Source organism: Triturus cristatus, chromosome 10 (genome assembly GCF_964204655.1).
Source record: "Triturus cristatus chromosome 10, aTriCri1.1, whole genome shotgun sequence".
Lineage (NCBI taxonomy): Eukaryota > Metazoa > Chordata > Amphibia > Caudata > Salamandridae > Triturus > Triturus cristatus.
The window spans coordinates 1,190,625,435-1,190,769,613 of record NC_140593.1 but is presented as its reverse complement, the minus strand read 5'-3'; the positions used below and the strand labels follow the sequence as shown (position 1 = coordinate 1,190,769,613).

General features: G+C 48.2%; 1 protein-coding gene across 1 annotated transcript; it reads right to left on the bottom strand.

The window, feature by feature from the left end:
* Window positions 1–23,526: 23,526 nt before the first annotated feature.
* Window positions 23,527–117,195, bottom strand: PCSK1N (proprotein convertase subtilisin/kexin type 1 inhibitor). Its single transcript, XM_085629602.1, has 3 exons — window positions 117,008–117,195; window positions 44,661–45,325; window positions 23,527–25,193 (listed from the first exon to the last, which is right to left on the bottom strand). Exons 1-3 carry the CDS (start codon window positions 117,074–117,076, stop codon window positions 24,815–24,817), a joined length of 1,113 nt encoding a protein of 370 aa, XP_085485728.1. The 5' UTR covers window positions 117,077–117,195; the 3' UTR covers window positions 23,527–24,814.
* Window positions 117,196–144,179: the final 26,984 nt, after the last annotated feature.

Sequence of the window (144,179 nt, the reverse complement as noted above, 5' to 3'; positions counted from 1 at the left end):
GCGATAATTATCGCTGCGGCTTGATAATATGCCCCAAGGAGTTTTTTACTTTTTATACCATAAATAGGTAGTGAGCATCACCGATCCATACGGCCCCCAGCAGGTCTTCAAGGGTCTGTGGGGCAAAAAAAAGGGAAGGAAAGCAAAGGTCCAGCCAAACTCCCTCTGTACAGTGATGAAGAATTACTCCGAGCAAACAAACAAGTGCAATGGAAGGTGGCTTAGGGCTGGGGAGAGCACCCGAGGAGGATGGAGTGGGATCAACAGGAGCATCAACCCTGATGAAATCAATTAAGGAATTTGTGGGGAAGCATTTTAGCGGCATGCCGCCTGAAAAAGGGGAATGAAAACCTCTCCTCTGTCCCATCAACCCCTACCACTCGCTTGCAAGGCATGAATAGAATAGAGCTGCACGAGCCTTGTTACCTGTTTGAACAGGGGCTAGCCCAGTTGGAGCCAAGGCTATCTTTGTCACCTTGCTTACTTTTTTTATTTTAGATTTTTTTTATTATCAATTGCAAACTTCAATTAATCACAAACATTGGTATGCATACATTTCAACCTTATGACACCAGGTGCATGTAATTGAACAATGAGCAGATAATCAGTCAATCATTTCAGACGAATAAGTGTTATTCCTTGACCGTTCCATTTCTACAGTCGGGGGATATACATAAGTCCCCTCGATGTGCATTCCGCCCACTTCATTTTTTATCCCACTTCTTGGGACACCCTTTAGGTTTATACACTTCTTTTTCTGCAATCGTACACTTATCTAGTTCGGCCGCCCATGTCTTTGTCAATGGTCGTTCCACTACCCCCCACTTCATTGCTATTGCTCACCTTGCTTACTTTTTAAGGGAACTTTGGAAGCAAATTCGCAAGAAGAGATCTCCGGGTCGCAGTGATTTAAAAAATCAGAAGAATCACTTGATTTGGAGGAGTCGGCCATCAGTGGAACGCCTCGGAAGGCCCCAAATGTTACGTGCTTGAGCCCAGGCTACGAACTGGGGGGTTCTTTCTAAGCCCTACAACACTTCAAATGATGACCTTCTTCCCATGTTACCACCTGACTCTGCCGTCACCTCATACCCCTCATCCTCCATGTCAGATGTTATGGTCCTGATGCAAAAATCTTTGCAGGGCATTTTTGAGGCAGTGGTAGTGAACACAGATGCGCTGAAACAACATAAGGCGTATTTACAATATGTTGCTTCGAACTGAAGCAGATAAGTGGCTGTATGCCTAAGTTAGTGAGACCTTTTTGAGGGGAGGGATGATATTGCCTGTCAGTGGACGTGGGTTGGTATTGGAGGCATAGAGGGTGAGTTTGCCAAATCCACATTCGCAACTCCAAGTTCCGAAGGGCTACCCTCAGTGTATATATCAAAATGCCCGATGTTAATAAAGAAAAGAGGTTGCCATTACGGCTACTCCTCTGGTTTGGGGTGTCGAAGGCCGAACAAACGTAGAAAAAAAAGGAGTGCAGGGAGTGACTGCAAAAGGAGGAAATAATAAAACCAAAAGTGTAATGCAAAAGTCCAGACCCACAAACAGAAGGTCAGAGCGGTGCAATGGCGGGGGTATATGCACCTCCCAGGCTAAAGGTGAAATATCTGCCCCACAACCAGGCAAATCTCAGCAAAAACATACATAATTATAAGAAAAAGTGTCCTTTCCACTGGTCCCAGAGAGTTGGTCAGGCTGATCCTGGAGGGACAGAGGAGGTTAAAGAGTAACAGTGGGCTCAGTTTGCGGGATCTATTAAGGAATACAAAAGAAGGGTGGAACCCAAAGGGGGAAAAAGGGTATGTGCACCAGAGGTTAGATTTGTCTCAGAAGAGGAACAACGTCTGAGTAAGGCCATGGAGGTGGGTGCTTCTTGCTACCTTGGTCATAAGGAGGACCAGGGAAAGGTGGAAAACTCCCTATGGGTTTGCCTCTTCGAACAGAACTCGAATCATAGCCCCCATCTGGCCTACCCATCTAGTCACTGAACCTGCGAGCGACCGTGGAGACCTTGCATTTTTTACTGATGCCGGTGGAGCTACATGATAGCTATAGAGGAGATGGGCCACGGACTTTCCCTCTGCCCTCACCTACCCAGCCAGACTTTGGGCAGACTTTCCCTCGTCTCTCTGTCGTTCTCTCCCTCCTACCCCTTGACCCTACCCTTTCCCCTCTTCTCTCCTTTTACCCCGTCCTCTTTGCTCTTTTAATGTTTTCCCACAGAGACCTAGCGTTCTGGCCGTTGCTCGGTGGAGCTACCTGATAGCTAAAGAGGAGATGGGCTTAGGACTTCCCCTCCTGCCGTCACCTACCCAGCTGGTCTTCGGGCAGATATTCCTTCGCCTCACTGTCCTATTTTCCCCTACCCCCCAACTTCCCTGCCCCCTTACCCTTCTTCACTTCCATGCTCTTGAAATGTTTTTCTAGCAACTGATGTTACCCGAATCTAATGTACTGTGTAATTTTGTGGATCCTTATGTAAAGCGCTCTGATACCTACAGGTCTAGCCAGCGCTATATAAAACTCATTAAATAAATAAAATAAAATAAATAAAAACAAATACCTCGAACCAGACCCAGGAAACAGGCGAGGGAAGAGATTAAAGACGTTAACTCCCTTAATAGGTCTCAGCTTCTTGAACTTTTCTCCCTTTGCCCAAGTTTATATGCAGTCTCCACAACTGATCTGAAACAAGTGGGCTTCCTGGAGAATAGAGATGGGGAGGACTTTAAGAAGATCCTGCTGTTTTCAGAATTAGTTGGAGATATCCTCCTTAATGCAGAAACCGAGTTAAATCTCCAGGGGATGAAAATATCCAGGGAGACCCCCTTAGAACAGGCTGTTCCCCAAAGCCTGGGCTTTATGAACTGTCATGGAGGGCTTGAGTAAAATCAAGTTAAATGGTATCTGCAGGAGGGTCGCATGAGTGATAGGCATTGAATGGAAAGCAGTGAAGGTAGACTCCAAGTTCTCTTGCCTAAAGATGGCGGATGCCGCTGTAGGGGAATTCTCTTTGATCTAAATAGGTATGACTGTCCGGGTTGGGAAGAGGCTGTGGATGAATGGGCAAATCTAAGTAATGCAGATTAGGGTTGGGGTTCCCTGCACAGCATTAGTTTGTTCTCCTGGAACTCTCACGGGCTACACAATATTATGAAGCTGCAGGTGTTTAGAGAAATAATTGAGCAATATAGAATTTTGTGTTTCCAGGAGACATGGCTGTGTAGAGAACCCCTGCGGGTAGATGGTTTTCTGGGGGTACATCTGAGGGTAGTAGGTAGTGCTTCGGGACGTCCCTCAGGCGTCTGGTAATGTTGGTATCCACCAGAATTGCCTCAAGTAGATGGGAAATCAAGACAGAGTAATTGCATTCTTGCCTGTGGGATTAAATTGACGAGCGCATGCAGGGGAAAAATGTATTATCTTGAACGTCTGTATGCATGTAAAACGTATTTCTAACTATAAAGAAGCTATCGAAATGTTCAAGGAGGATTAGGTAAGATAGGTGCACAGTACCCACAAGATCTGATCATTTTGACAGGGGATTTTAATCACAAACTGTTTTCTGGGATAATGGAGGAACAATATGAGGATTGTTTTGCTGCTTTTAATATACGTGTCTGTTCCGCACCTAGAGGCTCATTACGAAGGCGCAACAATCGCCACTGCCGGGCTGGCGATGGCGATCGTTCCACCATCATCATGAGATTTACCCACTGCCATATTAGGATGGCGGTGGGTATCGCGGCAGACGCAAAGTCCATCCGCCGTTCTTCCACCGGTGGCAATCGTTACGATTGCCTGCTGGGTGGAGCTGGGCCACTAATATAGTGGCGGTGCTGCCATATTAGGATGTGGGTGTTGTAGGTCCCTTTCCATGGCGGCAATGCTGCCATGGAAAGGCTGGCGGTGATTGGCTTTGGGGGCCCGTTGCGGGCCCCCTCTTATAGGACGGGTGCACTGGGGGGGTATTTCCATGCACAAGGTGGCAGGCACCACGCGGTGCCTGCCACATTGTGCCTGGAAATGCACAACTTGGCCATTTGACATTGCGGCGGGTACTGCAGCCAGCAGCACCCGCCGCAATGTCAAATTGCCAGATGCGACCGCCAAGGTGGCGGTCGCATCATTATCAGGGGTGCGGGACCGCCGCATAGCAGGCAGACGGTCCCGTTACCGCTGGGATGGCGGGCGGACTGAAGTCCACCCGCCATCCTAATGACCCCCTTAATGAGGCCTCAGGCAGAGATGTCGTTTTGTTAGATTTCCTGATGTCAAAGGGTTTTCTGAGTCTAAATGTTCGAGCGCCTGAGGACATCTCTGCAAGGAAAGTGTTCCAGTATGGCAATAAGAATTGTGCAATTGAGTACGTGTTTGTACAGCTGGGGGCATTCAAATTAATTAGAAAATGGGAGGTTTTCCAGTTGAAGGGGAGTGATCATTACCCATTAAGTACAACCTTCAACCTGGTTACTGCACCTGGGGAGATGAGGGGCCTCCCTATTAAGGTCGGACGCTCTAAGCGCCTGCGAACCAGGCTTTCAGAGAAGCACCTAAGCCATTTAAAGGCCCTGCAACTTAAATATGTAGGACTAATATCTGGCACAGTACCATCCGACCTGTTATCCTGGTACGATGAGATTATAAAAAAGGTTGTTGTTGTCTAAAAATAAAAGTGACGACCTTTAATACCAACCTAACTAATCATAAAGCCATGAAGAAAGATACTGTTGGTTTGATAACGAGTGCAGAATACAAAAAGCAACATTCGTAAGCTTGAAAGGTACATTAGATTTTCAAGAAATCAAATAAGGGGGTTGCTTCTCCGCTGTTTAAAGAATGAATATAAAAATATTGTCGCTAGGAAGAAACAGGAATTTAATGTAAAATGTTGGGCAGTAATGATGGAGACCATAGAGACTAAAAATATAAGGACATTCTGGAGGTTGGTGCAGAGTGATATGGGAACTTGCCATGGTCTCACATCATGTCCTGTGGGTGAGGATGTGCGGGTAGTGTTCTTGGAGGAGGCTTAGAATAAGGATGCCATGGCTGAGCAGCTCCCTATAAGATTCCTTATTAAGAAGGAGACGAAGGAGTGTTTCATGGTGCCAGCAATCAAAAAAACTATTGAAATGTTAAAACTTACACGGGCTGCTGGTCCAGACAAGTTGCCGTGTCATAATAAAAACGAACACGGCATAGTGGACAAGCTTGTTTCATACCCTCTTCCGGGGAATACTCTCGCAGGATTATTTCCAGATAGTTGGAAGGGAGCGGTGATCAAGCCTATATACAAATACGCCCTCCCAGCAAACTATACGCAAATGAACCTGTAGGACATAAGTTGGAAAGTTTTTTCAAAAATCCTCTTGGGGACATTAAAGGAGTTGGCCGAAGCACACTTTTTTATCCCTCATGAACAGGGTGGCTTTAAGGAGAACCACTCGTCGATCGACCATTGTTTTAGTTTATGGGCTATTGCCAAGAAAAAGATAGAGCAGTGTGGGGTCCTGTATTGTTGTTCAGTAGACTTCCGTTCTTCTTTTGATTCTGTCGATCAAAGTTTGCTATGGGAATAATAATATTAATCCACATTTGTAAAGCGCAAACAATCACCCGTAAGGGTCCCTAGGCGCTGGGGGCCGTCGGGAAGATTAAGCAAGCTATTGCCCAGAGTCACATGGTGCTGGGCTAATCTGCCGCCGGCGATCGAACCGTGATCACCAGATTCCGAAGTCAGTCGCCCTGGCCGCGGCGCCACACCTCTTCCACTGGGAAGCATTATTGGCTTATAGGAACCCGAAAGAGCTGCTTTTTTTACTTTGCAGGAACTCCACAGGGATAATTGGGCCCAGGTTGAACTAGACAGTGAAGGCTCACTTACCAAGAGACTTTATATACAAAATGGTCTAAGACAAGGGTGTGTATTGGAACCAATGTTATTTCCCTGTTTCTGGCCGATCTTCCTAGAGTCCTCAGTTTACCAATGCGTTTCGCCCAATAATGAATGGCGGGCATGTTAGCTGCCTGTTATATGCAGATGATTTCCTGATTTTCGACCAAACAGGAATTGAGCTTAAGAGAAAATTAGATATTTTCACGGATTACTGCAAGGAGAAAAAATTTTAAGTAAACATGTAAAAGACCAAGGTCCCCCAAGTAGGGAAGTAATCGAAAAACATGGCCTGGGTAATAAATAAAGTCAAATCAGAAAGAGAAAAAAAATACAAACATTCAGGGGTGTGGATCTAGGATTGAAGAATCACTTTGCCTCAAACACAAGCAAAGGTGCTCCAATTGATCGGGGAGCTGAAGAAATGTAATTATTGCTATGGGGGGCCCTCTATGCGACTGGTGCTTGCAGCCTCTCAGGCTAGGGTAAGGCCACCATGTCATTATGGTGCTGAGGTGATTGGCATAGGGGGCAAAAAGAAGGAAGGTGCTTGAAAAAACTGCTCTCTCTCCCATCCTCCCCTTTGGTGCAGGGACTTAGGGTGGAAACGGGCCCGATGGGTGGACATATTTAGCAAAATAACATTTTGGATACGAATCGTAAGTGTGGAAGTTCCCAAAATCTTCATGTTATGTAAAAGGGAGATTTTACAAAGTTAGCTGAATTGGGCCCGTGGAGTTAGAGGGAGGATTCAAACCTGTTGTAGGGAACTAAAAAAATAGAATTAGCAGATGGTACTAATTCAATAGGAGTGAGCAAGGAGGAGTTGAAAAGGATAACAAGGCAGGTTTCCAGAGAGGAGGATCTCTTACATTAGAGGAAGAAACAGTCAGTCTCCCACTTGATAATTTCATGGATGGAAGATGAGACCTTTTCCTATCTGGAGAGACTCGCCAACAACAAAGTGCATAGAAGTCTCCTACGGCTTAGATGTTGGTTAAATCATGTGCTAACGTCAGAAGGAGGCAGTACTCTGCTTGATGAAGGGAGGACTTGTAAGAGTGGCTTCATACGAAGGGGGATTTAATCCACACCTTAGTGGATTGTCTATGGTTTTTTGCTCTATGGGAGTCCTTTTTAAAACCTACTTTTATAAAATATGACATAAAGGATGGGGGGCAAGCAATTAAGTCATTGGTTGGAATGAGATTTCTTGATGTGGCATGTGCCATGGGTCAATTTTTATTATCTGTTGATACATTTTTACAGTTAAACTGAGGAAGTCCTATTGAATTATGTGAAATCTTTTGCTCAATTGTGAGGGACGTTTTTAGAGAACGTAGATTTTACTGGTTGGATGAATTGTGTTTTAAATGTATTTTATACCGTGTTTTATACTGAGTAGTTTTCTGTCACATTTTATTATGTTTCAATTCATTCTTGTTTAAAAGACTAAGGTCTAAATACACATATGCTTTGACTGACCGACTGGCCTCTCCTGGGGAGGCAGTGGATTCTGACGCATTCCTAGGTTTACGAAATGTTGTAAACCTGGGAATGTGGCAGAATCCATGCGTGGTGTGTGGGAACACCCAAAGCAACGCCCATGGTACGCCCCTTTCACACAAAGCGGTGTGAAAAAGGGCCGTATTTAAAAGGCCATTAAAAACCACGCAGGGTGGCTGTGTGAGGCCTTGTAAATATGGGCCAGCACACTGCGTCACCGGTGCATAAAACAAAGTGATACACCAGCGGCGCAAGGGGCTTCTAAGTGAGCCCCAGGATCCTTACTGACATCATGGCTAAAGTAAGTGCTGTAAGGATCACAGAGATGAGTAGTGCTTAACTTGTGCCGGCGTTGCAGATGGAGGGGACCAGCACTGGCTGTAGGGGACCGAGACTTATTGTTTGTCATAAGACTTTGACCCAGAACAACAGAGAGAAAGGCAGAAAAGGGAGAAAGGAGGACAAATGAAAGATAGGAAAACAGTGGCAGCGGGAGAAAGCAGAGATGGAAAAGATACTACAAAAAAGTGTACAGTGGTGGAAAAAAGAGTCTTGAGGTGGAATCAGCACTATGCAGCCATGATATTCACTCATTATGGATCACTGGAGGCAGGCTCCATGAAAAACTACTGTAGGCTTTTGCACAACTCTATTTTTCAAATAGGTATGAAGCTCAGCTTACTCCACCCATTTGATATTTCCCAGTGTACTAATGGTGGTATGCCAGTACTGTAAGAGTTTAAAGTTGAATGCCCATCATGTTACACAAGGACAGACAGTCCAAATGAGAAATAAAAAACCTCCAGGAATAGACAGACCACAGTCTGAAACTGCTATTAACTCCGAACTTGACTGAATCAGTTGTAAATGTGTCAGATATTGATGACCAGAGATCCACTGGAAGAATTTCCATGGGTGTTCACCAATCTGATGCCTAAACCCAAAGGGCAGTACATACATTGCTGTGAGGCACAAGATTATTCACTAGGCACAAAAGGAAGGACAGTGCTTGTACTAATGAGGGGCCAACTGATGCACCTATTCAAGAAATTGAGAAATATTGACAGCTTAGAACCCATAGCATTCTCAGAGTAGTGCTCACCACTGGGATTCAATTTGACGGGAAGTTAAGCATTTGTGTAGATCTGCATATTTCCATCAGTCTATGAATTAACAGGCAATTACTTTCTAACATAATTCTTTTCCACTTCAGGCAATGTGTGAACGTTTTCTACACTAGATCTCTTATTGGAAATTATCGAATTCCTCTGCATAAAGACTCCCATTATCTCACATGTTTTGTAACACACCAGGATTGCACAAGTAAAGCTATGCTTTTCTGTGTAGTCCTTTGAAGTTTTTCAGTGGGATATAATGGTAATCCATATAGGCATATAAGCAGTAATTTATTCACAGGATCCTAATCTTGATTGTGGTGATCTTTACAAAGAAGACCCTCAATACCATAATTTGATGTTTAGCAAACTTAGAGACAAAGGAATTATGTTCCACATATACTGGAACCGCTGAGCAGCGCGTTTGAGACGCTTCACTCGTCCTCCGCCGGATTTACGCCGGTACTCTGGACCGCAACTTAACTGACCATTCTTTATCCAGGATTAATTGAGCAGTCCCTTGCAGCCAAGATAATTCAATTTCCAGACTGCAGCACGGCCATTCACACGCCGCTTTCCCTTGACTTTGGAATTCTTTACAAGACCATATCCAAGCCACCCAACGCTGCCTCCCTTCAAGTGACGTTTTATCAGCGACTCCAGACGAGCGGAGTTCCCCTACTGGATTCTCACTCCATTCAGTGCCTTCAGACCACTTTTCAAGAATTATGTAACCATCGTCCTGAGGATGACCTTAAGTTAAATAGGTCAAAACGCCGTCGACTCCACAACGCCATTCGCAGCAACCAAAGGGTCTCTTTAAAAAACAATGAACTTGTACCTGTAAATTGTAAATACTTTCGTTTGACCATTACTTTTATTTTTTCATTGTTTCCTTGCCGTCTCACGTTGTTTCATAATCACTTATGTCACTGCGCCGTTCACTCACTGCCACACTTCCAGTACACAATTGGTTGTTATGGTTACTGCAATCTAGTTGTGTTCTTGTGCTTCTATATGCAAATAACAACCTTTCCACCTTATTCTGGTCTCCCTCGTCCCTTTTCCTCTGCTATGTGATTGATACACTTTTATGAACAGTCCCCCTGTTTGATGCACTAGCTCTAGGCAGCTTTTATAGCGCCAGCACTACGGGAAACACAAGAGTGCACCATATTTTGTAAATGTCGGAGCGCGGCGTTGCCAAATTTGACATTACACCGTGCGTCAACATTTTCATGTACCTATCCCCCCTCATCTCCCCATGACTTATTCGGAAAAACTGAAAAGAGGATGATTTGCTGCAGTAACATGTCCCCCTCATCTGACTCTCCGCACACCGAATCACAAGACTCCTCCTGTGGGGTAGAAATCCTCATCCAAAAATCTCTACAGCATACAGTCTTGAAAATCCAAGTTTATGCCTTGGGATCATATGTCTTTGCTAAGAACAACGCCTTGGGCTCCATTTGGAACATCAGATGCAAGTATAACTCACCAGTTGCCATTGCGACTACATTTGGGAACTACTTCGACTGCTTGTGTCATCTAATTGCCCCTACATTTTCCAAACCATGGTGGCATTCCTTGGTGGCATACACCTTCCTGTCCTGTCTGCAGATGGCAGGGCACTTATGGGGGGTGAAATCATGAAGCAGAAAATTGAGTGATTTCAGAGCTCCCATAAGGTAAAGTGCCAGGTGACGATGGTCGGCAGGGCGTGTTCAACATGAAAACTATAAGAGCGACATCCCCAGATCTGTTTTCAAGGTTCAGATAGGGTTCATCTTCATAAGGGATTTGTACGGAGATTAACAAGGCCATAATCAGCCTCATGCCATAACCCGGCATAGACCCCCTGTATCATTCTAACTATAGGCTCGTCCACTTATAAATTCTGATGTCAAAAGTCTGGCTAAGGTCCTGGTTAATCACCTACAAAGAGTCATTCCAAGATCCATGACTCGCAGGTGGCCTTTGTGCCTGGGCATGTGCTCAGAAACCACTTGTGACTTTTGACTGAGTTTTTATTGCAGGTGAAAGATGACCACAAAGACGCTGTGGCAGTGTCATTAGATGATAAAAAGGCATTTGACTACATTGAATGGGCCTACCTCTTTCACACATTGAAACTTAGAACCATGGCAGGGTTACACCCTCGCGCATATACAAGATCCTGTCAATAGTATGATGCTAAATTAGAGAAGTGCTCTAGGGAAACATCAAAAGGGAAAGCCACCTATGCCCCAATATTTATCTGGTTCTCCTTTTTCTTATATTCACCATTTTGGGAATCCAATTTCAGGTGTAGTAGGGAGTCGTTTTTCCTTCTCTTAAGAGGTGATCCTCTGTTGTGAGCGTTTCTTTCCTGGTCATGGATGTGGCCTAGCACTTTTACTTTCTGGCTTTTTCACTGGGTCGATTTCTTTTGGCTTTCTTTAATGTATGGCCTTTTGTTCTTCCTACCTGAATCACACCGTACTTATGGTTTATCTTTATTTTTAATTCAACTTCTTTGAAGAAATGTAACCAGAAGTGGCTAAGTTTCTGAATAGAATTAATTTTATTGTTATTGTTGTAGCCCTGAGGAAGTCGCCGGGCAACTTACCCGAGACGGAACACGTGTTGGCTACTGTTCTTATCTTGGTGCTGTTAATTCGAGCAAAGAAGACTAAGGAAAATAAAGAAGAATACACTTATCTTTGATTCACTGGACTCTGGATTATCCGTGTCACTCACATTGAGATTTACTGTTTAAGTGGCTTAATTGCCTTGTTTTTGCTCGGGAACGTCTATTTTGTTTTTCTCTTTCACACATTGGAAAGAGCAGGAGCAGGTTCGAACTTTCCGGCAAAAGTGATGTGCCTATATGATGATCTGATCGCCCTAATGGGCTCTGGAGATTTCTTTTCAGAAGCCGTTCTCATATGCCAGAGGATAAGATAAGTTTCCTCTTTATTTCTCCTCTCGCTGGAGCCAATGATGGTGGCGACTACACAGTCTAAGGGGATTAAAGGGATAGAGCCGGCCACAGGTCAATCCAAGTTACTGCTGTATATGGATGAAATGCTACCCACCAGGGATAAGGGATCATCCATTCCTAATGCGATAACCCTTCTAGATTACTTTTCATTATTTTCCGGCTACAGGATTGCCTGGTATACAAGCAAAAAACTGTGGCTCGCAAAAAAGAGTGGATGGGTTGGGATTTAAAGGGCAGACCTCACACCTGAAGTACCTTGGTATCTTGGTCAAGGGGGGATTAGACAACATAGTCATAACCAATCTTCAACCCCCAATAAGCAAAACAATTTCTCACAAAGGTGCTTCCCACAATTGTCATTATGGGGTAGGCTGGTGGGAGAGTAATTAAAATGGTGCTCACTCAGAGGCATAGTTATTTGCTGGGCATGCGACTACTTACGAGCCCTACTAAGGTGTTGAAGTTTATAACTGTGAGTATTTCATATTTCATGTGAGTGGAAAGGAAACTGAGACTTCAAACGTCCAAGCTACGCGCAGCCGCCATGTCCGGAGGCTTGAGACTTCCTGATATGTACTCGTACCACTTGACGCACCAGCTGTCCCAACTACCATAGGTGGCCAAAGATTGTAGAAATCCACCCTAATGGGCAACCATTTAGCTGGTGTACGTGGAATGTCTCCCTGGCTGTCTGTGGTTGTAGAGAGGATGGATTCAGACCCACCTTGACCACCAATGGTCCATGCTATGATGGCCTCACCTGCCACTGTGCACTAACGACTCAAGGTGAATCGTCATTTCCAATGTGAGGTCTCCCAATGCTGATTTCGTGATTGGAGGTGTCACTTTAAGGAGTCTCAGGGCACACACACAATTGACGACCAGCTACAGGAAGACTTGCTCAAAACATCTGAGCGCCATGGATGGGAATTGTGTCTCACCCCAGCACAGGGATGGAATCACCAGCAACTAATGCACTGCTGAAAGGTAGATGTGTGAGAGGGCCGGTTACTCTTCGCGAGTACCCAGGCCTTTCCTATGTTATGAAGTGGGAAAAACCTAAAGGGGTTGTTGCTGGCCTTCAGAATGCCCTAATTACTTACCTGCAATCCAAAGTGATGGAACAAGAAACCAGGCTCAGAGGGCAGAACATACCGCAATTGGACTATACATCTGGAGACTCGGTTTCCTTATTTCACACCCACGCAAGAATCTTGACAGACATACGTCTTAAATGTACATACTTTAAAAAACTCCATCACTGGCATTGGTCACCAGCCTAACATTAGAGAGCAAAACTGGGGATGCCCAAGGAAGTCATCATACTGGCCGGAAGTTTGTCTGTTCCCTGGGCCACAAATGAATCTCCCATTAAGCCATTGGCAAAGATAGCTTTACTTTGTGGCATTTCTTATTGGCTGGCAACAGTGCATAGTTTGTGGAGAAAACAAAAGTGACAGTGCACTCATCAGGAGGCCACTGCAGCTTGGACCACACATTGCCCCTGCCAGCACTGCCAATGACAGTACCAGCACAACTACTAACCATCACATTCCTACAAGTGTGCCAATTCGGACTATTTCAGGACCCCAAAACTATAAGACTGACTTGGATGGCAGGTAATAGTCATTTTTCATGTATATTGAATTAATAATTAACTATTGTTGTGGTCATCTCTAAATTAGACAGACACTGCCACCTTGCGGCTGACTGTCACAAGCTCTGGTGTGGATAATTAAGTGCATGTACCGAGCCTCGGAAACCACCGGCTCAAATTAAGCAGTGTGGCAAACTCTGCCATTTGCGCAGGTGGGTGACCTCATTACTATCTGTCGCCAAGATCTGAATCCTCAGAAACTGGAGAATAGCTGGCACACCAACACAAGCAGACTTGTTACAGACTGAAGAACCAGATGGCACTATTTGACCATGCTTGGGGTCTTCGCATGGACTCTTGCCGCAATCCCTGTACCTTGAAATGCATCCCATATTATGTTGTGCCCTTCTCCACACCCAGAGAGTGCCATCACGTTTTGTCATTCCGCATCGACGGACTAGCAGTTAGCTGCTGACAGAGGAACGAATGAAGGCCAGGCGGGGTGGGCACTTGTCCTCAAAGCTTTAACTCAAGCACTGATCCACTCCCATGCACCATGTGCTGACACACTTGGTTCAGTATCAAAGGCCACATCAGGCCCTGAGCACCGCCCATTTACTGTCTTCTCCCCCCACAACTACCAACCACCTCCGCCACCCTGTTTTTGACAAGTATACTTTCCAGCTGGTTTTCCAAACTCACGTGGTTACGTATCCTGTGTATTCCATCTAAACACCTGTACTGTACCAGGACGGCTTCTACTAAATTTGCCTAGATTTTATCCTTACAGGCCTGCCTTGGCCCTGTTATCCCTGTTAATGACCACCCATTGGTGGCGAGTGTACTAATGTGCATAGTATGGCATTCTGGTTATGTAAGCACCGAGAAGGCAATATTTTTTTAAAGGAAATAAAGTTATCAGGGTTACAAGAGCACATTTTTTATCCTGCTGGTGAGGATTTAGGATTGATCCACATACCTGGGTGATTGGAGGCACTAAGGCAATTACTTTGCGCACCTACAAGTCACTTTGGTATTACAGAAGGGGCCGCAGACGCTTGTGCCGCCCCTTCAGTAATGCCAATAGCGCTGGCACACAAAGTGCCGGCGCTATCTTCAAAGGGTGTTCCCTCATTTGCATGGGGAGGTGTTCCATGGGAATAAGGTAATCCCTTTGCCTCTTCGCCCGCGCCGTATTACAGACACAGGCACAGAAATGAAGAAGCTCTCAGGAGGCGCACTGACACAGTGCGCCTCCTGAGAGCAGCCCTCTGCAGGGGGCAAATGGGATCCATTGGACCCACCAGACATCTCCTTGTAGGCGGGCACAGTCACTTACTGCACTCGCCTGCAAGGGGATCTATAATCCCCCTTGAAAGTGCAAGCGGGTTGCCGCCTGAACAGTAAAACACAGAGCAACTGTTTTTCACCTGAATGCCCTGACCCCAGAGCAGCGCGAGTTCACGGCTGCCCTGGGGGCAGCGCATTCATCATAATATGGCCTATTTTCATTGTTTGCCTAGGGGGCACCTTTTGCACTCTTGTCATTCTGGCAGATACTTCGGGAGCTGCTCGGAGTACTCAGGGTCACTGTAGGCGGCGTAACGCTTGCTTTTACTGAGACCATTTCTCTCAAAGGAGTTATTCACACTTGAGGGCATATTTACAAGAACTGACTCATTGGCATCGATGTGTCAGATTTCTTGCACCTACCACAAATGCCCTAACAATGCCACGAATGCATAGTATTTACAATACAGGGCTAAATGGCACAAGGATTCATGGGTGCATCAGAAATTCTGATGCATATTTAAGGCCTCAAATGACGCATTGCTGGAGTTGTTGGTAAGACTGACGCAACTCCAGCAATGCGTCAGAACAGAGGGCGGGTCCCATGTTAAAAGCCCTGTGTCAATCCGTACGCCTAGTTTGATGAGGCGTAGGGATTTTGATGCAGTCAAGCCGTAGAGTGACTTGTGGCATAACAATAGCCCCCGCAGCCCATTTGGTGTGGGGGGCCCAAGCTCCAAGGGGCCCCCTCAGGCATGGTGCACCAGTGGTGGGGCCCCCTGGCCTGAAAGCTCCTGACTAGGTCTGGAGCATGGGGGCCACCTCCGTGAACCTTACAGGGGCCCTCCTCAAGTTTTGTTATGCCTCTGAGAGCGACGCAGTAAAAAGTTGTACATTTCAATGCGTCAGTTCTGCGTGGCTTTTAACATGGGAACGTCTCCCCTGCATACATTATACATGGTGCAGGCATAATGTGTCGGAAGTGTCTACAAGCTGATGCATTGGGCCGAATGCGTCAGTTTGTACATATGGAGTAGTGTAGAGCACTGATTGCGCCGCCGCTGCATAAGAAAAAAAGACGCTGCGGTTACGCTAGTTCCTTCCAAATATGCCCCTGGATTTCCTGTCTCCCCAAAGGGTTACCATTTACCCCACCTGGGCAAGTGGAATCCTATTCACTACCACATTCATCCTAGCCCTCCTGGAAAGGTATGCTCCATCCTGAAGAGGGTTTTAAAAGGCATACTTTTAGACTGCCCCTTGATGTATTCAACTATCTGCACTCTAAGTGCAGTCTAAGTGCAATCGAGCATGAACTGTAAGTCCCAGTGAGTGCATTGAGAAAACTTTGTCATTCCTTAAAGATGTTTGCCATCTGTCATTGCCTTCTATCAAATGCTTCTGTGCCATTGGTTCTTACGGAAGTGTTTACATTCATTTACTTTTGCCCTGAAAATTCTCTTTTGCCTACTTTGGGGGTTTTGGGGCATATTATCAAGAAGGGCGTTAAAATTATCGCTGCTTTAGTGGCAGAACACTGCCGCTAATAAGGCGATAATGGGCTTGATAATATGCCCGTGAGAATTCCCATAGAAGCCCATGTTGACACCAGAACATGGGCTTCTATTGGAATTCTCTGCGGCATATTATCAAGCCCATTATCGCCGCTTTAGCAGCAGTTTTCTGCCACTAAAGCGGCGATAATTTTAACTGAGTTTCTTGATAATATGCCCCTTAGTTCATACTATTTTAGGCTTCATTTATAACTTTGCTTAGATCTGTAAGTTGCTCATTTCTTAATAATACTATTGTGTGATAAGTTGTGATTCAACCCATCCCTCACTTCTTTTTAAAGAGTAGTCTTTGTGTTCTGAGGAAATATGAATTTTATGATCAGATTATGTCCCCTATCTTAGACCTCAACGGCTCCATGTACATGCTACAAGTACATGTATGTTCCCTCCAGTTCCAGTTATGAAGACGCAAATACATGTGCGTCCACCGTCAACATGTCCTCTTTCAGATCCGCCATGAATGAGTCGGATATTCCGTTCCTAAGTATGAAAGGCCACCGACTTTATGTGGTTCACTTTCCACGTTTTACAGTTCAGGCGAGTAGGCCCTGAATTCTGCCATCAAGCCTTTTCCTGCCTTCTGCCTCTGAAAGCTCCAGTCCGAGCCCGCATCTGTATCCATGAACTTTGTCCTACTCCCTGCGCGGCTAACGGTGCCTGATCCGGCCTGTTGCCTGCCAAAAACTGTATTTCACCTTCAAGATTATCTGCTCCGCTGCTCATCCGATGCATTCCTGTCTAGTAGTTTAGGTAAACATTCTTCCAGCTACCGAGCAAAGGGCCAGGCCTCACTGTCCTCATGCAAGTAATTCATAGCCCCTGTTACTATGGAGGATTCCTGCCCCCTCGCATCTCATGTAGACACTTAGACGCTTGTACACGCACTAACAGTCAGTATAGAATAGATTCCGTCCGAGAGACCTTTCCTTTTGGATAATACAGTTCTTTAAACATAAGATATTAGATATGATTTGGGATTAGGTTGACATGACCCCCCAGACTTCTGTCTCCACATGTAGAGCTAAATGTCAAGTCCCCTTCACCCTCTAGTTGCACGTCAATCACACGTCATGCGGCTGCGCACGCATCTCTGCCAAGTATTTCTGCTGACATTGCAGGATTCTCTTATGGATCCACCCACCTGTGACATCATGTTTAATGACGTTTCTAGTCTACGCCTATGTTTACGCCTTTTTTCATTACGTATGTGTATTATTATCTATATTATCAGCTGTTACGCCTCCTGCATCTGTCTTAATGTAATGCTTTTCATATAAATATCTTTACTTGTCAATAATGTATTGCCTTCCCTTCCTGAACCTTCGTGGTGATGGAATTTGATGCCTATGGTTCGAACCATAATTCCTTTGTAGAGGAATAAATACTTTCAGAACCTCTAATACCACGGATTCTGCCTCTTATTTTGACTGAGTTATTCTTACTAGACTTTTCCGCATAAAAAATAGTACAGGTAATTTAAATATTTACCACATAAATTGGCGCCCGAATAGGGACACTTTCTCATCTTACGCGCCGGAGGTGCGTTGCAGGCCCGGTCTCCTGCCACAGCTGAACGGACAAAAACGCGTACCCGCAGGATTTCCTGTATCTCCCTCCGGCCAAGCGGGGGTGACTGAGGCTGCGATCAACACCCAGACGAGGCGGTGAGAAGTGCGAAGTATCCCGACCAGAGCCTAGCTGAGAGAGCAAGATCCGAGGTATACAGAGGCCCACCAGGTTCCGAAGTTCCGAGTCGAGTCCAGTCCAGTCCGGTCCAGTTTCAGTTCAGTTCCGAGGCCTTCCGTTCCGTGCTACCCGGTGAGTACCGTTGCCGGGGAGGCATTTAGACGTGCACATTAGGTTGTGCCGGTCAAGACGGGTTTGGGTACACAAATCCGGTCTGCACTGTTTCAGCAGTGTATCTGTACTGTTTAGCAGTATATCTAGTATGTCTTGTATATAATTCAGTATTATCTAGTGTTAGTATTACGTCAGTAACTAGTTTCCTATTAGTTATCATCGTTCGTTAACTGTTAAATGTTAAATGTTTTAATACGTTCTACATATTGTGGTGTGAATGATTGTTCATTATTGTGTTTATTGTATTAAGTGTGTTCAAGATTAATTAATAAGGTCTAAAAATGCCGCTCTTTTCAAAATTAAGACAGATCAAAACCAGAAAAGGGGTACTCGAAGAAGCTGTTCCCATTCCACCTAGGGACACTCCAGGGTACTTTATGTATCATAAGCATGGCCTAGATGCCGTATTATTTCTTGATTTATGGGTGGACTACACCAAAGATTTACCATAAAGTCGGTGGCCAAGCACTGAAACGAGAACTTGACAGTAAGCCTTTTACACTATTTGTTACCGAACGCGAAGGTACTGCCTTGTCAGTAGTCACTCAGGAACAAGCAGGATCCCACAAACCATGTGCTTATTTTTCTAGTACATTGGATCCCGTAGCTTAGGCTCTTCCTGCGTGCCTGAAATCAGTGGCAGCAACAGCTTTAGCAATCAGACAAAGCGATGCCATAGTATTAGGACATCAATTGACAGTACAAGTACCACACGCAGTAGAGGTTCTCTTGAACCGAACGCAAACACAACACTTGACTATAGCAAGACTCACCGGTTATGAATTAACATTGTTTCAACCACACATAGAAATCAGACGTTGTAATACATTAAATCCGGCCACACTTTTGCCAGTAAAGGGAACAGATCCATTAGCACATGATTGTATTGAAGTCATTACTATCACGACGAAACCCAGACAAGATTTGACAGATATCCCTTTATCAGATCCGGACCTAACATTGTATGTAGATGGTTCATGTATGAGAACAAGTACAGGAGAGTTAGTGGCCGCTTACGCAGTCACAACAGACACTGAAGTCATTGAAACAAATTGTATTAACACTCTGTCAGCTCAAGCAGCAGAGCTCATCGCTCTGACACAAGCCTGTATTCAAGCCTAAAATAAGAAAGTCAACATATACACAGATTCACGTTATGCATTCGGAGTCGTCCATGACTTCGGCGTACTGTGGCGAGAGAGAGGTTATTTAACTTCTCACGGTACCCACATCCAACACGGACCCCTCATTCAAGCTCTATTAGACGCGATTCATCTACCTACTGCAATATCGATTATGAAATGCAAGGCCCATACGAAAGTTACCGATATCATTTCCCAGGGTAACGACCTAGCTGACAGAACAGCTAAACAGACTGCTCAGAACCAGACTCATACAACTGACACGACAAAGACAATAGTTCCGACACCAACACATTGCATGACAGTTAAGGATCCTGCCCTTGATGTAATTGACATACAGACACATGCTACACCAGAAGAAATAAAGAAATGGACTGAATTAGGAGGGATCCAAACGGATCAAGGATGGATGACGAAGGGAAAATCTATATGGTTTCTTCCCGACTCCATGGTTCAAGTCATCATTAACACAATACATAGTCCAGCGCACCTAGGAGAAAAAGCTATGCTAGACAGCATTCAACACATTTGGTTCAACAAACACTTGCGAGCAGCAGCCAAACAGAAAGTACGTACTTGTATGATATGTTGTCAGTTTAATCCAGGTAAAAGCATTCCCGTAGAGCAGGGTGGATTTCAACCTCCCGATCACCCTTTTGAAGTCCTCCAGATGGATTATATCCAGATGGAACGATGTCGAGGATTCAAATATGTTCTCGTAGTTGTCTGTGCTCTTTCCCGTTGGACAGAAGCCTACCCGGTTTCAGATTACACTGCCCCGACTACTGCCAAACAGCTAGTTCGAGAATTCTTCCCACGGTACGGTTTGCCTCGTATCGTGTACTCAGATAACGGCCAGCCATTCTCATCCGAACTAATGAAACACGTTTCACTTCTGTTAGGTTATCAATGGAAATTCCACTGTGTCCGACATCCCGAGGCAGCAGGTCTCGTGGAACGTCATAATCAAACTCTGAAAATTAGATTGTCCAAAGTATGTAGAGAAAAAGGTGTCGATTGGATAGTAGCCTTACCAGTTGCGCTCTTTTACATGAGAATGGTAGCACATTCTCGAACAGGGCTATCCCCGTATGAGGTGATCTTCGGTAGACCACCAAATATGTGGGGGACGCCTATACCTCGTAAAATCACTGATGTTGACTGTAATATGCTGACAGATTACCTGGCTTCCTTGATGTCTGCACTACAATCTTGTCGTTCACAGGTAGCTGCAGCTTTTCCCGATAACACTGAGGTGAAGCCCCATGACGTGGTTCCAGGTGACCTGGTTCTTGTGAGGAATTTCGACCGGAAGACCCAGCTGGAGCCCAGGTGGCAGTCGCCCAAGCTCGTCTTGCTGACCACAAGGACAGCCGTGAAGATTGAGGGACGTAAAGGGTGGTTGCACTCGAGCCATATCAAAAATTTTTATGGACTACCGTCCGATGTGAATACTCAGCCCTGCATTCCCTCACAGACAGACTCAAAGCTCCCCTTGGTTGAAAGGACGGAGAAGGAACTCTATAAACTGAAACTAAGGTCTAGCAAGTCAGACAATTTGATTGTTTAAGTCCTCTCCAAGGTGAATCGGTTGAATTTGTCTCTGACATGTATCCTCTAGACCGAAATAGAGAGAGAAATAGACAGATACAGCTTAAAAAACATGCGTACTGTAAATCGCTTCGTAGTCACTGCATAGTGACATTATTAATTTTGTTTTTTCTAAGTCTTCTGATCATCATTTCTAGTGTATTGCTACATATGTATTACCCTATTTCTAAGCGTGCTTACAATGCTACTGCTGAACATTCTTTTAGCGAACTACCTCCGCATGAGTTGTCTTATAGATTTGCGCTGCGTAACAACACTTTCATTAGTATGTTACATCATTCCCATCAGACCAACAATGCTACCAATTGTTGGATATGTGGCCGACTCCCTCCCTATCAGAACTATAAGGGAGTTTTGCCTCTCTTTCCGTATCCGTTCACACACAATGGCTCCTGTGGAGCATGGTTTAGTTTGATTAATTCCCTAGATTCAAATTCAGTAGTTTATCAAGACAACTGGGTATGGGGAAACCTGAACCTAGTTTTGCTTAAAGTCTGCTACCCTAACAAGGAGGGACTTCCCAAAAGAACAGGAACTGATCTAGAAAATGAAGTATATGGATTAGGTAACTTTACACTTAACCTCATGATTCTGAATGTTGAATCCGAAGCTACACCAATCTTGCCCGCTATGTCAGTATTTCCAGTTAAAGGTGAATTATGTGTAAGAAAGAATGGTTCCATACACATGGGCCATAGTAAATGTACCACTGTGATAAAATTCAGTGATCAAGGCAAGTCTACATTCAGAGCTTCTCGTCATTCCTACTTCATATGTGGCCAGACTGCATATATACGTTTACCTCTAGATTGGGATGGTACCTGTTACATAGCATTCCTTCTGCCACCTGTTTTCCTAGCCCCTCCTGATTATCACAGAAATACCCATTTAGTACACAATAGACAGCAGAGAGATCTCCCGATTGTCGATTACACTGAAACGGCATGGGAGCAATACACAGATTTCAATAAAGGTTTCTTTCCCTATATAGGTACAGTCACTAATAGTAAACTGATACGTAGATTAACTAGAACCCTTGAAGCAGTAGTGAATGAGACTACTTCCGCCCTAGGCAACTTAACAGAGGAGCAGTCTGCGATGCGGATTGTTGTGCTTCAAAATCGTCTTGTCCTTGACGTCATCCTGGCCGACAGGGGCGGAGCTTGTAGGGTCATCGGATCAAGTTGCTGTGTTTTCATACCAGAAAACTCGCCGTCAGTATATAAAGCCATAACTCGCCTCCATAAGATTATAAGCCAGATACACCAGAGTCCAGGCACCTGGACTTGGTCCGGTTGGTTCTGGAGCGTGTTGTCAGCCTGGGGATGGAGGATTCTATCCTTCCTAGGTATTGGCTTTCTCATACTATTCAGTTGCTGCTTATGTCTACAATGTGGGCCAGCGATTTGTGGTCTGTGTGCCACATCGTGTATCCCGCCTTCAAGTTTTCGTTCAAGATCCCGGAAGAAGAAAGAAGAACAAATGATGCTATGTGAACAGATTGATGGATTGATGAAGATCGATATCTCCTGAGGGTCCGTAGGGGACAAGGAGGGAATGAGGAAATATGAATTTTATGATCAGATTATGTCCCCTATCTTAGACCCCAACGGCTCCATGTACATGCTACAAGTACATGTATGTTCCCTCCAGTTCCAGTTATGAAGACGAAATACATGTGCGTCCACCGTCAACATGTCCTCTTTCAGATCCGCCATGAATGAGTCGGATATTCCGTTCCTAAGTATGAAAGGCCACCGACTTTATGTGGTTCACTTTCCACGTTTTACAGTTCAGGCGAGTAGGCCCTGAATTCTGCCATCAAGCCTTTTCCTGCCTTCTGCCTCTGAAAGCTCCAGTCCGAGCCCGCATCTGTATCCATGAACTTTGTCCTACTCCCTGCGCGGCTAACGGTGCCTGATCCGGCCTGTTGCCTGCCAAAAACTGTATTTCACCTTCAAGATTATCTGCTCCGCTCCTCATCCGATGCATTCCTGTCTAGTAGTTTAGGTAAACATTCTTCCAGCTACCGAGCAAAGGGCCAGGCCTCACTGTCCTCATGCAAGTAATTCATAGCCCCTGTTACTATGGAGGATTCCTGCCCCCTCGCATCTCATGTAGACACTTAGACGCTTGTACACGCACTAACAGTCAGTATAGAATAGATTCCGTCCGAGAGACCTTTCCTTTTGGATAATACAGTTCTTTAAACATAAGATATTAGATATGATTTGGGATTAGGTTGACATGACCCCCCAGACTTCTGTCTCCACATGTAGAGCTAAATGTCAAGTCCCCTTCACCCTCTAGTTGCACGTCAATCACACGTCATGCGGCTGCGCACGCATCTCTGCCAAGTATTTCTGCTGACATTGCAGGATTCTCTTATGGATCCACCCACCTGTGACATCATGTTTAATGACGTTTCTAGTCTACGCCTATGTTTACGCCTTTTTTCATTACGTATGTGTATTATTATCTATATTATCAGCTGTTACGCCTCCTGCATCTGTCTTAATGTAATGCTTTTCATATAAATATCTTTACTTGTCAATAATGTATTGCCTTCCCTTCCTGAACCTTCGTGGTGATGGAATTTGATGCCTATGGTTCGAACCATAATTCCTTTGTAGAGGAATAAATACTTTCAGAACCTCTAATACCACGGATTCTGCCTCTTATTTTGACTGAGTTATTCTTACTAGACTTTTCCGCATAAAAAATAGTACAGGTAATTTAAATATTTACCACAGTTCGGCTAAACTACCCAAGGTGGTCCACAGGGTCCCTTAGAGATAAAGAGGCAGGTTCCTTAGATCTCATCAGATGTTCGGACGGTGTGGAAGGTGCGTCACAGCTTATATCAGGATTGTGGGTCCGTCCACCCTCCCCCACAGCTTCCATAACCCTAAAAGGTAAATTATATAAAATACATTTCACCCAGACAATTTGGGATTTTTTTATTTAATAGCTTTCAGTTTCCCTCTTAACCTGCCCAGACTCCCTAGGGTAAGGGTGAAGTTAAACATACAAAGAAAAACATATTTCAGAGTGCAGAGATCCGGATACCCATTGAGAAGAACAAGGATACAGACGCGTTGCTATTCAAGCACACTATGGGAATACAGATTTAATTGTAACAAAATACACAAAACAGAATTAAAGGCTGACATTGCTCTCACTTGATTTCAGCATTTGACTGCTCTAAAATGTTCTGGGCACCCAAAGGGGTGGTTAACAGCTCCATCTTTCCATACTGCCCGGCTTGTATGATGAAGAAACTCGGGTGGTTCTTGTAACTTTTAGTAACTTTTGCAAAGTAACCTATAGATGAGCGGAACACAATGTAATCAAGGGACACCAAAGCCATTGAGATTGCCCGCCAAGTTTTCTATGCTTATAAATAATTTTCTCTTAGAAGCAAAAGAAAGGTGAGAAATCTGGAAATTGTCAAGGGGTGGCCCGAAAGGGCAATATGGCTAGGGCGGACCCTGTCACGTGCTGCAACGAGCTCCTAGCTTATTGGCACTGACTTGTAGGGACATCTTCGGATAAGCCCTGGCTTGCCTGGTGTAAGGATACACACTCAACCATTGCACCCTATGGCAGATCTAAAGAATAGTCAGAAATGTTTCTAACAAAACAATCAAACTCACCTTTCAATTAACAAGTCTAAACCTTACAAACAGTGGGCAAAACCAGTAACACAGACAATATAGGGGGTTTTAGGGTCAACCACCAGCGCAAAAAGCAAAGCTATGAATGGACATCGCAAAAGTTGGGATATTCTTCAAAGAAGGACACAAACAGATGCGATTGGCTGGAAAGTTTGCTTAAATGTGAAAAAGTGGTGTAGGACACCTCGAGCGATGGATTCCTGGCCTTTATTATGGAACAAGTGTGAACTCAGAACTTACAGCACGTGGTATGGGCCGCACACTACTCGCCGTGTCACATTTTCACTGCTGCTGCCATAAGACTCAAAGCATTACAAAATGAACATAAAAAAAATCAAAGCCAGCCCCTTCTCCCCCGCTCACTGCTCCTGGTTTCCATCTTTCCTGGTTCAGGGGGCTGATAACATCACATGAAGTGCAATACATTCAATCACAAGAGCTTTCTTCCTTCTCCTCACCTATATATAGAGAGATTTGTTATATATATATTTTATTTCCCACCCTCCCTTTAAATAACCATTTGGGGCACGCCCCTCTTCCTTCCCGCGCTCTTTTTACTCGGGCAGGTACTTCAGGAGCTGCTCGGAGTACTCGGGGTCACTGTAGGCGGCGTAGCGCTTGCTTCGGGCAGGCTTGGCTGGCTCGTCGCCCAGCTCGTCCGTCCTCTTCACGCGCTGCAGGCCCGCCTGGAGCTTGTACGTGGCGTCCTGCAGGGCGGCGGCATCCGCCAGCAGGGCCTCATCGCCCTCCCCCAGCCGCTTCACCCTCAGGAGAGTGGCTTGGTCCGGGCGGTCTTCGTCCAGGGAGCGCCGCACGCGCTTGGAGCCGCTTCGGTACTCAGGCCGGAAGTTGGGAAGGCCAAGGTCCCGCCTCGACAGGCGCTGGGGGCCTCCTGCCTCACTCATGCCAGTCAGGATGCGACCGACCAGGTATCTGTAGGGAGAAATGCAAGTCACGTGGTCAGAATACAGTGTCACTACAGAAAAGACGGTTATGGTATAGACTTCGCCTACACACTGTCTGTCCCAAACGTCTGAAGAGTGCTCACTCTTTGGGTCAATCACAAAACCCAATTTAATCAATACATATCACCACAAAATTGAGGAGCGCAAAGTTAAGAAAGTCAAGAGAATTTTTTTCCAGAATGTATACATTATTCATAACGAAACATACAACGGCAAAACCATTACTTAAAGTGCAATAATACATTTCTTCCACATGCAGGTTGTTTTTTCATCGTCTTTATTCACAAAAATCTTCAAAATGTTTGGCTAAAACAAGAATACTGAGGCAGCTGGGTAATTTGTGCATAGCTGCCAAGGTTTCAGATTGCCAATCGTGACATTTTCATAATTTCAGTGTAATTATGAGTGACATTTCAATGACTACGAGTGACACTCACTCACAAGCAATGAAGACGAGGGAAACATGTAAATAATCATACATTACACCCATTTGAGCATCTACACCTGGGCGTGGGCTTCTGTTTTTTTACAAGTATCTTACTAGGTTTAGGTTTGCTGAGCTCTGTTCAAATACTAGTCTTAATATCACCCTGCTTGATGCATGGGTAGTTTTTCGGTTTGGCTTTAAGCTTGCCTCGCTGCCATTCAGGCCAAGCCAATTGCTATTGTATACATATATCATGCTTAATTTGCAAACAAGTAAAAAACATTAGCAAGGAGCTCAAACCTTTTCTTAGAAGGTTGTCACTCATGCTGCCGAATGCAGGGGTTCATGAATACCAAGGTTTATACATTTTGATTCCACGTCATGCTTCTTTCTTCGATCAACCTACACTTCCTGTCTCCTTGTCTCACCCTTGTTGGTTATTTTTCATTCCTGCTATCTCCAGTTGACACTGTTCCCTTATCTTCCTCTGCTTTCTTCTTGCTCCCTTTCTGTGATTCTCTCTTACACTGGACCAAAATGTGGTGGAAGAAAAATAACTCTCTCCATACCAACCACCTACGTAAATGAAGCACTGTATACGGGACAAAGATGAGTCACAAGGGGTGGAAGGTCCCCTCCACTGGTACCATGCCAAGCCCCGCAGCCACTGTCAGCAGCCGCCCACTGCTGCTGCACAGATGTAAATAAATTGATATTTGTATAGCGCACTACTCACCCGCAAGGGTCTCAAGGCGCTTGTACGAATACCGCTGTGGAATCCATCCTGGCTTTCCCTGTGAGGCGTCCACTCCTGGGCACCCCCAAGGTGGAGGCCAGGCATCCTTAGCGTTGTGGGGGCCGTTGTGGAGATTAAGCAAGCTATTGCCCAGAGTTGCAGAGTGGGACTCCATGATTGGAATGGCACCGAGGCGAGAATATCAGGTCCGTGGAATTTTTGAGCCCAAGACCCGCCGAGACGGGGAATTGAACCCTGGTCTCAGGCTAGACCTCTGCATCAGGGTCTGCCGCTCTAATCATTGAGCCACACTTCTCCACAGAGAGGAGTTGCCTTAGCCCAAGTAAAGGACAGCTGGAGCTGTCGCCTCCTCACATTGTGGTGTGTTGGTAGTAACATCTAAGTCGTTATGAAGAGGAGCAGTAACTAATGTGCTTATCGTGCAGATAAGTCTACAATCACTAAGATGCTGGTTGCCCAGCGCAACCGTCTTCTCTGCTTAGCCTGACATTGCCGTGCTGAACGTTCCATCCTTGCCTAGAGCTTGCTCCCTGTGAGCGTCTGCAGCAGCGCGTTTGCACAGCCGCAGAAATGTATTACAAATTCTACGGGATAACTCCGAACCTGGCAGGCTCTTCGACTCGCTCAGCATATTTGCCGCAGGTGAGGGGCGATAGGTGCAGGTTTGGATGTATAGTTAAAACGGCAGCCAAGTGGGAAGAGGATCGTGGACTACACCGGTGCCATGGAAACACCGGTGGCGGCAAGGCGGGAAACTCCTCGATACATTGTCGCAGCCAGCGGCTGTACTAGCTCAGTTAGCTGAGCCCCCAAGCCTGCGGAAGCAGCGTGCGCACGGCATGGCACAATGCCAGCCACACCAGCAGCTTTAGTTTAGCATAGTATTTATAGAGGTAGGCATTTAGCAGGCAGGGCTAACTATAATGTGTGACAATGCATTTCAGTGCAGTGATTTGGATCACCACACTGAAAGACGTTAGTCTAACACCTAATGCGTGGTACTTGGCAGGATTGTTTGTGGCTTCAGAGTAAGAGTTATGCTACAAAAGCTTCACCAGACCACTGACCTCTTTCAGGGTGTTCCACACATTGGGGGTGATTTACTAACATTTTGCGCTGGGTCTGCATCAAAAAAGTGATGCAAACCAGCATGATTTTTTTATTATTTACTTTCCAGTGCAAAACTTGCTTTGTGTTGGAAGTTGACTAAATGTACCGCAAAGTAGCCTATAGCGTTACCATGCAATCACTGACCATTTTTGACACAAAGCCTTACCAAAAATGTGAGACAGTGTTTAGCGTCAAAAAATTGCGCCTTTTGAAACCAAGCATTAAAATGAGAAATGTTTTCATTCCTCCTCTCTTTTCCTACTTTGCATGTGCGCTGCACTGTACAGCACACATACAAAGTAAAAAAAGTTTTAGAAGTTGTCTAGGCATAGTATTTTGCACTGGAAGGGAACCCTTCCAGTACAAAACCTATGCTAGACTCTCACATACCTCCTTGTGTGCGCGTGGCTAATGGCAGCAAAATTCAGCACCAGTGCTTGGGAGAGGGGAGGAAAGCGCCATATCTTTGTAGATATGGCACTTGCTCTCCTGCTCCCTTCCTCTCACGCAACACAGCGTAGCATTTTTGTCTGCTGCACTGCGTTGTGTGACAGTTTAGTAAATCTGCCTCTAATTCTTCTACCGTCCTGCTTTCAACCCTACGCCTTGTCCCATCCCCATTGCCCTGGTGTTGTCTAGAAGATACTCTGGTTAAAGGATTCTCAACTACAAACAGTTCTCCATCCACTTCTATGGTGTGTAAGACTTGAGCCTTGATAGCCGCGCTGGAATGGCCAAAAGGATGTCAATGTTCCCCATGTGACCCACTCTTCTAATGGAATGACACCTGGCAACTGAATACACTGTAGACTTTTGTGTGCTTGACCTCAGTTGTTGTCACGATGAACCTCCAATGGCCACCATCATTTTGATATGGTTGTATACCTGGCAGCCATCATGTTTCTTTTAGGCATTAACGTTTGGTCCAAACCCCCATGTCCAACCAGAGATTTCAGTTACTAAATGATTGATCATGTGTGATTCTCAAGCATTCATCTCAAGACCCCTTCCAATGAACTGTGGTCATTTGATGACAGAGAAGATATCTCTCCTTTGGTCTGAACAACTTGAGCTGCTAGCCCTTCTCGATTCACATGGTGGCATTTGGCACACTTCACATATTCTTGGGTTAGGACGGGGCATGCACATTCCACACGTGTGCCCTGGCTGACCCCTTCTTGAAACCCACCAGAAGAGACCCTGTCCATGTGCATTCTCTGCTTGAACCAGGCTCTAACTTTTCTAGATTCCTCAGGGGGACAAGGGTCTAAGTATGCATATCCTACACAAGACACTTTACCCTACCTTTCTAAATTCCTCGTGATGATGAGGGATCATGCATGCAGAGCTCACGCGTGGGTCTTGTTCTAACCCTACTAGATTAAGCATCAGACCAGCTGAAATCTCTGCACTTTCCCTCTGCTAAACAGGAATAAGATGCCTATGCTCCACCCTTAAACATGGTTAAATTGGCTTACCCCGATTACATATTTACTTTCCTATATGGTGTATGAACTGCACCCAGGGCCTGGAAGTTAAATCCCACCTGTGGAGTGCAACACATGCAGTGCCATCCATGGTGTTGGCCTCTAAAACATGGCTTCAGGCCTACCGTGAGTAGCCTCACAGCAGTAGGTTAAACACCTGCAGTCAAAATAACCCTTTTTGACTGCTCTGAATTCTTACTTTTAAAAATAAATAATTCACCCCTGAGTACACCTTGTCACCCACCAGGTAGGGTATCTGATATTTAAAAGTGGAAAATGTGCAAATTTAAAGTTGGTGTGTTCCTCCAGTGATCAGACCTCAGCTATAGCCCTGCTATTTTCATTGGCAGGGCTGTAGCTCATTCCCAGATAATGTCAAAGTGCAGCATTATAAACTTGAATGTGTAACTTTTGACAGGAAACAGCTAAAATAGTAATTCAAAGACTATTTTTGCATTTATTAAAAGTTCAATTCATTTGTGAGGTTAGATTCCTAATAAATATTTAAGAAAAGTAACTTTTGGAAAGTTACTTTTTTCTCTCCTCAAAACTCCAAGAAGTTAATTTGTATTAGCTTGCATTAGCTTGCCAGCAGCTGCCCAACAAGTGTTTGACCTTAATAATGTGTGCAAACTGCACCCAGAGCAGAAGAATGGCTTAGTCCTGGTGACAGGATGGACTGGGATGTATTTGATCGCTATCAGGCCAGAAGGGACAGTTGGGGTGGAGCCAGGAACTTCATTAACTTGAAAAGGACAGAGTTGTGGCCTGTCCATTTATACTTTAGTGTAAGGGGAGACCTGAAAAACCGAAAGACTTTGTCTGCAAGGCACACACTAGCCAGGCTAACTCTGAACCTAGCGGGTGAGAGGCTACCCCTAGAATTGGTTTGAAGTGAACACAGGGGAGGGGACTGCTCATTTCCCTGGCCACACCTCTGGGTGGACAGATGAGCTCTGCACAAGCGTGGAGGGGTTTCCTGTATTGGATTTAAGGAGTGAAAAACACTGTAAGGTTGTTTGCAGTAGGGCAAAATCATCTGCTGAAAAAGTGGGTAGAGTTGCCCCTGGTAACTTTTATTTCATTGTTTAGGAAGCAGCCAAAAGTCATCACAAACCACTAACTGGTGCCAACCATAAATGTGGCATCCCAGGGCACCCTTCTTAAAACACTGTCTAGATCTGCGGTAGAACAGAAGTGGGCCTGCTGTCTGTGACCTGAGAAGAGCCCTGAAGGACCAGACCTTCTCCCTCTTGTAACCAGGGCAAACAACTGTACTCCAAGTGTCAGATGGCTGACCTCCTTTGTGGCTACAGGAACTCAATAAGCTGCAAGAGACCTTTTTCCTGAAATGGCCAATTGACCTTATCAACTGACCAGGACAGGGCCTTGGTGGTGGCCTCTGCTGGAGTGAGTCCTGGCTCCTAAGTGTTGTCCCTTAGGTCCTTGGAGCCTTAGAGGTGACCCAACAGAGCTGCACCAGAAACTCTGAAAAGTAGAGACTTAAAATATTTATGGTCTTGCAATACCTCCCAAGCCAGCAAGGGACCATGTGGCAGAGGTGTCCAATTTTGGTGCACCTGCCTTCAATATAGCTTCAGGCATGCCCCACTGGAGGATTTTGTACTTCATAAAAATATGAAGTCAGAAGGTAAAATCTTTGACCATGACACACTCACTTGCTGCATTCAACCTATGCTCCACCGTGGTTGGCATGAAATTAGTTCCAGGTTGCTTTCATAGAGGGTTTTCTTTGCACCATTTTTACTTTCAAAATGAATACGTCTTGTTCCCCTTGCAAGAATATTGTGATTTTGATGTTGTTTTGTTTATTTCATTTCAACTCTAGTTTTCTAATTCAGTTTGGGATGTTGACTGTTTGGTGTTTTTACTTTATTACCGTTTGGTATTGCATCAATACTTTACATATTGCCCTAAGTTAAACCTGCCTGCTCTGAACCATAACTGCTAGGGCATTGAGCTAGCTCAGGTTCATTTAGTGGCTTTGGGGTTGACCCTGACAAGTTAGTGTCATTAATCCTTGAGATGAGCAACCTCCTATCTGGGTTAATGATCCACTTTCTCACAGTGAGCTGTTAACTGTGTTGCAATGTGGTCGTCTTTCATTAATGCATCTTGTGTGGGTCCCTCTCACTGTTAATGCTGTTAGAAGTAGGCTCATTCGGCACTTGACTCTCAAGCTTGTGCCCCATGCCCACTCTACTTTTCTAGCCTGATGCTGCTGGAACGGGAGCAATGATTCCAGAGAGTGGTCAAGGATTGGGGAAAACGATGAGCTCTGACTTTGTTGGCTCAATATAAGATGTACGATGCTGTTTGACAAGGCCATGGCTGTCTGCGTTCATCTGCATGCTCAGGCGGCAGAGGCTGCTGCCGCAAAAAAAAAGCTGAGGTCTGCAGTAGTTGGGCAAACAAATATACTGAAAGATTGATCTGGGGGAGAGGTGATAACGTTTTGGGATACCCTCCATAATAAGTTCCTTGAAAAAATTCTCAACTGAAGAGGGGCGCATGGCTGATCGTCATTGTTGAGGATGTGTTACTTCACAACTCATGTGAGGTCCAACATCATAACTGGAGTGGTATTGTTGCTGCGTGCTTATATTGAATGTTTGTGTAATGCTAGCGTGTAGGGCTTAGTGTGAGTGGAATGTAAGGAGTAATTGAGAGACCATTAGAGGTTGGAAAGATGTAACCTAGCGATTTGGGCCCAGAGTTCTCAATATTTGAAGCAGCGCAACGCAGCAAGACAACTTGCTGCACTGCGCTGCATCAAATGGAGGGGGGAGGAATATCTATCAGGATATGTTGCGCTCCTGCTCTCCCCTTGCACTGGTGCACTTGTGGTTGCCTAGCGCCAACGCCGGCACCACTGTGTGATGGTGCTAGGGTGCCTGCGTCCAACCAGGATTGCTTTTGTGCAGGAAGGGACACCATCCTGCAGAAAAGCAATCCTTAGAGGTGTTTTCCTCTTTCTAAGTGTGCTGGAGAACGCAGCACACTTAGAAAGGGGAAACCGCGAGGAGAAATAAAGATATTTCTACTCATTGTGCCTCGATTGGATAAGAGTAGCATTTTGAAGCATTCCCAGGTTTACCAGTCTTGGTAAATCGGGAAACAACCTTTACAACGCAGACATTACATCGCACTACATTTACATAGCAGTCATTACATCGCAACATACTTTACATCGCATGTCATTACAACACAGTCATTACATCACATGTCACTACAACGCATGTCATTACAACGCATGTCACTACAACGCAGGCATTACATCACAAGTCATTACAATGCATACCATTACAACGCATAGTACCCTTACACTATCCAACATTTACTCTACTGTTGGGCTCACTGGAGTTAGAATAGTATTTATTACCCCTACACTATCCAACACTTACCCTACTGCTGCACTCACTGGAGTTAGAATAGTAATTATTACCCCTATACTATCCAACACTTACCTTAAATGCGATGTAATGGTATGCATTGTAATGGTATGCGTTGTAAAGGTGTAATGCGATGTAATGGAATGCTTTGTAAAGGTAGTTTCTGAAAATGCGATGTAAAGGATGTTACGATGCAAAAACTGTGTTGTAAAGGCATGCGTTGTAAATGTATGCTTTGTAATGTCATAAATTCTGGTAAATCTGGGAATGTGCCACAATACAAAGATGGGTGGATAGGAATACCCACTCTTCACCCATATAACGCCTGCCCAGCGCAGAGTGATGCAAAGCACGGACTTGAGCTGCCTTGCGTTGCCCCAAATGTATCAAACCACGCCGGGCCATGCTAGGTGGCCTTGCGTGGCTTGATAAATCTGACTTAAGGATTGCGTTGCCCTTCCATCCCCATGCATGACGCGAAGGCAACACATTCCTATGATAAATCTGAGCCTCAATCACATACTTATCAACAGGTTCGGGCATCAGAGCTTCATCACAATAATCCCCCGCAGTATGATGAATGGCCAAACCTGCTAGTGGGCATCCAACTTCTGAAGCCGCAGCTGCACTGCAAGGACAGCCCAGGGGTTGCGAGAACGGTGACGGAGGGGTGACTCAGAACTCACACACAGCAGCCCAAGGTGGGAGGGCCAGGCAGCCATTTTTTGAGTGAGCGGAGCCACTTGCACTCAGGACACAGAGCTGCGCATCTACGCAGGAGATCCAGAAGCTCAGGGTAACAGAGGCTGCAGTTTTGCAGCCTTCATCAGAGATGAAGAGTGGAGGAGAGGTGCAGCCAGGTTGCTCCTCTATCTTCTCCTGCACCCACGTATGCAAGAGGCGGCAGCTGAGACAAATAGCAGAAGCGGTGGAATATCCCAGGGCTGGTGCCAGAATATCATGGTCAGAATATCAGCTGAAAAAAGATTCTTTACTAAAACTTATCTATGAAAATGTCTCCCCATTGGAGTTAATGAGAGAAAATCTACATCACGTCATGTTTTTCTACATTATATTTAGGGCACAATATTTATAAAGACTGTGGGGCATATTTAAGAAGAAATCACGCAGCGCAGTAAGTCACCTTGCTGTGCTGCGTGATAGAGAAAGGGCAGGAATGGGCCCTAGTTAACATATTACGGCACGTTCCTGTCTTTTTCCTGTGGTGCCGCACAATGTGCTACTTAGCGTCAATGCAGACACCGTGGTGCACGGGTGCCTGCCCTTGTAAGCAGGTTTGGTTTTTGTGCAGGAAGAGAAGGGACATGCATATAAAGAGGAAAATGCCTGTAAGGATTGTTCTTGTGAAGGAAAGTATTCCTTCCTGCAAATAAACAACTGTGTCTGTAACGCAGACACCCTGACACTTTGGTGCAAGAGTGCCTGTGTTGTTGCTAAGCAGCACACAGTGCACAGGCACTAGAAGACTGCAGAAGGGCATCATATCTTAGCAGATGTGGCACATTTCTGCTGTCTCCCTTTCACGCAACTCAGTGTAGCTACTTTGCTTGCTGCTCTGCGTTGTGTCAAAAATACGTAAATATCCCTCATAATGTCCACAGACCACCCGACTCTTATAAATGAGAAATCGAGAACCAGAAAGAGTGCCAAGATTCTGAAGTCACTACGGGAGCACAGAAGTGGTACGTAGGGGCTTCACAAACCCACATAACATTGACTCCAACAGACATACTGTGTTTGTAGCAGACCTGGAAGTGCCCAGAATAGAGTAAAGCAGTAGCAGGGTACTACATGCAATGAAATGCTGCATGCAATAGAGAACAAAAGAGTGCAATATCCCAAGTAACACTACAGGACCACATTGAATGGCAGGCCACAGGGTACCACTTTTTATGCACTTCCACAGGCGTACCAGACAACAGGGTGCCACTTCCAGGCCAATGTCAGACCATTGTGTACCATGTCCAAACCATTGCCAGGCCACAGGGTGCCACATTTCAATCACTTCCACGGGCATACCAGACAACAGAATGCCACGTCCAGGCCAATGTGATACCACTGGGTCCATGGCGAAGCCATTTTTTGACTGTTTTGTGCCCGGTCCAAGCCAGTGCCAGACCGCATAGTCCCATGTGCAGAACAATGCTGCTGGAATATCATTGAACTACATCCAGACAGACAGAGCATGCATGGCAGGTAACAGGGTGACACATCCAGGCAAATACCAAGTCACTGGGGTCCAGATTCTCGTAGCTGTCATGGAAGGCAGCGCAGCAGCCAAAAATTCTGTGCTGCGTTGCATGACAGGGAGAGAGCAGGAGGGCGTCATATTCACAAAGATATAATCTCTCCTCTCCCTGGCACTGGCGCTGATTTCAGCTGCCGAGCGACATGCACACACCTTAGCGCTGTAGCTCTAGGGTGTATGCGGGAGTCCAGCATAGGTTTTGTACAGGAAGGATATCCTTCATGTACAAAATACTCTGCTTAGACAAGTGAAAAAAGCTTTTCCTGCTTTGTATGTGTGCGGCACAAAGTCGGAAAAGCACAAATAAATGAAAACATTTCTCAGTTTAATGCCTTCTTTTCAGTGGCATACATTTTTGGCGCAAAACCCATTCTACTGATGTTTGAGAATAAGGTTAAGCAACAAAAAGCATGGGTACGGCCATGTACCACCCACGTAATGCCCCCTTGACGCAAAGTAATGCAAAGCAGCGTTTCGCGCTGCTTTCCGTTACCTTTCCATACTAACCAACACTAATACCAATTTGCGTTGGTTTCTGAATCCCCAAAAAAGGTTTAGCATCGGTTTAGAGTTACAAAAGTAACACTAACCCGATGCTAAACCTTTGAGTATCTGGGCCTAGGCGCCTTGTCCCAAGCAGTTCTACAGGCATACCAGATGAACCACATCCAAGCAAACATTACAGTAATAGTGGACCACACAGTACCACATCCAGACCACAGGAATACCAGAACACAGGATGCCATATCCAATGCTCTCCAAGCGCCTGCTTGCATTCATTGTGAGGCCCTGGTAATCTGCCTTGTTGGGCCTTATAAGTGATGTGCAGCTTGAGTCCAATGGCACAGCGAGGTTGAGTCCCAGGTCTGGGTGCGAAATCTTAGGGAGACCCATGAAGACTGCAAAGAGTGAAGAGTTAATGCTTGACTTAATCTCAGCTAATGATCTTTATACTGGGCTGCATTCCAGATCACATCAAATGCACTGATGCAAGACTACAGGGTGCAACCACGAGACCACACCCCAGGCACCTCATGAGGAACAACAGAACCACACTGGGCGAACTATATCTTGAGTACTGGTATACCTCCAATAACGTAAACATCGAAATGGGAGATAGAAGGAAAAACAGACAGGACTCATCCTCCAAACGTATATTCAAATAATGAAGAGGAATCACTCTTAAGACAGAGGAATATTGTGTCAACCTCGAATGGGAAAGAAATAATTAATTTCTTTTAAATAAGGGTTACCCCTTGGTGGCGTGCTTCATCATAGGGTTCTTCCCTAACCCGCTACTGAAAGGAGCGTGCTGCGACCGACGGATACATGGGAGCACTGAGAGTGTCTTTGACTATGCAGAATGCATCAAACTCAGAGTGTTTTTTAAATATATATATATATATATCTAACACTGAATAAAATATTATCTGGCAAGTGGGAAAGAGTGTTATTTATTGGATCCCCTAGTCGATATGGCTAAAAAATGGGGACGGTGAGAGACTCTTGGGATAATATCCCTCAGTTTCTCTGGTCGTCTAGTTTCAAGCCCTAGCCCAAGGCTTATCATCAGGACCTAAGGGGGTTACTCCCTGTTACCACTCCTTTAGTCTATGTGATATCCTTTTCTCAAGGGAGAGTAGAGATTAATAAAATATGAAAATAAATACATACAGCACCTAGTCGGTCTGTTCTTAAGTTATACGTAATAAGCCTCAGTCAGGCATCATGAGTCCAAAGAAGGAAGGAGAGACGCCTGTAGTCACACTTTCCTCAAAGGCTCGCGGTACCATTGGCGGTCAGTTACCCCGCAATGAGGGAGTAGCCTTGAGGAAAGTGTGACTACAGGCGTCTCTCCTCCCCTGTTTGGACTCATGATGCCTGACTGAGGCTTATTACATGTAACTTACGAACAGACCAACTAGGTGCTGTATGTATTTACCACAAAGTGCTGCATCCCGACCGTCCCCACACGAATAGCAGTCTACGGGGTACCACATCCCAATCAATAACACAGAAATACCCAACAACAGGATGCAGCATCCTGACCAACACCACAGCAATATCAGATGGCATGATGTCACAACCAACAATAACACAGGAATACAAACCCAAAGGGAGCCACATCCCAATCACTGACACAGAAATACCCAACAAGAGGATGCAGCATCCCGACCAACACTGCAGCAATACAAGACGACATGGTGCCACAACCAACAATAACACAGGAGTACCAAACCACAGGGAGCCGCATCCCAATCACTGACACAGAAATACCCAACAAGAGGATGCATCATCCTGACCAACACCACAGCAATATCAGACGGCATGATGCCACAACCAACAATAACACAGGAATACAAACCCAAAGGGAGCCACATCCCAATCACTGACACAGAAATACCCAACAACAGGATGCAGCATCCCGACCAACACTGCAGCAATACAAGACGACATGGTGCCACAACCAACAATAACACAGGAATACAAACCCAAAGGGACCAACATCCCAATCACTGACACAGAAATACCCAACAAGAGGATGCAGCATGCTGAGCAACACCACAGCAATATCAGACGGCATGGTGCCACAACCAACAATAACACAGGAATACCAAACCACAGGGAGCCGCATCCCAATCACTGACACAGAAATACCCAACAACAGGATGCAGCAACCCGACCAACACTGCAGCAATACCAGACGACATGGTGCCACAACCAACAATAACACAGGAATACCAAACCACAGGGAGCCACATCCCATTCAATGACACAGAAATACCCAACAAGAGGATGCAGCATTCTGAGCAACACCTCAGGAATACCAGACTACATGGCGCCACAACCAGCAATAACACAGGAATTCCAAACCACAGGGAACCACATCCCAATCACTGACACAGAAACACCCAACAACAGGATGCAACATCCTGATCAATACCACAGGAGTACCAGTACACCGCGGACCACAACTATAGCCAATACCCCAGAAATGCAGCAACATTCCATTAATACTATACCACTGTGTACCACATTCAATCAATAAACACAGGAATACCAAACCACAAAGTAGAACATCCTGACCAACACCACAGGAACACCAGTCCACTATGGACCAAACCTATAGTCAATAGTAGAGAAATACAACAGCATTACAGGAATACCAGGCCACAGGGTGCCACAAACAATCAATAACACAGAAATGCTCAACAAAACAATGCAATATTTTATGCAACACCACAGGAATACCAGTCCACCACATCCAGAGCCACTACCGCAGGAATAATGTGCCATAGTCAGAGTCAATGCCACAGGAATGCCAGTCTATAGTGTGCTATATTCAGAGTCAATGCCAGTCTACAGTGTGCCATAGTCAGAGTCAGTGCCACAGGAATGCTAGTCTACAGTGTGCCATAGTCAGAGTCAATGCCACAGGAATGCCAGTCCACAGTGTGCCATAGTCAGAGCCAATGCCACAGGAATACCAGTCCACAGTAGGGCATAGTCAGAGCGAATGCCAAAGGAATGCCAGTCCACAGCGTGCCATAGTCAGAATAAATGCCACAGGAATGCCAGTCCACAGTGTGCCATAGTCAGATCCAATGCCACAGGAGTGCCAGTCCACAGTGTGCCATAGTCAGTGCCCCATGAATACCAGTCCTCAGTGTGCCAGAGTCCGAGCCAATGCCACAGGTGTGCCAGTCCACAGTGTGCCATAGTCAGAGCTGATGCCACAGGAGTGCCATTCCACAGTGTGTCATAGTCAGAACCGATGCCACAGGAATTCCAGTCCTTGGTGTGCCATAGTCAGAGCCGATGCAACAGGAGTGGCAGTCAATGATGTGCCATAGTCAGAGCCTATGCCATAGGAGTGTCAGTCCACCGTATGCCATAGTCAGAATCAATGCCACAGGAATGCCAGTCCACAGTGTGCCATAGTCAGAGCCGATGCCACAGGAGTGCCAGTCCACAGTGTGCCATAGTCACAGCCATTGTCACAGAAGTGCCAATCTACAGTGGGGCATAGTCAGAGCGAATGCCATAGGAATTCCAGTCCACAGTGTGCCATAGTCAGAATCAATGCCACAAGAGTGCCAGTCCACAATGTGTTATAATCAGAGCCGATGCCACAGGAGTGCCAGTCCACAGTGTGTCAGAGCCGATGCCACAGGAATGCCAGTCCAGAGAGTGCCATAGTCAGAATCAATGCCACAGGAATGCCAGTCAACGGTGTGCCATAGTCAGAGCCGATGCCACAGGAATGCCAGTCCTCAGTGGGCTATAGTCAGAGCCGATGCCACAGGAGTGCCAGTCCACTGTGTGCCATAGTCAGAGCCAATGCCACAGTAGTGCCAGTCCATGGTGTGCCATAGTCAGCGCCAATGCCACAGGAGTGCCAGTCCATAGTGTGCCATAGTCAGAGCCGATGTCACAGGAGTGCCAGTCCATGATGTGCCATAGTCAGAGCCGATCCCACAAGAATGCCAGTCCACATTGTGCAATAGTCAGAGCGGATGCCACAGGAGTGCTAGACCACAGTGTGCTATAGTCAGAGCCCATGCCACAGGAATGCCAGTCCACAGTGTGCAATAGTCAGAGCGTATGCCACAGGAATGCCAGTCCACAGTGTTCCATAGTCACAGCCAATGCCACAGGAATGCCAGTCCACAGCATGCCATAGTCAGAGCCAATGCCACAGGATTACCAGTCCACAGTGTCCCATAGTCAGAGTGGATGCCACAGGAATGCCAGTCCACAGCGTGCCATAGTCAGAGCCAATGCCACAGGAGTGCCAGTCCACAGTGTGCCATAGTCAGAGCCGATGCCACAGGAATGCCAGTCCACAGTTTGCCATAGTCAGAGCCAATGCCACAGGAATGCCAGTCCACAGTGGGGCATAGTCAGAGCCAATGCCACAGGAGTGCCAGTCCACTGTGTGCCATAGTCAGAGCCAATGCCACAGGAGTGCCAGTCCACAGTGTGCCATAGTCAGAGCCGATGCCACAGGAGTGCCAGTCCACAGTGTCCCAGTCCACAGAGTGCCACAGTCAGAGCCGATGCCACAGGAGTGCGAGTCCACAGTGTGCCTATCCAGATGACTAATACCACAAGTATACCAGTGCGCAGTGTGCCACATCTAGACCAAAAACACAGCAGTACCAGGCCACCGTGTGTCACTTCCAATTCAATTTAAATTCATTTTAAATGCTATTTTTGGGTAATTAAAATGATGGCGACCACAAGAGCACTGGGGTAAGAAAATCAGCAAGAAAATGTCAATAAGTCATTACAAGGCTGTGGTTCTTAATGACACATAATTAAAGATCTCATACTATTTCTTACAGTCGAAGCCCAGAACAAGGGCAAGAACAAAGGCAAAACACGCATAAACCTTACAGCTGTCAGGGGGGGCTGAAGCATACAATTCCAGATGTTTCGTGAGCATAATGTGATATGACGAAAATTCAAAGTAGAAAAATTGGATTAAAAACCCATAAACTCTTTTTTAAAGCTATGTCCTTGAAACATCCCATCCTGACCCGGACAACTAGATACTCAGAAAGGAATCTAAAAATACATCATCGCCCTGTCCATCCGGGCACGTGTAACCATTCAGAGGGCTTACTGGGCAATGGCAACTTGAGGCAACACAACCCAGCACGATAAGTCACCAGCTGAACATTACTAAAGAATCAATACGAGAGAAACACTGGGCCACAGCTGGCTACAACCACAGAAACACCAGGCAACACCCACCCCAAGCAAAACTTAACACAGGAACAACAAACGTGAACTACACCCGGAGTCACAACACAGGAACACCAGAGCGAAGACCAGAGCTTAGCAGGTGAATACCACTGGCCAATGCCGTGGGACCACCGGCAAACCAACCCCAAAGAGAGGCCGCATTATGGAGCACCACATCCAGAGGTGATGCCATGGAGATACTGGACCACAGTGGGCAACATCCTTAGCAATACAAAGACATACTGAATGTGAGAAGGACTCAAAGTAATCTACAGGAATACCAGACCACTGTACGCCCACCCACAGTAATACTAGACCACTGTACGCCACACCCACAGGAATACCAGACCACTGTACGCCCACCCACGGTAATACTAGACCACTGTACCCCACACCCACCGAAATACTAGACCACTGTACGCCACACCCACAGGAATACAAGACCACTGTACCCCACACCCACAGGAATATAAGACCACTGTACACAGCACCCACAGGAATACAAGACCACTGCATGCCACACCATCTGGAATAACAGACCACTGTATTGCACAACAACATGAATACCAGACCACTGTACGCCACACACACAGGAATATCAGACCACTGTATGCCACACCCACAAGAATACAAGACCCTTGTACACCACACCCACAGTAATACAAGACCACTGTAGGCCACACCCACAGTAATACAAGACCACTGTAGGCCACACCCACAGGAATACAAGACCACTGTATGCCAGATCAACAGGAATACCAGACCACTGTACGCCCACCCACGGTAATACTAGACCACTGTACCCCACACCCTCCGAAATACTAGACCACTGTACGCCACACCCACAGGAATACAAGACCACTGTACGCCACACCCACAGGAATATAAGACCACTGTACACAGCACCCACAGGAATACAAGACCACTGTATGCCACACCATCTGGAATAACAGAACACTGTATTGCACAACAACATGAATACCAGACCACTGTACGCCACACACACAGGAATACCAGACCACTGTATGCCACACCCACAAGAATACAAGACCACTGTACACCACACCCACAGGAATACAAGACCCTTGTACACCACACCCACAGTAATACAAGACCACTGTAGGCCACACCCACAGGAATACAAGACCACTGTATGCCAGATCAACAGGAATAACAGACCACTGTATGCCACACCAGTAGGAATAACATACCACTGTACACCACAACCACAGGAATACAAGACCACTGTACGTCACACCCACAGGAATACAAGACCACTGTATGACACACCAACAGGAATAACAGACCACTGTACGCCACACCCACAGGAATACCAAACCACTATATGCCCCACCAACAGGAATAACAGACCACTGTACGCCACACCCACAGGAATACAAGACCACTGTACCCCACACCCACAGGAATATAAGACCACTGTACGCCACACCCACAGGAATGCAAGACCACTGTACCCCACCCCCACACCAATGCAAGACCACTGTACGGCACACCCACAGGAATACTAGACCACTGTACACCACGCCCACAGGAATAACACACCACTATATGCCACACCAACAGGAATAATAGATCACTGTACGCCACACCCACAGAAATACTAGCCCACTGTGCACGGCACCCACTGAAATACTAATCCACTGTACGCCACCCCCACAGGAATACTAGACAACTGTATGCCACACCCACAGGAATAAAAAGACCAGACGACTGTATGCCACAAACACAGGAATATCAGACCACTGTATGCCACACACACAGGAATACTACACCACTGTACACCACAACCACAGGAATAAAAAGACCAGACCACTGTATACCACACCCACAGAAATACAAGACCACAGGAATACCAGACCACTGTACACCACACCCTCAGGAATACCATACTACTGTACGCCACACACACAGGAATACCAGACCACTGCATGCCAAATCTGCAGGAATATAAGACCACTGCACACCACACCTGGAGTATTTCCAGACCACTGTACACCACACCCACAGGAATAGCAGACCCCTGTGCACTGCACCAAAAGGAATAAAAAAGACCACTGTACACTGCAGCTGCAGGACTAGCAGACGAGTGTAGGAATGGCTCATCACTATACACCACATCAGCAGGAAAACCAGACCTCTGTACACCACACCAACAAGATTACCAGATCATTGTATGCCACAGGAACATCAGACCACTGCACGCCACACCAACAGGAATACCAGAACACTATACACCACACCAACAGGAATACCAGAGCCCTGTCCACCACACCTGCAGGAATACCGGAGCCCTGTACACCACACCAACAGGAATACCAGAGCCCTGTATGCCACACCCACAGGAATACAAGACCACTGTACCCCACACCCACAGGAATACAAGACCACTGTACACCACACCAACAGGAATACCAGAGCCCTGTACACCACACCAACAGGAATACCAGAGCCCCGTACACCACACCAACAGGAATGCCAGAGCCCGAGCCCTGTACACCACGCCAACAGGAATACCAGAGCCCTGTACACCACACCAACAGGAATGCCAGAGCCCTGTACATCACACCAACAGGAATACCAGAGCCCTGTACACCACACCAACAGGAATGCCAGAGCCCTGTACGCCACACCAACAGGAATACCAGAGCCCTGTACGCCACACCAACAGGAATACAAGACCACTGTACCCCACACCCACAGGAATACAAGACCACTGTACCCCACACCCACAGGAATACAAGACCACTATACACCACACCAACAGGAATACCAGAGCCCTGTACACCAACAGGAATACCAGAGCCCTGTATGCCACACCTGCAAGAATGCGAGAACACTGCATGCCAAACCTGCAGGAGTAGCAGACCACTATATGTCCCACCCACAGGAATAGCCGCTGCTGAAGGAAGAGCCACAGCTGAAGGAAGTCTACCATTTTTGACCTATGGAATGGATCTGTCTGCATAGAGAACTGCAAGATCCTGCCTTGTGTCTTCCAACCTCACCGAGTGTATCCAACCATGATGTTGTCATGGCTCAAGGTTCTCCATCCCCTGGCGATCTTTCTCCTCTTCCTTGACCTCACTCACTCTGACACACGCCTTCCACTAACCCTCTTTTTTGTAAGAAGATCCCTGTGCACTGGTGACGCTCTACTGAATGTCCACCTGACTGCGCGAATGGATCCGCGTCTCAAGACAGGACATCTCCCTGGGTTTAAAGACCAGCGGTGAGCCCGGGGCACCAAAGCCAGAGGAATAACTGGGCACTGATCCTCAGCCTCCTCCTCCAATTCACTTCAATCAGGATCCTCCTTTTAAATGTTTAAATTAGGAGTGTGTCTTTCATAGCTAATAGAAGCCCACCCCATCTCAAGGTGGTATTCAAGGTTGTTGGGTTCTAATATTGGACCCCTCTCTCCTTCCTGGAATGATTAAAAAAACAATTCATCCTTAAAGGATAAGGAAAAGGGCAGAAGCTAGGGCCTAGATTTACCAAACAACTAGGCAATGCAGGCGCTGAAGTCAAATTTACTAAGCCACGCAAAGCCACCATGTGTGGCTCTTCGTGGCTTATCAAATCTAGCGCAATAGTGACAAATATGGAGGTCAAAGCTCAGTTGTAAACAAGTGAGACCTTTGGCTGGGGTCCAGGCCGATACTTTAGCCAGAGTCTGCTCCAGACTCTACAAAGGCTTTGGGCCATTTTTTAATGGTCAAAAATAAAACCAAGATAGGAAGCACTAATCAAGCTATCGATGGTAAAAGTAGTTAATGGATACACTCATAATCAGGGCATCAGGCGCCTTTGCTATCCGAAATTAGGACCAATGGCCTGATTTGGAGATAGCAGCTAAGTATAATCCTGCAAGAGCTACCACCTTGATGAATTGTCTTTCAGATGCATTGAGTACTCACTCCATGGTGGTGCAACCGCTGTGATTGTTAAACTGATGAGCTGGTGTTGAGTCACTATTATTGGAATGCACGTATTCCTTTATGTGAAATGTTATTAAGCTTTATCAAATTGTAAAATGGTCAGAAATTAAGGAATGCTTGACTTGATTAGACCTTTCTGGGTATGAAAACACCCCTAACCCACCCTCACCCCTGGTAGCTTCCAATCCAGGACACTATTCTTCTCTAAAGCCAACCATCAGAGAGTTAGTCACATTTCATAACAAATCACACCGATGTGTACCTTAAGACTTCCTCATCCATTTGCCCATCTTCCTCGTTGGGTTCTTCCAGATCCATGCGGGAGGGGGAAGCTTCAAATCCACCTTCTTGTCGGTATCTGTTGAGGAGGGCCTGCGCCATCTGCGCATTCAGCTGGTTTCTAGAACTGGGGGTCTTGACCACGTTGGATGCCAAAGCCGTCTCATCGTAGTCAGGGTAGGCACCTGGGAAGCTGTTCTCTGCCTTGGCTGCCCTGGACTGCCCTGCAAGCTGGTCGCTATAGCCTCTCGCCTGATTCATGTCATTCCAGAACCGCAGCAAGTTGGCCAGGTAGAGGGCCTCCTTGTCCCTGCGCCTCCCTTCCTCCATCATCTGCTGTAAAGCTAGGCGCTCCTCCTGTTCCCGTCCGCTTGGCGCCAGCCGCTCCATGCCTGCCTCTGTCCTGCCCGTACTGCCTAGCCGCTCCAGTGCCTGGGCCAGCCTTTCATCCTGTTGCAGGCCTGCCAGCCTCGCCAACATCGCCTCGCTCATCTCTGGGTAGTAGGCCTCATTGGTTCGCATCGCCTCTGCCTGCGGATAGGCCATCATCTCTGCTTCGTAGGGCAGGCTCATCTGGAGATCACGCCGGAAGCGCCGGGTGGCTCCCACGTCTTCTTGGCCAGGACTCCGCGGCCCATTTGCCAAAGGCTGTGGAACAAAAAGGAGACATTGTCAAAGAAAAGGGCAACAGGTACCACATTGTTAAACAATACATAGGGATCTGAGGAGTTAAGAGAGTGACTCTCAGTTGATTCAGTGGTCAAAGCACAGCTTAATAACTAAAGGTCTCATTATGAGCGCCATCCTAAGTAGGCCTTTATGCCCCAAGTCCTGGAGTTACAAGGGGTGCTGGTAACTCTAGGGTGTGAGGAAATTCTGATCCGTTATGAGTTGGATCCTGATGGTCTACTAAAAACTGAATGGCCATGGAATTGTTGATTGTGGCTCAAATACCCCTGGTAATTCCTCATTTTGCCCCAAACGTAAAGAGATCTGCAATGTTCCAGCAAATCCTAGGATTTTGATGGGTTTGGCAACTGCAAGTTCGAACTATTTCCATAAAATAGATGTGGATATTGTGCTACCACATTTCTATGTAGTGTTTCTTCTGAATCTTTGTCTTCATGGACTTCTGAATAAATAGACCAACCTCTCACACTGGGATGAACAACACTTTTTCTCATAAGTCATTAACATTTGTTTAAAAACACAGCTGAAATGAAGTTATGGTTATGATATAAAACATAAACCCCCTAAAATTGACCAGTTATTGTTAGATACACAAAGAGGTGTAGCTGGGGTGGGGGGGGGGGACGGACTTAGGGGCCGGCCTGGTTGGCAGTACGGCTAGCTACACCACTGGTAACAGTAACCATATTTCACATCCCCATCATGCACTGCTCATGATCGCAAGTGATATTACCAGGGACATCTCAGATTACATCATTGATGACATCAAAGATAAATACAGAGAAGAATATCTGAGGGTTTCCCGACAGATCTACTCTGCCTTGTTCCTTCCACTTGACTTACCACATTATGGTACCCTCTACATAGTACTCTGACTGGTTTCCTGAGGAGACATTGTCTACATTTGGGAGCTGGGAAAAGGATTTTGTTGGGAACAAGGGGTGGGCAGAACTCACAGAGTTTCACTCCCCCGAGATTCCATGGAGTTCTGCGAAAGGGCAGAAAACTGCATGTCACACTGCTCGTACATGGTTTTTAACTCCAGGAGCTAGTGCCGTGCTGAAAAATGTGCATGAACAGCACCACAGAGGGCGCTGCTTCTTGAGTTCATTTTGCTGCCACTTGAGAAGATTTTATACCCGAGTGGCATTTTTTCCACTGTGAATGGTCACCACCACTCATGACCGCCGGCATTGGGAAAATTTAGCTGGGTGCCCTCCTAGCACCCGACTATCACACAAGAGGACACCAATTCACGATCGCGCTTGCCAACTTAATGTTGCCGAGCTGCCCGCAAGAAAAGGCAAGACCTAAAAAAGTCTCTTGTTACAACCAATGTTGAGTCGATTTAGTGTATAGACGTTTCTTCATCGACACGTTTGGGTGGGTTTTAATGATCCAAACCACCTTCTTCAGGAAAAGAATTGATGTCTCCCACAACTTGAAATCTAGCAAATATTGCTCCTTGTTAGATGACTCCTCGGGTTCATATGCCACACACAAGGTTTTCCAATGGTCCCATCAGTATATGGATCATAATAATAAACTGAATTGCTTTATTGTCCTGTCTTCTGATCTTCTGCCTCTCCTATTGTTTGAATACTGGGTACCTAGGAAGAGCCCAATGAACCTAGATGAAGACCTAGAAAGAGCCCAATGAGACCTCTATCATTGTGAGGACACACATCAAAACTGGGAAATTTCCCAAATGCTAGATATAGATGAAAGTTGAATTCCAAAGACCCTGATACGTCTTATGAGTTCTCTAAGCAGGTGACCCTGTAACCCTCAACAATAAGAGGCGTGCTATGTGCATGACCCAGATGCATTCTGGTACTCAGTCAAAATATATTTCAACAAGTAGTCAGATACAGCATAAGCACTGCTACTTATGTGACTGCCAAGGATGCTGTCTGCTTGACTATAGGCCAGTTCCGCTGCTCCTCGGATGCTCCTGCGCGTTATTTTATTCTTGCCTGCAGTGCTTTCAGACACAGACAGCACACTTCCTGGCTGCAGTGATGAACAGCACTTCCTGGCTGGTTTTTGATTCAGCATTAGACAAAGCATCCCTGCTCCCAGTCTGCTGATCACTGGACAGTGGGACACTGGTCATCACACTTCCACCTTACAGTACATCCAGCCCTGAGCAGCACTCCCTCTCTCATGACTTAGGCACTGGACAACACTTTCCCGCCTCGTGTGATTTCAATTATGTACAACACAGCACTTGACAGCACACTTCATTGCCGGCGGTGACTTCAGCTCTCCTTGTCTGTTTTTATTTTAGCACTGGGCACCACTGCTTGCCTGTAGTCATCATAGCCCAGCGTAGCACTCAGTGCCTGGTGTAATTTCAGCACTTCCAGCCTGCTTTTATTTCAGCACTGAGCAGCACTTCCTGTCTGCTTTTATTTCAGCACAGAGCAGCACTTCCTGCCTGCTTTGAATTCAGCACTGGACGGCTCTTCCTGTGCGTTGATTTCAGTACTGGGCAGCACTTCCCTGGGGGCAGTGCATTCTATGTGATAGGGCGCACTTTCCTTGTTTGCGCCTGAAGCGCTTGTTTAAGGTGCGCTGGGCACAAACAGGGAAAGTGCACCCATATGCAAATAAGGAAAATGCTTCATATTAGGATGATTGTGCTGCCCCAGTGGGCAGCCGCAAACTCATGCTGCCCTGGGGGCAGGGCATTCATGTGAGAAATGAAAGGGTTGCTTTAAAGCCTCTCTGTGTTTCACAGTGCAGCCACCGGCACTTTTAAGGGGGATTAGAGATCCCCTTGTATGCGGGTGCAGTGAGTGGCTGCACCCACCTGCAATGGGATGTCTGGGGGGTTCATGGCCCCTTTCCCCCTCCAGAAGGCTGCTATCAGGTGGTGCACTGTCAGTGCGCCTCCTGACAGCTTCTTTGCCTCTGCACCCACTTCAGTAATACGGCGCAGGCACAGAGGCAAAGGGATTCCCTAATTTGCATGGGACCACACCCCCATTCAAATGAGGGTATCCCCTTTGATAGGGCTGGACCTTTGTGTGCGCCAGCGCTATTGGTATTACAGAAGAGGCCGCACAAGCGTCTGCGGCCCCTTCTGTAATAACAAAGTGCCCCAGGGGCGCGCAAAGCGGGCGCAAACGCCCGTTGCATCCCCGGGTCAATCCTGTAATACGTCCCCAGGTGTGATTTCAGGAGTGACAGTGTTTTCTGGGGGGTGCAGTTACAGCACTGAACGCACTATTTTCCTGTCCTTACTTCAGCACTGGACAGCGCAGTCCCTGCCGGGTGTAATTTCAGGACGGGCCCGCACTCGCTCCCTGCTGTGGTTTCAATACTGACGGCTGTTCTCGACGGGAGTATTTGCGTCACTGAACAACAGAACTTCCTGTCTGGTTCGATTGCAGCCCTTCCCTGCACGTTTCGCCTAGTTTTTATTTCAGCGATGGATAGACGAGGGGGGTAAAGTCAACACAGCAGACCAGTTCAAACCTAGAGTACATTTAGAACTTGGCCGTACTTTCTGCCTAGTGTGGTTTCAGCGCTGCTCTTCTGGCCGAGTGTTGATTTTAAGGTTGACAGCACTTCCTGCTTGCTGTGATTTTAGCACCACACACGATTTATTGGCTGGTTTGGTTACAGCACGAGACAACACTTCTGGCGGGTGTGGATACAGCACTGGACAGCGCACTTCCTGGCGATGTGAATTTCAGCGATGGGCAGCACTTTCAGAAGGGTTTAATTTAAGCACTTTACTGGACTACTTTCCTGGTGTTGGTTTCAGCAGTACTGCACTTCTTCCCTGCTGTTGATTTCATCACTGGACATCACTTTTCGGCTGTTGTGATTTCAGCACTGCAAAATAATGCTCGGCTGGTGTGATTACAGCGGGAGGCAGCACTATCTGGAGGTGTGAATTCCTCAACGGAAGACGCACTTCCAAGAGGAGGTGCATTCAGCAGTGGACAGCGCACTTCCAGGCGGAGGTGGATTCAACACTGGACAGCGCACTTCAGGTTTAGGAGGATTCAGCACTGGACAGCGCACTCCAGGCGGAGGTGGATTCAACACTGGACAGCGCACTTCAGGTTTAGGAGGATTCAGCACTGGACAGCGCACTCCAGGTTGAGGTGGATTCAGCACTGGACAGCGCACTTCCAAGTGGAAGTGGATTCAACACTGGACAGCGCACTTCCAGGCGGATGTTGATTCAGCACTGGACAGTACACTTCCGGAGGTGGATTCAGCACTGGACAGCGCGCTTCCTGGCGGAGGTGGGTTTAGCACTGGACAGCGTACTTTAGGTGGAGGTGGATTTAGAACTGGACAGGAACTTCCAGGAGAATGTCGATACTTCAATGGACAGCGCACTTCAGGTGGAGGTAGATTAAGCACAGGACAGCGCACTTCCAATCAGAGGTGGATTCCGCACTAAACAGCGCACTTCCAGGCGGATGTGGATTTAGCACTGGGCAGCGCACTTCCGGAGCCGGGTTCAGCACTGGGCAGTGCACTTCCAAGCGGAGGTGGGTTTCGAACTGCCCAGTGCACTTCCAGAGGGATGTATATTCAGCACTGGACAGAGCATTTCCAGGCGGTGTGAACTCAGCCATGGACAGCGTACTTCCTGGCGGGTGTGAATTGAGCATTGGACAGCTCCACTTCCGGCGGATGCGTATACAGGACACTTCCTGGTGGAGGTGGATTCATCTCTTCCCAGTGAACTTCCAGGCGGTGTGAATTCCGCCAGGGACAGCGCACTTCCTGGCGGTGTGAATTAAGCATTGAACAGCGGATGCGGATACAGCACACGTCCTGGGAGTGGTAGATTCAGGTCTGGACAGCGCACTCGCAGGCACAGCCTGAAAATCTCGCTGTCTTTAGTGGTTCAACTGAACAACCTTTTTCTCTTTTGCAAAAATGTGTAAAAGATACATCTTTAAGTTGCCCATTCTGGCGACTCAGAAGTCTCGTTTTTGTCTAATACTGAGCATCGGTTGTTCGTTGCGTAACTGCTGCAGGGTTTTCCTTTTCCTCGTATTTTTTAATTTTCTATTTTTATTTCCCGGAGCTTCATGTTTTTTTAATGTATTATATTGCACTATTCATTGAATCTGCAGAGCGCGCACAGGCCACCTGGGGTTTCGCTTTATAAATTGTAAAATAAAACAAAATACAAAAAGAAGCGGCCCTGCGGGAGGCAACCGCACAAAGACGCGAGCACAAAGCACGGAGACATTCAGAGCGCTCTGGGGGAAAACACGACTCGAGCTGAAAGGAGAGGATAAACAAATGTGCTCGAAAAGTTGCGGGGTGTCACGTGGGCAGGATCGTTGCGTTTCGAAAGCAGCCGCTCAATGGGGTGTCACTAAAGGCCAAAACTTGCTTTTATTTTTTAATTTTTATAAAATCTTATTCTTGCAGCAAGGTTAACGACGGGGGCCGTCGCTCATCTTGAGAGCGCGACGCGTGCTCCATGGGCTGCAGGGGACGATGTTTCTATGGTAACCATGGCCACTGCTGATAGGCAGGCAGTGTCTGAGAGGAAAACAACAGAATGATTCCCCTCATTAGAAGGCGATGCTAACCTGGAGGTGCTGGGCAGAGAACTGAACTCAATAATGCGCAGTCACGTGGTCTGTGTCTGATCTCTTTCGACTCCGTCACCTGCTAACTTGAGATGTCTCTTCCCATGAGGCTTTGCAGCACGTGCACGCTGCCATAGCCGCCTCGGCAAGCCTCCTTTCCAGAGGGGACGAATGGACTGTATCACGGTCGTGGCTCGGCCGATGTTCTTAGCCCTGTGCTGCAACTCCTCTTGCTAATATAATGGTGAGACTCACAAGCACAGCGCTGCCAGTGTACCTCACCCGTGATCTGTGGCACCTCCTTTCCTTCCAGCACTGAGAATCACATGCAGCAGGAACTCGGTCAATGCACCCCACTCCTGAGGCACCTCCAGCCTGACCTGCAACACCTCCTGCTGTTTCAGCCCTGAGACTCAGGGAGGGGCACGGCGAGGAAGGATGGAACCCAGGGGTTTTGTGAGGATTGAGAAGCTCGAAGTGGGCGATGTGTTTCCAAGGGCAGGGAGGAGGAGTACTTCCTGTGAGCTTATGAAGCTTTCATAGCGGGCGCGGGCTTGGACAGAAGACTGTCGGTGCTGAGAGCTGCAGAGGCACCTCGTGGAACATTCACCGCAGGCTTTGCAGATCTAGGGTTGGGAGAATCAGACTTGGAGCAGGCACCTTGCAACTAGGCATTAGAAGGAGACAGAACTAACGAGTCCCCCTCAACCCCCCTGCACACAGCCAGGCTCGGGGTTTTAGAACAGGGAGCAGGGCTCAGAGCGTCCTGGGCAAAACGCAACTTTGCCACACTCTTCCCTGGCAATGTGGTATGTATTGACTCTTCTAGGGGCAACCTGGCACCCCACTGCTGGTCATGCCTAAGGCAGCTCCCTGGTATTGCCTTGCCATATGTGTGGCCCTGAAGGGACTAGCACAGCAGGCTCTACGCTGCATGGATTGTACTTTGCGGTTCTCTGTGGGGTGTTATGTTCTTGGACATCACAAATTCTTCAGGCTGCAAAGGCTGACCTCAAATACCAGCAGCAGGAAGTGAAATATAACACTGTAGTTGGGACAAGGTCAGAAGCCTCCCTTCCCTACTTCTGTTAGGCAAAGTCAGGCAGGGACTCTGGTACAATGGAAAATCTCCCAGGCCTTATTTACAAGAAAGTAACGCAGGGCAGAGCCACAAGCCACAAGCCATTTGGCTGTGCTGTGCTGTGTTACTTTCAGAGCACAGGGATGCATCATATTTACAACAATATGACGGACCCCTGGGCTCTCCCTTTCACTGGCGCACAATTGACTGCCAAGCACCAACGCAGGCACCCTTGGGGATGTTTGTTTTTGTGCAGGAAGGGACAGCTTCCTGCACTACAACAATAACAAGAGATGCTTTGCTTTTTCTGTGTGTGCTGCAGAATGTTTTCATCTAATTTTAGAATTCACAATTGTCACAAAAATCCCATATCCCTTCAAAACTTTGTTTATGGAGGTGGTGCTACAAGGAAAACCTTGAAAAATATGGTTTTGCCAGAGGACATCAGGCACAGATCAGGAGAGATGGGTCTGAAGGCCCCCGGGCGCTAAGACATCCCCATTAAAAACCAGTAGAAATAGGCGAGAAGTGCAGCACAGGATCCGGTCATCATCCCACCTCCTCCCCGGCCATCACCACCACGCCCCTTTTTTGGGGCTTTCGCCGAGCCGTTTTGTGATACCTCTGGCACCCAGGGATGGGTGATGTGCTCTGCCTAACGGATCTGGGATTTCAGCAGTTCTGAAAGAGATTAGCAGATATCCGGGGCTTGTTTACTAATATTTCATGCCACACAGCGCAGCAAGCAAAGTTGCGGCACTGTTGCGTGAAAGGGAGAGAGCAGAAATACGCCATATCTATTGATATATCGTGCACTTCTGCTTCCTCCTTACGTTGGCGCTAGGCAGCGCACACTTGAGGCTGCCTAGTGCCTACACATGAAACCTTGTGCCTTGCTGCAAGTGTACCTGCATTAAGAGCAGGATTATTTATGTGCTGGAGGGGGTGCCTTCCTGCACAAAAATGGCCCGTAAAGACATTTTTATGTTTTATGTGCGTGATGCGGAATGCATCGCACATAGACAAAGGAAGTAACAAAGAGAAATGAACGCATTTCTCCTTGTTACCCCTGAGTGTGGACGGTGCACCATTTTGGCATAATCCCAGGTTTACTGACCTCAGTAAATACCTGATTGCATCAAAATCCACTGGTGGATGCACTGGCACGCCCATGCTGCACCCATGGAATGCCTCGCTGACACTAAGTAGTCCAAGACAGCGCTATGTGCTGCATTGCAGTACTTTGTATCTACTAAATCATGCAAAGTGGCTTTACGTGGCTTAGTAAATCCCAGATAAGGACTTGCATTGCCTTGCAAGGACTTGTGTCATGCAAAGACAATGCAAGGCCATAGTAAATCTGAACCCAGATCGTAACCTTGCTTTGAGCCTTTACGCCCTGTTGTGTGACTTCTACCAAGGGGCTTGGTGGCAGTGGCGGGCAATGTAATAAAGACATGGGCAAGCCTTGCCAATAGGACCCGAGAGTACAGTCAGGAAACTGATAGCTCCCAGCTGGGAATACACAAAGGAAGTGCTATAGCTGAAAAACTGGATCAACACTTGAAGCTATTACAGCCACCAGAGAGGTTGGCGAAAACAAAACTGATTTAGTGGTAATTTATATGGGATTCCTAGGGATGGGCAGAAGGAGCTGGCCAAGCCTTTCAAAAAGAATCACAGCTCCCTGGATGAGCTATGGCCAGGTATCCAAGTGTCTGACATGTGTTGCCACAGTGCCTAATTTGAGCCGGTGGTTTCTGGTGCTCAACACTAGCCCTTAATTGTTAACACCGGCACCTATGACAGTCTACCACATGGTGGCGCTGTTTATCTTATTTAGAGATGAGCACAACAGCAGTTATTTATAAATTCAATAGACATTAAAAATGACTATTACCCGCCACCCAACCCATTCTTACAGCTTTCGTGGCCTAGAATAGTCTGAATTGTCACACTTGTAGGAGTGTGAGGGTTAGTAGTTGTGTTTGTACTGTCATTGGCAGCGCTGGCAGGGGCAATAGGTGGTAAAAGCTGCAGTGGCCACCTGATAAGGGCCCTGGCACTTAATTGTTGACAAATTAAGCACTGCATTGCTAGCAATATTGATTTGCTACTAAAGTGAGAAGGCAAGAAGAAACATTGTTTTAAAGGCAATTAACTGATCCACTGGTAGGCGGGGATGATGAGGGGGAGGGACATCTTTTGGAGTTAACATAACTTTCTGGAGAGCAGTGTAGACTTTGAAGGCCAGAAGGAAGGTATCTGAGTAAATGTAATCAAAAGACAAAAAATTGTAAGTCTTCATGGAGAATAAAAGTTCAATTTTATTGAGCATGTGCATTTGATGGGCACATGTTTCAGTCTAGGAAGATGGCTCAGTGACTTAAACACTTCACACTGACATAGGATTGACCTGGAAGTTACCAGTTGGGATCCTGGCAGACACAACTCGGGCCTTCACCCTCATTAACAGTGACCGCGGAAGGGGACTGGGTTTAACCACCCCCAGATTTATGATACCGGGTTATTGGTAACACTTGGGGTGGGACAAATCAGAGGGCCCGATTCACAGAATTAACTTAAGACAAAATCCTAAACTTACTACTTTTGGTATTCACAGAATGCACTTACTACTTTTGGTATTCACAGAATGGATTTACGACTACTAACCTTACGTACGCACTCGGGCCGGAAATTCCGGCCCGGAGGCGGAGCTTCCGGCCTGGGGGCAGAGCTTCTGGCCCAGAGGCGGAGCTTCCGGCCTGGAGGTGGGGATTCCGGCCGGTGGCGGAGATTTAACCATGGCCGAAATCTCCACCTCAGGGCCAGAAGCTCCGCCTCTGGGTCGGAAGCTCCCCCCCCCCCAGGCCGGAAGTTCCACCTCCGGGCCGGAAGCCCCGCCTTCGGGCCGGAAGCTCCTCCTCTGGGCCGGAATTTCCGGCCCGAGTGTGGACGTAAAGTTAGTAGTCGTAAATCCATTCTGTGAATACCAAAAGTAGTAAGTGCATTCTGTGAATACCAAAAGTAGTAAGTGCATTCTGTGAATACCAAAAGTAGTAAGTTTAGGATTTTGTCTTAAGTTAATTCTGTGAATCGGGCCCTCTATGTGTAAATAAGCAGATCCGCGGACCTCATGATCTGATGGGGCCAGTAACATACACCTGTCTCTTATGGAGCTCTGAAAGAGCAAACACTGTTTTAACAAACTAATGAAAAACAAAATGTGTCTATTTTATGCACAAGTCCATGCGTGGTGAGACTCAAGGGGGTGGGTATTGTTTTTTCGCCAGAGGGTGCTAGCTTGGAGGAAGTACTGACTGTGGCAGTTTGAGGCATGCTCTGTTAGACAGCGGGACTGATTTAGATCTCGGCAGAAGGGTTACTCCGTCACAACGGTGAAGGATAGTCACCACGGTGATGGATAGCCTGTCTCTTAAAATATAAGAGCTTCGGTAAGTCCTGTAGTATTCCCACCCGGAGATGTGAGTAACAAAATAATTAGAGAGATTCAGCACTCCTGCTGTCCTCCCTCCCTGCCCTCCCCCAATCAGCAAGACCCCCTCCACCCGGCGACAGCCTGCCCTCTCTAATTAATTGATAAAACAAAGCCAGCTGAGAGTGACAGTGCAGCGCTACTAATGAGCGGCCGTGGGTGGCTATGAGTCACACACTGGTGCTGGGTCATGTGAACAGCCCCCTCTGCTGGCAGTGGGAGGTGGTGCGCATAGGCACAGAAAGACAGCAACAAGAGAAAACTAAAAGGGTCAAAGACATTTATAAGGCAAATAGCCATCTTTTTAAAAGTTTCCAGTCTTTAATAACTGAAGGTTCCATGTGGAGGCTAGGGAAGGTTGGGTTCCAAATGCTTGTGGCTGCCACTGAAAGGGCCCTGCCACCCACACCGACAGCTCGCATAGGGAACACTTGCGGAGAGCCAGAGAGGCAGGCCTAAGTGAATGTGCAGGCTTGTGCCGGGTACAGTTGGGTGCCATGAAGTCTAAAGCTTCAGAATAGACTGCTCGTAGGCAGCAGCCTGTTAAGGGCACTAGGCCCTTACATAAATACCCCCAAAGGCACTCCATAACCCCATTTAATTTCCCCTAATCTACCCATTTTGATCAGTCGGCCCACTGTTTCTATCTACTCATTCTCTCTCTAACTGTCCACTCTCTCCGAGTCTGCCCAGTCTTCCCAGTAGATCAGTTCTCACTTACTTTCTGTGTGCCCACTCTTTCCCAATCTGCCCACTCTCCAAAGTACATCAATTCTCAGTCTGTCTGCCCGTGCTCTCTCAGTCTGCCCCCTCTCCCAAGTATATAATTTCTCTTTCTCTGTCTGCCCACACTCTCCCTGTCTGCCCACTCTCCCAAATATATCGGTTTTCTCTCTCTATGTCTGCCACTCTCCCAAGTATATCATTTCTCTTCTTATGTCTGCCCGCTCTCTCCCAGTCTGCCCACTCTCCCAAGTATATAATTTCTCTCTCTCTCTGCCCGCTCTCTCCCAGTCTGCCCACTCTCCCAAGTATATCAATTCTCTCTCTCAGTCTTCCCACTCTCTCCCTGTCTACCCACTCTCCCAAGTATATCAGTTTTCTCTCTCTATGTCTGCCACTCTCCCAAGTATATCATTTCTCTTCTTCTGTCTGCCCGCTCTCTCCCAGTTTGTCCACTCTCCCAAGTATATAATTTCTCTTTCTCTCTGCCCGCTCTCTCCCAGTCTGCCCACTCTCCCAAGTATATCAATTCTCTCTCTCAGTCTGCCCACTCTCTCCCTGTCTGCCCACTCTCACAAGTATATCAGTTTTCTCTCTCTATGTCTGCCCACTCTCTCCCAGTATGCCTACTCTCCCAAGTATATCAATTATCTCTCTTTGACTGCCCACTCTCCCAAGTATATCAATTCTCTCTGTCTGCCCACTCTCCCCCAGTCTGCCCACTCTCCCAAGTATAGCAATTGTCTGCCCACTCTCTCCCAGTCTGCCCACTCTCCCAAGTATATAAATTCTACCTCTCTCTCTCTGCCCACTCTCTCCCAGTCTGCCTACTCTCCCAAGTATATCAATTCTCTCTCTTTGACTGCCCACTCTCCCAAGTATATCAATTCTCTCTGTCTGCCCACTCTCCCCCAGTCTGCCTACTCTCCCAAGTATATCAATTGTCTGTCTGCCCACTCTCTCCCAGTCTGCCCACTCTCCCAAGTATATGATTTCTCTCTTTCTGTCTGCCCACTCTCTCCCAGTCTGCCCACTCTCTCAAGTATATCAATTCTCTCTCTCTGTCTGCCCGCTCTCTCCCAGCCTGCCCACTCTCCCAAGTATATCAGCTCCTCTCTGTCTGCCCACTCTCCCAAGTTTATCAGTTCTCTCTGTCTGTCCACTCTCTCCCTGTCTGCCCACTCTCACAAGTTTATCAGTTCTCTCTGTCTGTCCACTCCCTCCCAGTCTGCCCACTCTCCTTCATGCTGCCCACTCTCCCCGCTCCTTTAACATTGTGAGCAACGGGTGAGCAGTTCCTTGCCCTGTCACCTGGCTGCTGCTGGCGATCAGCTTCCCAGGGACATCCACCCACTGCTAAAAAACATTGCGAAATGAAATGGACCGGGCTTGGAAATCACAATGCAAGTCTGCCTATTGGCTTTGCCAATGCTTGTTTCCATTTGTCATATCCGCCTTCACTGGTGAAATTATGTCGGAGTAAATCACTATGTCAATAAGTGCCAAAGATTACACAACAACATAGAGTAAAGCAGCACAGCACGGTGAGGCCCTTCAAGGGGGTGTTGGAGAGGGTGGAGCTGGTGGGTATCCGTTGCCAGGCGGGAGGCCCTGGTAGGACTCTCAAGTGAAGCTAGGAAGAGAGACAGAAGAAGACCAGGTCCAGTGACGCCACCACTTGACCGTCTTCACTTTCAGTGTGTCTAAAATGTCACCAACCTAGAGAAGTGATGCAGAGGTGTGTGACCTTTACCCCGCAGTCTTTAACTTGCGTGACCTTTACCCCGCAGTCTTTACCATGCTGGTAGATACCACACAGGTATGTATATTTAATGGTTTTTTACCTTTACCCCACATCCCATACCATGTAAGTTTTTGATTTTTAAATAATATTTTTATGTTCCTTAAAAGGGGATTTAGGTTCGGGTAGAGGGAAAGAGAGGTGAGTGTGATTTTAGGGCTTAGGGTTGGGTAGCGGTAATGGAGGCAAGGGCTTTTGTGGGTAGAGTTAGAGGGAGGGGAAGGTTTTTTAGGGTTCATCTGCAGGTAGCTGTAAAGGGAGGTAAGGGGGATTTTAGAGTTTACTGGTGAGTAGAGATAAAGGTGGTAAATCTTACTTAGGGCTCAGGGATGGGTAGAGGTAATGGGAAACAAGGGGTTTTAGGGTACTGGAGGTGGGCAGAGGTACAGGGGATAAGGGTTTTTAAGGTTCAGCAGTGGGTATAGGTAAAGGGAGTTTAAAAGGGGGATGTTGGAGGGTTACCCCCAAAACAGAAAAAGTGGTTTTGGGAGGCAATCCCCCGCCTAGAAAATATATCTAAATCGCCACCTTTTACGCCATATTGTAAAGTCTGATACATAAGCCTTGTGTTGTATTACAACGTATTGTAAAGGCCAATGCGTTGTGAAGCCTGCTGATTAAAGGCATGCGGGGTAAGGACCCACTTTGCAGCGTCTGATATTCACCTGTCGATCCAGAAGGAATGGATGGATGGATGGATGGATGGATGTATGACTGGAGATGGATGATGATAGGATACATGAATGGATGGATGGATGGATGGATAGATGAATGGATGGGTGGGTGGGTGGGTGGATGGATGGATGGATAGATGGGTGGGTGGGTGGATGGATGGATAGATGGATTGGTGGGTGGATAGATGGATTGAGATGTGAGACTGGCGATGGATGGATGGATGGATGGATGGATGGATGGATGGATGGATGGATGGGCGGGTGGGTGGATGGATAGATGGATGGATAGATGGGTGGGTGGGTGGATGCAAAGAGGGATGGGTGGGTGGATAGATGGATTGAGATGTGAGACTGGAGATGGATGGATGGATGGATGGATGGATGGATGACTGGAGATGGATGATGATAGGATACATGAATGGATGGATGGATGGATGGATAGATGAATGGATGGGTGGGCGGGTGGGTGGGTGGGTGGATGGATCGATGGGTGGGTGGGTGGATGGATGGATAGATGGGTGGGTGGGTGGATGGATGGATAGATGGGTGGGTGGGTGGATGGATGCATAGAGGGATGGGTGGGTGGATAGATGGATTGAGATGTGAGACTGGAGATGGATGGATATGAAAACTGTACTTCGGATCCCCAGGTTTAAAAATCTCTTAAAGGTAGGAGTGCATTTTCGGTCCTGCCCTCTAGCTTTTGGAACCAGTTGCCTCTAGACCCAAGGCAGACTCTTTTGTCTTTTAGTAAGAAGCTTCAAACGTATTTTTCTGTTTCCTAACTCTTCACCATGAGACCTTTGGATGAACGAAGCACTTTCTAAGTTATTTTGGCGAATTGTGGCTAGGGAGCAGAGGTCATTTTCTATGTCCGGTAAGGTAGATGAACAGCTCTCTGAACCTACGTCAATACTTTGAAATGTTTTCCACCCATGCTAGAATCTGAGAGCAGCTGAGACAGTCTAGCAGAGACTTGAAGCCGCCACCCTGGCGGCCCCCCTCATTTGAAGATGGCTGTCGGTTCTTCAGTGGTTTCTAATTAAAGGGGTCTGGAAAAATCAATCTAGGACCTGCCCAAGTCTCAACCGGAAGGAACAGCCCCTTGCACCCGGTCACGTGGCTCTCCAGCGTGCACGACCCCTTGCGTCAAGACGCACCACAGCATGGACCCCCGGCCTGCGGGCCCTCTACGTCTCCCCTCGCCCTCTCTCAGGCTGGCGACCCCCTGTGTACTGTCATCGTCATCAGCCCCGCCTTGGGGGCAGCTGAGGCCGGTCAGGAGGAAGCAGCTGCGGCGGGGTAATCACTCAGCCGCTGCAGGAACATTGCGGCTCAGAACCCTTCTCCCCGCGGCTCTCAGGCAATAAACCTGTAATTCAGATTATAAAGGGGCGTGAAGGGGAAACGCAAAGACTGATTCACTGAAAACAGCCGCCACGCACGCCACCAGCTGTTTCCTCTGGGAGGGGTCTCTCTCCCTCCCTCTCTCCCTCCCTCTCTGTTCCCTTCCCTCTCTTTTTCTCACATCCTCTCTCTCTTTCTTCCCATCAATCACTCTCTGTTTCTTTGCTTCCTCCTCCCCATCTATCCGCCCTCTCGCCCTCTCCCACTCTCTGCCCCTCCCCTTCTCTGGAGCTAAATAGCAATTTCCCTCTAGAGTAGGAATTATCTCAAACATGACTGATAATTATATTATCACACCCATGACTTTAAGTGGGATGAAAAAACTGGGGGGAGAGGGGGTCTCTCAAAGGGGCGTGGCCAATGTAATTAGGGGCGTGGCTTAAAACAGATCAATTAAAAATCTGTGCTTAGCATAGTGTGCCGCCGGACTTGTATTTTGCTGTTTCTGTCATTGCATCCAGATACATGATACAACAAGTAACATCATACCAGTGCTTAATTTGAGCTGGTGCTTTCTGGTGCTCAGCACCTGCACTTAATCATCAGCACCGGCGCTTGAGCACTAGTTAAGGACACATTCATTTTTGGTGAGCACAGGGAGATTAAGTGTTTCGTCCACAATCACAGCATGTTGAGCCCACGCTGAGGCTCGAAGCTGGCTCCCCAGCTCCGAAGTCGGCAGCTTTGGCCATTACGCTACATATCCTCCCCTCTTGTAGTGTTTGTTGGTTCTATGTTAGCCAGTGCCAACAGGGGAAATGGGCTGGTCGAAGCTGCCTCGCGACGGGAGCCCCGGCACTTCTTATTTTACAACTTAAACACTGCATCATACCCACAACAAGTCAGGGCTATTGGCTTTGTCAATGGTTGTTAGTTGCATAAGATAAATAAGCAGCAACTATGGCTTGTATATCATATTGAAAAAGCTTCCACTTAAAGCCCTGGTGACAGTACCACAATGTTGCTGCTCCTGAGTTTCAAAAAGAGAAGGGAAATCCAAAATGCCTCTCTTTAAAGGATTTCCCTTCCCCTACAACGCTCACCTGGCGTGACGTCATGCCGTAACTTCTCCACTAGTGAGAAGTGAGCAGTGTGAGCGCGCGTACATGGATGTGCCTGCTGTCACTGCAGTCTGGAAAAAAACGGACCGCCTGTGCCAGGGCACAAAACAGAGCCCGATAGAGACCCGTTTCGAGGCCCCCCTTAAAAAAATGCCGGTGCTCAGCACCGGTGAGACCCGGCCCACTTAAAGTCCTGATCACACCCAGTGCTTGAAATGGAAAAATAGAAGTGCAGGTACTCTGTACCAGAGTACCTGCTCGTTTCTGAGAAGTGCCGGTACTCACCAATTAAAAGTATTACGCTTCTCTTGAGAAGTGCGGTTATTCTTCCTCTCAAAATAAAAAAAGAGTTGGTACTCAGTACCAGACAGTACCACCCCATTTAAAGCACTACACCTATCATTGCTTGCGTCCAAGCCCCGACACTGAACTAGGATGTCTGAATATAAATTCGACCATACTCTGCTGTTCTACTAGTAAGTCCGGACCGTTGGGCTGATCCAAGTGCCAGAAAAAAACAGGGGTGAAGACCATACAAGGAAGATTCCAGACTAAGGTCCATAACCTTCTTGTAAGGAGGACATTTTTTCCACCAGAGCCTAATGTGATGTCCATGTTGTGTCTTCTGGCCTACCTTGTATCTTTTGCTGCCAGTCCCAAGAAGTGGTGCACTTGTGTTTTTGTCGTTCCCGCCTCTGTGGGATTGGTTAACACCAAAGTGTACACTACCGGCAGTGCAGACACCCTACCAGAGCTTTAATTGGGCGAGGTCCCCCTGAGTCTCAGACCCGTTAGTAATTAAAAATGGACTTTGAAACAGGTCCCTATTGGGCTCAATATTCTCGTCCTTAACTTTTCCGTCAAATAATGATCGATTTCTGAATAAATAATGTACACAACATTAAGGTTTTAAAGTTAGTGATTTAGTGCCGGGCCATATTTCACACTTTACTCATCTTTGCATAAAAATACCAGTCGGGGGGCACAGTATAGGGATCAGAAAAATGTTGTTTCTGTGTTTAAGCCACGCCCCTAATTACATAGACCGTGTCCTTTTTAGAGGACCCCCATTTTTATGCACCCTACTTAATGCCCTGGAGACTACAATCACTTAAGCTACTGTAGGATGACTGGCTTTAGGTAGTGTTGGACAAGCCACATGAAGGGCTTGCTCCCTCCCCGCATGACAGGGCCCGAGCTCCGGCCCTCCAGGTGTTACCCACCGAAACAACCCGCACCCCGTCTCCAGACGGGACTCCTGCCCCTGGACATCTCTGTATCATGGGGCCGAACCACTACCGGCTCCCTCGCCCGGCCCGGCCGCCATCTTGGACACTGCACCACGAGGCCGCGTGGCCTCAGCTCGACCCTAACCCTGGGCCTGGCCAGGCCCCGACATCCCGACACCACCATCCACCCAGGAGGTGAACGGACCACTTGGCAGGTCGATGGGAGAAAGAAGTGTCGATGGCTCTCCCCCGCAAGGTGCCGATCGCCCCCAGCTCCCCCAGGCGCTGGCTCCACCCCCCTGCTGGGTGTCTGGACTCCCTCACCCCGGACCTCCCGACCTCCAAGTGCGAGGGTGCGGACATCAAAGGGCGCCAGACCTATAACTGGGGCAGCTCCAGAGCAGGAAGGCAGTTGTATCCTGGAGTCGAGAGACACAGAGAAGAACTCATCCTTGACGGACTACCGGCGCTGCCGTAGCCCTGCCTTGTGAACTATCACTCTGCCTGCTGGCGCTGCCGCGGCCTTCTGCATCCTCCATCCTCGTCGGGACCTGCTGGCGCTGCCGCGGACCGTTGTAACTACCACCTTCATTGGGACCTGCTGGCGCTGCCGCGGACCGTTGTAACTACCACCTTCGTTGGGACCTGCTGGCGCTGCCGCGGACCGTTGTAACCACCACCTTCATCGGGACCTGCTGGCGCTGCCGCGGACCGTGTAACGACCACCTTCACCGGGACCTGCTGGCGCTGCCGCGGCCCGTCCAACTAGAACACCGAGCTCGAGGATTGTGAGCTATCCATCATTTCATCGCATCTACCAGATTGGTAACAAGACTGTCCCGCTACCCCCTTTCTCAACCAAGAGACTAGAATCGAGGGGACCCCTGAGTCCTGACCTCCTTGTACCATTCTATCGTACCTAAAGATTGCTTATAAATAACGTTAAAACCTATCCTTGTGTGGTGTACATCTGTGGGGGGGAAGTTACTCGTCTGTACGATCGCTGGAGACGGCTCTCCCCGGAGACCTCTCCCCTTGTCCTCGGCCGACCCTCCCGGTCCGTCTAACATTGGTGGCCAGCGGCGCGATCCGAATCAACGCGTAATCGTACAGAGAGTAGCTCACCCCACGACAAAACCACAATGTCAACCAAAGAGAGCGGATCCACCGAGAAATTCCAGATGGAGAAATTGGAAGAGTACAGCCATCGTGAATTGAAACAATTCTGCATTGAACTAGGCATTGCTACCACCGGCCTGAGTACCAAAGACGATTTCAAGCACGCCATTGAGTCGTGGGCAGAAACCGGGGCCGCCAGATCCCCGGACCAAAACATTGCAGCATCAGAGAGGAACACCACGGCTCCCGAAGAGCGAAGAACGGGCCTCTCGCAGGAAGAGATCCAAGAGAGAGAAAAAAACAGACTACATGAGTTAGAAATGGCACGGCTCAAAATGGACGGTGAACTAAAATTAGCCGAACAAAACTGAACCTAGAGCATCTGCGGCTCCGAGAAGAACGGGAAGAAAAACAGAGGCAGAGAGAGCTCGAAGAAAAGAGATTAGCATACGAACACGAGCGCAAACTGGCAGAGATAGACCTACGGAAGCAGAACAAAGAACTGGAGGTGCCCGAGCGACCGCGCACCCCGGGAGCGACAGAAAAGAAAGTCCACATCCCCAAGGATGTCGTTCGAGAGTATGTCCAAGAAGACGACATACAACAGTGGTTCAAGGCCTACGAGATCGCCATGACCTCCCACCGGATCGATCGAAGTGACTGGGGAGCCGGTCTATGGGGGAGGTTCGTCAATGAAGGCCGCGATGCCCTGTTACAGCTCCCAGACCACCTGATGTCATCCTATGACCACATGAAGGCTGCCCTCCTCACCCGATATGGGCTCACACCCGAAATGTACCGCCAGAGGTTCCGAGACTGCACCCGGATCCCGGGTACAACTTGGGTGGAATATGTCAACTATTTCAGCCGAGCCTTCGAGGGTTGGATCAAGGGAAGCCACGTAACGACCTACGAGCAACTTTTTAATCTCATGGTGTGGGAGCACCTCTCTAACAACTGCTTCGTCGAGCTCAGGCAGCACCTCCTCGACAGTAAATTGACTGACCCACGGCAACTCGCCGCCGAAGCTGACCGGTGGGAAAGCACCCGAGTGGGCCGGAGAGGGCCGCACGAACAGAACCGGAACAACCAAGGTCAGCACCGTCCCCGAGGAGGAGGAGGAGGCCAGGGACGAGGAAGAGACACCGTCCCGGCCGCTCCCGCTGCCAGCACCCCGCCCCCGGCCAGCCGGGGCAACCCCCCAATGCGCGCGGGGCTCCGAGCCAATGTCACGTGTCACCGATGCCAGCGAGTCGGCCACTACGCCAATGACCCGAACTGTCCACAGAACCAAACCCCGAGACCCCGCCAGGTAGCTGCCGCCGCCTTGGGGGGAGAACAAATCTCCGAAGAACAGGAAGAATGCGAGCAGGGACAACAAGAGTGGGAACCGGCCGCCATGGTTCTAGCGTGCCTAGGGGGAAGAGACATGGTCCCGCGGGCTCCCCTACCCGCCAACACCAGAAAATATAGTCAGTGGGTGAACATTAATGGACGCCGGGCCGAAGCACTACGTGACACGGGGGCCAGTGTGACGGCCGTCCGCTGTCACCTGGTAAAACCAGAGCAGATCCTGCCGAACATTCTCTGCCCCGTCCGTTCAGCCGACAATTCGGAGAGTCTATGTCGGATGGCCTGCGTCCCCTTCGAATGGGGAGGAGTCTCCGGCATGTTGAAGGTGACGGTCCGAGATGATGCCCCCGTGGACTGTCTCCTGGGGAATGATCTTGAGAGTTCCCCGTGGGCCGCCGTAGAAAGAAGAGAGCACCTGGGGATATTGGGCCTCCCGGACTGGGCGTGCGTAACCACCCGGTCCATGGCCGCCCGTGCCATCCCCCGACCAGAAGAACCAGAATGGCCAGCACCTCCTCCCCCGATCGCTCCAGTAGAGGACACCGACCATACCGACCCCCCAGAGCAAACCCCCGAAGGGCTCACTCAGCCCCAGGACCTTCCCAACCTGGCTCAGTGGCGTCAAGAAGGGGGGCCCACCCCGGAACAGCGCCAAGGCTGCCGGGACCTCCTGCTGCAGTTTGCTACCTTGTTTTCCCTCACCCCAGGGGTCACCCCCTGGTGCTTGCACGACGTGGACACTGGGGACAGTCCCCCTATCAGACACCGGGCGTACCGCGTACCAGATCGGGTACGGGCCTGCATCCAAGAGGAGGTATCAAAGATGCTCACGCTCGGGGTCATCGAGCCCTCGGACAGCCCCTGGGCCAGCCCGATCGTGCTGGTCCCCAAAGCTGCTGCCCCCGGCACCACTCCTGAGCTCCGATTCTGCGTCGACTATCGGGGCTTGAATGCTGTTACCAGAACCGACGCTCATCCCATCCCCCGAGCGGATGAACTGTTCGACCGCATGGGGGCTGCCCGCTACCTCAGCATCTTCGACCTGACAGCGGGCCGATGCCAGCGAGTCGGCCACTACGCCAATGACCCGAACTGTCCACAGAACCAAACCCCGAGACCCCGCCAGGTAGCTGCCGCCGCCTTGGGGGGAGAACAAATCTCCGAAGAACAGGAAGAATAAGAGCAGGGACAACAAGAGTGGGAACCGGCCGCCATGGTTCTAGCGTGCCTAGGGGGAAGAGACATGGTCCCGCGGGCTCCCCTACCCGCCAACACCAGAAAATATAGTCAGTGGGTGAACATTAATGGACGCCGGGCCGAAGCACTACGTGACACGGGGGCCAGTGTGACGGCCGTCCGCTGTCACCTGGTAAAACCAGAGCAGATCCTGCCGAACATTCTCTGCCCCGTCCGTTCAGCCGACAATTCGGAGAGTCTATGTTGGATGGCCTGCGTCCCCTTCGAATGGGGAGGAGTCTCCGGCATGTTGAAGGTGACGGTCCGAGATGATGCCCCCGTGGACTGTCTCCTGGGGAATGATCTTGAGAGTTCCCCGTGGGCCGCTGTAGAAAGAAGAGAGCACCTGGGGATGTTGGGCCTCCCGGACTGGGCGTGCGTAACCACCCGGTCCATGGCCGCCCGTGCCATCCCCCGACCAGAAGAACCAGAATGGCCAGCACCTCCTCCCCCGATCGCTCCAGTAGAGGACACCGACCATACCGACCCCCCAGAGCAAACCCCCGAAGGGCTCACTCAGCCCCAGGACCTTCCCAACCTGGCTCAGTGGCGTCAAGAAGGGGGGCCCACCCCGGAACAGCGCCAAGGCTGCCGGGACCTCCTGCTGCAGTTTGCTACCTTGTTTTCCCTCACCCCAGGGGTCACCCCCTGGTGCTTGCACGACGTGGACACTGGGGACAGTCCCCCTATCAGACACCGGGCGTACCGCGTACCAGATCGGGTACGGGCCTGCATCCAAGAGGAGGTATCAAAGATGCTCACGCTCGGGGTCATCGAGCCCTCGGACAGCCCCTGGGCCAGCCCGGTCGTGCTGGTCCCCAAAGCTGCTGCCCCCGGCACCACTCCTGAGCTCCGATTCTGCGTCGACTATCGGGGCTTGAATGCTGTTACCAGAACCGACGCTCATCCCATCCCCCGAGCGGATGAACTGATCGACCGCATGGGGGCTGCCCGCTACCTCAGCATCTTCGACCTGACAGCGGGCTACTGGCAGATCGGTCTCACACCCCGGGCCCAAGAACGATCCGCCTTTTCTACCCCCGATGGCCACTACCACTTCAAAGTCATGCCCTTCGGCATGAAGAATGCCCCAGCTACTTTTCAGCGACTGGTGAACCAGGTCTTGGTGGGGCTCGAGGAGTTCAGCGCCGCCTACCTGGACGATATCGCTGTGTACAGCCGCCACTGGTCCGACCACCTCCACCACCTCCGAGAGGTCCTGCAGGCCCTCCAACGGGCCGGCCTCACCATCAAGGCCAGCAAGTGCCAAATTGGTCAGGGGTCCGTGACCTATCTCGGACACCAGGTGGGAAGCGGTCTGGTGGCCCCTCTGCAACTCAAAATCGCTGCCATCCAGTCCTGGCAGCCCTCAGTCACGCAGACCGAAGTCCGAGCCTTCTTGGGGCTCACCGGCTACTACCGGCGGTTCGTGAGGGACTATGGCAGCATTGTGGGGCCCCTCACGGGACTCACATCCAAAAACCACCCGAAGAAGATCAACTGGACCCCAGACTGTCAAGCGGCCTTCGAGAAGCTGAAAGCCGCCATGTGCACCGCCCCTGTGCTCCAGGCCCCCGACTACAGTCGGGAATTCATCGTACAAACAGATGCCTCCGACCATGGCATCGGGGTGGTCCTCTCCCAGCTGAACTCCGAGGGACTTGACCAACCGGTGGCCTTCATCAGCAGACGCCTCCTGGCCCGAGAACAGCGATGGAGCACCATCGAGAGGGAGGCCTTCGCAGTGGTGTGGGCCCTCAAAAAGCTCCGGCCCTATCTCTTCGGTACCCACTTCCGGGTGCAACCAGATCATCGACCCCTGCAGTGGCTAATGCAGATGCGGGGGGAAAACCCCAAACTATTGCGTTGGTCCATCTCCCTGCAGGGGATGGACTTCACTGTGGAACATCGACCGGGCCAAGACCACGCCAACGCAGATGGCCTGTCACGCTTTTTCCGCCTCGACGAGGAGAGTCCCCAAGAGGATGGGTGACTCTCCCCGCCTTCAGCTGGGGGGGACGCATGTTGGACAGGCCACATGAAGGGCTTGCTCCCTCCCTGCATGACAGGGCCCGAGCCCCGGCCCTCCAGGTGTTACCCACCAAAACAACCCGCACCCTGTCTCCAGACGGGACTCCTGCCCCCGGACATCTCTGTATCATGGGGCCGAACCACTACCGGCTCCCTCGCCCGGCCCGGCCGCCATCTTGGACACTGCACCACGAGGCCGCGTGGCCTCAGCTCGACCCTAACCCTGGGCCTGGCCAGGCCCCGACATCCCGGCACCACCATCCACCCAGGAGGTGAACGGACCACTTGGCAGGTCGATGGGAGAAAGAAGTGTCGATGGCTCTCCCCCGCCAGGTGCCGATCGCCCCCAGCTCCCCCGGGCGCTGGCTCCACCCCCCTGCTGGGTGCCTGGACTCCCTCACCCCGGACCTCCCGACCTCCAAGTGCGAGGGTCCGGACATCAAAGGGCGCCAGACCTATAACTGGGGCAGCTCCAGAGCAGGAAGGCAGTTGTATCCTGGAGTCGAGAGACACCGAGAAGAACTCATCCTTGACGGACTACCGGCGCTGCCGTAGCCCTGCCTTGTGAACTATCACTCTGCCTGCTGGCGCTGCCGCGGCCTTCTGCATCCTCCATCCTCGTCGGGACCTGCTGGCGCTGCCGCGGACCGTTGTAACTACCACCTTCATTGGGACCTGCTGGCGCTGCCGCGGACCGTTGTAACTACCACCTTCGTTGGGACCTGCTGGCGCTGCCGCGGACCGTTGTAACCACCACCTTCATCGGGACCTGCTGGCGCTGCCGCGGACCGTGTAACGACCACCTTCACCGGGACCTGCTGGCGCTGCCGCGGCCCGTCCAACTAGAACACCGAGCTCGAGGATTGTGAGCTATCCATCATTTCATCGCATCTACCAGATTGGTAACAAGACTGTCCCGCTACCCCCTTTCCCAACCAAGAGACTAGAATCGAGGGGACACCTGAGTCCTGACCTCCTTGTACCATTCTATCGTACCTAAAGATTGCTTATAAATAACGTTAAAACCTATCCTTGTGTGGTGTACATCTGTGGGGGGGAAGTTACTCGTCTGTACGATCGCTGGAGACGGCTCTCCCCGGAGACCTCTCCCCTTGTCCTCGGCCGACCCTCCCGGTCCGTCTAACAGGTAGCAATTGTAGTCAGTGCTTCATTTGCAAAGGAGTAAGTGCCAGGGTCCAGTGTTGTTCTCAGAAACCGCGTCTGGCACTAATGAAGGTTGTTATGCCGAATACCAAGACTGCATAGTCTTGACTCTAGCTCATGCCTCTTCCATCCACCCGCGGACACTCCCTGCTCCTTTATTGTACCCGCTTTCTCTCGTTGCCACAGTTTTTTCGTCTTTCTTTTCCTCCTCCTTTCCCCATTTTGTGTTTTTCTCTCTCTTGCTCTGGGTCAAAGTCTGATGAGGAAAAATAAGTGTAGTGCCCAAAAATGAGTGCCAGTGGGCGCCACTTGCAATCACTTGTGCAAACCTTTCCACCTCTACCACCTGGCAGAAGCGCTTAGTGAAACGTGTCACAAAACGCTCCCAGGACTGTAGGCAGCAGTAACAGCAGGGGCACAGTTTGCACTTGATTCATAGATGCGCCACGAGGTTGGGACATTTGGTGCAATTGGCTGCGTCTGGGGGTGAGCAAACTGGAATGGCACACAATTTGCCCCTGAGATGTGCAGCAGGTATTATGTGGCAAGTCCCATGTCAGAGGCAATTTGTATGGTGCTGGTCATGAACTCCCATTTTCAGTGCATGCACAGGACTAGTTGTAAGCCTGTGTGAAATGTGATCATTTTTCCTGAAATTACAGGAACTTTGCACAAAATTACAAGAGTTAGATAAGATGTTTTTGGATAATACTGTGCAGGTCTAGGCGAGGGCATACCTCGCGTAGAAACGTTGCATTAAGATAGTGGCAGGAGACTGGTTCAAGCACAAAATGTCCCTCTGTGAGAAGTTTTCTTCACAGATCAGACTCCTTGAGGCAAAAACCATGCAAAATGTTGTGCAATGCAAAATGGGAAAAATGTCACAATCACATAACCCAAAATTCATGAATTGTGCAAGGAGAGGGTGTAAGCTGTAAATGGCGGCCACTGAAAGGATACACTGCATCCTGCTTTGGGTTCCCTGCATAAGGTTAGGGTCAGTGGGGTTGGCTTAGAAGCAGCCCTATACATGTACCTCGGAGCCTGCAGCAGTCGAGCCCCAGTCTGTGCTTTTGTGGTTGCCCTCTATGCTCGACCCAGAGACATGCCTGCTAAAAGCACTTCCGAATAATACCTATGGGCATTGACTTCACCCCACTGTGCTCCCCCAAACAATAAAATGAGTCTGACCATGTCCCGGTCCTGAAAAAAACCCTAAAGAAATTAAAGGTGCAGAAACGCGTCAACCTTCACCAGCTAGTCGCAATACCGATTGAACAGGATTGAACACACAGCAAAGTTACTCTGGGCGCAAACAAGGCAATCGGCCTGTTGCTCCGTCTTTACTTTAGGCGGGCTCATGGTGGCAGGCTGTATTTTAAATGTTGTAAATAAATCTGCCGCCACCTGTTTTCGAACTAGGACTGGTCACTGTTTGTCACTCACGCACTGTCATTTTTTGGTTTTATAATTCTTAATTGAATGCATTGTTGTGCTCTATGTTGTCGTGAATTTTCCTAATTTAATGTTTTTCTATGTTTGACATGACGTAATGTTATTCAACTAAGAATGGTGGAATAAAGACACCAAAATCACTTTAGTTGTCAAAGTGTTTTCCTAAAATATAGCTTAACTCACACACCCCAACACCTTTCTGTTTAAAATTGTTGTTGAGGCCCAGTTTGGGTGTGTCGACGGGCCCATCCCCTTTTTTTTGAAAAAGGAGGTGGCAAAACCGATTTGACCACAGGGGCAGCACTGTTCCCAGATCTGCCCAGAGAGTGCACGTCACGGCCCACCTCGCTGCCAAGACCTGGAACACCCTCCCATTGAGCCTACGACAGACCCAAGACCTGCTGACCTTTAGGAGGCTACTCAAGACCTGGCTGTTCAATCGGCTCCTCCTGGCACCTTGAGACCCTCACGGGCATGTAGTGCGCTCTACAAATGTTTGATTGATTGATTGATTGATGTTGGCATGGCGTGGGCCCAATACACTTCCATATAGCCATCTGTGGTGTGCCCAGACGTGAGCCTCGTGTTCACCAGTGGAGTAGATTCAGGGGGGGTGTTTAGAGTATTACGCCCCCCTAATAAATGTATTTTGTGATAAATAGTTGGGTGCCTGCTTTCAGTCGGGTATAGTGAGGTGTCTGTCGGATTTCATCAGGGATTTTTACACACACAGACTAAAAAGCACACACTCTCTCTCCCTCTCTCTGTTAGGAAAGACTTCAAAAATGTTTTTTTTTCCACAAAATAAAGTGCTTTTATTCACTTCGTACCACTACTGATCCGCATTCCTCTCCCTTTCCACGCCCTGCTTGTCATATAATGTATTTTAGCATTATGTCCCATCATGATTTTTGGGAAACCTGAAGCTCACCCCCCAATCTTACTGACCAAGCTACGCCCCGGGTGTTCACAGTGGCACTTGACTCACGCTATACCTCACTGGCAAGGACAAACTAGGCCAACACCGGACTCAGGATCCTTGTGTAGAGGACAGGGCCTCCCAGTGGGTTGGACCATTCCTATTGGAACAGAACCAAAACTGATTTGCATTTACCATAGTTTATCTAAAGTGGCATTGTGACCAAAAAACAATGGATTGGAATGCAGCCACAAGCAGTTGCCAGTGGCTGAGATGACTTCAAGCATTCTATGTCATCGGTGGGGCCTTGGATGGGCAGTTTGGTGCTGGAATGCCTGCACTGCCCAATAGCAACACCTGCCCTCCCAGCAACATACATGCAGGTATCAAGGGACCCCCTTGAGAACTGGCAATGACTCAGGACAGTGAAAAGACTTAAACTAGGGGAGCGGAATCCTACCCTGTGTACGAGTTTTCAGCTCAGACGTGTAATATAATCTTTTAACCAGGGGTGTCTATGGAAATCGTTCCAATGCCATGTGACACAGGGTGGCATGTGTAGGTGGCAGGTCGGTGGCCGCCCAAGCCAAGGAGGCTTTGTGACATGGCGCAGGCATGATGTTGGACTGATCATCCCATGACATCAGTCTTTGACTGACTTACGATTAACGATGCCCTCCCTCTTGATGACTTGTACTGAGCAAGGAGTCCACTTCTCCTCCAAGAAGGCAGGGACCGCTGCCCCCACCACCACCAAGACATGGCAGTGGAAAGTATGTGTCATGCCTGATCGATGGCAGATCAATGTCATTACCCTGAGCTCAGGCTCTTCGTCGAGAGATCCAGACACCGCAAGACGCAGCGTGCTGAAAGGCATGACGTCCACAGGGTTATTTCAGTTTTATTGATTTGTACAACTCTTAAGATGGCACAGAACTTCCACACGTGCAACCAAGCGGCCTGCAGACAACCACCCGTGCTGGCTGCTGGGATGAGACTGGATAAGGGGCTTGTACAGCGGGGAGGCAGGTGGGAGGCAGGAGAGGTTGGGTAACATACCTCTGTCCTACTGTATTAGGTCATCCTCAAGAGGGTAACGCCATAGGTTCAACAAGACCAGCAAATAATAGGCACATGTGTGCCCTTGCTTTGGAAAACCATCCAGGCGACCAGTTACAAATGGGCGCAGCCCTTGGGGTGTTGGACAAGTAATGGATTCCTATGGAGAGCTTTGCAGTTGATTCCTTTGCACCTCGGATCTGGTTAGTAGTGTTGCGTGATCCTGCTTTTATTTCTATTCAGCAGAATGTTTTTTTCTTCTCGCCATATAAATATTCTAATTGTGTTGCATTTCTTTATAGTTTTTCCTAGCGCTGTGCGAATCTCCGAGGCACTTTCTGGTAGGTCATGTCATCAGGTCTCCATTTGTGGTGGGTGGTTGGAGAGCGGGGTTGGTAGAGGCGTCTCTTAAGAGTAGTGTCTTTTTGCTTTTTATGCTTCAGGCCCAGAGGGTGCTCCAGGCTTGGTGGCAGTGTGCAGCAGTGTCTTACCCATGGAGCAGGCAGAGATGAAAACTGAGGGACAGCTTCACAGGCAGCCTGTGCCAGCCAGCGTGACAGGCAGTGCGCTGCAACCGCATCCTGTAAACCAGGGTTCTCCAATGTCGGTCTTTGAGGGCCGGATCCATGCCAGATTTTAAAGAAAACTACATTTATCTAAATGTGGATATGCAAAAAATCTGGCCTGGATCCGGCCCTCCAGGAACGGCTTCAGAGAACCCTGCTGTGAACCACTGCTTCACTGCCCAGTTCCAATTTCCATGCAGGTTTCTTTCCAACACTTATACAGGGTCGCTTTAACATTGGGGCAACACATAAATTGCTAAAAGGGGGGTACAAGTCGCCAACAGCGGCTTTCATCCTTCCTTTTGCCCACTCGGTCAGTGCTTAAATTGTACCAGGAGCTGGGACCCACCAGCAATTATTTTGGGGACAGGAAGTATTCGAGCGACAACCGCGATTCATGCTTTTAAGCAAGAAAATGGCAGTTTTGAAAATGTCCCTTGCCTTGAAAATGTCCCCTGCCTGCCTGTCCTTCAAGCCTGCTCAGCCCCTGGTATTCACAGCATGGGTGGCTGCCTATCTGAGGGGCGGGAGCTGCTAAGCTGGACATGCACTGTAGGGTGGCCCATGCAGTGAGTTACTTCCACTACTTGAGTAACTCGGTGCCTGTTTCTGAGGCCAAACGACAATACCCAGTGGACATGGACGTCATTTAGGGGTTGCCAGGGGTCGCAGCTGTGACCCCTGGCGTGCCTTTTGCTATCCCTAGCACTTCCTTTGCTACCCCTGGCCTTAGAGGTGGCATATTCAGTGCCAGGAACACATGGCCAGCTGGCGCTTCACTCTTTATTTTCTGTGAAATGTTTACTTCCCTAACAGTGTACAATAGGCTGGACTAGGCCCTTCCATGGCAGCTGAGGTAAGCAAAAAATGCTTTTAAATGTATCTTGTGTGCATGCTTGCGGGTGAGGGGGTGTTTATGTGTGAAAGAGTCTATGTGGATGAATTTGAGTCTATGTGTAAGTATGTGTGTGTGAGTGAAAGGGGAGGTCAAAGGGCGTGTGATGTCACTTCCGCTACCCCTGGCATTTCAGTGAATTGATGTCCATGCCAGTGGGGCAGACCCAGAGCATGGGAGCCTCACTCCACGGTATGAGCGCCTCCTCCTGTCTGGCTGCTTCAGAACTCATGGCAAAGTTTTCTGAATGATGGACCTCCAGAGAGAAGGAGGGCTCGGTGAGTAAACGTCTGTTTATTTTTTGACATCTGTATTAATAAATACATGTGGGTCCGATAGGGTAGGGAGATGTACAGCAGTAATGGGTCATTACTAAAACCTGGTGAGAATTGTGATTTTGGAAACGTAACAGACTAGTTGTAGTAAAGAGTGAGCCATTTTCCTGGCCCTCACAGTGTACTGGTAGATGAAGAAAATGACACACTGAACAAACAATGATTTGTCAAGGGATACACAATTTGATGAAATGAAAAGCCGGGATTAGAGCTCGGTGCACTGCTCACACCGAAAGCCACGCCTAAAACCATTGTCACTTCTGACAAGTCCCTGCATGTGGAGTCCTCTTGTGGGCTCTGTCCAGAGCACCTCTGCCCTGTGAGGTGCGAGGAGGGTTGTATATTAATAATCCCGTTTGATAAAATGTCACTGCGCCCCTCGCTGCTGAATTTATTCATAAACACTACAATAGATGGAGGGTTAATGTGCCGGCTCTAAGCCTTCAAAATCAGGAGGCAGAGAAATAATGGTGGTGCGAGAGAAGGGGGGTCCCCAGAGCTGGGGAGGCAGGGTGAGAAAACAGAGTAAAAGGAATGGGTGAGGAAGAGAGGAGGGGTTCAGGAGGACAGGGGGTGAGGGTCACTGGAGGAGGGTTGCATCTCGAATGGGACTAGTTGTACATCTAGGGGAGAAGCAGAGAGAAGTGCCAGGCTGTGGAGAAGAGGCCTGCACAAGAGAGAGGCTGAGGGTAGAGGGCGCAGGAAGGTCACATGTGGGTGGAGAGGGGATAGAGGCTGTGGGCAGAGGACATAGCAAGGTCGAATGTGGGTAGAGAGGGAAGAGAGACTGTGGGCAGAGGGCATAGGAAGGTCGAATGTGGGTAGAGAGGGAAGAGAGACTGTGGGCAGAGGGCGCAGGAAGGTCACATGTGGGTAGAGAGGGAAGAGAGGCTGTGGGCAGAGAGGGGTCATAGGTGGGTAGAGAGGGGAGAGAGGCTGTGGGCAGAGGGCGCAGGAAGGTCAAATGTGGGTAGAGAGGGAAGAGAGGCTATGGGCAGAGGGCGCAGGAAGGTCACATGTGGGTCGAGAGGGAAGAGAGGCTGTGGGCAGAGAGGGGTCATAGGTGGGTAGAGAGGGGAGAGAGGCTGCGGGCAGAGGGCGCAGGAAGGTCACATGTGGGTAGAGAGGGAAGAGAGGCTGTGGGCAGAGAGGGGTCATAGGTGGGTAGAGAGGGGAGAGAGGCTGCGGGCAGAGGGCGCAGGAATGCCAAATGTGGGTAGAGAGGGAAGAGAGGCTATGGGCAGAGGGCGCAGGAAGGTCAAATGTGGGTAGAGAAGGGAGAGAAGCTGCGGGCAGAGGGTGCAGGAAGGTCATGTGTGGGTAGAGAAGGGAGAGAGGCTGCGGGCAGAGGGTGCAGGAAGGTCATATGTGGGTATAAAGGGAGCGAGGAAGGATGAAAGAAAGAAAAGGTCAAAACTGTGATGCGAAGGTAGAAGGAGGCAAGAGTGGGAAGTAAGGAGAAGATGAGGATAGAGGGGAGAAGTAAGGGGAGAATATCAGGGGAGCGCTGAAGGAGACAGAAAAGGGTGAAGAAGAGGGTGGGAGAGGAGAGGTGCCTTTTAAAGAAGTATGGGAAGGCGCAGCACAAAAGGACTCATGAGAGAGACATGGAATTGGGCAGAACAATTAAGAGAGACGAGGAAAGCGGGAATGATGAAGAGATGAAGAAAGGGGAAAATAAAACTGGAACAAAGAGGTGGAAAGAGTTGCGCCAACACTGGACTCGGTCCAATGATGCACTGCACAGTACACACATAACAGGCCCAGCGGAACAGGCACTTAGGCTTTCAGGTGCCATGCAGGCTGCACCCACGGTGAGTCTGGGTGCTGGCCTACTTAGTGTAGGCACCAGTACCTATAAATATATATATATTTTTAAAATTATAAACCTGGAGCACTGCACACTAATAGGGCGGCTCAGTGCCACAACACTCCCTGCGACAGAAGCTGACACGCCCCGCTCCTTCTACACCTTTACTCCTCATGACCTGCTCATCGGCTTGGTGCAACAACCATCAGAGCCCAAGGCAGAGTGATATTTTACCTCATGGATGCAAGCCTTCCCTTTTCAAGCCATGAGTCCAATTCACCCAAAAACGTAAAAGTACAGCTGGCGGTTGGTAAGTGTGCCTGAGTGTACTTTTATGCCTTTCTTCCATTCACAACCATTCCCGGAAGTCCCGGGAGCTCCGCCTTGGCAGGTGCCCAGGTACACTTTATCATCACGTGACCTCCCATTGGGGTCAAACCCCAACATAGCGTCAGATTTCACACGTGCTCTCCGTCCCACACTGGTAGGACCGCAGCTCTTGGCTGGAGTAACCTTTTGACAACTTCCAGGTCAGGAAAGACTCGCATTGGAGTTTGAGAACAGAGGATTGTGGGCGCTTCCAAACTTTCAAGGCAAACCACACCCCGGAAAGACCCCTTCTCACGTCTGGAGAGGTGTCAACAATGGCAGCTTCTTCTGTGCTCCAGGTGGACACACTTCAGTACAAAACGCAATTACACACGCAAGGATTCCTTTTGTAAATTCCTAGGAGGTGTAAATTGGGGTATTTTGGGCTGGAAACACACATTTACAGCTGAAAATACTTGTGTGGTTAGGGCTCAACATCATTTATAGGACTGATAGTTGCAGTTTGATACCCTTTTATTGGTATCTGTGGTGGCACCAGATTTGGCCCTAATATGGAAAAACGCGTACTATAAGGAAGCGCGCCATTAGGGCACGGCCCCCCGGGAACCCGGCCACGCCCTCGTAGCTCCTCATCGAAGAATTGGGCGTGACTAAGGCAAAGAATTACTTCCGGGGCAATGTCGTGATGTCACTTCCGGCCGGCGCAGGCAACGAGGGGGGAGGAGAGGGCAGGGGCCTATTTAGGGCAACTTGCCCTGGTCCTCGCCCTCTGTTCCTTTCGGCGCCGGCCCCGTGTGCAGAGTTGCAGTTTAATACCCTTTTATTGGTATCTGTGGTGGCACCAGATTTGGCCCTAATATAGTTTCAGTCCCACTGTTCACTGTTTGATAAAATGTTCTGCAATCCTGTTATTGCCAGCAAACTGGTCACAGCGGCCACCTGCGGGGACTCCTGAGGCTCGGGCCCAGGTGTGAACACCCAGCTGAGGCATCTTTGTTATTGGTACAATTAGTCTTTGGATGCTGATATTGCACAAACCCCTTCTCCCTTTGGCTTTCAGATAATAACCCCATAATTCACATTATAAAACGTGTGTTGGGAACAAAACAAACATCGATTGAGGCAGAACACCAGAGAGGGTAGCAGCTGGTTTATCTTTACCTTTGGGGTTTCCCTGTGCTTTTATGTCCCCGTATATATTAAAAGAGAAGTGTTATATTGCCTGAATCATTCCAAGATTGGCTCCAATGACTGCACTAACTGAAATTGCTTTGTTCATTGTTGTGTGTGTTTTGCGCACCCAGTAGAGACGCATGCACGCACAAACGCACGCACCGGCATGACGTCATGGACGGAATAAACTTGGAGCTGGAGTGCACAAGCTCAGTGCCGGACCGGTAACGCCGGCTCCGATTCACAAAGGTAAAGTTCGACCAAAAATCTAATTTTACTACTTTTCGGTATTCACAAAGGCAAGTTACTACTAATAATTTTTCTATTAGTAATTTTACTAGTAGTAACTTTACTGCTAGCAATCTTACCAGTAATAAAGTTACTCGTTTTAACTTACCTTTGGGAATAGTATTTTCTATTTTGGTCTAAGTTAAACTTTTTGACTAACTTTACCTTTGTTAATCGGTCCCTTAGACTTTAGATCTAAACTTAGGCTTAAGGTGTAAAGTTAGACTTTAGGTCTAAACTTAGACTTCAGGTGTAAAGTTAGACTTTAGTTCTAAACTTAGACTTCAGGTGTAAAGTTAGACTTTAGTTCTAAACTTAGACTTCAGGTGTAAAGTTAGACTTTAGGTGTAAAGTTAGATTTTAGTTCTAAACTTTGACTTCAGGTGTAAAGTTACACTTTAATTCTAAACTTTGACTTCAGGTGTAAAGTTAGACTTCAGGTGTAAAGTTAGACTTCAGGTGTAAAGTTAGATTTTAGTTCTAAACTTTGACTTCAGGTGTAAAGTTAGACTTTAGTTCTAAACTTTGACTTCAGGTGTAAAGTTAGACTTCAGGTGTAAAGTTAGACTTTAGTTCTAAACTTAGACTTCAGGTGTAAAGTTAGAATTCGAGTGTAAAGTTAGACTTTAGTTCTAAACTTAGACTTCAGGTGTAAAGTTAGACTTCAAGTGTAAAGTTAGACTTTAATTCTAAACGTAGACTTCAGGTGTAAAGTTAGACTTCGAGTGTAAAGTTAGACTTTAGTTCTAAACTTAGACTTCAGGTGTATAGTTAGACTTCAGGTGTAAAGTTAGACTTTAGTTCTAAACTTAGACTTCAGGTCTAAGTTTTCCTTAGTGAATTGGGCCCTAGCAGTCTGGTGTCTTCATTGGCAATGAAAGTTGCAGACCCAACTGGTGCCCTCCTTGCTGCCAGCGTCATTTCTACGTGAGAGCATGTAGCGCAGCCTTATCAGCCTGTAGTGGCTGACACCCAGGAACACGATGCTCTGCAATACACTGTCCCATGCGCCCGTAGCCACGAGCGTTCGGATGCCACTCCGGTGAAGGCACAACTGAGAAGCCCAACTTGCAGTTGAAAATAAAGGAAAAAAACACAACACTTTGCAGATGTGTTGTATAATAATGTGTGCTAACCCCAGATAAAAAATGATCAAGCTGCATGGAAACATTAATAACTTCCATGTGATGTACTGTACAGAATGCATGGCCTCAGCAATGCAGCTGGATGAGATGGGGAAGCCACCAGCCAATGAGGACGGCTTAGTATTAGCACCAATGGCAGCGCGGGAGAACTCTTGGAAGACATTCTTACATGCAAACTGAAACCAAGAAGCTCAGACAATGCACACACTCACGGAGCTGTGGAGTGTGCACCAAGAACTGAGTACATAGGGCACTGGGCTGGCACTGCCAGGGGAAAAATAGTAATCCTTCAGACTTTGCAGGATAAAATATTTCAGTTGGCACATCAGTGCCAGCGGTGAATGGCCAAAACAGGTAGAAAGCATGGTTCCCTACAATGGGCATACTAGTCAAAGAAACTGTAATTGCGTGCCAACTAGGCCAAGCTGCCAACACTGCCTCCAGGCCTGCTCACTTACTCACCACAGAGCAATGGAACTGAACTTGGCCAAAAGTCAGTGCAGAATGATGTCTTCTACCAGATGGCAGGTATGTACTGGTATTCATAGCTGCCTACTTTAGAGACCAGAGTGGCAGACATTCTATCCTCCACATCAAATAAAGCTGAAGTTGGAGAAAGTGGTGGCCACTTGTGCAGTGTCAACATTTGTCAAGGAAGACACCAGCCCTCAGTTCAAAGGACGAGACTTCCAAGAGCCCACTGGGGGTCAACCATGACGTGAGTACGCCAACAGGGCCCACGGCTAATAGTGACGTGAAACACTTTATCCGGACACTGAACAAAGAGCTCAGAATTGAGTGGAACAGCAGAGGACACTAAGTGGTCAATACACGACTTCCTGAGGATCTACAGAAAGAGAACACCCTGCACCACCCAAGCATCCTGACATCAACACTACTTGGTGGCGGCATCCAAAGTGTCATTCATGTGGCCTTCAGTGGGTCCTTCAACAGAAAAGAGACAAAATAACACAAAAGTGGTTGGTCAAAAGCTTAGAGCTAAACAGACTGACATTTGTGTGGGAGATAAACTTCTCATGAGAGACAGACACCCTGGAGGGAAATTCAGTGCTCCATTTGAAAGTGGCCCCTGGACAGTGGCTGCCATTAAGAGTATTGGGGTGATAGTGGGCGTGGACATGATCAGGCAACAGACAATATATTGATCTTCAATTGAATTCATTAACACAAAATGTGCAGGCAAGAGATGACACTCTGTAGTGCAGGCCCAGTGATGAACTCATGTGGGACCAGTGGGGCTTCACACCAGTGAATCTATCTCCCTCTCAGGGGCAGCCAATCCTATAAATGCCTGAAGCATCCAGTGGGGTTAGAGACTCCCTCAGGAGTGGTGTATTGAGGCATTCATTGAGACCTCATCCTAGAGCTTCCCAAAGACTGAGGGCCTCATTTACAATGAGTTGACGTAGGGCAGCACCGCAAGTCAGTTTGCTGCGCTGCCCTATGCCAAATCGAAAAACCAGCAATGCACCGTATTTACGGGATACGGTGTATTCCTGTCCTTTCAGCCAGTGCTGCCGCACAATATGATGACTAGTGCCAATGCAGGCACCCTTGTACCGTGGTGCAAGGATGTCTGCCTTGTTGCAGGATTTCTTTTGTGGAGCAAGGGGCACCTTCCGGCACAAAAACAACCCATGAGGGCGCTTTCATCTTTCTATGTGTGCTGCAGAATGTAACACACATGGTGAGGAAAAAAACGAGGAGAAATAAACCTATTTTTCCTTGTTGCGCCTGCCCTTAAGAGACGTACAGTTTTGACGCATTCCCAGGTTTACAGATCCTTGTAAATCTGGGAATGCGTCAAAACCCTTGGGTGGTGCATTGGAGCACCCACTGCAACGCCCATGAAACGCCTCCCTGATGCAGTGCAAGGCAACGCAGCGACTTATGCTGCTTTGCCTTACACCATGAAGCCATGAAAAGCCATGCAAAGTGGCTTTGCATGGCCTCATAGATATCGGTCTTCCTGCGCCGCCGGAGCATCATAAAAAGTGACACACCAGCCGCACAAAGGGCTTGTAAACAAGCCCCTAAGAGTCTTTAGGCCTGGGTCTTATTTACAGATAGATGGATGGGATACTCCGACACAAATGTGGCAGATATGCTGTCCGCTGTATTACTAGTGCATAATAGCCTATGCCGCTTGTAATACAGCAGATGGGATATCTGCGCCTTTTTCACAGAGTATCCTGTCCTCCAACCTTTAAATAAGGCCCTATGCATGATAAACATGTAAACACAGTAACCAGAACAGTAGTTGATGCAGTTGGTCATGTTGTTAGAAACTGTGTTGAGAAGACATGTAGTGTGCCACAGTACACAAACCCACGCACTTGCCATACACTGCGAACGCAGGCATGTCATCACAGAAAGAATAACGGCAGAGCTGGAGTGCACAAGCTCTCTCTCCAGTCTGGTAATTTTGTGCTCTGTCTTTTATTCGCTTTTCTTCTCAGGATGCATGCCTGAAAGGAAAGATATCCCTTATAAAAATGGAGAACACAAGAGGATCCCATCAAAATAACCTGCTAGCTCCTGTGAGCAACCCAACAAACCACAGAGGAGAAACAGCAAAACCAACAGCTGATATGTCACAGGAGCCAGCTCACAGTGGTGTCCCTGTATAACAGACCGATGTAAACCTTTCTTTTTAAGACGGCCCCTAGAACAGTACCACAACTCATCATTCGCTGCCCAGTCTTAGTGTGGCATAGAGAGCACTTGGAATATCCATACTGCTGTGAGGACCTTCCTGTGAAACAATCTTGAGTGAGCAGCCTTTACATAGATCTAGAAACCAGCTGCAACTGCACACTCCAATCCTCGGCTCAACAACTGGACCATGAGATACAACTGTGGCATGTGACCTGTTGTGGTCAATATTTCAAGTGCCTTCTAAAGGTTGAAGAGTTGACAGGCATGTGAAAGTTTCACTTCCCCTTCTTTCGTGTGGAGCATGGACCAAGTACTGATTGCTTCAATTTGATTAGTGTCCTTCTGCTGCTAGTGCTGTAATCGAGGTACTATTTTTCTTTTTCCTTCTTCTTCCCATTGTGTTGCTTCTTCCATCTCTCCCCGAGTAGTTCATGGTGATTTTTACTTCCCACATCTCACCCTCCCATTGACGTGCTGCTTTTTTCCACCCACCTCCCCATTGTCTGTGTTGCTTCGCATATGTGAAACCTATTGGCTTTGCCAATCCTAGTTCAATTTTGTGCCACCCTGACCAAGGGCCTCCATCTTTCATACTTATAAGTAGTACCCATACTTTCATGGTCTACGAAAAAGCCAACGTTAATCTAGGGAAGGGATTACTGCAAGCACCCTTCCGAGGTGGTACGATTGTGTCCAATAGCAGTCAACCAGAGCCTTGGAATTGTATGGGTTTGTGGTGTAAGACTACTCAACAGTTCTTACACAAACTTGTCTTTCTAAATACCAAGTCAATATGAGTCTGGATGGAATATTTGCAGTGAACCAGACAACAAGAATGCTTGATCCGTGGGCAATAACTTTTGTTATTTTCCTGCTCTAAATGACCTCTGTGCCTGCTTGTTCAATGTTACTTGCTCACCAATGTCACTCACAATTCAGGGAGCTCCTAGTGGTCATTTTGTCTGTGGACCTATTGTTACTAATTCTTTAAAATACACATAGATTGGGCTTGGCTCCATCCAAGACCCCCTTGGCTGTGTGCTGTATTATTCCACCTCAGAGGGAGAGTTTACAATGGACTATTTTACATCTGAAAAATACACTGAATCTTATTTACATTCTTTTCTCATAGATGAACTGGATAGATCAAGCAAACTTTTGTTTTTGTTTTCACTGCAGCATATTTTTTTTTAATATTTTAGTTAGAAGTCAAAGTGCAAGTCCGACCTATTGGCTTTCCCAATGTTTTCCTTCATTAAGAGGGAGCGCAGCCAGGAGAGATGGAAAGGATCCCAACGCATCTGAATGTCTCATAATCCCCGGGACAGGAGCCAGGGTTTTGTATCGATCTACGTATCGATTTTGAAGTAACATTGGACAGAGAAACACAGCTGTAAAGTTTGCAGAGTTTCCCAAAGCTACTGACTCATTTTGACATTTCATTACCTTTCAAAGATTTTTGTAACATTTTACAGTGAGTCACAGCCCGGCCACCCAGCCACGTCCTCCCGAAATTCGACTGGGCATTGTTTTTTTTTTTTTAAATAAATCATGACCAATAGTGGTGCCTTACTTTGGAATCTGGGGACCTTCTCATATACATGGCGGTAATTTGAACCAGGAGGTCATTGTTTGCTGCCGCACTTGCAGCAGTATTGGGAGAGAAGGGCTCATTCCCACCGTCTCTGACGTCAGGGCATGTTTACTGCTCCAGAGCTGGGTGATTTTGCACTGGTGTCGAGCACTTTCATACCAGCCCATTGACTAGCAGGCGCTAGATATCGTTTTTGCACGGTTTGGTTGAAGCAGATGTCATTTTGGCACTGGTTGTTGGTGCAAAGGCTACTCCACAATTATCTGACCTGGTCCCATGTTCGAAGGCGCACACTTTTAATCTGTTATTAAGTTCTGATGCATTTTCATGGCGCGGCCTCTGGTTGGTTAGTCCCCATTTCCTGGTGATGTCTTCTATCTCTAGCACATCACCTGTAGGGTTGTATTTGACCCCCACCCACTGCTACATTTAGGTCAAGCTTTGGAATGGGGAAAGTACCAGGTGCCTTATGTAGAAGAAATTAATGCATCACAGTGCCGCAAGCCATTTGGCTGCGCCACGCTGCGTTAATTCCAGAGCAAAGGGTTGTGTCATATCTTCAACGATGTGACGGATCGGTCAGATCTACAACGATATGACGGATCGGTCAGATCTACAACGATATGACGGATCCTTGTGCTTCCCCCTGCGCTGGCGCACATTTAGCTGGCATGCGCCGACGCAGACACCCCTGGGTGCCTGCGTCACGGGGATAATTGTTTTTGTGCAGGAAGGCACACCTTAAAAACAATCACAAGAGGTGATTTCCTCTTCTTATGTGTGTTGCAGAATGCAGCACGTATAGAAAGAGGACAAAAACGAGGACAAATGAAACCACGTCTCCTTGTAGTGCCTCCCCTGGGGATTTCTCGTAAATCTGGAAATGTGTCCGGTTCCATGGGTGTTGCATTGGAACATCCACAGCAACACCCATGGAACACCCGTTACACGCAAAGTGCTGCATATAAAGTGGCCATATTCACAAGGACAGGAAAAGCCACGCAGGGTGGCTTTTTGTGTCCTTGTAAATATGCGGCAGCAAAATGCGCCGCTAGTGCATCGCAAAAAGTGACGCACCGGCGGCGCAAAGGGCTTGTAAATAAGCCCCCTGGAGCTGTTCTCTAACAGTGATTGGAGGGGTCCTGAGTCCACAGGAGGGTCCAAGAGGTAGAATGCACCGCCCAGCACAACAGCTGTGGGGGTCCTGGGTCCACCACATCTGAAGATAAATTGGGGGTACCCATCAGCTTGGGCCGCTCTACAATGTGCAGATGTAAGGCAATGATGTGCTGGTATCGTAGACATCACGTGCCACACATCTGTGCCCTAGACATGCTTCTCTGCACAGTACATCCACTTGGAACATCATCTCCCTGGTTTTTTGGTGTCACAGGAGGGAGGAGGAGCACGGTGGAGACTACCATGAGAACCACGATCTGAGGATATGGTGACAGTGATAGGGACAAAGGCGACTTGTCCCTATCTGCAGGAGAGTCGAGAAGGAAGAGGTCTCCCGAAGACTCAAATATGAAGAAGAATCCTCATGGAAGCGATAGCCCCACGACTGGAATTATAACCGTAAATAAACCTCCTGCACTATATGGGGGAAAGTTGCACTTTTGCCAAATATTCAAAAACTAGAGTTAGAATAGTAAATCTACCTTCCCAGAGTCCACAAAAGTTCTGCTGCTCCGGGGGTGCAACGGGAGGTTAAAAAAAGTCAAGGCTACCTGGCACGTAGACAGGCCGTTTCCTACCAGCAAGCTGGCGATCAAGGTTTTGTGCTCTTAGAAGTAATCTTTTGCCAGAATTTTGAATTTTTTGGATGTTTTTCCACTTGTGGTTTCTTTCCTTGGGTCTCAGGTATATAGAATTTCAAAAGGAAGTCATTTTAGGTCGAGGCTGGGCAGGGCATGCGCTGCTCTGCGAGGCATGCTGTACTCAGGTAAGGGCTTGAAGCTCCACCCATTCTCCGCCCATTTTTTTAATTGGCTCCTGTTGCTTTCCTTTCAAAATGGTTGCTTCTGATTCATTAATAGGCTTGTTAGTCCCTCCTTAGTAATGCCTTGTCTGCATTTGTAACCTCCCGTGAGGACTGAACCTTTTACTTGTGTGGTTACATGGTATGTTTATTTAGTCTGTGAGAACTACTTTCTTTCATTATTTTGTCCTACTCCATACACGACATGCTTTCCTGAAACGGCCGCATGCCTTTCTTTATTTATTCTTTCACTGCGGTCCGCTTTCATTAGAGTGGCCGCGCGCCTTTTTTTCTTTATTTTTCCAGTGTGTTCCACTTTGAATAGAGCCGCTACGCTCCTTTCTTTATTTATTAAATGGGTTTTTTTAAAGCGCCCCATGTGGCACCTTCCTTTACAAACCGCATCTAAAGAAATGGGTGTGGCTGACATTAAAGTGAAAGTGCAGCATGGGGCGCTTTTACAAAAAAAAAATTGTTTGTCAACTTGTCAAAAAAAACATTTGCTTGTCAACTTGACAAACAAATGCTTTTTTTTGTAAAAGCACTCCATGCCTCGCTTTCATTTTATTGTCGGCCATGACAATTTCTTTAGACGCGGCTCGTCTAAGGTGACGGGAGCGGCCGACATTCAAGTGAAAGTGTTGCAAGGGTGCTTTGACAAACAAGCATTTGCAATGCAATAGGTCTCGCATTTACGAGAGTTTCGTAAATGCGAGACCTATTGCATTGCAAATACTTGTATTATATTGGTGATGGGCCAGCAGCAAAGTTCTATAAAAGACTTGACAAATCAAGCAATGACAAAGCCAAAAACCTGGCAAACAATGCTGGGCCTACTGGCTTTGCCAATGCTTGTGGCATAAGGCTATGGTGGCTTGCCTGGCGTACTGCTGTGCCTGAGGGTTTATCTATATATTGTCTTGAAGACACCTGGCGCACACACAGAGGCCAAAAGCCTCAAGAACTTGCTACTTTGTGTGTTAAGATCTCTTGTTTAAAAGACTGAGGTCTAAATAAACATATGTTTTTGGCTGACTGGCTGACTTGAAGAGTCAGGTTTTAAGGCCTTCCAGAAGGGGGAGTGATTTGGTGTTTTCGGTTGGTTTAAAAGATGGCCGCTCTGGACCGCGAGGGCTCGCCCGGCGCCAGGCTCTGTTGACACTTGTCCGTGGAAGATGCAGCTGCAAGAGCTTCTGTGTTGAGGTCACAGGGTGTACACATTTTGTTGAAGGAACCTCGGTGCAATTCCTGTTTACAGTTTAAGTGCGCCAGGTATGCCCAGATGTGGGTCCTGGGCTCACTGTGCCACTGGAATCAAGCTATCCTGGCTGAAGAGGGGTGTAACCCCGAAACCGGTCCTAGGATGCTTGTTTCCGGTCCAGAGAAGACCTGGCTTGGCAGTCCGTGCTGGACTGTTCCCATGAGGCACAGGATCAAGACTGATTTGCATATGGGGTGGCATGGTGAGCAACAGAATGATGGATTCAACCCAGATCTCTTGACTGGGGGTGAATGTTTTGAATTGTTCTGCATTCCGTCCATCAATTGTGCTTCTTTTAAATCATAGTGAGGCACAGGTGAAAAGGGGATTGGACGCATGGGCTGCGCAGACGCCATTTGCTGATAAAAGCCATGCAATGGGGACTGGGGACTGCACCGACGTCATTTCCTGCTAACAGCTTTGCGGAGGGAGGGTGTGCTGGCAGAAGTAGTGGGCATGAAGGCCTCATGTTTGATCGTGGGTATGTTTGTTGCACACAATGACAATTTCGGGCAATATCCGGCTTGGACCCCCTCACATCGACTCGGCCAGGAGCACGTGTGTTTGCTGGGTGCCGTTGCTGTGTACACACACTGTGTCCACATACAAGCGTGTGTGATTTAACGGCAGGCCCACTGCACAGCATCCGAAGGTGCTGTTTTCGCTTAGATAGTCTTTGAGTTAATTTCCTCATCTCGGTTACTCATTAACACCATCTGTCAACACACACCTACACGAGCGGCGCGTGCGGCCCGCGCACACAAACACAGCTCCAGCAAGCTATCTACCTACACACACATCATGTGTGCGCATCTCCGCAACACAGGGCGAGGGGCCGTAACGAAACTTGAGCACCCCCCACAAAGCACACGCTGGCCCATGCTCCGGACCCAGTCAGGAGCTCCCAGCTCCAGAGGGTCCCCTCCGCAGCTGCACCTCACCCCGCAGGGAGCTAAAGTTATGCGGCACAGGGTACAGGGTGTGCGCTTGCTGCCCCGACCTGAACAGATGGACGGAATGCTGGGTCAATCAAACATTCACCCCCAGTCAGGGAGCAAGGTTAAATCCATCGTTTTTTGTGCTCCCCATGCCATTTCAGTTAAGTCCCAGCCATAAGCAAAGCAGTCTTGACCCTCTGTCCAATGGCGCCAGGGTCGGATTGGTAAAGCTGTGGGCTGCTTTTATGGGCAGCCTGGGGGCTGTTGGTGCTGTTCAGATGCCACCAGCGGCCCAGTGGGTGCCTGAGTGGCCTTCTAGAGGCAGATGGGCGGAGGTACCATGCCCTTTCTCTCGCTGGGCTGGCCCATTAATGTATGCTGATTGAGCAGGGGCAGGGGGCCTGAGCAGAAGTGGACACCCTTGCATGCATGTGTGGCTCAGCAGTGTGAACTAATCTGTGTATTTTTTAAAATGTAAGTGAAGTTAATAAAACATACCCACCGCCCCCTTTCTTTTCATAATACTTTTCTGAAGCAGTGTTTTGCAGAAAGGCAATACCAAATGTGGTCGACTTTTTTGTGTGTGCCTGGGCCGATTTTCGAACCCAATCCAGGCTTGAATGGCGCCCAAAATATCTCTTGCCCAGGACCCTAAAATCCTTAAGACGACACTTTACTTATCAGCAGCACCCATCTGAACCAGTCACCGCTCTGTCAGTGCACCTCAATCTTTACCATAGGCAGCAACACCGCCCTCCCCTTTCCCTCGGTGTGTCTGTGTGAGTTGCTTTTCCTCTACCAGAAAAAAAGTAATTTTTAGACCCCATGGCCCAGTGTGGCATCCCCTTTGGGCACTTGTGGGTACAGAGCCTACAGATGGTGGGCACCAAGGCGTTTTTTGGGGGGAAGAGGCTTGCTTCCAGGGCTTTAAGTGGGATGAAAAAAATGGGGGGAGGAGGGGAGTCTCTCAAGGGGGCGTGGCCAATGTAATTAAGGGCTTGCCTTAAAAACACACAAGCTAAAATTCTGTGCTTAGCATAGTGTGCTGCCCGACTTGTATTTTGCGGTTTCTGTCATTGCGCCCAGAGATATATGATACAACAAGTAACATCATACCTACAAGAAGTCAGGACTATTGGCTTTGTCAATGGTTGTTAGTTGTATATGATAAATAAGCAGCAACTATGGCTTGTATATAATATTGAAAGAGCTTCCACTTAAAGCCCTGGTGACGCCACAGCAATGTTGCTGCTCCTGAGTTTCAAAAAGAGAAGGGAAATCCAGAGAGAGAATGACTGTCTTTAAAGGATTTCCCTCTCCTATGACGCTCACCTGGCATGACGTCATGCCGTAACTTCTCGTCTAGTGAGAAGGGAGCAGTGTGAGCGCGCGCACTTCCATGTGCCTGCTGTCACTGCAGTCCGGAAAAAAACGAATCACCTGTGCCAGGGCACAAAACAGACCCCGATAGAGACCCGTTCGGAGGCCCCCTTCAAAAAACTGCCAGTGCACAGCACCGGTGAGACCCGGCCCACTTAAAGCCCTGCTTGCTTCTATATACCAGATTTTGACCCAACACAAGAGACAGAAAAGAGGGGGAACAATGAATATGTAAAGACAGGAAAACATGCACAAGGGAAGAATTAAAGGGGTGGAAAAGAACCAAGAGTGACACCCAGACACATGAAGCGTAGGGTGGTAAAGAGAGAGGCTTGAGGAGGGGTTAGGACGGGCAGTCTCGGTGTTTGGCAACAGCAGCAAATTAAGTTTCTTTTGAATACTCTCACGGAGAATCTCTAGCTAGCTGCGGTTCCGTGCAGTGCTCTGGGCTCGGTCCTCGATGCCCCGTACTCGGTACTTCTGCCTCTAGGCTTGTTTTGTCCATGGACTGTACTTACCCTCTAATACTGTGCTCTTGGCACGGGTGACGCTGCATCACTGGTGCCTTTTGTTATTGATTGCTTTTGTGCACATACTGTCCTGGGTTACACTGTACTTTCTTCGACTGCTGCATTATTCGTATCTGCCCGTTCCACACAGTGCTCCATCATGGCGGACACCTCTTTATTTGCAGTTTCTGCACCGTATTGTTTGCACAAAGGGCGATCGGTTGAAACTGTTGTAACCATTGTATGCGCATGCGCCAGGGAGAAGCAATGGAAGGCAGCAGAGCCTTGTATCTGCGACCGTAAGTCCGAAGTGTCTAGTGGAGGTCATCTGGAGGTCACTGCAAGTGAGGGTCTGGACTCCAGACTCCTGGCTGGAGGGTCACTGCAAGTGATGGTGTGGACTCCAGACTCCTGGCTGGAGGGGCACTGCAAGTGATGGCGTGGACTCCCGACTCCTGGCTGGAGGGTCACTGCAAGTGATGGTGTGGACTCCAGACTCCTGGCTGGAGGGGCACTGCAAGTGATGGTGTGGACTCTTGACTCCTGGATGGGGGTCACTGCAAGTGATTGTGTGGACTCCAGACTCCTGTCTCGCGGGTTCACTGCAAGTGATGGTGTGGACTCTTGACTCCTGGCTGGAGGGCCACTGCAAGAAATGGTGTGGACTCCAGACTCCTGTCTCGGGGGGTCACTGCACGTGATGGTGTGGACTCTTGACTCCTGGATGGGGGTCACTGCAAGTGATGGTGTGGACTCCAGAATCCTAGCTGGAGGGTCACTGCAAGTAAGGGTGTGGACTCCAGACTCCTGGCTGGAGGGTCACTGCAAGTGATGGTGTGGACTTCAGATTCCTAGCTGGGGAGGTCACTGCAAGTGATGGTGTGTACTCCAGACTGAGGCTCACTGCAAGTGAGGGTGTGGACTACAGCCTTGTGGCTTGGGGTTCACTGCAAGGGATGGTGCAGACTCCATCTAGGAGTCAAGAGTCCACACCATCACTCGAAGTGACCCCATCCAGGAGTAGATTTCACACCATCACTTGCAATTACCCCCAGCCAGGAGTCTGGAATCTGCACCATCCCTTGCAGTGACCCCCGAGCCACAAGTCTGGAGTCCACACCCTCACTTGCAGTGAGCCTCAGTCTGGAGTACACACCATGACTTGCAGTGACCTCCCCAGCTAGGAGTCTGGAGTCCACACCATGGCTGGAGTCCACACCACACCTGGCTGGGAGAGGGTCACAGCAAGTCATGGTGTGGACTCCAGACTCCTGGCTGGGGGTAATTGCAAGTGATGGTGTGAAATCTACTCCTGGATGGGGTCACTTCGAGTGATGATGTGGACTCTTGACTCCTAGATGGAGGTTAACTGCAAGTGATGGTGTGGACTCCAGACTCCTAGCTGGGCAGGTCACTGCAAGTGATGGCACAGACTCCGGACTCCTAGCTGGGAGGGGAGGGGGTCACAGCATGTGATGGTGTGGACTCCAGACTCCTGTCTGGGGGGGGTGAGGGGGGTCACTGCAAGTCATGGTGTGGACTCCAGACTCCTGTCTGGGGGGGGTGAGGGGGGTCACTTCAAGTCATGGTGTGGACTCCAGACTCCTGACTGGGGGGGGATCACTGCAAGTCATGGTGTAGACTCTTGACCCCTGGATGGGGGTCACTTCGAGTGATGGTGTGGACTCTTGACTCCTGGATTGGGGGGATCACTGCAAGTCATGGTGCGGTGCCCTCACTGCAAGCTTCTGGCTAGGGGGTCACTGAAAGTGGTGGTGCAAACTCCAGACTCGTGGCTGGGGGTCCATGTGTATCCGCTCTGATTACCTCCTTTCCTAAGAAGTGCGAGCAGTGTGGGGCCTTTCCTCCAGACCCGGGAGCAATCCACAATTCCGGGCAGTTCTCTGGTGGGTAAGTGTTGTTCACCGATGGTGTCCCTGGTTAATGAGCCCTGTGGCGCTGCTCACTGGGTGCCAGCAATCCAAGGTGTACTTGAACTCTCCAAAGGGTAGAGAGGGTGGGGAGCCAGGGGTCACTTAGCAAGAGACCAGTCTAGGGCCAAACCCATCCAGGCCCCCTGTGTGCTTGGCATGTCTGTGGGCTGAACAAAAGCTTCAGCCCGGAAAGACAAGGGTGAAGCACACCCAGAAATGCAGGCCTGGAGGAAGGTCCAAGTATTCAGAGGCCCAGCACACAACTCACACTCGTGACTTGCACTGGACATCATTCCACCGACACATACTCATGCTGAGCACACGTACCCACTATCGCCCAGTCCACTCCAGGAGTGACGCGGCCTGCACTGGTGTGTCCAGGAGGGGACGCGGCCTGCACAGATGTGTCCAGGAGGGGACGCGGCCTGCACAGGTGTGTCCCGGAGGGGACACGGCCTGCACAGGTGTGTCCAGGAGTGATGCAGCCTGCACAGGTGTGTCCAGGAGGGGACGCGGCCTGCACAGATGTGTCCAGGAGGGGACACGGCCTGCACAGATGTGTCCAGGAGGGGACGCGGCCTGCACAGTTGTGTCCAGGAGGGGACGCGGCCTGCACAGGTGTGTCCAGGAAGGGACGCGGCCTGCACAGGTGTGTCCAGGAGGGGACGCGGCCTGCACAGGTGTGTCCCGGAGGGGACGCGGCCTGCACAGGTGTGTCCAGGAGTGATGCAGCCTGCACAGGTGTGTCCAGGAGGGGACGCGGCCTGCACAGGTGTGTCCAGGAGGGGACGCGGCCTGCACAGGTGTGTCCAGGAGGGGACGCGGCTTGCACAGGTGTGTCCAGGAGTGATGCAGCCTGCACAGGTGTGTCCAGGAGGGGACGCGGCCTGCACAGATGTGTCCAGGAGCGGATGCGGCCTGCACAGATGTGTCCAGGAGGGGACGCGGCCTGCACAGTTGTGTCCAGGAGGGGACGCGGCCTGCACAGGTGTGTCCAGGAAGGGATGCGGCCTGCACAGGTGTGTCCAGGAGGGGACGCGGCCTGCACAGGTGTGTCCAGGAGGGGACGTGGCCTGCACAGATGTGTCCAGGAGGGGACGCGGCCTGCACAGATGTGTCCAGGAGGGGACGCGGCCTGCACAGGTGTGTCCCGGAGGGGACGCGGCCTGCACAGGTGTGTCCAGGAGTGATGCAGCCTGCAGAGGTGTGTCCAGGAGGGGACGCGGCCTGCACAGATGTGTCCAGGAGGGGACACGGCCTGCACAGGTGTGTCCAGGAGGGGACGCGGCCTGCACAGTTGTGTCCAGGAGGGGACGCGGCCTGCACAGGTGTGTCCAGGAAGGGACGCGGCCTGCACAGGTGTGTCCAGGAGGGAACGCGGCCTGCACAGGTGTGTCCCGGAGGGGACGCGGCCTGCACAGGTGTGTCCAGGAGTGATGCAGCCTGCACAGGTGTGTCCAGGAGGGGACGCGGCCTGCTCAGGTGTGTCCAGGAGGGGACGCGGCCTGCACAGGTGTGTCCAGGAGGGGACGCGGCCTGCACAGGTGTGTCCAGGAGTGATGCAGCCTGCACAGGTGTGTCCAGGAGGGGACGCGGCCTGCACAGGTGTGTCCAGGAGGGGACGCGGCCTGCACAGATGTGTCCAGGAGGGGACGCGGCCTGCACAGATGTGTCCAGGAGGGGACGCGGCCTGTACAGTTGTGTCCAGGAGGGGACGCGGCCTGCACAGGTGTGTCCAGGAAGGGACACGGCCTGCACAGGTGTGTCCAGGAGGGGACGTGGCCTGCACAGATGTGTCCAGGAGGGGATGCGGCCTGCACAGGTGTGTCCAGGAGGGGACGTGGCCTGCACAGATGTGTCCAGGAGGGGACGTGGCCTGCACAAATGTGTCCAGGAGTGATGCAGCCTGCACAGGTGTGTCCAGGAGTGATGCAGCCTGCACAGGTGTGTCCAGGAGGGGACACGGCCTGCAATAATGTGTCCAGGAGGGGATGTGGCCTGCACAGATGTGTCCAGGAGTGATGCAGCCTGCACAGGTGTGTCCAGGAGGGGACGCGGCCTACACAGATGTGTCCAGGAGGGGACACGGCCTGCAATAATGTGTCCAGGAGTGATGCAGCCTGCACAGATGTGTCCAGGAGTGATGCAGCCTGCACAGGTGTGTCCAGGAGGGGACGCGGCCTGCACAGATGTGTCCAGGAGGGGACGCGGCCTGCACAGATGTGTCCAGGAGGGGACGCGGCCTGCACAGATGTGTCCAGGAGGGGACGCGGCCTGCACAGGTGTGTCCAGGAGGGGATGCGGCCTGCACAGATGTGTCCAGGAGGGGACGCGGCCTGCACAGGTGTGTCCAGGAGGGGACGCAGCCTGCACAGATGTGTCCAGGAGGGCGGGAGACACCTTTCCAAGAGTCCTGCTGTGTAACTTTGGAACTCGCTGCCTCCATCTTTCAGAAAGACTAAAGAAGAAAGTTAATTCATGAAACTTCTCAATGCACACCTCTTCGAATGATTCACCCATGTCTATCCTCTATGGGACGGACGTGACTTTCAGCGCTGGGAGGCCCGTTGTGGAGCCACGCGCTTTACAAGACCCTACATAGCATACATAGCATAGCATAACATTATTTATTTTTCTGAAGCATGCGTACCTCGAAGGTTTCATGGTACTCAGAAGAGACTGAAGGCAGCAAGAGTTCAGCGGCACACAAGGGCTCAGAGGCCTTGCCGCGCCCCGTGTCGTGGTTTGTTCCATTGGTGGTACCTGCCTCAACATTGTACTTTTTTTTACTTGATTGATTGCACTCATCCCAAATCTTGCATTTTTGGCATTTATTATACTTGCCCCAGAGTGCCTTTTGCATCATTGACTGTGCAGGTGCCCATCTGGTCTTATGTTTCACTGGTTGTACCTGTTCCAACACCTTCTTTTTCACTATATCACTTGCATTTAATCTTCCCACATTGTGACTCGTCCTTGAGTCACAAATGCCCACTCTTTGAGTTACCCACACAATGCCAGGCCTGCCTCTGCCCTGAAGCGGTCTCATCTGTGTGCGGCTTCAAAGGGACGCTGCCTCGCTGCTCTGGGAGGCTCATTAGCCACGCCCCCTGGTCAGAGGGCTTACGTCACGTGACCTCATATGCTAATGACACTGTTCATCCTTTACCCGCTGTCACTTTCCAGGGCAGGGGCGTTCAATGTTGGCCCGCGATGGCTGACTCCATGCCGGGTTCCAGGCTAACCACTCACATTTAATGAGCGCGGGTTTAAATTCATTATATGTAAATGAGTCTCACGTGGACATTCTGTACATTGAAGCAACGGATCGGATGGACAGACATAATTACATCCTCTAATGCCTTCCACAGCATCTTCTAATTAGTCAGACTCACAGCTGGTTGTCATGACCACACAAGTCACGTGACGCCATACCCAAAGCAGACTTTGATCTACTTGTCTGACAATAACACACACCGTGCATTCCATGTGTGGAGCCGACGCCTGGCTTGAGCGGGAGCAGTTTCTATGGGGTGCGCTAAGGTGTAGATATGTATGTCTGTCCTTTGGGGGTGTAAATAATCATGGGTTATATACCATAATCTTTCCCAATTATTACTCAGCCTTTAAACTTCATTGTAGCCAATATTTACCAACTGCGTCACACTGTGCCCCGAGAACCTTCTATCAGGGCTCAACTAATCTGATTGTTAGACATCTTTGAGAGAAGTCTGTGTCACGCTGAGAAGCTTATAAATACAGTGATGGGGCATTATTTCTACATTCTGCTGACATAAATTAGGGCAAAATAAAATCACACCGAGTATCATAAACAAGCATTTACAATGCAATGGTCTCGGCATTGGTAAAGTTAGAGCTATTGGCATTGCTCATGACATTATTTTTGTTTATGTTTTTGTTATTAAAACATTTAAAGAAACGGCATTGTTATTTACAATTCACAAAGCAAGTTCTTGAGCAGGTCCTCGTACGCGTGGGGATTTATGTGTGTAGTGCAGGATTCACTGCTGGATGGGCCCTTTATAATCAGCCCTTATTCTTAGCCGACTGGGACTGTTACTGGAGTTAATGCTATTTTTCCCCAGAATACACATGTTGACATTCAGATGACAGGTATGCTTTTCCCTATGGAAGCACTGCGTGCTGTGTAGACGCGTGGTTCTTTGTACTGTGATGATTATGATAGACTTACGTAGGAGACTTCAGGAGCATCCTTTAACTCCTCAATATTAAGTTTGGACCAGATGCGATTCCTCTTAGTAACCGGTACAGGAGAGTGATAGGCATGGCAAAGCGCAGCATCCGCATTTAACACCCACTGGCCTTTCTTTGGCCCAAGAGCAAGCCAATGCTCTGTGAGTCAGGGTGGTTAAGTCTCCCAGCCAAGGATTTGTATTCAGCACTGAAGGTGGCAGAACTGGTTTTAAGTCAATTCTGGCTCAGGCAGCCTTAACTAATTTTTTTATAAAGGTAATTTTCTGCTTAAGTTATCTAAAATTTGATTTCATCATTAAGTCAAATTGTAAAAATAATCAGAAAACTACTGTTTCGCCCGTTCCTCAGTGGAGATGGGAAAAAAAGAGTTTGATCCGACTCATACCTATACGAGAAAAGTGAAGTTCAGCCTACTGACTTAAACAGCACTTGACTTTTATTTAACTGTGAGGGCACACTAACCCCAATAGGTGGTGTACCCTAATTTTATTATATATTAGCACCCTGATCTATGGGCTAACTAGGCACACTTTACGGGTGATTTATGGTTATATATAAAAATAGCTTTTTTCCACATAGCAAAGGCAGTTTGTCATGTGTCACTGCAGTGCATTTAGGTATAAATGGTTTTTACCTGCATTTAGTTCTTTAAGTAACAGCCTCAAGGTGGCTAAAACAATTCCATGCATGCCTCCCATTAACATGAGAGCCACTCCCTCCTCCATGCCCTCCGTCCTCGCAGACACAACCTGGAATCATTGCCACCCTAAATAAGTCCTCATTGTCCACCCTGATTTATCAAACACATTACTGGGGCTGAAAGCTATTTGTTTGACCTGAGAAACTATATAGTAATAGTTTTCTACCTTGGAAATGACAAGTATCTTTATCACTCTGAGTGTACTGCAGTGCATTTAAACTGCAGCATAGGCAGCGAACAGTGGCACTGCTGGCAGAAATATGTTAAGTCACTTATGTGGGTGGTGTGAAAATACACTGCAGCCCATGTATGACGTTGAACTTTCCATGCCCCAGATACACTTTAGGTACCATTTACAATGGACTTATAGGTAAGTTACATAGGCAAAATAAAGAGTTCCAATGTACAGCACATGTTTTAATTGGGATGCAAGGACACTATATAACTAGTTAGCAGCGGTCAAAGTGCACAGAGAGGCAACAAATCTGGGGGTGACCTTTCAGAAAAATGCAAATTTGATACAGTCCAGAATTGTTTAACTCTATTATGAATCTGTACCCTTGGCACACTAATGAATGAAAACTGCTCCACCTTCCATCACATCTCCCTTAATTAGACCCGCTTGGTCACGTTTGATGTTTCCTACATGAAACTGTGCCTAAGCGAGGCTTCAGTTAAGGTTACCTTTGGTAGTGAGGGCCCCAGAGTAAACACTATGTCCAATGCTCGCAGAGGCTGCATCCGATCCTGGACCAGGTTGGGTCCCACATCTAATATCTATATAGACGACAGGATGTGTGGTACTCTTAAAAACTGTAAAATGTTGATAACCCATAAAACACATAGGGAATAAAACTCTCAGAAATATCTGTCATTTAAAAAAAATCTATCATAATTTGCTTAAGGCATTTCAAAAGTAGGGAGAAAAACTGGTAGATTGGAAGGCATTGAGAGCTGAAACCCTGAGTCTATGCCCTAGGGGCAAGGCCGAACAGTAGCGAAATAAGGGTGCCATCGCCCCTAATGCAAAATAGGGAAATGGGCCTCCAGTGCCCTAGTTTGGAAGTTAAAAAAAGAAAAAAACTATAACTGACCTGCAGTGGGCCCCTCAGTCCTCTGGGCCCGTGTGTTTTGACTTGCAAATGGTGCACTATTGATAACTAGGCCCCTGGAACTAGCAATGTCACACCTCTACCCTTCCTTGTACTGATGAGGGACAAAATATCCACTAACTGTAAAAACTGCAGCAGATTTCAGACGACAGAACATATTGAAAAATAATCAGCCCCGAGGCGATGCACATGAGAACAGTTACTATCTGCACGGGGCTGGCAGGGTGATGAGAAAATGTAATATTAAAGAGAACATTTCCTTCAAGCCTAAAGATAACTGTTCTATCAGCTTCACTTTTATTGTTCAACCTGAGCTTCCGAACTGTGTAAAAATGTTTTGCTACTTCCATAAATCTTACAAAGAAGCAGGGGCGCCTGGACTGCCGCAGGAGTGGAGCGCTGCTATTCAAGGAGTGCTATACCCGCGGTATGTGTATTATAACGTCTCCATGAACCAGAGGCGCAACTAGAGCCAAATTTCGGGGGGGGGGCTAAGCAAAAATTTCGGGGGGGGGGGGGCTGAATCTTTAAACAGTCAGCAGAGTGGCGCTGATTTTGGGGGTGGGGGGGCTGAATGTAGGCAGAGTGGAGCTGCAGGGGCTCTTAGAAGGGGTGAAACAACAGTGAGGCCTCATTAACATACAAATGGTCTTTTAAAGACCTGTGAAGTGCTCGGGTGCAGCTGTGTGTGTGCCCGGGAAGCTGTCTCATCCCGGGCTGCCGCACACGACGGGGTGGGGGGGCTGAAGCCCCGTGAGTCCAATGGGTGTTGCGCGCCTGCCATGAACTAATGCTCTTGGCTAGTCAGGTCTGTAGGAGTATCAACCGTTGTTGCAGGTTGCATGAAATACATAATGTAATAATTTTTAATGGGAAAAAAATTATAAAAAGAGGTTAAAAGATTCACTAGTGCACGCCACACACAGATGTTTGCAGGGTGGGCTAGAGCGCAGACAGCAGAAATGTGGTGACCGTGCGCATTGATTTGCATCGCAATGCCTGCATGTGTCTAAGTTGTGCTTTTAAGCCGAGTATCTCTCATATGCGATTACATACAAAGGATTTGCACTGGAAACACAAGTAAGACACGCACAAATGTGAGTCCCGTGGCAGCAGTTGCACGTCAACAGCGCGGAAGCAGTCCCACGTCTACCATGTGAGGTTCGCTCTGGGAGAGAGAGGGCGCCTCTCGGCGGCCCGACATATCCCGCCAACTCAAAGACACAATTAGAATCCAGGGGGCAGACGCTCTGCCATGGAGATACCCCCTCCCAACCTCGCTGCTTCAGCGCAGCCGCGGGCTGACCGGACTGTGGAAGAGGGGCTCGCTAGTGGCCAATTAGCACTTCCTGGCACAGTGCCATCATGTGGCACAAAACCGTCAGCATTGTGCCCTAAATAAAACTATTTTAAACAAAGTCCCCAACTGCCCCAGGCAGCCCAGAAAGCGAGTTTGTATCTCGCCCCGGCAGCAATATCCCCGGCTTTTAAGGAGACCAGGATCCGCAGGAATTTAATTCTATCCTCCCTGAAACAGATGTATCCACCAACCAGCCCTCCACGAGATGGGCCTGGCGGCGAGGGTGCGAATCGCGTTCACCCAACCGCACTGGATGTTTTCTGGAGATCAGACCGCCTTCCCATAGAATGGAATCCCAGCTTTCAACAGTGGTTACGGACGTCACATTTTTTCAAGTAAACAGGCAAGAATAGTGAAACCCCTGGTATACCTCGTCCTCTAGTCCCCACAGATCTCACCCCTTCGCTCTGCATGTGTATTCAGCCAGTCTGGGTTAATATCGTTACTACGATTCATGCACGAGCCCGATTTCTAATTGTTGCTTTCTCAAGAGGACGAGCCCTCAATTAATCTCACTAACAGGAGCAAACACTGAAACCCGAGGGCACCGGAAGACAGCACCGCCTTTCTCCGAGGCACAGCAAAAATGCCTCGGAGAAAGGGAGCCTCATTTTCGGATTTGGGGGCGTGTTTTGCTGTTGTCTCCTCCCTGAGACTTCTCGCAAAAAACACGCCCCCCGATCCGAAAAAGACGGGGCTTCAACGGAGTGACTGACCTCTTCTCCAGTGGCTGGCCAGCATTTAAGAGGCCAGCCAATGGAGAACAGGAGAGAAGAGGGGCGGGTGCAAGCCCCTCTTCTCAAAGACATTAAATCTCCGGACTTCCGGTCTGCCGACCGGATGGTCCCAAGACCTAAAAACGTGTTTTTTTTTAAAAAAAAAGCATTGGCAAAACCAATAAACCTGGCTTGCATTTTTAGTTCTGATTAATACATTTAAAAAGCTGCATCAGTAAAAAAAAAAAACAAATACAAAAACCGGAAGCTTTCTGTATAAAGTGCATCTATGAGATAAAGAATGCATGCGCTGCTACACAGTACTTTTCAGATGTAAAATAGTTCTTGATACTGTTCAATGCAAGAGCTTCCTAGGAGAGAGAAGGATACACCAAACAACCAATAGCATGAGGTGAGAGGGAAATATAACTCTGGGTGGAGCCAATGCCCTCCACATGTATCCTTTTATGGATTTGTAACAATGTGTATAACAGACAGTTGCTCTGTCAAGCCAGACCTAAAAATACAATGACCACTGATGTTCACATTACACAGATTGCATCACTGCCAGAGGAGTGCCGGGCTGAAATATCTATATTATATTGATAAGGGTGGAGTAATGTTGCATCAAAGCCAGATGATGGGGCTGCAGGACTCGTATTAGTATATTTGTACTCCAATATTTCGGGATTATTCAGCCTGCACTGGTGCAGCTGTGCACCAAGCTTAATATGACCTGTCACCTGTGCTAAAACATCATTTTCACCAGCTGACCTGTGCAAAAACATCATTTTCACCAGCTGACCTGTGCAAAAACATCATTTTCACCGGCTGACCTGTGCAAAAACATCATTTTCACCAGCTGACCTGTGCAAAAAATTTTTACACCAGTGAGTCCAAATGGTAGTATGCCTTACAGCAGGAAGCCTACTCTGCCACACGCACGCACGCACGCACGCGCACACACACGCACACACTCTCCTCTTTCCTCACCATAACATTGAGATTACATAGGTAGAATTACACACACTCACTCTAGGCCATGATCTTGTTGTGACAACTACACTTTTGTGAGCTGCCATGAAACAAATGCCCTCCAGAGACAGAGAATCATTGTGATTACTGACACTGGCGCGCCAGGGGCTCTCACTTCATACATCAGCCCTGATCCTACAACTGCAGAAGGAACACATGTCATACTACTCACCCTATGAGCTACTGCTTGAATAGGAAATTAAGAATCCACCCAACAGCCCATCCCCCTGTCTCCCCACAGATTTGCAGGTTTTGACACTGGCCTACAAGCATAGGCCTGGAAGAGGAACCTAGAGTTACACCCCCATGACAGTAGGCTGCCCGCCTGCAGTGGTGAAGCACACAAGGAAGACATGCTGCCCGTCACTAAGAGATGTAAACTCCCCATGGCACACAAACATTTAGGGGCTTATTTACAAGGCTCATGCACCACTTTTGCATCATTTTTAACATGGGAAAAGTGGCGCAAAAGTGGTGCAAGGGGCTTGTAAATCTGCTCCTTAGAATAGACACAACTGCATTCTATCAGAGGCAGCCTGGAGAATAAAGGCTGGGGAGAAGCAGTTCGAGACATTCACTTCCCAGTGTGAAAAGTCAGGGCCTGATGTAGGTTTGAGTTCTTTGCCGAATGCGTGTTTCGCCCTTATGCACTTTTTCAAGGCTCTGCTTGCAATTATGAGGAGTACGTGATTCTCTCTCAGCTCTCGTGCTACGGAACTCTCTGGGGGAGAGTACAAAGTTACTGTCAGAGTGAGTCCAGAGGGAGGTTTTACGTATGATAATGTTTGTTATCTAAATTTGTTGTCTTTGCTACGCAGCCTGCGTGGTGACAGACTTGTTTTTTGATCAGTGTAAGGGACCGCGGAGGTACCTGCTGGCAACAGGGTCGCCTACATTGAATACAATAAGTGTAATGGTCAACAAGGTTGTAAGTACAACAGCCATCGTCACCCTTTCTTGTTGGCGGGAATGGAAAAGCCTCAGGTTTCTACAGGAAGTTTTAAATCTACAGGACCCCCCCCCCCCCTCTGGTGCTGTTTCCTTCACCAGCTCCGAATCAGGGCCCTAGAAGGAATGAGCGTTTTGTTCAAGGCAGCCCCACCAAGCCTCACTGCTTCCTTCCTACAAGCACCTGATGTGCCACACTCCGGGGAACAAATGCAAAACAACAATTGATGGACAGAATGCAGAACAATGTCATACATTCACCCCAGTACAGAGATCTGGGCCTAAATCCATCGTTTTTTTGCTCACCATGCCGTTCCAGTTTGAACCCAGCCATATGCAAATCAGTCTTGACCCTGTGCCTCATGGGAACAGTCCAGACCGAACTGCCAAGCCAGGTCCTCCCTGGACTGAAACAAGCATCCTAGGACCGGTTTCTGGCATTTCAGCCGTCTTCAGCCAGGCTTGCTTGATTTTCAGTGGCATGGAGAGCAAGGGACCCACGTCTGGGCATACCCTTTCCACTCGGGGTGACAAATGCAAAACAACAATTGATGGACAGAATGTAGAACAATGTCATACATTCACCCCAGTACAGAGATCTGGGCCTAAATCCATCGTTTTTTTGCTCACCATGCCGTTCCAGTTTGAACCCAGCCATATGCAAATCAGTCTTGACCCTGTGCCTCATGGGAACAGTCCAGACCGAACTGCCAAGCCAGGTCCTCCCTGGACTGGAAACAAGCATCCTAGGACCGGTTTCTGGCATTCATGGTATTCCCAGACGTGGGACCCGTGCTCACTACGCCACTGGAGTCAAGCTATCCTGGCTGATGACGGCTGATAGCCAGAAACCGGTCCTAGGATGCTTGATTCCTGTCCAGGGAAGACATGGCTTGGCAGTTCAGGCTGGACTGTTCCCATGAGGCACAGGGTCAAGACTGATTTGCATATGGCCATGTCTGAACTGGGGTGGTGTAGTGGGCAAAAGAACGATGGATTTAACCCAGATCTCTTGACTGGGGGAGAATGTATGCATTGTCAGCATTCCGTCCATCATTTGTTTGTTGTAACACACTCCGGGGAACAGCAGCTGGGGCAGGAACTCCTGGGAGGAGACAATGAAGGGAGAGGGATGGCCAGAAGAGACACGAACGCGCATAAAGTGGAAATCATGACATGGAAAGACCCTGGAATTAAGAAAGAGACAGGACATGAAAATATTTTAAAAAAAGATATGAGAGGGGAGATGAAATAAATGGCAGCTGAGAGAGTGGAAAAGAGGAAGAAGGTGGATGGAATACTAGTGGACGTAGCAAGGGACTAAATAGAAGCAAGTATGGAAGAGGAAGAAAAATAAAAGGAAGGGTAAAATAAACATAACACAGATGAAAGGAGAAGAAAGACAAAGCAGGAAAACAGAGGAATAAGAAGTAGAAGTTGGAGAAAGAAAAAAAGAGATGAGAGGAGATGGAGAAAAGAAGGGAAAACTTAGGAATATCAACAAAAAAAGCGAGCAACAGTGTGTGAAAAACCAAACAGAGGAAATGTAGTGGAAAGATGAAGTTAGAGGAAGGGAAAGGAAAGACAAAGGAGTAAAGGAGAGAGCGAAGTGAATAAAAGAAAGAGGGAACTCACAAAAGGAAAGCACAGGAACGGACTTGTGAAAGGCAGAAGAAAGAGAAAATGGAGTAAATCAAGGTTGAGTGTGGAGTAAACAAAGATACAAGAGAGTGCAGGTAGGAGAGTAAAAAAGAAATAGAGGAAAGAAAAGACGAAAGATTACAGGAAGTGGAGAAGAAAAAGATGCTAAAGATTGAATGGAAATTAAGTTAAGGGAATGTAAAAGCCATTAAAGGAAAATAACAAAGGAACAAAGTGGATGGAGGAAAGAACATGAAAGTACATGAAGCAAAACAAGTAAAATTATAGTAAAAGAAACTGGAGGAAAGAGATAAAGGGAAGAAAGGAGACGAAGGGAGTGACAAGAAAGGGAAGAAAGTAGGTGAAGAGGAGATGACAAATAAAGCTTGAAGAAATATTTGAAAAAGTGGCAGGAAAGAATAGTTAGGAAAGTGTGAAAGGGGAGGGCACCAGGTGTAGGAAAGGAGAGAATGAAGGAAGAGAGAGGAAGGAGATTTGTTGAAACAGCATGCACAATACACTGAAGAGAATTCAAGAAAAGTAGTGGCAGTAGTAAGAAGGACAATCAAGAGCGAGGAGAATGTATGCAAGAGGAGAGAAAATGCACAATGATGGAACGAGAATATATATGTAAAACGAGCAGAAAGGGAGAGAGGAAAGAAAATCGAGCACAAGATAGAAGAAATAACAAGAATGGGAGATAAAGCAGACAAGAGACGTGGAACACAAAGAATGGTGGAAGAAAGAGCAACGCACGAATGGGGATGAGAATAAAAGGCATGAGTGTGGAAGAAGGGAGTGAAGAGAACCATGGAGGACGAGGGGAGAGGTAGGAAAAAAAGCAGAGCGCAGGAAGGGGGAGACAACGAGTATAGGGATGGAGTGGAGAGTGCGAGATGTGATGAGGTGGGCTGAAAGAGGAGAAGAAAGAACGAATGGAGGAAAGGACAAGAAAGAGTGGAGAGACGGGCAGAGAACGCCGAGTCATTAAACAGGACGAAAGAAGGAAAGAGAGCTGAGGTAACCGAAGGAAGCAAACATGGAGTAAGAGAGTGGAGTAATTAGAGCATGTGTGGATACAGATGTCATGAAGACTGACAAGGGAGGAGGGACGTGAAAGACGTGGGGGAAGCAGAAGGATGAAAACACTGACGCTCGAGGAAGAGTCACGAGGAAAGTGAGGAAGCAGAGGGCGGGGAATTGGAAAATGGAAAGAAAGTGGTATAAAGGGAGAGAGAATGGGAAACCTGGGGAGAAAAGTGAGGAGAGACACTCATGTTCTAAAGGGAGACTATGGAAATATTCTGTGAGTGGAGGGGGTAGAGAAAGATAGGAAAAAGGAAAGCTGGGGACGAATCAAATAGGGCAAGATCAGATGATCAGCAAGGGGTGGGTGCTGAGCAGACACACAGATGCTGGATGTGGGGAAAAAGTGGGACCAGAATAGAAAGAACAAGTGATGTTGATGAGTAGGAGGAAGGATGTCCTAGATAACAAAGAGAGGAGGAGAAAGGTCAGAGCAGAAGGGGGATGAGGGATGAGAAGAAGGAAGGGTGAATCCAAGAAGGAATAGTAGCAGATGGTAAGTGAGAAAGAAAGGGGTCAGTGATGAAAAAAGAGTAGAGAGTGTTAAATGGAGAAGAAAGAAAAGTAGGCGATGAGAGGAGGTTAGAGAGGAAAGGACAACGAAAGGATGTGTAACATGGAGGAAAGAAATTAGAGAAGAAAGAAGTGGGGGTAATGAGTGAGGAGGAAGGAAGCCACGGAAGACAGGAGCGGATGTATGACGTTACAACGCATACTTTTACAACGCATGCACTTACAACGCACTTTTTACAACGCAACATCCACTACAACGCATTCCATTACATCGCATGACACTACAACGCATTTTTAAAAACTACCTTTACAACGCATTCCATTACATCGCATACTACCTTTACAACGCATACCATTACAACGCATAATGTTAAATTGCATTTAAGGTAAGTATTGGATAGTACAGGGGTAAAAATTACTATTCTTACTCCAGGGGGTGCAACAGTAGGGTAAGTGTTGGATAGTATAGGGGTAAAAATTACTATTCTTACTCCAGGGGGTGCAACAGTAGGGTAAGTGTTGGATACTATAGGGGTAAAAATTACTATTCTAACTCCAGGGGGTGCAACAGTAGGGTAAGTGTTGGATAGTATAGGGGTACAAATTACTATTCTAACTCCAGGGGGTGCAACAGTAGGGTAAGTGTTGGATAGTGTAGGGGTTAAAAATTACTATTCTAACTCCAATGGTATGCATTGTAATGGTATGCGTTGTAATGGTATGCGTTGTAATGCCTGCGTTGTAGTGACATGCGATGTAGTGTCTGCGTTGTAATGGTATGCGTTGTAATGGTATGCGTTGTAGTGTCATGCGTTGTAAAGGATGTTGCGTTGTAATGCTTGCGTTGTAAGTGTAGTGTGATGTAATAGTTGCGTTGTAAAGGTTGTTTCCCGACACGAGCTTATGAGGAATGAACCAGAGAAAGGAAGGCAGAGAAGCCAGAAGAGGAGCTGATAATTGATGAACCAGTGAAAGGAGGTAGAGGAAACAGAAGAGGAGCCAATGAATGTTGAGGAGAGGGAAGGAAGTCAGAGGAGACATAAGCGGGGCCAATGAATTATGAGGAGAGGGAAATGAAGTCAGAGGAGACATAAGAGGAGCCAATGAATGATGAGGAGAGGGAAGGAAGTCAGAGGAGACATAAGAGGAGCCAATAAATGATGAGAAGGGGAAAGAAAGTCAGAGGAGACATAAGAGGAGCTAATGAATGATGAGGAGGGGAAAGAAAGTCAGAGGAGACAGAAGAGGAGCCAATGAATGATGAGGAGGGGAAAGAAAGTCAGAGGAGACATAAGAGGAGCCAATGAATGATGAGGAGGGGAAAGGAAGTCAGAGGAGACATAAGAGGAGCCAATGAATGATGAGAAGGGGAAAGTCAGAGGAGGCATAAGAGGAGCCAATGAATGATGAGGAGGGGAAAGGAAGTCAGAGGAGACATAAGAGGAGCCAATGAATGATGAGAAGGGGAAAGTCAGAGGAGACATAAGAGGAGCCAATGAATGATGAGAAGGGGAAAGAAAGTCAGAGGAGACAGAAGAGGAGCCAATGAATGATGAGGAGGGGAAAGGAAGTCAGAGGAGACAGAAGAGGAGCCAATGAATGATGAGGAGGGGAAAGAAAGTAGGAGGAGACAGAAGAGGAGCCAATGAATGATGGGGAGGGGAAAGAAAGTCAGAGGAGACGGAAGAGAAGCTGATAATTGATGAACCAGAGAAAGGAGGTTGAGGAAACAGAAGAGGAGCCGATAAATGATGAGGAGGGGTAAGGAAGTCTGCAAATAAAGACGTTGAATGTGTCGTAGCTTAAGGGAAAGGAGGACAGAGCAGTAGAAAGAGAGGATTTGTAGATGAGTAGGAGAAAGGAATTCAGAGAAGAAAGATGGGGTGAAGGGGAATGAGTTACAAAGAAGTAGCAAAAGGTAAAGTAGGACAGTGAAAAAACTAGGTGGTGGTATTAGTTTCAGGGAAAGGCGCCACAGAGATTATTAGCTAAAAAATGTTGTGATGAAATCAAATATCCCACGGTGCTACAAGGTGAGGAGAACCCCCCTACTCCTCAGAAATAGGCCTAAGCCCTGTGTAAACTGTGTAACTCCTTAGCACACGTGTAATCAGTCAATTGACATAAGTATATAGTGTGTTTCCACAAGAATGATCAAGTTATTGGTACAAGAGAATACATATGAGATCTTATTTCTTGCTTCTTGTTTTCTTTAATAATGCAAAAACTCCCAATGTTTCATTCCAGCCAACACGTGTTTCGTCGCACAAGGGGTAAAATGTACCCACGACTTTTTCAAGGCTATGTTCCAAGTATCTTTAAATTTGAAGCGCGACAATTTTTTTCAAATCTCAAAGGAAAGTGCTGCATTTAAATTTGTAACGTAGTGTGTCAAATCTGTATCACTTCAGGTCTGTATTTCTTCTGGCTAATGCCGGTTCACTCCATAAATTCTATTTGAAGATTCCGTATTTCTCGTAACTATATTAGTAGGACAGTGGTTGGGGGCTGTATGTAGAAGTGAAGCTGTGTGAGAAGAACAGAGAAGGAGGACATGACTGGATGAGAAGAATTAAGAGGGAGGGAGGGAGGAGGAACAGGGAGGGTGTTTGTGTGGGTGAGTGAGTGGGTGAAGGCAGAATCAAGTGCAGAGGTGGGAGTGGGTGTGTAGGAGAAAGAGTTCATGGCAGAGGAGGGGCAGTGCTGGTGGGTGAGAGTGAAAATACAGTGAGGCTAGAGGCGGGGGGCGATGAAACACCAGAGGAGGAGGCAAAACTACTGCTGATGGTGGGGAGAAGAGGGGAAAATAGGGGAAGTAGGGGTTGTGATGTCTAACTACAGAGGATAAAGGGTGGGTGATGTGGAGAAAGAGGGAAGGCATAAGAAGGGTACAGGTGGATAAGAAGGAGTGAGTGATGCAGTAAAGAGAGAGCAAAAATAGAGAAGCGAGAGAGGGTGATAAGATGGAAAAAGAGGAGACAGAGGAGTTAGGCAAAGATGGAAGAAGTGTAGATGAAAGGGGTGCGGGGGTACAAGCAGCAGTGGAGGAAGAAGTGTAGACACACAGGAGGAAGAGGTGGGCGGATGAGAGAAGTGCAGAAATAAGGAGCAAGTGGGAGAAGTGTAGCGCTGGGAAGGAGAAGGAAGAGCAGGGGGGATAGGGAGACACGTAGAAAGAGGAGGGGTGAAGTGTAGAACATGGGAGGAGAAGTGATATGACAAGAGGGGGTGTAAAAGAGGGGAGTTGAGAAGAAAAGGTGAAGTTTGGAGACCCGTAGGAGAAGAGGAGGCATAAGAAGAGGAGATGGTGGAGGGATGGAGAAGGGTGGAGGAGGAGGCGGCGGAGGGCCTAGGAGGTGTGTTGAAGAGAGGAGGGAGTGCAGGGGGGAAGGCCTGGGGAAGTGTACAACATGGGAGGGCAAGGACGGGCGTGGGGGGTAAGTGTAGAAGAGTGGAGGGCCAGGAAGAGGTGGGACAGGAGCAGAGCAGTGAAGAAAACACTGGGCTGGGAGCGTGAGAGAAGTGTAAAGGAGGGGAAAGAAAGAAGGAAGGGAAGAAGTGCAGAAGCGGAGAAGAAAAGAGGGAGAAGTTAGTGGGAGAAGTGCAGAAGAGGGGAGGAAGAGAGTCAGAGGCAAATGGGATGAGTGTAGAAGAGAGGAGGAAGAGAGGGAGGGGTGAGTGGGAGAAGTGTAGAAGAGGGATGAAGAGAGGGAGGGGTGAGTGGGAGAAGTGTAGAAGAGGGATGAAGAGAGGGAGAGGTGAGTGGGAGAAGTGCAGAAGAGGAGAGGAAGAGAGAGAGAGGCGGGTGGGAGGAGTGCAGAAGAGGGGAGGGAGAGAGGGAGAGGCGATTGGGATAAGATCTGAAGAGTGGAGGAAGAGAGAGAGAGGCGGTGGGAGAAGTGCAGAAGAAGGGAGGGAGAGAGGGAGAAGCGAGTGGGAGGAGTGCAGAAGAGGGGAGAGAGAGAGGGAGAGGCGAGTGGGATAAGTGTAGAAGAGGAGAGGAATAGAGGGAGAGGAAGGTGGTAGAAGAGGGGAGGAAGAGAGGGAGGGGTGAGTGGGAGAAGTGTAGAAGAGGGATGAAGAGAGGGAGAGGTGAGTGGGAGGAGTGCAGAAGAGGAGAGGAAGAGAGGCGGGTGGGAGGAGTGCAGAAGAGGGGAGGGAGAGAGGGAGAGGCGATTGGGATAAGATCCGAAGAGTGGAGGAAGAGAGAGAGAGGCGGTGGGAGAAGTGCAGAAGAAGGGAGGGAGAGAGGGAGAAGCGAGTGGGAGGAGTGCAGAAGAGGGGAGGGAGAGAGGGAGAGGCGAGTGGGATAAGTGTAGAAGAGGAGAGGAATAGAGGGAGAGGAAGGTGGTAGAAGAGGGGAGGAAGAGAGGGAGAGGCGAGTGGGAGAAGTGTAGAATTGGAGAGGAAGAGAGGGAGAGGAAGGTGGTAGAAGTGTAGAAGAGGGGAGGAAGAGAGGGAGAGGTGGGTGGGAGAAGTGCAGAAGAGGAGAGGAAGAGAGAGAGAGGCGGGTGGGAGGAGTGCAGAAGAGGGGAGGGAGAGAGGGAGAGGCGAGTGGGATAAGTGCCGAAGAGTGGAGGAAGAGAGAGAGAGAGGCGGTGGGAGAAGTGCAGAAGAAGGGAGGGAGAGAGGGAGAGGCGAGTGGGAAAAGTGTAGAAGGGAGGAAGGGAGGGAGAGGTGAGTAGGAGAAGTGCAGAAGAGGGGAGAAAGAGAAGGAGAGGTGAGTGGGAGAAGTGTAGAGGGAGAGGCGAGTTGCAGAAGTGCAGACGAGGGGTGGAAGAGAGGGAGAGGTTAGTGGGAGAAATGCAGAAGAGGGGAGGAAGAGATGGAAAAGCGAGTGGGAGAAGTGTAGAGGGAAAGGCGAGTTGGAGAAGTGCAGAAGAGGAGAGGAAGAGAGGAAGAGGTGAGTGGGAGAAGTGTAGAAGAGGAGAGGAAGAGAGGGAGAGGCGAGTGGGAGAAGTGTAGAAGAGGAGAGGAAGAGAGGAAGAGGTGAGTGGGAGAAGTGTAGAAGAGGAGAGGAAGAGAGGGAGAGGCGAGTGGGAGAAGTGTAGAAGAGGAGAGGAAGAGAGGAAGAGAGGGAGGGGTGAGTGGGAGAAGTGTAGAGAAAGAGGCGAGTTGGAGAAGTGCAGAAGAGGGGAGGAAGAGAGGGAGAGGTTAGTGGGAGAAGTGTAGAAGAGGAGAGGAAGAGAGGGAGGGGTGAGTGGGAGAAGTGTAGAGGGAGAGGCGAGTTGGAGAAGTGCAGAAGAGGGGTGGAAGAGAGGGAGAGGTTAGTGGGAGAAGTGCAGAAGAGGGGAGGAAGAGATGGAAAAGCGAGTGGGAGAAGTGTAGAGGGAAAGGCGAGTTGGAGAAGTGCAGAAGAGGAAAGGAAGAGAGGAAGAGGTGAGTGGGAGAAGTGTAGAAGAGGAGAGGAAGAGAGGGAGAGGCGAGTGGGAGAAGTGTAGAAGAGGAGAGGAAGAGAGGGAGGGGTGAGTGGGAGAAGTGTAGAGAAAGAGGCGAGTTGGAGAAGTGCAGAAGAGGGGAGGAATAGAGGGAGAGGTTAGTGGGAGAAGAGTAGAAGAGGAGAGGAAGAGAGGGAGAGGCGAGTTGGAGACGTGCAGGAGAGGGGTGGAAGAGAGGGAGAGGTTAGTGGGAGAAGTGCAGAAGAGGGGAGGAAGAGAGGGAAAAGCGAGTGGGAGAAGTGTAGAGGGAGAGGCGAGTTGGAGAAGTACAGAAGAGGGGAGGAAGAGAGGAAGAGGTGAGTGGGAGAAGTGTAGAAGAGGAGAGGAAGAGAGGGAGAGGCGAGTGGGAGAAGTGTAGAAGAGGAGAGGAAGAGAGGGAGGGGTGAGTGGGAGAAGTGTAGAGGGAGAGGCGAGTTGGAGAAGTGCAGAAGAGGGGAGGAAGAGAGGGAGAGGTTAGTGGGAGAAGTGTAGAAGAGGAGAGGAAGAGAGGGAGGGTGAGTGGGAGAAGTGTAGAGGGAGAGGATCGTTGGAGAAGTGCAGAAGAGGGGAGGAAGAGAGGGAGAGGTTAGTGGGAGAAGTGTAGAAGATGAGAGGAAGAGAGTGAGAGGCAGATGGTAGAAGTGTAGAAGAGAGGAGGAAGAGAGGGAGAGGCGAGTGGGAGAAGTGTAGAAGAGGGGAGGAATAGAGGGAGAGGTGAGTGGGAGAAGTGTAGAAGAGGGGAGGAAGAGAGGGAGGGGTGAGTGGAAGAAGTGTAGAAGAGGAGAGTAAGAGAGGGAGGGGCGGGTGGGAGAAGTGCAGAAGAGGAGAGTAAGAGAGGGAGAGGCGGATGGGAGAAGTGTAGAAGAGGAGAGTAAGAGAGGGAGAGGTGAGTGGGAGAAGTGTAGAAGAGGGGGAGGAAGAGAGGTAGGGGTGAGTGGAAGAAGTGTAGAAGAGGAGAGTAAGAGAGGGAGAGGCGGGTGGGAGAAGTGCAGAAGAGGGGAGGAAGAGAGGGAAAGGTTAGTGGGAGAAGTGTAGAAGAGGGGAGGAAGAGAGGGAGAGGCGAGTGGGAGAAGTGTAGAAGAGGAGATGAATAGAGGGAAAGGTGAGTGGGAGAAGTGTAGAAGAGGGGGAGGAAGAGAGGTAGGGGTGAGTGGAAGAAGTGCAGAAGAGGAGAGTAAGAGAGGGAGAGGCGGGTGGGAGAAGTGTAGAAGAGGAGAGTATGAGAAGGAGAGGCGGGGGGGAGGAGTGCAGAAGAGAGGAGCAACAGGAGAGTGGGAGGGTGGGGTGCAGCCGCGGTGCGTCCATTGGGGCGTAGGGGCGTAGCCCCACCAGCCCTGGACCCGCGGCTGCCGTAATTAAAATAAATGTTTTGTTTACATTTCCCATTTCCGGGCCTGCCTGTGCGCTTCATTGGTGATAGTGCGCATGTCACGCACAGCCAGCGCACGCAGGCAGAGACAGCAGGAGTTCCGAAGATGGTCTGCGCATGCGAGTGAGGAGCTTCGCCCCTCACTCACATTCACAAACCATTAGGTTTGCTGCGCATGCCCTGTGTAGTGTAGGAGTTTAAAGATAGGGTCCTGCTCGGGCGGTGATGCGTTTTGCGCAAAGTCGCCCCATGCCCTATCAAATGTCAGGACCGAGTTGAGCTGCCCGGCCCCCCAGTCTCCTAATTGGCAAACAAGAAGAGCGGGGAGAAGTTACCTCCACCACCACGTTGCAGAGCGGACGTGAGGCGACGCGGGACCGGAGGTCAGGAGATGCGCCTGGTAAGTTATTCTATTAATTGAATTAGTAGTCAGTCTTACAACAAATGTCAGCTTCTGTAGTGTCGGTGATAACCTGATTAAACGTGTGATGAACATGGGCGTAGGAAGTGTGGGGGACGCGGGGGATATATCCCCCCCAGATTTTGGAGTGGGGGGACACGGGGGACAAGGGTGGGGGGGACGAGAGGACAAAAGAATTTCCCCTCTTCCTTCTGTTATTCGCAGGGCCATTAGCGCGCGAAAGCGCTACTTAATGGCCCTGCACTTGACCTGCCTGGAGTCAAAGAGGCCACCCGCACTCTGCCTTTTGTATGCTGCAGTAAGGCTCAGCCGTTCTGGGAAGGGCTGAGAAGGGAAAAAAACGCTGTGTCTTTTCCTTCATGGCAAGGACGGTGTCCACTACTCCTGACCTGCCTCTGGCAGCTGCCCTCCTCTCTTTATTCCTCCATCTCTTACTGTCTCTGTCTCGCTCCTGCTTACATGCTGATTTCAAAAGACAGCTCTTACCTACTCTCTCTTGCCTCTCCTTTTCTTTATTTGTTTCCCTGTGAAATGGATCCAAAAAAGCTGTAACTCTTTGGCTGGAAATATCCTCATTTTCTGACCGAAAACCTCGGGACGGAGAGGAAAAATAATTAAATACCTAAATAGAGCAATACAGAGTGGTCAGCAGACAGGCCTGATTGTTATTTACATCCACACACATTAGCGCCACTTTACAGAGTTTGCCAGTGAAAGCGCTACTTTCTTTTTATCTTCTTTCTTTGAACAACATTGTTTTCCCAGGGTGGGGAAGGTCACCATTTCTAAAGGCACTGCAATACCTGGTTGATGGGTAGAGTAGAAACGTTTAATATGATCGTTTTCAACTGTTTTAATTATTTTAGCTTATAAAATGCGGCTCTGTGTTCGGGCATGTGGTCTTTTTTTAAACCAAACTGCTTACATTTTGAAAGGATATAAGCAATGGACATTGAAACGGGTCCCTTCCTAGGTCTGTCGTCATGTCCTGAACTTTTCAGGAAAAATCACTTACTGATTTCTGAATAATGAGTTTAAAAACGTTAAGGTAACCATGTTGTTACTGATTACAGTTCACATGCTTTGCTTATTCTTGCATTCCCTAGGCGTGTCTGCTTTTTCCAGGGTGGTGTTCATTTTTTTTCAGGCAGCATTTTACTGTTGTCTAGTGCATAATTTGAATTTAGTCACAGCACAATTGAGTTGTAGCTGAAGGCAGTGCGAGTTTCTCTCAGTGGGGCAGTATGGTGTTCAGTGTGGGAGAGGATGTGGCACTCTGGCTGGAGCTGCTGAATGTGGAACTGGAGAACCATGTTCAGCCTTCATGACCAGTCCACCCTCCTGACAGCTACACCTTAGAAGGCCCAATAGACCTTAGAAGCCCAGTGTCTTAGCACCCGCAGGTGGACCCTAACAGTGGCAAGTCTGACTTAACCTTGAAGGCCTGTCCACCACAATCCATACTGTAGTTCACTTCATACAAAGAACCACACCCTATATCAACTGTGAATCTGTCAGTGAGGTCACAAGACCCTTGAGGCCAGTCCACCTCACCCATTGATACCTCATTGGTATTTCATCTGTGGTTGGAGTAGGAGGGGAGTAGCTTTTGGGTGTAGGCTCACTGGGGAAATGTCGACGTTTCAACCCTGACGCAAAAGGGTAAGTAGTCTCCTCTGCTGCGGGTCTTCCTCAGGACAAAGGAAAGGGAACCCGAACACGATCGTGGTGTGATGAAATTAAATTCCAGACTGTACTCTGTCAAAATATCCTGAAATGACTTCAGGGTGGGGGAGAAATCACCATGCGTTACCACTGAAATGGAGCGGCGTGAGACCTTCTAATCACATGCTGCCATTGGTCCCGGTGAGACGTTCAATTCTTAATTCAGAACAAGTAGGAGACGTACCACATCCGTCGGTGCCTCTGAAGGTACAATCTTGACTTTGGTTGGCCTCTTATCTATGAGATTTTCCCTGTTGAATGTGCCTTTACATGATATATTTTCGGTTGAATGAATTGATTGCATACTACACTCTCCTACAGGTATTAATTTGAGTGTAATTAGGAGTGTCTGGGACCAATTGTTTTCTTTACTAACCTTTGCGAAGGGCCCTACACTTCACAGCAACATAAGTCACATTTCTTTTAGTAATTTGTGATCCGTTTGATCCGTTTGAGCTACAAAATTGTTTTGGGGGAAATCGTTAGATTATACAGCAGATGATGTATTATGTGGCAAATATGATACAGCCAGGGTTAAGTGGAAAACATTAATTAAGGAAAGGTTGCGAGCTGCATGTAAAAGACAAGAACTGGAAATGACGGGTAACACCTACGGGGAAGGCAAACAAAAATAAGAATGCCAAGATCTGAGTGATGGGAAGGATAAAAGAGTGAGCGAGAGGAACTGAGAGTGACCTACAGGGGCCCAGCGAGATGAAAGGGAACTGAAGGAGACCGAAAAGAGGAGCGAGCGAGGGAAAGGGAGGGAAAGGGAATTCAGCACCTGAGCATAATAGGACAGAATGTATGAAGCTCTGTGGTAATACTGAATAAGCAGCTACCTATGTTATGCCATCTATTAATGTAATAACTGCACTTTCACAATTGCTTTATTAACTTTCCTGCTTTCTCAAATTTGCTTGGAAATGCACGATTTTTCTTCTTTTTTTTCAAAATTTTCATGGGGGGGTAACCCCCCCAAACCCCCCTTTTGGGGTTCATGCTCGCTCACTACGCTCGCTCGCTACGGTGCTGTATGCTAATTCGTTTGCGCCCCACCACTGTCAAATTTCACCCACCGCCCCTGGTGGGGTGTACATGATAGAAGCAGAAGGGGAAAGAGGAATAGATGGGTTTTGAGAAGTACAGAAGAAGGGAGGAGGAGGGGAAGAGAGCAGTTTGAAGAGAGGAGGTGGGAGGAGCGAAGAAGATGAGGAAAATGATGGAAAGAGTGAAACTTTTGAAGACAAGAGAGAGAGGGGAAGATGGAGGAAGTGTAGACGAGAGAAGGAAAAGGAAGCAGACATGGCGGGAGGAATGTGGAAGAGAGAAGCAAGAAGAGGTGGGAAGGGTGGGATAAGAGCAGGAGAGAGGAGGAAGAGGAAGCAGGCAGGGCGGGAGAAGAGATGAAGAAGAGGCAGGCAGGGTGGGATAAGAGTAGAAGGGAGAGGGGAAGTTTAGAAGGGAGGATGGAGGCGAGAATGGAGGAAAGTAAAGAGCAGAGGTTGGCCAGGAGGAGAGCAAGGAGAGCCCCACAAACACACACACACACACAGTCGGATGAAGTTTAAGACAGTGTCTACAATGGTGGAGAAGATGGTGGACTCTGGTGGGTTTCACTGAAATATACATGAGAGGGAGGGAAAGATAGGGTAGGGGAGAGAGAGGAGAACAGGCAACGGAAAGGAAAGGAAACAAAAGGGAGAGAATGAATGAAGAATACAAACTGTGAAGGGAAAGGAAGGATTCAAGGACGGAGGGAAACCAGAAGAAATGAAGATATGAACTGAGAGAAGGTGAAAAGAATGAAGAAAGATACTAAGAAAGAAGAGAAAAGAGTGGAAGGACGGATGGAGAAGGGATGAAGGAAGGAAAGAAGAGGCAGGGGAAGAAATGATGAAGAAAGAGGAGAACATGGACAGGAGGAAATGAAGGGGAAGGGCAGTAGAAGGAATGAAGGAAAGAAGAGAAGAAGAGATGGAGGAAAGACAAAAGGAAGAGATGAAGGGTGGAACAAGACAGCGTGGACAAGAGGTGGATAAGAAAGGAAGAATGGGAGGGAGGGAAAAAAGAAGAACGGAGAGAGATAGGAAGGAATAGCGAAAGCAAGGACAGGAGGGTTGAAGGGTTCAGGAAGAAATAAATGAAGGATGGAAGAAAAATAAGAAGGAATGAAAGAAAGAGGGAGAGATTAAGGGTATTGGAGAAGGAAGGATGGAATAAAACAAGGAAGCAACATATATCAAGTGAATAGGGAAGGAAGTAATAAAAGAAGAAAGAGGGAAGGAAGGAAGGAGAGAAGGAAGGAAGGAAGGAAGGAAGGAAGGAAGGAAGGAAGGAAGGAGAGAAGGAAGGAAGGAAGGAAGGAAGGAAGGAAGGAAGGAAGGAAGGAAGGAAGGAAGGAAGGAAGGAAGGAAGGAAGGAAGGAAGGAAGGAAGGAAGGAAGGAAGGAGCAAGCAAGCATCAAGGGAATGGGCAAGGAAGGAATAAAAGGAGAAAGGGCAAAGTCAAGGGTATTGGGTAAGGAATACTAGATCTGGGGAATAAGGAAGGAATTGGAGAAGGAAAAGAGGGAGACATCAATAGAATACGGAATGAAGGAAAGAAGAAAACAGGAAGCATCGAAGAAGGGAATAAGGATAGAAGGAAGGAGACATCGGGGGATGAAGGAAGGAATGATTGATCAAGGGAATAAAGAAGGAATGAAGAATGGAAGAGGGGCGACATCAAGAGAATGGGGAAGGGAGAGGAAAAGCAAGAGAAGGAAGGAAGGGGGAGGAAGGGAGAGAGTAAAGGGATGTAGGAATGAAGGGTGGACAGAGAAAATGAAGACTGCGGTTTAAAGAAGATGAAGGAAGGGACCACAGAGGAAGGAGGGAAGGAAAGAAAGAAGAAAGGGGCAGAGGGTGGTTGCGAATGAGTGGGTGAGTGAAATGGCCGAGTGCCGGAAGAAGGTAAATGTGAGGGGGTGAAGAGACGGGCCTCTCAGAGCCCCCCTCCCCCCCCCCCCGGCCCTGCGCGCCTCCGTATCTAGCTATTTTGCTCGGTATGAAAGTGACCCCGAAAGGTACAGAAATGGTGGCTCGCTGGGGGAGGGGAGGAGGACGGCAGGTCGGAGGGAGGGGGATGCACCAGCACGGCCCCAGCCGCTCTTACCTTGCAGGCGGCGGAGAGGAAGCTGGCCGAGGCGGTGAGCAGGGCTAGGAGCAGAGCCGGGCCCATCATCCTGGAAGGGAGTGAGGCTGCCCGGGAGGGAGGATGGGAGCAGGGCGAGGTGCTGCTGCTGCTGCTGCTGGGAGAGGCAGACTGAGGCGGGAGGGGGAGGGCACCAGCATCAGCCGCGCGCCGAGGGGTGGGCTCTGCCAGCCCCGCCGCAGTGACAGCAGCGGACGTGGGGGCGCTGCTAATGCTCCAGGCTGCTGGCACCGGTGGCGCAGGGACTGGGCCGAGCCCGGCCAGCGGCCCTGGGATGTCCATCTGTCTACCCCACAGACCAGAGGTGACCTGATGGCCAAGGGGCAGCCTTCTAATCTAGCACATCTTTGCCCGAGTCCCGGCTCTACCACCATCACTCAGTGTGTGATCCTAGACACCTCTTTCTAGCTCCCTGCGCCTCCTTTCCATCATTTGCCTAAAACTGGGAGCACCTAGAGGTGCCTCAGTTCCGTAAATGTAACACACGTGCGTGTTAAAGTGCCGTCGCCACCCACCTGGTTCTTTATAGTGCGAATCGCAATTATGTGTTTTAACTTTGTGTATCCCCGCTTGCTGGCTGCCGCGGTTCATGCAAGACATTTCCAAACATCACACTTTGTGTACGAGACGTGTCGGGACTCCACGGGGCGGTCAGTGGAGTGACGCAACATGACACAGAACATCCACTAAATGTGGAGGGGGCCTCTAATACTTCCTACCACCCAAGGTGCCCCCACCCCCAACTTCCAGAGGCTGAAGCTGCTCCACCAGTTAGTGTTGCGGGTCCCTCGGGTGTGCTCGGGGCTCGCATCTTCTTCATTAGAGCTTTCTGAAACAACACAGACACACAACTACCATTGTGTCCTACCGCACATCACACACACGATAGAATTATGTTTGAAGTGATTTATTTTTTGTAGAGCGCTCGTTTACCAGCGTACGCATCTTGGCGCTATGAAATAAAAGGACAACAAAAGGCTACAAAGACTTCTTGAAAGACAACACAAAAAGGAGAAGTAAGGCCAGCAGAATACAAAAGTTTATAACCCTCTACTTCCCTGAATGCAGGGTGCGAATGAATGGCCTTGAGGTGCCCCGGAAGGTGATTCCAAAGCAGGCGAAGAGAACGGCCTCCCAGCCAGTGCCATGTAATACTACATGTGAGCACATTTATTCCGATAGATGAAAAGTGGGTTTTTGAAGGCTGGAATATCCTGTAAAGTTTCTGCGCACCCACAAACATGCACATTTGTAGTTATTCCCTAAATGTTTCTCAGCCCATTCCCACCCAGGAAACGGTCAGAAATGGAATTCCATCAAGGGCTGGAGTAAATTCTTTTACAGGATGTGAATGGGCAGAAAACATCAATTTATCGGATCGGAAGGGGGGGGGGGGGGTGTGATTGTCCACAGCAAAAAATTATTTTCTCTAGGAGGAAAAATGTACATTTTCGTGTGTGCAAATATTCACATGTATGCATTCTCCTGCAAACATGGAATTCATAAAAGACCTATTGCTATTTCCCATGAGTACTCTTGGAATCCTTTGTAAATTCAAAAGCAGTTTAGAATTTACTCTGAAACAAGCATGTGGAACAGGAGTGCAAGCCAGAAGTACTAAAAATGTATTCTGCTAAAGGGGTTGTAATTTGCGCACCAACGTTTACGAGTGCATTTGTATTTTGCGAACCGACCAAAAAATACTGACCAAAAGTAGCTTGCAATTCAACCTACATCATAAATGTTAATGTGGTAGGTCACAAAATGCCACCACGATAATTTGCTGCCATCACAGGGATGGTGATACCAAAGGGGATGATGGACGGAGCGTTTGAGCAAATCAAACACTCACCCCCAGTCAACTGATCTGGGTTTAATCCATCATCATTCTTTAGCTCACTCCACCACCCCAGTTCAGACATGGCCATATGCAAATCAGTGCTCTCCATGCCACTGGAATCAAGCTATCCTGGCTGAAGAGGGTTGAAACCCCGAAACCGGTCCTAGGATGCTTGTTTCCAGTCCAGGGAGGACCTGGCTTGGCAGTTCAGGCTTGACTGTTCCCATGAGGCACAGGGTCAAGACTGATTTGCATATGGCTAGGTTCAAACTGGAATGGCACGGTGAGCAAAAAAACGATGGATTTAGGCCCAGATCTCTGTACTGGGGTGAAGGTATGACATTTTTCTGCATTCTGTCCATCAACTGTTGTTTTTGCATTTCTCACCCCGAGTGGGACGGGTATGCTCAGACGTGAGTCCCGTGCTCTCCATGCCACTGGAATCAGGCTATCCTGGCTGAAGAGGGATGAAACCCCGAAACAGGTCCTAGGATGCTTGGTTTCAGTCCAGGGAGGACCTGGCTTGGCAGTTCGAGCTGGACTGTTCCCATGAGGCACAGGGTCAAGACTGATTTGCATATGGCTGGGTTCAAACTGGAATGGCATGGTGAGCAAAAAAACGATGGATTTAGGCCCAGATCTCTGTACTGGGGTGAATGTATGACATTGTTCTACATTCTGTCCATCACCAGTTGTTTTTGCATTTATCACAGGGACGGTGGCCTGCTGTTGTCAGCAGATCAACATGTCTGTGATTGCTTCTGAATCGAGCAAACATTTTTTGAATGAGGCTCTTTTTCCTTAAAGGAAAACAAGATGCACTTAAAAAATACAAATGAAAACTTTCACAAACTCTTTTTTAGGAGTCAGAATTGGTCCCATGCACCACTGTATAGTCCTAAAAATGTTTTTTGCAACATCCACAAAGAGGAAGTGATCCCCTAGGGACCCATTCCTACTTGTGAATGGGCTACCAATTAGTTTGAGGTGTCGGTGAAATATTAGTGTAAGGAACTGGTATTTAGAAAGGGAGTCCTAAGCACACCTTTAACAAATACCGTTTCCTAAACCCTTTCAATGAATCTGAATATCTTTTCTGAACCCTTAAGTGGGCTCAGTCGTTTTAGAGAAGGGTTTTAGCATTTACAAATCCTTGGCTTAATGAATCAGAGGGTTGGTGAAAGCTAAACCCGTTGCACATATGGCCCTGCATTTATTTTAAATTAGACTGTGCAATTGTGTGTCAGAAAGCACTGCCTTGTGAAGCCCCAGTCTACGAGATCTCTGTAATCAGTTCAGAGGTCTTAATCCGGAAAACAAAAGATCTGTAACTTGAGTGATAGCTCTGCTTGCTTTCTGAGGCTTGGGCTTCAAAGACCGAGTCGGAGAGGTTGTTGTGCAATGATCTGAGGTGGGGGAGTCTGCAAAATTGTGGGAGCCGCTCTGTTTTGTAAGTCTTGAGTGTCAGATCTTCAGATCTGTACAACGTGAGCCTTAAATCTTTTGTACGAGGTCTGAGTCTATGAAGTAGGGTTGGGTTCTGGCCAGTGCTGCTGTGTGAAACATGGGCTTGTGAGATTCGTGTGATCTGAGGCATCCCTCTCATGTCTGAGGCCCAGACGTTTAAGATCTGATTGACCTGAGGGACATGTTCGGTGCTTCAAGCATCTATTTTCCAGTGTTTTATATAGCGCAAACTTGACCCGAAGGTATTGGGTATCAGAGCGCTTTACACGAGCAACAGTTGCGTTACATGAGGACACATTCATTTTTGTTAGGTGTTGGGAGATTAAGTGATTTGCCCAAAATCACAGGATGTTGCTCGTCCTTGCCGAGACTCGAGACCGGTTCCCCAGATTTGAGGTCGACCACCGTCCCCGTTAGGCCAACTCCTCTACCCAAGCATGAGCCTGAGACTTCTGTGACCCCGAGTTATAGCTCTGCTGTCTGACGCCTGTGCACATCTGCCTCACCTCTGTGCTGTTTCAGATTTTGGTCACTTTGGTAGGTCACCCCCCTCTGTGATGTATTCATGGTTGCACCCTACAAGAGGTGGCCGCTGCCCCATGGCCCCTGCTGCAGGGCCTGATAACAAGTGATAACCCTCCCTGTGTGTTGTGCGCTCCTCACCTCCTGCAGAGATTAGCTCTGCCTTTCATCTGCTGTAATCTGCGCCTGGCAGTTGTCAGGCCCTGTTCAGCCGCAGCCCCGCTCGGCTCCCGCCCCTCCGCCTGCAGTGTTTGTGCTCTGTCGGGTATTTATAGATCAGATATCCCTTCTCGCCCCAGAGGGACACTTTGGACCCAGCCAGCAGATAAAGCCGGTGTTCGCTTCTTTCGGCAGCACCGCAGGCCTCCTAAATCAAGAGCCGTGGCTTCCTGGTACTGAAGAGAGGCCGGGGTGTCTGTCTATCCAAGATCCAACGTCTGAAGGCCTTTGTAGTGGTACAAGGCTTCAGAATGGCCTGTAACGCTGCTTTACGACACTTCAGGATAGGCACCTTTTCTGCCTCTTTGAAAAAGCCTCTCTATAAATAAATATATATATATATATATATATATATATATATATATATATATATATATATATATATATATATATATATATATATATATATATATATATATATATATATATATATATATATATATATTCAACAAAATATCACTCCAAACGACCTCCAGCTAGCAGGAACTGGCGAAGAAGGAGACGGACCACGAAGATTTGGCGAGACGGTATTTATTTACCCCAAGTTACAGCAGTGACGTGTTTCGAGCCCAAGAGCCCTTGATCACACACATATATATATAGGAGTGTCCTTCAATCCCCGCTGAGGCCTCTGCTCTTTCTTTGGAGGAGTTTGCTGTGACATATTATACGCGTCAGCCAGAGACGCGTTACAGAGGCCCCCGTTCCGTAAGTTGGCCCGGATATCACTGGTTCCTGCTCCCGCAGGTTCCTTTTCTCATCCAGGATACTGGAATGGTCCGGGTCCGCCCCCTAAACCTAAGGCGAAGCACGGGCGGCTGCATCGCTGAACGTGACTTCACGGAGGACAGGGTGCACTGTCACTCCTGTCCCTGACCTGAGGAGTCTTATTGGCATCTGTCAGCATCGCGGACAACCCTGCACCTCGCCAGCCCACACGGGCAGAAAACAACACATCCCCACGCAGCACCTACCTGGTACAGGTGAACTCTGAGACACGTAGTTCTGATGAACTACGGCTGGTCAGCGGACACTGGTTTGGGGTGGAGCGAGTTCCCGCCAATGGGAAAGTGGCAGGACAGTTTAAAACATCGATGTGACAAGCCTCCTGAATATTAAGGCATCTGACGAAGGCTGACCGGGCCAAAATGCATTATGCCGCTTAATCAATATAGGAGTTTCCTTCAATCCCCGCTGAGGCCTCTGCTCTTTCTTTGGAGGAGATTGCTGTGACATATATATATATATATATATATAATTATATATATTATATATATATTTATAAATGTAAATTTATTTTACATTTTCTTTCATTATTATTTATTTATAGGAAAAAGAAAAAAGTTTTCTTAATGATATATATATATATATACATATATATATTTACTGAAAAAACCATAGGTTTCAGGAACGTTATAGTTAGTTGGACATTTCACTAGTACAAAACCAGAGAAATTCGCCTGTTATAGTTAGTTGAGCTAACTATAACTCGTGCCCCCGCAATGCACTGCTGATGATGTCACATATTACATGGTGAGTGACATCACTGATGACATCACTGATGACATCTCAAATGACATCACTGATGACATCACTGATTACATCATCCACGTGATAATCTGATGCACCTCCTCACACCCTAATATAACCTTTGATACACCCATTCTAAAATGAAGACTACCATTTTTGAAACCATAGACACAACAATACCAGTTACTATATACCCACTCACTGATTGGTCTACACACATGTCCACTCATTCATCCATACAGTTACTCATACATGCAGTCACTCATCAATACAGCACTATCATGTGCACTCATACACCTATACAGACACTCACACACCACCACTTACCCATAGAGTTACTCTAACACCTAGTCAGTCATGCAAAGAATCAATCACACTACCATTTACTCACCTATACAGTTATACACACACCGCTTCACTTATTCATACAGATACTAACACATACTTACTCTCTTCTACAATCACTGACACAAGCACACACTCATCCATACAGCCTCTCTCACAATCACTCACTCTCACATATAGTCATTTATATACTCCAACACACACATATACTACCTTTCACATATGTAGTTACTCGCACATGTACCACTGAGACATACATTCACTCACCAACACACCCATACACACACTCACCCACCCATACAGCCCTTCACAGATGCACTCTTGAACCCATACACCCAGTGAATCACCTACTCACACATCTATGTACAGAGTCACCCCCCCACCCTCCCACAGAGACACTCAGGCACCCATACAGATACTCAGACAACCAATCAATGACCCATATAGACACTCATGTAGCTACTCACCAACCCATGCAGCCGCTTACACATCAACTGACAGACTAATACAGACATTCACACAATTTAGTCACTAACCCCTGCATTCAGTAAGACACGATTCATCACTCACTTATACAGTCAGTCATGCACCTACTAAAACATCTCTTCAGACACTTATACACCCACTCACTCTTCAATACACCTTGGTGTGTATATATATATATATATATATATATATATATATATATATATATATATTACCTACTGGCGGTCGCCAGTAGGTAGTTATAGTTAGGACCACGTTTCCATAGGAAATCCGCAACATTCTATTTTGAATAACTTTGGCGCCGGTTGACGAATCCTCGCGAATTTTTCAAAATAGGTGGGGCGCTACGCTCCGCTCCTACCCTGAAAGTCTCGGGGGGATTCGTCAAGCGGGGGCTGAGATAAAAGGGGGGTCCCAAAACGCGTTTTTCCCATGCATTTTTCCATAGGACCTTTAGACACAGCTACAGCCCGAACGGCTGAACAGAATTACTTGAAATTTGGCAGAGAGGTAGTCCTCAGGTCAAGGAAGTGCCTCTTGTAGGTTTGGTGTAAATCTGTTCAGTAGATTCTGAGAAAATAGCCTTTAAATCAATATATATATCTGAGCCAGCTTACGGTGCGCTTACGGTGCGCTTACCGTACGCGTACGGTGGCGTGCGCGAGCGCGATTCTGATTGGCCCTTAGATCTTAGTAAACATTCGAATCGGTCGAAACCAGGAAGCGGCGGCCGCCATTTTCTCTTTCGCACTCTGACAGGGGGTTGAAAAACCAAGTGCAAAAACATGTAAAGGGGCTGTTTACACAGCTCCCAAGCACCTAGCCATGTCGAGGGAGTCCCCAACGATCCCCCAAGTGAAAAAAGGCAATTTTAATTTTTTCGAAAATTTCGCCGATTACGCTTACCGTACGCGTACGGTAAGAAATAATAAAAAATAAAAAAAATATCCACATTCTCCCCACCCCGTGTGCAAAAGGTGCCCGAAGGGCACCTTTTGTGCATGGCTTAATAGAGCTAAACAAAACATATATTTTACCTGTCACAACGATGCTCATCATATGTCCTCCATGTGCGCACGGTGCGCGAAGCGCATCGTGCGTTCATGGCCCATCTAGCGCACAGTGAGCACGCGGTGCGCTTCGCGCACCGCGTGCTCACTGTGCGCGCACGGTGCGCGAAGCGCACCGTGCGCGCACGGAACGAACTGCGTTAAGTGGGCGCACACGCCACAAATGGCGTAAAGTAACTTAGCATTTAAAAAACCGTACAAATTCACTGAAAAAACCATAGGTTTCACACACGTTATAGTTAGGAATTAGCATTTAAAAAACCTTGCAAATTCACTGAAAAAACCATAGGTTTCACACATGTTATAGTTAGCTGGACATTTTACTGATAAAAAAACCAATGAAATTCCCCCGTTATAGTTACTGTAGGCAACTATAACTCACGCGACCGTAATCCTCGGCTGATGACATATGTGTCTTTATGAAAAAAAAATATTTATAATATATGTATAGCTAAAATTTAATGGAAGAAGACATGGGCAAATAAGTGTCTAAATACAGTATTAGCATCAGCAGAAGATTACGGTCGCGTGAGTTATAGTTGCCTACAGTAACTATAACGGGGGAATTTCATTGGTTTTTTTATCAGTAAAATGTCCAGCTAACTATAACATGTGTGAAACCTATGGTTTTTTCAGTGAATATATATATATATATATATATATATATATATATATATATATATATATATATATATATATATATATATATCCACACGAAAAACCTCCAGGCACAGGAGCCCCAGACCCTTCAGGGCGGCCTCACGACAATGGTCCCGGAGAGACCCATCTTGCTAACTTTTCGTCACAGAGGAAAGTGAAGCCCAATACCGGAGTTAACTCTTTTATTTGCAGGTACAGCAGCGCACAGAAATTTCATCTCCTCTCCCCTTACGCGTTTCAGCGACCTTTCGCCTTGATCACAGGTTGGAGTCTGTCTGTGCAAAATGCATTTGTGCGCGCTTTTAAAGTTAAAAGTCATGTGACAGTTTGATATGCACTTCAATTCCCATGATGCATTTCATTGAATGTTTCCTGCAGGGAATCTTATAAACTCCATCTGCCTTCATATTAAAAGTTTGTTAATCATACTGGCATCACAATTAGTGGGTATATTTTTTTCGAACTGTCCGATGTTGATTTTATCGTGCTCAGTGCTCTGTTTGTTTGTGGTACCTGCAGCAAGGTCTGTCCTCCGGCACGATAGAAGCGGGGGTCACCCAGCTTCGAATCCCTTCCAACAGCACCATGGATTTGCTGAGTAGCGTTGCCTGGGTTAGGTTCCTGGTGCTGAGTGAGTCGAGCTCCAGATTAATATCCACACGAAAAACCTCCAGGCACAGGAGCCCCAGACCCTTCAGGGCGGCCTCACGACAATGGTCCCGGAGAGACCCATCTTGCTAACTTTTCGTCACAGAGGAAAGTGAAGCCCAATACCGGAGTTAACTCTTTTATTTGCAGGTACAGCAGCGCACAGAAATTTCATCTCCTCTCCCCTTACGCGTTTCAGCGACCTTTCGCCTTGATCACAGGTTGGAGTCTGTCTGTGCAAAATGCATTTGTGCGCGCTTTTAAAGTTAAAAGTCATGTGACAGTTTGATATGCACTTCAATTCCCATGATGCATTTCATTGAATGTTTCCTGCAGGGAATCTTATAAACTCCATCTGCCTTCATATTAAAAGTTTGTTAATCATACTGGCATCACAATTAGTGGGTATATTTTTTTCGAACTGTCCGATGTTGATTTTATCGTGCTCAGTGCTCTGTTTGTTTGTGGTACCTGCAGCAAGGTCTGTCCTCCGGCACGATAGAAGCGGGGGTCACCCAGCTTCGAATCCCTTCCAACAGCACCATGGATTTGCTGAGTAGCGTTGCCTGGGTTAGGTTCCTGGTGCTGAGTGAGTCGAGCTCCAGATTAATATCCACACGAAAAACCTCCAGGCACAGGAGCCCCAGACCCTTCAGGGCGGCCTCACGACAATGGTCCCGGAGAGACCCATCTTGCTAACTTTTCGTCACAGAGGAAAGTGAAGCCCAATACCGGAGTTAACTCTTTTACTTGCAGGTACAGCAGCGCACAGAAATTTCATCTCCTCTCCCCTTACGCGTTTCAGCGACCTTTCGCCTTGATCACAGGTTGGAGTCTGTCTGTGCAAAATGCATTTGTGCGCGCTTTTAAAGTTAAAAGTCATGTGACAGTTTGATATGCACTTCAATTCCCATGATGCATTTCATTGAATGTTTCCTGCAGGGAATCTTATAAACTCCATCTGCCTTCATATTAAAAGTTTGTTAATCATACTGGCATCACAATTAGTGGGTATATTTTTTTCGAACTGTCCGATGTTGATTTTATCGTGCTCAGTGCTCTGTTTGTTTGTGGTACCTGCAGCAAGGTCTGTCCTCCGGCACGATAGAAGCGGGGGTCACCCAGCTTCGAATCCCTTCCAACAGCACCATGGATTTGCTGAGTAGCGTTGCCTGGGTTAGGTTCCTGGTGCTGAGTGAGTCGAGCTCCAGATTAATATCCACACGAAAAACCTCCAGGCACAGGAGCCCCAGACCCTTCAGGGCGGCCTCACGACAATGGTCCCGGAGAGACCCATCTTGCTAACTTTTCGTCACAGAGGAAAGTGAAGCCCAATACCGGAGTTAACTCTTTTATTTGCAGGTACAGCAGCGCACAGAAATTTCATCTCCTCTCCCCTTACGCGTTTCAGCGACCTTTCGCCTTGATCACAGGTTGGAGTCTGTCTGTGCAAAATGCATTTGTGCGCGCTTTTAAAGTTAAAAGTCATGTGACAGTTTGATATGCACTTCAATTCCCATGATGCATTTCATTGAATGTTTCCTGCAGGGAATCTTATAAACTCCATCTGCCTTCATATTAAAAGTTTGTTAATCATACTGGCATCACAATTAGTGGGTATATTTTTTTCGAACTGTCCGATGTTGATTTTATCGTGCTCAGTGCTCTGTTTGTTTGTGGTACCTGCAGCAAGGTCTGTCCTCCGGCACGATAGAAGCGGGGGTCACCCAGCTTCGAATCCCTTCCAACAGCACCATGGATTTGCTGAGTAGCGTTGCCTGGGTTAGGTTCCTGGTGCTGAGTGAGTCGAGCTCCAGATTAATATCCACACGAAAAACCTCCAGGCACAGGAGCCCCAGACCCTTCAGGGCGGCCTCACGACAATGGTCCCGGAGAGACCCATCTTGCTAACTTTTCGTCACAGAGGAAAGTGAAGCCCAATACCGGAGTTAACTCTTTTATTTGCAGGTACAGCAGCGCACAGAAATTTCATCTCCTCTCCCCTTACGCGTTTCAGCGACCTTTCGCCTTGATCACAGGTTGGAGTCTGTCTGTGCAAAATGCATTTGTGCGCGCTTTTAAAGTTAAAAGTCATGTGACAGTTTGATATGCACTTCAATTCCCATGATGCATTTCATTGAATGTTTCCTGCAGGGAATCTTATAAACTCCATCTGCCTTCATATTAAAAGTTTGTTAATCATACTGGCATCACAATTATATATATTTCATATTTAAACTTTACAGAAACACATAGTCACTGGATGATGTCATCAGTGATGTTACTGACCATGTCATGAATGATGTAATATGTGACATCATCAGCAGTGCATTGCTGGGGCGTGAGTTATAGTTAGCTCAACTAACTATAACAGGCACATTTCTCTGGTTTTGTACTAGTGAAATGTCCAACTAACTATAGCGTCCCTAAAACCTATGGTTTTTTCAGTGAAATTCTACTTTTTTTAAAGGCTAATTTCTAACTATAACGTCCCTGAAACCTATGGTTTTTTCAGTGAATTTCACATGTTTTTTAAATGATAATTTCTAACTATAACGTCCCTGAAACCTATGGTTTTTTCAGTGAATTTCAAAGGTTTTTTAAATGCTAAATTCTGACTATAACGTCCCTGAAACCTATGGGTTTTTCGGTGAATGTCTAAGGTTTTTTAAATGCTAATTTCTATCTACAACGTCCCTGAAACCTGTGATTTTTATTCAGTGAATTTCTAAGGTTTTTTAAATGCTAATTTCTAACTATAACATCCCTGAAACCTGTGGTTTTTTTCAGTAAATTTCTAAGGTTTTTCAAATGCTAATTTCTAACTACACCTAGATAGGTAAGACATGTGCAAAATGAGAAAGAAAGGTGCAGAAAGAAGGAAGAGAAGTGCAGAAAGAAGCAAGAGAAGTATAGAAAAAGGCAAGAAAAGTACAGAAAAAAGCAAGAGAGGTGCAAAAAGAGGAAGCAGGGTGTAAAAAGAAGCAGGAGCAGTGATGAAAGAGGCAAGAGAGGTGCAGAAACAAGCAAGAGAAGTGCAGAAAGAAGCAAGAGATTCACAGAAAGAAGCAAGAGAGTTGCAAAAAGAAGAGAGTGAGGTGCAGAAAGAAGAAGAAAGGCGCAGAAAGAGGCAAGTGAGGTGCAGAAAGAGGCAAGAGAAGTACAGAAAGAGACAAGAGAGGTGCAGAAAGAGGCAAGAGAGGTCCAGAAAGAGGAAGAAAGGTGCAGAAAGAGACAAGAAAAATGCAGAAAAAGGTATAAAGGTACAAAAAGAAGCAAGAGAAGCACAGCAAGAAGCAAGAGAGGTGCAGAAAGAAGCAAGAGAGGTGAAGAAAGAGGCAACAGAGGTGCAGAAAGAGGCAAGAGAGGTACAGAAAGAGGAAAGAGAGGGGTAGAAAGAGACAAGACTGGTGCAGAAAGAGGCAAGAGATGTGCAGAAAGAGGCAAGAGAGGTGCAGAAAGAGGCAAGAGAGGCATACAGAGGCAAGACGGGTACAGAAAGAAGAGAGTGAGCTGCAGAAAGAGGGAAGAGAGGTGTAGAAAGTGGCGAGAGAGGTGCAAAAAGAAGATAGTGAGCTGCAGAAAGAGACAAGAGCGGTGCAGAAAGAGGCAAGAGTGGTACAGCAAGATGCAAGAGAGGTGCAGAAAGAGTCAAGAGAGGTACAGAAAGAGGAAGAAAGGTACAGAAAGAAGAATGTGAGCTACAGAAAGAGGCAAGAGAGGTGCAGAAAGAGGCAAGAGAATTACAGAAAAAAGCAAAACAGGTACAGAAAGAAGAGAGTGAGCTGCAGAAAGAACCAAGAGAAGTGCAGAAAGGGGCATGAGAGGTGCAGAAAGAGGCAGGAGAGGTGCAATAAGAGGCAAGAGAGGTGCAGAAAGAAGAGAGTGAGCTGCAGAAAGTGGGAAGATAGGTGCAGAAAGAGGCAAGAGAGGTGCAGATAGAAGAGAGTGAGCTACAGAAAGAGGCAAGAGAGGTGCAGAAAGAGACAAGAGAGGTGCAGAAAGAAGAGAGTGAGCTACAGACAGAGGCAAGAGAGGTGCATAAAGAGGCAACAGAGGTGCAGAAAGGGGCAAGAGAAGTGTAGAAAGGTTCAAGAGAGGTGGAGAAAGAGGCAAGAGTGGTACAGAAAGAGGCAAGAGTTGTGCAGAAAGAGGCAAGAGAGGTGCAGAAAGAGACAAGAGAGGTGCAAAAGAGGCAAGAGAGGTACAGATAGAAGAGAGTGAGCTGCAGAATGAGGGAAGAGAGGTGCAGAAAGAGGTAAGAGTGGTGCAAAAAGAGGCATGAGAAGTGCAGAAAGAGACAAGAGACAACTAGATTGCTAACATTCTATATTTATTACAAAAGTGTGGCACGCCTGATGTCATCTTGATGTAATCAAAATTGTAATACCTAAAGCATTCCCTTTAGAAATTATGGAAATGAGAGGGTCTTATTTGCATAGAAATTATGGTTAGTGCTCTAAAAATCTAAAATGAGGACATATTTTTTGAGTTCTCAAATAGCGACAAAGCACTTTCAAATTATTTGTTATCTTTATGTTTTTTATCCAGTTGACCACTTGATTAAATGTTACGCTTAGGGGAGAGAATGTGGTGTTACTTCCAGAGCTGCAGACTTTGCAACTGGGGAACCAAGTTGGAGTTTCTGCTTCAGTTTGACATTCTGTGATTCTGGTCAAATCACTTAGGGGGTGATTAGGATGGCGGGCGGATCGCCAGCACCAGCCCGGCGGTGGTGATCCACCCACCATCACAAGGTGAATTACCCACCCCCATATTAGGATGGTGGTGGGTATCGCGGTGGACGGAAAGTTCGTCGGACGACATTCGTTGCGATTGCCGGCCAGGCCGAGCTGGGGCACTATATGGTGGCGGTGCCTAGCAGGCAGCACCATCCATATTAGGGTGTATGGTTTTAAAGGCCTTTCCATGGCGGCGATGCCGCCATGGAAAGGCTGGTGGGGATTTGTTTTGGGGGTTTGTTGCGGGCCCCTGGGGGTGGGGTGGCTGCACTGGGGGGGTACTTATGGCACCCCCTACATTGCCATGCACAAGGTGGCAGGCACCGCATGGTGCTTGCCACCTTGTGCATGGCAGTGCACAACAAGGCATTTTAACTTTGCGGCGGGTGCTACAGCCAGCAGCACCCGCCGCAATGTTAAAATTCCAGATGCGACCGCCGCGGTGGTGGTTGCATCATAATTGGGGTGGTGGAACCGCCGCATGGCAGGCGGGCGGTCCCGTTACCGCTAGGGTGGCGAGCGGACTAAAGTCCGCCAGCCATCCTAGTCACTCCCTTAATCTCCCCATGCCTATAACCAAAATGAGTTTGTCCTTGTATGATGTAACCAATGCTCATGTAAAGCACTCCAATATCTGACCAGCCTGCACTATATAAAACTGCAAAAAAACAAAGGATAAAAAGTGTTTTCCACACTTCTGTCATTGGGCTATACGTGGGCTACATCTGGGTGATATTTGTGCTGCATTTGGGCTCCTTTTTCTCTGGTGGCCATCTTGGGAGACTTCAATTAAATTCATTAAACTTTATTCAATCTGATTTAGAAACATAGATCATGAAAGTGTACATAAAAACAGTAAATCATCTTTCTTAATACAATACAGTGAGAATTAATTAAAACCAGTAGGTAAAAATGAGTGTTACAAAGCCCGGTTCAGAGCAACTTCAGGTTAACAGAATAGTAAAGTTCAACGTTTCGCAAGATCAATCTCATGTACTTCGTGCAAAATATGCAATAAGGGGTCTAAGTAAGAGCAACGCTCCAATACCTGACCAGTCTGCACTATATAAAAGTGCAAAAAAACAAAAAATAAAAAGTGTTTTGTAAACTTCTGTCATTGAGCTATATGTGGGTTATATCTGGGTGATATTTGTGCTACATTTGGGCTCTTTTTTCTCTGGTGGCCATCTTGGGAGACTTATTTGATATCAAGTTTCCTAATTTCCTCATTTACTGCTGTCTCCTCAGTAGGAAATGCTTTCAGTTTTTTACTTTGATTCCATCAAGAAGGCATTCAGATGTGTCACACATTTGCCATAAATTCAGAATGGTAGCACTATAGTTGCTCATTAGATCACTGTAGTAAAGCTACTGCTCACCAGGGAGTTAACTGGAAGCCTACTGCTGGCATTAAAAGTAGAACACAAAGGAATCAACTGACAGGCTGCTCCTTTTGAAATATAACAGGAAGATATTTGAGATCTCATTTAAAACATGTCCTGATTTTTCTTTCTACAGCACTATTCATAATTTCTATGACAAAATGAACCCCATCATTTTGTTCCTTTTTAAATTAAATGTTTTAAGTGTTACCAGTTTATTCCAATCAAGATGGCTTCAGGTGTGTCATACTTTTGTCATAAGTAAGGCTGTTAGCGCTCTACTAGTTCTTTAGAACACTCTGGGAAGCTGCAGTAGAACACAAAGGAATCAACTGACAGTCTCTGCCCTTGTTGGATGTACATGTTTTACTGAGAATGTCAGACTTCATTCTCACATGACTGAGAAAAATATTGTGAATTTACAGAAAATATGCTCTCATTTTAGCTTCTGGAGCACCTTCCAAACCTCTATGGGACAAGCAAGAGAAAATAGTTTTCTCTCAAACATGATTTATGATATCCCAGCAGAAGGTTTTTCACAGGGTAAAATCCCCTTAGAACACACCACATTTCCTAAAATTAGTATGGTACCATCAACAAATGAATTCTAATGTAACTAATGTCTGTTATCACCTGTTAGACTTGGGGGTCTCTAGTTGGCACAGGTATGCACTTGTGACAAATAGGGACCCTCGCCTCTAGTCAGGGTAAGGGGGTATACTCCTAAAATAACCCCTGCTCACCCCCTTGGTAGCTTGGCACGAGCAGACAGGCTTATCTCAGAGGCAGTGTGTAAAGCATTTGTGGACACATACAGTAACCCAGTGACAACACTACAAATGGACACCACACAGGTTGTATATAAAAAATAAGTATTTTTTATATAGATTTACTACAAGACTATTAAATGACAAAAATACACAATACTGTTACTTTAGATGGTAGAATTTTGCTTAGCTCTCTTTAGTTCTTAAATGCGACACTTTAAGTCAATGTACCTTTTAGATGCGACACGCAGGGCAACGAAAGTGTTGCAACGATGTTGATGCGTTGAAGATTTTGGTGCAAAGAAATAAAGACGTGAAGATCTTCCAGATGCGGCAGGCTTCTCCGATGTTGCGAGAAGACTCGACTCGATGCTTCAGCTGCAGCGGCGACACACTTTACGCGATGCGACAACAGCGTCCTCGCCAGCGACACTCTTCTCCGACGTTGCGAGACACTTCCGCTCGATGCGATGTTGCAGCGGCAACACCCCTGTACGCGATGCGACGACAGCAGCTCCAACGGCGGCACACTTATCCGTGAATGCGAGGTGCTTTTTTTGATGCGGTGCAATGCGACAACTACGATGGCTGCGATGGCGACACGCTTTTTCCTTGATGCTAGACTCTTCTCTTGATGCGGTGCAATGCATCAGCTATGATGGCTGCGATGGTGACACGCTTCTTCGGTGTTGCGAGACACTTCCTGAATGATGTGAGATGCTTCCACTCGATGCGATGCTGCAGCGGCGACACACTTTACGAGATGCGACGACAACAGCTCCAACGGTGGCACGCTTCTCCTTCTTGAGTCGCGCTTCCAGTTCCTTGCGACACGCAGTCCCTCAGAAGGCCCAACAACAGCAGCAGGCACTTCCAAAGAACTCTGGGGAGCTGGGGGGTGAAGTCTGTTGTTCCTGAGACTTCAGCAGGAGGCACGCTCCTTTCCAAGCCCTTGGAGATCCTTCACAAGTTGAGCAAAAGTACACACAAAGTTCCTTTCTCCTCTCTTTGGCAGTAGGCAACCCCTGCCGGCCCATCCCCCAGTTTCAGGGATAGTCTCTCCTCAGTCTCTTCTTAGTTCCTCTCCTCATCAGAGTTTCTTCTTGTTTCCCAAAGTGATCTAAATTCTTGGGATCAGGGTCCCAATACTTCTACCCCAAAATCCTTTGTCCTCTGAAGGCAGAGGGGCCTTTGCCTTGTTCAAACCAGTTCTGGTCAGTCCTGGAGCACTTTGTTTACCTGACTCCTTCTTTCCTTTCAGAGTGCAGGGCAGAGACATCAGACGTACCACAGGAGGTGGAGCCAGCATTGTGGAGGGAAGGCACAGCCCTATTCAGGTCCCGGGTGCAACTCCTCCCACCCATCTAGATGCAGATCTCTCTATTCACCACTGGGACACCTCACCCTATCTCCTGAAATTCCCCAGCCCTGTCACTCAAACTCCAGACAAGGAATACACAGCCTAGCAGAGGCAGGTTTGAATGGTTAGACAAGTAAAGGCCTGCTTTCTAAAAGTGGCATTTTCAAACACAGAATGTTAAAACTAACTTCACTAAAAGATGTATTTTATCATTCTGAGTTCAGGCATACTAAATTCGAATTCCTACCATGTTCCCTGAGTCAGTTAGGATTATAAAATGTAATAACCAAACTGCCCATTCTGGCCTATGGAGAACAGGTAGCCTTGCAATAGTTAAAAACGAAAATGGCTGTAATTCACTATTAGAACTTGCCACACACACCAGGGCATGTCCTACCTTATCCTTACAATGCACCCTGCCCTTGGGCCTACCATAGGGGTGTCTGATATAAAGAAAAGTGAAGGTTTTAGGGACTGGCAAGTGGGTGCACTTGCCCAGTCAGCATGACAGTACCAGACTGCACACAGGCTCTGCAATGGCAGACCTTAGACACACTTTTATAGGCTGCTTCTGTGGGTGGCACAACCAGTGCTTCAGGCCCACCAGCAGCATTTGGATTACAAGCCCTGGGCACTCCTGGTGCACTGTACTAGGGTCTGACAGGTAAACCAAACCAACCAATCATGGAATCACAAATTATACATTAATTTACAATAGGGAGCACTTGCACTGTGGCACTGGACAACAGTGGCACAGTGCCCTGAGCAACTAACACCCGCAAAAATACATGAGGCAACAGCAAAAAAATGGAAGGGAGACCCACGCCAATGTGCCAGGTCTAACATCACCCTTTATAGTTCTCCTTTTGGTGACCCTCAAAATCTTCTATTCACTACAATGCATTTCAATTGGGTGCTATCATGTATATTGGTCCCAAGATGGCTGCCAGCAATTCCAGGATGAAGTGCTGACAGCCAATCAGATCTCACAATGAGATATGTGGTTAGGCTCAGCCCAGATATCAATATTTTTTTTATTTTTGAATTTCCTAGAAACTACTGAACGGATTGACACCATTTTAAAAAAAGGTCGCTTTCTGAACCAAGAACTATCTTTTTGCCAAATTTGGTGTAATTTCGTTAAGCAGTTCGGGCTGTAGCCGTGTCTAAAGTTTCCTATTGAAATTAACATGGGGAAAATGTGTTTTTGGACCCCTCTTTGTTCTCGGCCCTCGCTTGACGAATCACCCCGACACGTTAAAGACAGGAGCAGACCAGAGCGGGCCATTAGTTTTGAAAATCTCGCGAAGATTCGTCAAACGGCACCAAAGATATTGGCAAAAGAAAAAATGCTTTTTGAGTAGAAACAAGGTCCTAACTATAACTACCTACTGGAGACCGGTAATATATATAGCGCCATTCCTTTCCGACGAAGCGAGCCATCAACGTGGGATATATATATATATATATATATATATATATATATATATATATATATATATATATATATATATTCACTGAAAAAACCATAGGTTTCACACACGTTATAGTTAGGAATTAGCATTTAAAAAACCTTGCAAATTCACTTAAAAAACCATAGCTTTCACACATGTTATAGTTAGGTGGATATTTCACTCGTAAAAAAACAATGAAATTCCCCCGTTATAGTTAGTTCAGATAACTATAACTCGCGCGCCCGCAATCCTGCTCATGACGTCACATATTACATCACTCATGACATGGTCAGTGGCATCACTCATGACATCACTGATGACATCATCCTTGTGATAGAGTGGCGGTCGCGCGAGTTATAGTTATCTAAACTAACTATAACGGTGGAATTTCATTGGTTTTTTACGAGTGAAATATCCACCTAACTATAACATGTGTGAAACCTATGGTTTTTTAAGTGAATTTGCAAGGTTTTTTAAATGCTAATTTCTAACTATAACGTGTGTGAAACCTATGGTTTTTTCAGTGAATTTGTACGGTTTTTTAAATGCTAAGTTATGTATGTATTATTATTTTTTTTATATATTTATTTTACAATAAACTACGTATTAAAATATTGGTTTTTGACCGTGCGCGCACGGTGCGCGCACCCCTGCGATTGACAAAGGCTAGGGGGTCAGGAACTCTCTACCCTGCCCCCTTTTCACATTCGCCACCTTCCTTTTTCACTCTCGCACTGAAAACAAACAAAATGGCGGCCGACACTTCCTGATTTCGACCGATTCGAACGTTGACTAACATGTAACCACCAATCAGAATTACGCTCGCGCACGTTAGGGTGCTCGCACGGTGCGCGCACGGTGCACGCACGGTGCGCTCTTATAGATATGTATATGCTTTTAAATGCTATTTTCTCAGGAACTACTGAACATATTGACTCCATATATGCAAAAGGCACTTCCCTGACCTGAGGACTACCTCTCTGCCAAATTTCAAGTAATTCTGTTCAGCCGTTCGGGCTGTACCTTCGACTAAAGGTCCTATGGAAAAATGCATGGGGAAAACGCGTTTTGGGACCCCCCTTTTTTCTCGGCCCCCGCTTGACGAATCCCCCCGAGACTTTCAGGGTAGGAGCTGAGCGGAGCACCCCATTAGTTAAGAAAATTTCGCGAAGATTCGTCAACCGGCGCCAAAGTTATTCAAAATAGAATTTTCAGATTTCCTATGGAAACACATTCCTAACTATAACTATCTACTGGCGACCGCCAGTAGATTATATTTATATATATATATATATATATATATATATATATATATATATATCAAGCTCCTTACTTTGCAGTAAATAAGAACCAGCACTCACTTTGGGTTGAATCCACCCTCTGGATTTATTTGCGATATTAAGTTTTTCGAACAGAGATATATATATTTGGACGCTTCACCCGTACAAAACCAAAGAAATTCCGGCATTAAAGTTAGTTCAGCTAACTATAACTCGTGCCCCCGCAATGCACTGCTGATGACGTCACATATTACATCATTCATGACATGGTCAGTGACATCACTGATGACATCACTGATGACATCTCAAATGACATCACTGATGGCATCACTGATGACATCATCCAGTGACTGTGTGTTTCTGTAAAGTTTAATTTTGTTTTATATATATATGCCAAGCTGTATTGAGGATTGAGTGGGTGTATAAGTGTCTGTATGGAGGATTTAGTAGGTACTTGACTGACTGTATAAGTGAGTGATTAAATGTGTCTTACTGTATGCATGGGTTAGTGACTAAATTGTGTGAATGTCTGTATCAGTCTGTTTGTTGTTGTGAAAGCTGCTGCATGGGTTGGTGAGTAGCTGCATGAGTGTCTATATGGGTTATTGATTGCTTGCCTGAGTATTTGTATGGCTGCCTGAGTGTGGGTGGTTGGGAGGTGTGTGACTCTGTGCATAGATGTGTGAGTGGTTGATTCACTGGGTGTATGGTTTCAAGAGTGCATGTGGATACAGCTGTGTGGGTGGGTGAGTGTGTGTATGGGTGTGTTGGTGAGTGAATGGATTTCTCACTGGTACATGTGCAAGTAACTACATATGTAAAAGGCAGTATATGTGAGTGATGGTGTATATAAATAACTATATGTGAGAGTCAGTAATTGTGGGATTGGCTGCATGGATGCCGCTTCTGCCTTCCGTACACTGGAGGCGGCACATGGGTCGGTACGGTACGGTCATACTGCGGTGGGACGCACACTCGTTGACCTCTCATGGCACTGCTCCACACTTCAGGGACAACACTTTCCATTAGCTGTGTTTTCTGATGACGTGTCGCGCCGGCCCTGCCCAACAGCAGAACCCCTTTAGATCCAAACAGACTCTTCCACTCTCTCACCAGAAGTGAAACACGGCCACACGGACACTTTCACAATACAACAGCCAGGAATGCACTTTTCGGTAAAAAAAACACATTCTTCCTCCTAATTTATCAAAAAAACGATTCAATGAAGAACAGGGGCCAGCTTCGATCGGTAAACAGCCGTTACAACGATTTTTTTACTACGCGATACCATTACAATGCATGCATTACCACGCATGAGTTGTACATCGCGAAGTCATTACTACGCCTTTTTTTAGAACGCATGGTCATTTACCACGCATGTCTTTACAATGAATTTTGTTGTAAAGGAATTTTTGGTAAATGACCATGAGTTCTAAAAAAATGTAGACGATCCAAGTCGTTGTAAGGAAACAGAGGCTGTTCCGTTTCCTTACAACGACGTGCACCGCCCCTCAGAGACGACATGAAGCAGGAACCATGAGGAGAGAGGAACCACGAGGAGTGAGTGTTAAGGGAAATTGGGCATGGGGTGGTGGTTACTTTTCTAGGGTTTAGGGTAGTGCAGTGGTGTTTGAGTAGTGTAGGCGGTCGTGCTGGGGGTAGTGTTTTAGGGTTTAGGGTAGTGCAGTGGTGTTTGTGTAGTGTAGGGGGTCGTGCTGGTGGTAGTGTTTTAGTGTTTAGGGTAGTGCAGTGATGTTTGTGTAGCGTAGGGGGTCGTGCTTGGGGTAGATTTAGGGTTTAGGGTTGTGCAGTGGTGTTTGTGTAGTGTAGGAGGTCATGCTGGGGGTAGTGTTTTAGGGCTTAGGGCAGTGCCGTGGTGTGTGTAGTATAGGGGGTTGTGCTGGGGGTAGTGTTTTAGGGTTGGGTGGTTACTTTTCTAGGGTTTAGGGTAGTGCAGTGGTGTTTGAGTAGTGTAGGCGGTCGTGCTGGGGGTAGTGTTTTAGGGTTTAGCGTAGTGCAGTGATGTTTGTGTAGTGTAGGGGGTCGTGCTCAGGGTAGATTTAGGGTTTGGGTTGTGCAGTGGTGTTTGTGTAGTGTAGTAGGACATGCTGGGGTTAGGGTTGTGCAGTGGTGTTTGTGTAGTGTAGGAGGTCATGCTGGGTGTAGTGTTTTAGGGCTTAGGGCAGTGCAGTGGTGTTTGTGTAGTGTAGGGGGTCGTGCTGGGGGTAGTGTTTTAGGGTTGGGTGGTTACTTTTCTAGGGTTTAGGGTAGTACAGTGGTGTGTGAGTAGTGTAGGGGGTCGTGTTGGTGGTAGTGTTTTAGGGTTTAGGGTAGTGCAGTGATGTTTGTGTAGTGTAGGGGGTCGTGCTTGGGGTAGATTTAGGTTTTAGGGTTGTGCAATGGTGTTTGTGTAGTGTAGGAGGTCATGCTGGGGGTAGTGCTTTAGGGCTTAGGGCAGTGCAGTGGAGTTTGTGTAGTGTAGGGGGTCGTGCTGGGGGTAGTGTTTTAGGGTTTAGGGTAGTGCACTCGTGTTTGGGTAGTGTAGGGGTAGTGCTGGGGTAGCGTTTTAGGGTTTAGGGTAGTGCAGTGGTGTTGGTGTAGTGTAGGGAGTCATGCTGGAGGTAGTGTTTTAGGGTTTAGGGTAGTGCAGTGGTTATTGGGTAGTGTACGGGGTCGTGCTGGGGTAGAGTTAGGGTTTAGGGTAGTACAGTGGTGTTTGGGTAGTGTAGGGGGTCGTGCTGGGGGTAGTGTTTTAGGGTTTAGGGTAGTGCAGTGGTGTTTGGGTAGTGTAGAGGTAGTGCTGGGGTAGTGTTTTAGGGTTTAGGGTAGTGCAGTGGTGTTTGGGTAGTGTAGGGGGTCATGCTGGGGATGGTGTTTTAGGGTTTAGGCCAGGGCAGTGGTGTTCGGGCAGCGTAGGGGGTCATGCTGGGGGTGGTGTTTCAGGGTTTAGGGTAGTCCAGTAGTGTTCGGGCAGTGTAGGGGGTCGCGCTGGGGGTGGTGTTTCAGGGTTTAGGGCAGTGGTGTTCAGGCAGTGAAGGGGGTCTTGCTGGGGTGGTGTTTCAGGGTTTAGGGCAGTGCAGTGGTGTTCCGGCAGAGTAGGTGTTCACGCTGGGGGTGGTGTTTCAGGGTTTAGGGTAGTGCAGTGATGTTTGTGTAGTGTAGGGGGTCGTGCTTGGGGTAGATTTAGGGTTTAGGGTTGTGCAGTGGTGTTTGTGTAGTGTAGGAGGTCATGCTGGGGTTAGGGTTGTGCAGTGGTGTTTGTGTAGTGTAGGAGGTCATGCTGGGGGTAGTGTTTTAGGGCTTAGGGCAGTGCAGTGGTGTTTGTGTAGTGTAGGGGGTCGTGCTGGGGGTAGTGTTTTAGGGTTGGGTGGTTACTTTTCTAGGGTTTAGGGTAGTGCAGTGGTGTTTGAGTAGTGTAGGGGGTCGTGCTGGTGGCAGTGTTTTAGGGTTTAGGGTAGTGCAGTGATGTTTGTGTAGTGTAGGGGGTCGTGCTTGGGGTAGATTTAGGGTTTAGGGTTGTGCAGTGGGGTTTGTGTAGTGTAGGAGGTCATGCTGGGGGTAGTGTTTTAGGGCTTAGGGCAGTGCAGTGGTGTTTGTGTAGTGTAGGGGGTCGTGCTGGGGGTAGTGTTTTAGGGTTGGGTGGTTACTTTTCTAGGGATTAGGGTAGTGCAGTGGTGTTTGAGTAGTGTAGGGGGCCGTGCTGGTGGTAGTGTTTTAGGGTTTAGGGTAGTGCAGTGATGTTTGTGTAGTGTAGGGGGTCGTGCTTGGGGTAGATGTAGGGTTTAGGGTTGTGCAGTGGGGTTTGTGTAGTGTAGGAGGTCATGCTGGGGGTAGTGCTTTAGGGCTTAGGGTAGTGAAGTGGTGTTTGTGTAGTGTAGAGGGTCGTGCTGGGGTTAGTGTTTTAGGGTTTAGTTTAGTGCAGTGGTGTTTGGGTAGTGCAGGGGTAGTGCTGGGGTAGTGTTTTAGAGTTTAGGGTAGTGCAGTGGTGTTGTTGTAGTGTAGGGAGCTGTGCTGGAGGTAGTGTTTTAGGGTTTAGGGTAGTGCAGTGGTGATTGGGTAGTGTAGGGGGTCGTGCTGGGGGTAGAGTTAGGGTTTAGGGTAGTACAGTGGTGTTTGGGTAGTGTAGGGGTCGTGCTGGGGGTAGATTTAGGGTTTAGGGTAGTGCAGTGGTGTTTGCTAGTGTAGGGGTTGTGCTGTGGGTGGTGTTCTAGGGGTTAGGACAGTGCAATGGTGTTTGGGTAGTGTAGGGGGTCGTGCTGGGGGTGGCGTTTTAGGGTTTAGGGCAGTGCAGTGGTGTTTGGGCAGTGTAGGGGGTCGTGCTATGGGCTGGTGTTTCAGGGTTTAGGGTAGAGCAGTGGTGTTCGGGCAGTGTAGGGGGTCATGCTGGGGGTGGTGTTTCAGGGTTTAGGGCAGTGCAGTGGTGTTCGGGCAGTGTAGGGGTCGTGCTGGGGGTGGTGTTTCAGGGTTTAGGGCAGTGCAGTGGTGTTCAGGCAGTGTAGTGGGTTGTGCGGGGGCTGGTGTTTCAGGGTTTGGGGCAGTGCAGTGGTGTTTGGACAGTGTAAGGGGTCATGCGGGGGCTGGTGTTTCAGGGTTTAGGGCAGTGCAGTGGTGTTCAGGCAGTGTAGGGGGTCGTGCGGGGACTGCTGTTTCAGGGTTTAGGGCAGTGCAGTGGTGTTCAGGCAGTGTAGGGGGTCGTGCGGGGGCTGGTGTTTCAGGGTTTAGGACAGTGCAGTGGTGTTCGGGCAGTGTAGGGGGTCGTGCTGGGGCTGGTGTTTCAGGGTTTAGGGCAGTGCAGTGGTGTTCGGGCAGAGTAGGTGTTCGCGCTGGGGGTGGTGTTTCAGGGTTTAGGGCAGTGGTGTTCAGGCAGTGTAGGGGGTCTTGCTGGAGGTGGTGTTTCAGGGATTAGGGCAGTGGTGTTCGGGCAGTGTAGGGGGACGTGCTGGGTGTGGTGTTTTAGGATTTAGGGCGAGCAGTGGTGTTCGGGCAGTGTAGGGGGTCGTGCTGGGGCTGGTGTTTTAGGGCTAGGGCAGTGCAGTGGTGTTCGGGCAGTGTAGGGGGTCGTGCTGGGGGTGGTGTTTTAGGGATTAGGGCAGTGCAGTGGTGTTCGGGCAGTGTTTGGGTGGTCGTGCTGGGGGTGGTGTTTCAGGGTTTAGGGCTGTGCAGTGGTGTTCGGGCAGTGTAGGGGTCGTGCTGGGGGTGGTGTTTCAGGGTTTAGGGCAGAACAGTGGTATTCGGGCAGTGTAGGGGGTCGTGAAGGGGTGGTGTTTCAGGGTTTAGGGCAGTACATTGTTGTTCGCGCAGTGTAGGGGGTCGTGCTGGGGGTGGTGTTTCAGGGTTTAGGGCCATGCATTGGTATTCGGGCAGAGTAGGTGTTCACGCTGGGGGTGGTGTTTCAGGGTTTAAGGCAGTGGTGTTCAGGCAGTTTAGGGGGTCATGCTGGAGGTGGTGTTTCAGGGATTAGGGCAGTGGTGTTCGGGCAGTGTAGGGGGACGTGCTGGGTGTGGTGTTTTGGGGTTTAGGGCAGAGCAGTGGTGTTCGGGCAGTTTAGAGGGTTGTGCTGGGGCTGATGTTTTAGGGCTAGGGCAGTGCAGTGGTGTTCGGGCAGTGTAGGGAGTTGTACTGGGGGTGGTGTTTTAAGGATTAGGGCAGTGCAGTGGTGTTCGGGCAGTGTTTGGGTGGTCGTGCTGGGGGTGGTGTTTCAGGGTTTAGGGCTGTGCAGTGGTGTTCGGGCAGTGTAGGGGGTCATGCAGTGGGTGGTGTTTCAGGGTCTAGGGCAGTGCAGTGGTGTTTTGGGCAGCGTAGGGGGTCTTGCAGGGGGTGGTGTTTCAGGGTTTAGGGCAGTGGTGTTCGGGCAGTGTAGGGGGTCATGCAGGGGGTGGTGTTTCAGGGTCTAGGGCAGTGCAGTGGTGTTTGGGCAGTGTAGGGGGTCGTGCTATGGGCTGGTGTTTCAGGGTTTAGGGTAGAGCAGTGGTGTTCGGGCAGTGTAGGGGGTCATGCTGGGGGTGGTGTTTCAGGGTTTAGGGCAGTGCAGTGGTGTTCGGGCAGTGTAGGGGTCGTGCTGGGGGTGGTGTTTCAGGGTTTAGGGCAGTGCAGTGGTGTTCGGGCAGTGTAGGGGGTCGTGCTGGGGTGGTGTTTCATGGTTTAGTGCAGTGCAGTGGTGTTCAGGCAGTGTAGTGGGTTGTGCGGGGGCTGGTGTTTCAGGGTTTGGGGCAGTGCAGTGGTGTTTGGACAGTGTAAGGGGTCATGCGGGGGCTGGTGTTTCAGGGTTTAGGGCAGTGCAGTGGTGTTCAGGCAGTGTAGGGGGTCGTGCGGGGACTGCTGTTTCAGGGTTTAGGGCAGTGCAGTGGTGTTCAGGCAGTGTAGGGGGTCGTGCGGGGGCTGGTGTTTCAGGGTTTAGGACAGTGCAGTGGTGTTCGGGCAGTGTAGGGGGTCGTGCTGGGGCTGGTGTTTCAGGGTTTAGGGCAGTGCAGTGGTGTTCGGGCAGAGTAGGTGTTCGCGCTGGGGGTGGTGTTTCAGGGTTTAGGGCAGTGGTGTTCAGGCAGTGTAGGGGGTCTTGCTGGAGGTGGTGTTTCAGGGATTAGGGCAGTGGTGTTCGGGCAGTGTAGGGGGACGTGCTGGGTGTGGTGTTTTAGGATTTAGGGCGAGCAGTGGTGTTCGGGCAGTGTAGGGGGTCGTGCTGGGGCTGGTGTTTTAGGGCTAGGGCAGTGCAGTGGTGTTCGGGCAGTGTAGGGGGTCGTGCTGGGGGTGGTGTTTTAGGGATTAGGGCAGTGCAGTGGTGTTCGGGCAGTGTTTGGGTGGTCGTGCTGGGGGTGGTGTTTCAGGGTTTAGGGCTGTGCAGTGGTGTTCGGGCAGTGTAGGGGTCGTGCTGGGGGTGGTGTTTCAGGGTTTAGGGCAGAACAGTGGTATTCGGGCAGTGTAGGGGGTCGTGAAGGGGTGGTGTTTCAGGGTTTAGGGCAGTACATTGTTGTTCGCGCAGTGTAGGGGGTCGTGCTGGGGGTGGTGTTTCCGGGTTTAGGGCCATGCATTGGTATTCGGGCAGAGTAGGTGTTCACGCTGGGGGTGGTGTTTCAGGGTTTAAGGCAGTGGTGTTCAGGCAGTTTAGGGGGTCATGCTGGAGGTGGTGTTTCAGGGATTAGGGCAGTGGTGTTCGGGCAGTGTAGGGGACGTGCTGGGTGTGGTGTTTTGGGGTTTAGGGCAAAGCAGTGGTGTTCGGGCAGTTTAGAGGGTTGTGCTGGGGCTGATGTTTTAGGGCTAGGGCAGTGCAGTGGTGTTCGGGCAGTGTAGGGAGTTGTACTGGGGGTGGTGTTTTAAGGATTAGGGCAGTGCAGTGGTGTTCGGGCAGTGTTTGGGTGGTCGTGCTG

What these genes read in the sequence shown, in the direction of transcription:
- PCSK1N (XM_085629602.1), bottom strand. Translation starts at nt 117,076, where the DNA reads ATGATGGGCCCGGCTCTGCTCCTAGCCCTGCTCACCGCCTCGGCCAGC. An exon ending in TCCTCTCCGCCGCCTGCAAG is followed by an intron (nt 45,326 to 117,007) that starts GTAAGAGCGGCT and finishes TTTGTTCCACAG; the next exon opens with CCTTTGGCAAATGGGCCGCG. An exon ending in ATGGATGAGGAAGTCTTAAG is followed by an intron (nt 25,194 to 44,660) that starts GTACACATCGGT and finishes TTCTCCCTACAG; the next exon opens with ATACCTGGTCGGTCGCATCC.